Below are 144,179 nucleotides of genomic sequence, written 5' to 3'. Positions count from 1 at the left end.
TGTCAGCCAAGCGTGGGGCTCCTTGAAACCTGAGATTGTGAACGAAATAGAAACAGAGTTGGACGCTTAACCAATAGACCCATGAGGAGCTCCCGCTACTACAATATTTTAAAGTATTTATTAAAAAGTGTTGACCAAAAAATAAAATTAAATCTCTGCAAAGTTACTATCTTTTTGATTCAATCTAGGTTCATACTTCATGAACAAAGTTTTTGAATGTCAATAGGAACATTTTATGGCACCTCCAATCTCCTTTTGGATTTAGTCACAAGTTTTAATGCACAGCACTGGCATTAGTGACTTCAGTCATCTGCCACATGTCATCGCTCTCCTGCTACGTGGCCAGATTTATATACAGCATGTTGATAAAAATGTGGTATTATTATAACGCAATATTTAAGGCAGAATCTCTACAGTAAATCTACAGAAATGAACCAATGAATCCATCATCAAAGCTTACTTAACATATCTCAGAAATACATGATTATTATAAAAGAGAATGTTATCATAAAATTTAATGAGTTATCTTTAACTTTTCCACCAGAATAACTATCTTGGTTTAGGAGATCCTAGGAGTCAGAAGCAGACCCCCAGGCATCTATCCCAAGTATAAACTTTGCCTGAAGACTCATGTGTTTAAAAATGTCCATAGAGAAAGTATCAATGAATCACAACCGAGAAGTTCTTTGAGGTCACAGAGGTAGCTTAATGTATTATTATGCTTGCTAGCTCATAGAAATCAATAAACAATATGAAAAACTGAAGTTCAAATAGCTGTCTGCTTCAGCCAAGAAACCTGAAACCTAATTTCATATATCAAATTCAGGACGTCAGGTCTTACAAGAATAAAATAAGAAAGTATGGAGTAACTTATTGTGCAGTCTGGGAGTTTTCACCTGGTGTTTTCTAAAATGCAGGGACACCAAAATCACTGAGAAGACTACTGTTCCTAAACTGTGTTCCCAACAACCTAGATATTGTCAGAGGCACCTTAGGAGTCACTGGGGGAACTAAGGGAGAGAGGCCTGATAACCAAAGGTCCATAGGACTCACCCTGCTTCCACAGAGCCCTTGCACATTTACATGTTTCCTATTCTGCATATCAGTGCATTTTGAAAAACAATTCTGTTACTAAATGTTTTTAAAATATGAAGACCACAGTCCTTCTTGGGAAACAGAGAGACTGAAAAGTAATGAATTTTTTGTTAGTGCTTCTTTCCATTGGATGTGTTATCTTAAATATGAATTAGCCTCCGTTTCCTTCAGTTCATCTACCAGTCAAGAAAGTAGTGTAGATTATGTAGACTATTAAAAAAAATAATAATAATGTCTGCCGGTTTAAAAAAAGTGACAGAGGATCTGAAGCAGGCTCTGCACTAACTGTAGAGAGCCCTATGTGGGGCTCGAACTCACAAACCATGAGATCATGACCTGAGCTGAGGTCGGTCGCTTAACCAACTGAGCTGCCCAGGTGCTCCCAAAAAAGTGACTTTTTATTAAAAGCAAAATGTATAAGAAATAAGATAAAGTCGTTTAAGGCAATAATTTGCTTACGACCTGAATGGGAAAAAGAAAGAGAAGTAGGTATCAACTAAATTCTACTTTACAATGCTTTTTGATTTGTGTATGTGACCATTCTATCAAAACATTTTAATAAATCAGTAGTTTGACATTCCTTTTTTCTTATATATTGACGGTTTTGTTGAATAATGAAGAGAGATTTTATGTCTTGTAATAGGTTGTTGGCTAACACAGTAATAAAATTTGTATAGCACTTCCCAATATGCAAAGTGCTATCCTAAACAATATTTAATAATGAAACAGATAAAATGTTAATTTTATTAATAAAAAATGATATGAATTCTACATTCTATCTTTACATTTTTCAGCTAGTTTTTAAATGAAAATAACATGTATTCCTCCCAAATCTTTAACACTTAACGATCTAGAAAGGCTTATAACATTATTCCTATAAGGTTTCTTCTAGTGTCACACCATCCCATACCACAAGATATGTTTTCTAGTTAGTGGATACCTTCCTATTTTAGGTGCCAATTTCTAATTTCATCAATATGATCAAACTTTTAATTATGTCAAGACTGACATAGTTGGAACTGGTAAGAGGGTGAGGAAACAAATTCTCATATACTTATAGAGTAACTGTAAATTGATACAGCCTTTAGCCCAGAAATTCCACTTTTAGGAACTTATCCAATAGACATCTAACACAAGTATACAGCGAGAAATGTACAATGTAGCATCTTTTTTACAATAGCAAAAACCTCGAAACAACTACATGTACATTTGTAGGACCAGTTAAATTAGGTATAGTTAATCCATACAATGTTAACAGTAAAGATGTTAAAAAGAGTAAGATAAATGTGTTCTGAGTTAGAAATACAGCCTAAATGTAATGCAAAATAAAAAATATAAGTTGTACAACAGTACATATGGTTTCTTCTAATGGAATTCATAGTAAAAGTCAGTTATATTTAATCAAATTGAGTTATTTCCATTTAATCAGCGGCCCAATCTGTCTAAACCTACCACTCAATGTGTGCCATTACTTGGCACCCCGCCTTTCTATAGTTACCTTCCCCTTACCTCTTCTACATGCTCTATTTCCCAAGCATAAACTATCACCTCTTTGCCAGCAGACCTCTGCTTCTCTACCTCCCAGACTTTGCTTATGGCTTTTTTTTTTTCCCCTGTTCAGAATGTCTCTGCAAGTCCAAGCTCAAGTATCACATTCATAAAACCTTCCATGATACCCCCAGCTGGGTGTAATCACACCGCCCCTATGGTCCCAAAGGATTTTACCCATGCTTCTCTTCCAGAATTCATACTCACTACTTCCTCTCTTATAATACAGTCTTTTCACAAATCACAAAGAATTCATACTGAATTCATCCTACAGTCTCCATGGTGCCTTATATAAACCTTAATCACAGTCGGCAATCTGCATAAAGCCTTGGTAAATTAAAACAATCAGATCAATATCGAAAGTTCTCATATTAGTTTAACTTAGATAAAAAAATCCCCAATCTTTCTGCAAAAAGAAGTGACTTGCGTTTCTCAAAGCTGTGAGTGCAACAGAGAAGTAGAAGGAGAGAACAGAAATTCATCTAAATTACAAAAACCCTAAACAGGGACATGAAATGGGAGAATACCATTGTCCGTCACTACTCTTCTCTCAACCTGCATTTCACAGGAAAAAAAGAGAAGTGATCAAAGAATCACTTCAGAGATGGATCAGGGAGGCTTTCCAAATAATGGCAGGGAAATCCTAAGGTTTGGGTCAGGAATTCCTATCTTAGTTCACCTCGCTAAGTCCATAGTCACTAAGTTTTGTATGAAATGAATAATTGTAATGTTGCTTTCAGGTTGAAATAGAAATAAACTAAAACCTTTCATTTAATTGTAGTTTAAGACTGCAAAAAGAGCAAGGATAAATTAAATCCATTAGTCTAAAGATTTCATTTTAGAAATATTTGTATCCTCCTTCCTGCCAAATTGCATTCACTGATAAACAGATTTCATTTTTACCATAAACTTCCCTTTTTTGTTATCCAGTAAAAATAAGGAGTAAAAGTAATCAAAAGATTGGCAGATGGAAGCAAGTGAGAAGCAATTCACACAGATAATTCGGAAATAGGAAACGTCTGATTTTTTAAAAATTGACTATCATTTCTAGAAAGTATGCTAATTGGACAAAAGAGGTATAATTTATACAAATAAAACTTAGAGACCTCAGAGAATTCTAACGCAATCTGACTTCACTCTCTTAAAAGGCTTAATACAGCATGATTAGGAAGGATAATGAAATCTAGTTTCAAAAAATATATAAAATTTAAAACAAGTAGTAAACTAAAAACTGTGCATTTGTTCTCTATTCCCTTTACCATTTTTCAATCTGGGAACACTTCTAAATTTAGGAGTGAGCTATAATAAGCCATGGTCAGATGACTGCCTAGTTTCTTGAACATTAATAAATACTTAATTCCAGCACAGATGAAATATTGCATTTGGAGAGGTGGGTAGTAGGCAGTGTAAAAATAAGTAGAATCAATAACCCTAACTTTTCTTCTTGTTGTTTCTCTTTTATTTTTAAATCCCAGAACTTGGAAATTTCTAAAGACTGGACTAACTGAATTGTTTCTATGTGACAAATATTCCATGAATTTTAAGCTCAGCAAATCCTCAAATACATTTATCCAAGGTTTTTCCTTTTAACCTTTAACGCTTTAACCAATTTGATTCCTCGAGCTGGTGAATTTGTGTATTCTAAGTGCTATTTCTCAGCAAATAAACAGAGCTCACTTCATCCTGTCCTCTAGTTATGGTATAACATTTCTATATATAAATATTATGTAAAACATAAGCACAGATCAATTTATGCTAACCAGTTGTTCTTAGGGATAATAATAGCAAATAATAACTCTCCACACTTTAGTGGATTCTGAGTCTAAATGAAACAAAACGTAAAGTTTCTATTATTATTTCTATTACAATATGCTTAATACAACAAATTCTCAAATACACAAATTAATTGTGACTCAGTTTCATGGGTGATGTTCATATCATGACTCAAATGGATGTAACCACTTAAAAATGAATGACTTGGGAGGTTGCCATGGACTATCTGAGTAAGTAAGCTGCTTATATCTGGCCTATATCAAGGGGAAGAAATCTTTCCACCTGAGACATTTTGGAGGTAATCCCTCCATAACTGAATTGAAATACGATATATGGCTGGCATTGCTATACTGAATTCCCACCCTATAATTCTGTATTTATCCCATGGAATTGGGACTATTCTGAATACTCTGGCATTTATTGTTTTGAGAATGATATCAGATGTCAAATATGCAATACTTCCAGCCGACCTTCCAATTTCAGTCTCTCTAGATAAAGGCTACCTTATGGATGACTGTAGGGTTTCCAAAGACAGTACTAATCACCATGTTTTAATCATGATTAAGCTGGAGGAGGAATACAAATGCTTCTTCTATACAGAAAGTAAAAAGACAGTGTTCTTAAGGTCACTTTTCTTTTATAGTCAAGGGCATAAACTGCCTGTTCTAAAACATGACCATACTGTCACAATGTTTTTTAAAAATAGAAAGTTATTTGAAAATAGTTATTTTTAAATCCATGTACTTATTTTTAAGAAAGTTGCCATTACCAGAGTTCCTAGGCAAGAAATTATAATGAATAGATAGTTTGCTACCATGGTTAATAACTGGGAAACTGAAAAACAACAAACAAACAAACAAACCCTCTGCTTTTCCTTTCATTATAAAAACAACAACAAAGGAAGTCAAACAAACAAATTTAGGGGAGTGATTCCCAGATTTTTTTAAAAATTAGTGTTTATTTTTTATTTATTTTTGAGAGAGAGAGCATGAGCAGAGGAGGGGGGAGAGAGAGAGGGAGACACAGAATCTGAAGCAGGCTCCAGGCTCTGAGCTGTCAGTGCAGAGCTCCATGCGGGGCTCAGACCCACTAACCGTAAGGTCATGACCTGAGCTGAAGTCAGATGCTTAACCAACTGATCCACCATGCACTCTTATCCCAGACTTTGCCGCATGTTGTAATCACCCAGCAATCTGAAAAGAACTGATGCCTGGCTCTCACTACCAACATATTCTGATTTACTTGGGGTAGGGTGTGAATCGGAGCATAAAAAAATTTTTAAGTTTTCAAAGCTCCGTTGGTGATTCTAATGTGAAGCCACTGACCTAAAGGCTATAAAGTTGCCACTATCCTCTTTGGCCCCTTTCCAGCTGTTCCTTAGTGTCAAGAAAGGGAAAGAGACAATTTGTGCAAAGAACCACACCAGCAAGTATGCACTGGCTTATCTCCAAGACTAGAAGTGACCCCAATTTCAATGACTTAGTGGTTGGACCATGCAACCTCTGATCTCAGGATTGTAAGTTAGAGCCCTACATTGGGTATAGAGATTACTTAAAAATAAAATATTTTTAATGTTTATTGATTTATTTTGAGAGAGAGAGAGCACTCATGGACACTTGAGCAGGGGAGGGGCAGAGAGAGGTGGGGAGGAATCACAAGCAGGCTCCATGCTATCAGCACAGAGCCTGATGGAGGCTCGATCCCAGAAACCATGAGATCATGACTTGAGCTAAAATTAAGTGTCAGACACTTCACTAACTGAGCCACCCAGGCATCCCTACAAATAAAATATTTTTTTAAAAAAATGTTTAAAAAGAAAAAGGAAAGAATATGAAATGCCTAAAAACTATAGATTAGGTTAAGTCTTAAATAAAATCTAGCAATCTCAAAGACATAGAGTTTAAAGATGGTTTTTAAATGTGCAGATCATAATGGAAAGAACATTGTAAAGGACAGATTGAAGACAATCCTATACTTTTATGCCATACTTTCAAGTAGGTTATTAAATAAAAAGTGATGCACTCTACTTTGCTAATATGTAAGTCTGCCATTTTAGAAAATAAATATTAAAACACAGAGATACAACAGTAAACTGAGGACATTCTATGCTAGTCTAGTTAACATCACCACCATGACAATGTTTCTCACTTTGAGGCAATGTCCATCAGAGAATCATGAACTAAGTGTACTAGGGCATAACCAGAATGAAATCCAAAAAAAGAAAAAAGCACCAGAGTGCATCAAACGTGGTAAAGGTAAATATTTTGTGAAACCTCTGTGTGTGTGTGTATGTGTGTGTGTGTGTGTATTTATTTATCACTGTGCATTTCAGTTAAAAACTTTGAAAACCACTGCTCTACTTGAACTCAAAACATTTGAATTCAAGCTTCAGGGAAACTCAGAGGTCTACAAAGTTCCTTAAAGTGAAAGATACCTGAAAGATTTGATTTATAATTTCACTTTACAAATGATTATATTGAAGATCACAGAAATAAAGTATCTTATTTGTTGCCAGTGTTCTCTGCTATAGCTTAGGAGTCAGGTTCCTCTGATACCTAGATTTTCAAAATAAATTTAATGCGGGTATCTTACATACTAAATTGCCACAACACCAACTACGAGTTTTCAGTCATATTACATGAATGTTTCTTTGACGTGGTGGCATTTTCACCAATTTCTTGCTCAAGTGAAAATTATTCTGTGTGCAAATTAAGTGGTAAATGTAAAAAGCTCTTGATTCTAGTGCTTAGAAGTAGAGAATTATTTTCACAGATAAGAGATTGTTAAAAGGGTATTTCTTCAGGCTCCAATAGGAGGTCCTCACAAAGCACACAATCGTGACAGCACCTAGGGCAGCACTGAGTGTGCAAGGAGTGTCCGAAATTCTCCACTTGCTTTTCTTGAGTTTATATTCTTATTTTCCCAATGCATCATGGTGTTGTACACACACACACACACACACACACACGCATGCATATATATATATATACATTTGCTGTAAAGCAGAAAGAATTGAAATTTAAAATCTGTGTAATTTTAAACTCAGAAACAAAGACTTTCCTAAAGAGGTAGTGATCCAAGGAGGACTGTTTCTCAGGATCTGTAAGGCCTGAATCTCCTAGGTTTAGAACTATATTTTTTGAAGCTGTGTAGAGAAAGGGCTAATAATGATGTCATTAATAAAGTATAGTAAACACGACTGGATAGTTATTTTAAAAATTCCTTCTTAATGGTATTGGCATATACACTTCATATTGCAATCTCCTTAAGGGGTTAAACTAATTAACATTAAGAAAAATTAACTTTTTAAAAATTCATTTTAATCTTTATCATGCTAAACTTCAGAGCAAGGAGAACATGAGTTGGTATCAGAAGGTTCAAGGAAGAATAACAGAAAAATTCAGAAGGTCGAGTAAAATGTATGAGGCTACAAAAAAATAAGAAACCATTAAACAGGTAAAGGCTATTAGGCAGTAAGTGGAAGATACGTATTAAGGAAACTAGTACCAGATCTTTCTCCCACCCCATTCTTCCCTAGCACATGTATACCAAGTTTTCTTAGAAGAATATGAGGACACACCCTGGGCAAACAATCCTATAGAAACCTATAAATGCATAGATAAATAAGCAAGCAGAGAGACCCATGAAACAGCTGGAAGCAGGAAGGGAAAGTGAAGAACTTGCAGAATCAGTGATTCTGAATCACCCGAAGGGCTAATTATGATTTTAAACAGCTAAGAGAATGAAGATTAGTCTGTAATAAGGCCATTACATTCAATCACGAGCACCCTGACAAATGTAATAAGAAAGATTTTAATGTCTGTGCAAATGAGGAAGCTGAACTGAAAAGGATCAAAGAAAGCATTGAAAGATGGGTCCCAAGTACAAAAGAGAACAGGATAAATGGAGTGCCTCACAGAGCTAAAAATGTGAGGGGTAAAGAAGAGCACAGAAATACCAATAAAAGACAAAAATATTAAGTTGTCCTTTCACACACACACACACACACACACACACAAGATAATAGAATAAAGTGAATATTGACAGATGAAGTGATTATAGAAGTATATAGGGGCAAAAGGCACAAAATCTTAAAAAACAATGTGGGAGAGGTTAAATAGGAAGACATGTTGTATCTGATGTTTGTCCTGAAAATTATACAATTGCTTTTGGGGAAAGCATACAAATTCTGACCTGAAATAAACAAAATGATGAATCAGTCATAGATTTTATAAAGATTCAGGTTCAGTGTGGTAGCGTGAGAAGAAAAAAAAAAAAAGAGGAGGTTAAAAAAAAGTTGTTGGCAAGAGAGTCAACGAGGGCAAAATGAGTGTCAGAAAGACAGCAGAGTTGGAGGAGGAAAGAACAAATTTGTTGAGGAGGAAGGCAGTATGTTTCTTTGACTTTCTCCACAGGAACAAAGCAGAATGTGAGCATAAATTAAGAGAGTGAATCCCAAAGGTGAGTGAGCTCTAAGGATTATTTAGAACACAGACAATTTTTTAAATATATATATCGCAAATTAAGACAGAGGTAGAAAAAAAGATTTTATTGGAACAAAATATATAGCATTCAATGATAAGTAAACTGTGAAAGGAATAAGTCCTCATTATAGCTTCTCAAAGGAGGGTACTAAGTAGTAAACATTGCTATTATTTGGTAAAATTATACCCAAAATTGTAAACCTTCAATTAAAAGAAACACATCAGGTTATAAATGTACTAACCACCTTTGAAACATTTTTAATTGGAAATAATGGTTTGGTCTTTAGTAAATTCCACTTGAGCAAGCTATTCAAAATAGAAACCACTATGATAGCTGAAAAGTTCTCATAAAATGTCATTGTTGATTGCAGATGGCCTAAACTGAATCTACATAACATGTATGCATATTTTATTAACTGAAGTTCAAGGATGTTAAAGTTTAAAAATATAAATATGGTAGCTCAAAATTGTAAATACAAAGATGAAACTATTAAGAAAGTTATAATTCCACAAAGTAGTCTATAATTTGACTACATGACAAAAGGGGAGAGATGACTTTGCTAATTCATGTTTTAGATACAATCAAAGAAACTCTTTACTAATGCACAGGAAGAAAAACGCCCCCCTGCACGAAATGGAATACCCTTTTGTTGATAGAAGAGAGCAAATGTTTGAATGTTCACGGGTGTGCATATCACTATTCAAAGAGGAGGTTTCAAACACACACACAACTTAAGCACATGTGTCTGAACAGGTCGTGACTTCTATTGACTTTCAAAGGCAGACTTACTTGTGCCCACAAATGGCAGCCCAGCAGGCAGTGACATCAGACCTAGAAATGATGTGGCCTGTAGAGTATGCAGTGAAGTGCAGTGCTCCACTTGTTTGCAATGGTTTTATTTTTCGACTAGTTTTTATCACACTTGGCATGAACAAGGGAACATGTGCTTTGCTAAATTTGAACTTTTAAGATGAAACTGAATTAACTGAGAACCAAAAAATTGCTTCTGAATTATCCTAAGATTGAAAAATGCCTTCCCTTTCATACTAGGAATGACAAAATAAAAGACAAATACATCTTGAAAGTTGAAATGTGAGCTAGGAAGATACTGTGGTTTGAGAACAACATTGTTGACTTTTTCTTTTTTTAGGAACCTGAAATAAGATTGTAATGAAAAGGCTTTTTCCCATCCAGTACACTTTTGCTAACGTGAAGATAGGAACTAAACTAAAACCTAAATAAATCTAATATAAGCACTAAACCTAATATAAGCAAGATTTGTTTTGTTAGATTTTTCAACCAGGAAGTTTAATTAATGTGCCATTTCTTAAAACTTAGTATGATCACATACATGTGAGAAAACATATATAACCAATATATAAGAAATCAGTATAACCCTTGCCCCAAAACTTAAAGTTCATCTTATATCCTTTTTTTTTTTTTTCCCTGCTAGTATTAGAACAAAATAACTGTATTGGCTAAAATGACCAGAGGCATAACTCTGGAGATGCTCACCCCTTCTAAATTCCCTCTTCCTCCTCATAAAAGATATGCCAAGACACCCAAGTATAAATGCTTTGTGTATAAAATGAGTGCCATCATGCAGATATTTTTAAAGAGCTGAAATCCAAAATAATTTTAAAATAAAATACAAATTATAAATCACAGAATATGTTTTAAGGAATCTAGTGATAAGTAATAGGTCAAACAACCTGAAAGAATCAGCCTGTGGTACAAGCTTCATTGCATTAATAATGTCACAGTTAGTATGTTTATTAAATTAAATATTACCAGCAAGGGTCTTCTAAATGCCATGTGCCTAACACCAGATTACATATTTATTTCAGAGTTACCATAGGAAGAGGGGGAGCTATCACTAGAAGGTCTATTAAGCCATGTTTTTTTTTTTATTGCTTTAATGGAACTATTCAAATCAAATTTTTCACGCCATGCCTTGAACACCGCTGCAAACCATACTGTGGGTGTAAAATACATGCAAGGCGGATATAATCAGCTCAGATGAGACCAATGACTTGTACACCATCAAGTTTATTTTACTGTGAAAGCAGTGGAGTTTTCTTTCAAGTGAATATATTTTTAAATACGTTGCAACCTAACTTACAAGCTGTAGACCGGAACCAAGAAGGCCCACAAATCTCAAGGCAACTGAATTAAACCAAGTGTAATGCAATGCCTGAGATCCTGTCTAGTTTGTCTCTGTCTTCCCTGTGTGACTCTTATCTTGTTGTTCTTGCAAAAGAAAATCTGTCCAAACATAAATCTTGCATTCATATTGTAACTTCAATAAATCATATAGACTCAATTTGCTTAAAAAGTCTCAACTGACCTTTTAAACGACGGATTTGAGTGATTTTACACTAAAATTTTAATCTTTCAAATATTAAAAGGAGACAAGTAATTGCCCACATACCAGAGCAAATTAAATATTTTTTAAATTGATTTCTTATCACTGGTCTTTAAAGATGCTGACTTCTGGCTGGCTGGCTCAGTCCATGGAGCATGAGGCTCCTGACCTCAGGGTTGTGAGTTTGAGCCCCACACTGGGTGTAGAGATTGCTTCAAAATAAAATCTTAAAAAAAAGATGCTAACTTCCTCATAAACAAGTTTGTCTAAAAATAATAATAGGTGCCTTTCCTTTGGAGGACCTAGATGGGTTTGTTTTCACACAGGATCAGAAGTTCTACTTTTTCCCTATCCCCATGGCTAAAATGCTTACATGATAAAATAACTAATATACACACACACAAAAAGTGCTGCACCCGAGTACAGGCCGAACATTTTCTAAAATCAGTTAGAACACAACAAACATGCTGCCCAAATATTGCTATAGAGCGTTTTAGGTTTTCCAGGAATATAAATGGCCTCTGCAACAAGGCTTTTGTTCCTAGCCTGCGCCCTCAACAGAAAGTAAGTAGAACATCCTTGAAGGCCTAAGTGCTAAAAAGATAAATACTTAACGTCACCAAAACAGTGGGTCAGAGAGTTTTGGCAGCAGGATTTATAAGAAAATGTAACTGCAGGAAGTAAGAGGGTTCAGAAAGTTCTCTATAGCTCCTAAATTACTACATTTTAAGAGCTCAGTGAGGTCAGTCAGTCCTAAAGACACCAAACAACCCGGCTTTGGAAAGAAACTGATCAGTAAACTTCTACTAGGCCTAAAAACGCAGTCCCGTCCTAAATGCCAGTCGTTCACCCGGCGTGGCTCTTCAGGAGCTACAAGCTGGAAAGGGCACCCTCCGGCCCAGCCAAGGTTTCGGCCTGGCTGGAAACGGACTCCCGAGGGCGCAGAGAGAGGGGGGCGGGGGGCCTCCCGAGCTCAGGGCCTGAACCTGGGCCTGGGCTGCCGGTCTGGACCTCCGCCCCTAGTCCCTGTCTGGACGGAGCCAGGACATCCAGGGTGCAGCCTCCGGCCCGCAGACGAGGCGGGGGAGCCTCGGCCCAGGTTCGGCGTCGGGGAGGCGGCCCCCCGCACGGCCCCGCTCCCGGCCGAGCTCCAGGAGACGCCCGCCCGCCGCGCCCTGGGCTCGCGGGCGCCCGCACGGACGGCGCTAGGCCTCGGCCAACAGCAGCCTCGCCCGCCGGAGCTGCACCCACCTGCCGCCCCCGGCCCAGCGCGCTCCCGCCCCGCCTCTCGTCTACTCGGCCCCGGGGCGTCCGCCTCGAAGCGTCCGAACCGAGGGCACAGCGTCGCTGGCTAGAGCGGCGCCTGCAGGCGGCCGCGCTCAGCCCGGAGCGGGTGGTTGCAAGGGACTTAAGATGGCGCGGGATGTGAGTGGCGGGAAGGCGTGAGCCAGAAGGCAGTGCTCGCCGCACGCTCGCCTTTTTTCTTCCTGCCTCTTTTAGAAAAGACACCGTGGAAAACACACTTTTGAAAACTGAGGATATCTGCAGGTTGCGGGGAGGATTCCGTCCTCGCCTGACCCCTACCCTCGCGGAGAAAAGAAGCCACTGGAAATCTAAGCCGGGACGCGAACTTTGGCTGCCACAGGCCCTCCCAAGTCCAAACTCCGATTTCCTTGGAACAGCAGCAGTTTCTCAGACACAGCGACAGTGTCACTTCACTAGACACCCAAGACACTGAAAGCCAGTAGACATGATCACGCTTGAAAGGGACAGGAAAGCACACACTGCCTCGGAGAGGAGCGCGGAGCTGCAAATTTACCTCACGCTGACTCAGTCCACACAGCAGATGGTGGAGACGGAGGCAGAGCTGCAAGGGAAACGACCTCCCCAATTTTTTAAAGTACTTCCTAATAGCAGCTAAAGTGCGTCTTTCGGTACAAGGCACTGCGTTCCTGTGAAATCTATCCTCGGCTGCTGAGAGCTGCTTTTCCACACACGACGGCAGCTCTTTGCTCGCCGTGACTGCGGCCCGAGGGCGGCGGGGCCAGCGCAGCCCCAGCACCCCGCGCCCTTTGGCCTCGGCGCCCCGCGCGCCCTTCGGGACCTCGACCGCACGTGCGCCTCCTCCCCGGCGGCCCCGGGCGGCCGGGTCGCAGGAGCGCAGACCCAGTGGGGGATGACAAGAATACACTGCCCAACTTCTCTGGCTACACAGGCACCGGGGTTTGTACTTTCGGTCCTCTCGTTCAGGTCTTAGGTGTGGGAAGGGTGAAAGAAACACAAAGGAAAATCAGCCATCGCCTTTCGGTGTGGCAGACTAAACTCCGCGGAACGCCGTCTAGTGGCGAAAGTGCCCAGGGACACCAAATCGGTTTTGCTCCCCCCTCTTGATTTTCATTTTAATTGGAACTTTGAAGCCTCTTTGCATCTCTCGAATTGCAGAGGGGTTACGGGACAATCTCTAGGTGGTGGTACATTTAATCCCATAACCTGAGACTGACCCACACTAAGCAAGAACGTTGAACCATTTTCCACCTCTTTCCCGGATCTCCTTTCTCTGGAGACAAAAGTACAAAAATCGCTTTTGCACGAAATAAAAGTCAGAGCTCTGCGGACTCCTTGACTAAGACGCAGCGGATCTCCTCCCCTCCCCCTAGGCTGGGATATCCACATTTCTGCATTTGTTCTCAAGGGAATGAGATCTGGCTCGCGTAGGACTGGCACAGGAATTTCACTGTAGAAGAGATGGAGTGGTGCCGTCCAGATACCTCCCAAAGCAAGTTTTAAGCTCAGTGCCTGAATACCGACCGTTCCGAGTTTGTTCAATGAGTCCTTACCCGCTCCAACCCCGCCCAATCCCCCGAAACAATCCACTCCAGAAATGTAGGCCATTCTGTGTTTGCATTTACAGATTCGTCACCCATCTCCAAGGCCTCGTATTTAAAGATCGGGATTTTCGACATCTGCCTAAAGCTGTGGTCAACAGCCTATTTTGACATGCATTTCAATCACATCCTACTCTTGCCCAAAGCCTCCGGCTTGTGAAATTTGAAGAAATTCGTAACTCCTTATTAAAGACCCTCGTTTTCCTGCTCGCATTATTTCCTACTTCAGAGAAAATCAGATGGCTCTGATGAAGAAGTGCCTACATTTTCCTGGGGGGGGGGGGGGGGGGGGAAGGGCAACAAAGTGAAACTTGACTCGTAGGGAACTAAGTACTTGTAAATAAGAAGGAAAAAGTAATTACTGGTAGTGCTATAAAACAAGTTTAAGTGGGAAATGGGAGGTGATTCCCATTAAACAGGCTGCCCCATACTCGAGTGGGGACAGGCTATTCTTCCTTAACCCTTAAAAGTAATCACCTATAATAAATTATTTTCAAACTGTAAACTGCTTTCAAACACCATAGCGTTTTACCAGATTTATTTACTTGTTATACACAGACGATACAAACGAGCAAAAAACAAAACGTTTCTCAATGGAGTGTGTACTTGTATAAATTATTCAGTTCACAGACAAAACGAAACAAATATAAAAATCACAACATTAGATTTACAGAAGAGCCAAAATATACACACGTTTAGACCCTGAATTCCTATTAGGAAAAATCCCCCCATGGACTGGAATCTAGATTGAATATTGTGTATGATGCATATTTCACATTAATTTTAAAATACAAAAAAAAAGGTATAGGTTTGCTACACAACATTAGAAATCCTACTAATCTATTTCCAGGGGGATTAATGCTCCTTATCAAATATAACAAGACTTAAGAGGGGGGAAAAAACCAGTCTTACTTGCATTAATGCTAGTGTTTTCCCAAGGAAGTCAAATTTCAGCTGTTTCTAGGTGGCAGGGAAATCATTTTCAAAACTAAAACGCAGTAAAATATACAACTCACACAATTTATCTTCACTAGACTACACTATAGTTACCAACAATTCAGTCATCTATATCATTAGTAGATATTCATTACAAAGATTTACAGCATATAAAGGTGGAGGGGGGACTGAAAAGATATTCAGAAACAGTTTGTCAGCATATTTGGCACCTGCACAGACCAGTAATGGATTTGGCACTTTGGGGAAAAACAAATAAGGCAAAATAATATTGCTGATGTCGAGCTATTCTATTTAGAAGTGGGGGGCGGGGGCTGGGGAGGGACATACAACTCCAGTTAACTTTGCTTTGCAGGCATCATGCCACTTAATCGACTCGCCTATGAACAAGACACCTATCCTTTACAGGTGTTTGGTCGGATTCTCCTCAGCTCTTGGTGTGCATTAGGGCACAGAGTAATTATTTCATGCAACGGATTGAGGAAAAGTGAGAAACCCATCATTATCTAGCAAGTATTTCACGTTTCCAGAGCCTCTTAGAATATTGTTAATTATCTCACAAGGAAAAATTTTAAAGTGGAGGGGGGGGTGGAGAAAATGGCAAAGAAAGGAAAAGAAACGAATGAAGAGGTTAAGCGTGAACTGGTTTTGTGCCTTGACGATGAAAATAAAAACTAGCCATTCGTTACAGTAAATTAACACTATATACAGTCATTTCACAGGCTTTGTTCCACTAAAAGTATTAACATCCCTACCATCCATCCATCCATCCACTCGGGGATAAGAAAGGACGCGCTGGGTGGGTCCGGGTTCTAGAGTCAACATCCTACGGTTAATGGGGAGGCCGAGACTTGGAGGGTCGGAATCGCTGCTGCCTGACAGGACTGCCCAGGTCTCCTAAAGGTGAAGAGTTTCATTACGAGAAAGAGAAGGAGAGGGTGAGAAAAAAGACGAGAGGGAGGAGGCTTGTTAGGAGTGTCACTTCACAGAAGAAGAGTAAGGAGGAAAACCGAAAGGTTGACAGCAAAGTTGAAGGTCGGTGTGCTAACTGCAGAAACTGCTGTGCAAAAGAAGGTTACGACCGCACTCGGAGACCTGTACTTATTCGTCGCAGACGGTATTCGAGGGCCAAATGAAACGAGTGGGTGCGCGAGGTGGGGCGTGGGGAGGAGGAGCTGGGGAGAGCCGCGGGGGGCTGGCTGGGGGGGCGGGGCGGGGGGCGGGGGCCGGGCCGCGGCGGGGCCGCGGGGCCGCGCGCGCGGGGCCGGCCTAGCTGTGCGAGTAGAAGCCGTAGTAGCCGCCTATGTCCTTGGCGCAGTTCTTCTCGCAGTCCCGCTGGGCCAGCACCTCGCTCTTGAGCGGCGACGAGCTCTCGGACACCGGCGTGTCGGCGGGCGAGATCCGCCTCCGCTTGGCCTGCTCGTAAATCCCCGAGTCGCTCGAGTCGATGGACTTGATGGACGATGGGGTCTCGATCCAGCTGGAGTCGGACAGGTCCTTGGGCTTGGCGTCCTCGGCGGCGCCGGGCGGCAGCGGCGAGCGCTCGGCGGCCAGGCCCTCGGCCTCCTCGCCCAAGTAGGGGTTGGCGCCCGCCATGCGCGCGGCGGCCGCGGCGCTGTTGGGCCAGCAGGGCAGCACCGAGCCCGACTTGGCGCCGCAGTACTGCGGGGGGCTGCGCGCGCCCCAGCCCGACGGGTCGGCGTAGTAGCCGAGCGGACGGCCGGTGCAGCCCGCCGCCTGCAGCGGCAGCGCCTTCACGCCCGCAGCCGCGTACGAGAGCAGCGTGGCCGCGTTGCCCGCGAAGTCCGTGGCCGTGTCGTAGGCCGAGGCGGCGAAGTCCAGCCGGTTGTTGGCCGGTGTCACAAACCAGCGCTGCGGCGACGGCGCGCCCGGGTCCTCGGCCTGCTGCGGCGACAGCAGCCCGTTGGTGTGCGGCACACTGCGGTCCGTGCCGGGCCCGGGGCCCGCGCCCGCGCCGGGGTGGAAGCGGGCCTTGGCGTAGTTGCTCACGAACTGGTCCTGAAGGAAAGAACCGGCCATAGCGTAGCGGGCCCCGGGCACGATCTGCGAGCGCGGGGAGTCGTTGGGCGAGGGGGTCAGGCGGTCCATGTCGCAGCCCGTGTAGATCCTGCGAGGGAAGGAGACAGAGAGAGAACCGAGGGGTGGCCGAGAGGTCCCCTCGGGAGGCAGAAGGGAAGGTCACCTCCACTTGTCGCCCACCCCCACATTGTCCATCTGTAACTTGCCGTCCAGGATGGAGACAGACGAAAGGTCACAGACCTGCGTCCTCCCCCAAAACAAAATAAGTCGTGAAATTGTAGAGGGATCGATTTATCGATACAGGGACCTAGGCAAAAAGCACACCAAGAGGAAGTCTCCCCCCTTCCCTCGCTCTCTCTCACGGGCTGCACCGGGGATCAGAGAGCGGAGCGCAGCAGGGGATTCTCACCCCACTTCTGCAATGTATTTATACACGTTAGGGCAGACTTGCCCAGGGACTAAGGTGTTACTTGCCCAGGGGGCTTTTCCTGTGCAGCTAGAGTTTCTGAGCAAAATTTCTAAACAAGAGATCCATTTCTTCACTCCTTTAAGAACACTTTCTTCTCTTTGACACACACACTGGCCTGTCCAGGTAGTAATCATGGAAGACTGGCCTTCACTAGTCTTCTGAGACTGCTGCTGGAAGCCTCTATAGTTATTACTGTCCATTGTTTCCCCCATGTGATCCTGTACCCCCCACCTCTACCAATACTAACAAGAGTTACTACTTAGAACTTAGAAACAAAGTCATCAATCAATCAATACAACTCTTTTACAAAGAAAAGGTGCACTTTTTTTTTTTTTTTAAGTAAGCTCTACACCCAAGGTAGGTCTTGAACTCAGGACCCTGAGATGAAGAGTCACATGCCCTACTGACTGAGCCAGCCAGGAGCTCCAAGAAGTGTTCTTTACTCTGATCTCTTCCTAGCTTTTGATCTGTTACTGGTAAAAACAAACAAACAAAAACAAAACAAAAAAAACATAACAACAAAAAACACCAAAGACCACCTATGGGGCAAACTCTTTAACAGTGGTTACCAACCTCCTCTCGCAATCTCCCACAAATAATAGCTAACCGGTATACAACTTGACTATGTGCCAGGCACCATTGTCTAGGACTGTACAGACAGTAATTTCGTTAACTATCACAACAATCCTCCCAGCTAGGGTAGCATTATTAGCCCATTTTACAGATGAGAAAACTGAGGCGAAGGGAAGTTAAATAATTGCCCACACACAGTAATTGTGTTACTGGGAATCACCTTAGATAAAATAATCAAAGATTCGCTTTAGGTCCTGGGCCTAGAAAATCCCATTAGAATTGAGGGAGAACCAGAGATTGGATCAAGATTGGTAGAAGTGTTTTCTCCTACACATAGACACATGTCTCCCTTTTTATTTAGCTCACACATAAATGTTTTAATCTTTAATCAACACACTGTTTTGAGAGAAAGCCTCAGTTTTGTCAGACCTTAATCCTTTGGGGAGGAGATTCCCTGGTGAGTGGCCAAGCAATCCTCTAGCCCCCCAAACTCTTATTGCTCTCACTGTTTCTCCAAAAGTGAGTCCTGCGCAAAAATTCAGCATGAAAGGGGAAAGGGTGGGTGTCATAAGCCATTCTGCTCTTCCCTATCCCCTGAAAAAGTGTCTCCGTTTGTATAGCTGAAGAAGTTTTTATGAACAATACACAGCTTAAGAATCAAAAAGAAGTGGCCCTTCCAACAGAAGTCAGCCAGAGGAGGGCAGATGAGGGTAAGGTTGCTGTTGCTCAAGTCCATTCTGCTCACTATACAAAATTTCCCTCCTGAAATTTAAGCCCAGGTTCAAATAAGAGAAGTAGAGGGAGGCAGGAAGGGAACGGAACCAGCAAGGTGCAAGTATCTTCTGTTTACCACCACAATATTTTTAAAAGGAAAAAAAGCAGCCTGCAAAAGATACAGTTTAGAAGCCCATCCAGGTCCCAACCCACTTGGGATTACCGAATTGATTTGTGCAAAATAAAATGCTTTGGAACAGATGTTCACAACAGAATTAAAAGCTCAAAATCTACAAGACCCCCTAGTACAGAGACCAATATCTCTGGTCTCCTGGGCCACACACTTTCCATAGTGCCGGGTCCACATTTTTAGGTTGTAAGGACTAGAGTAGCTGAGTTTTTATTCTGGGGAAGCATCTTGATAAGGCTTGCTTCCTCAGAACTCCTTTTGGGGGAGGCACAAGACGGTTATAGACAGAAATATCAATGACTCTCCTTTCAATTTGTTATAAAGATACCAGGAGGGAAGTCTGCTATCTACCTGGAGATAGAATAGAAACAGCCACTTGTTAAGTCTCCACAAATTTCACCTATTTCTGGTCAAAGAGAACTTCAACTTTGTAGCTCTATCCCAGGCACTTAATGCAAGCCATGAAATTAAAAATGTATGTACCCCTCCCCTTGTGGTCAGAGAAAAAGTGGGGGATTCCTATAATCCAGAGTTAGATTTTGCTATATAACAGTATCTGAACTCTGAGCAAGAATGCAAGAAGAAGCCCAGAAAGCACTAAGTTTACATCTACTGTTGCCCCCAGAGAACAGCATTTTTGATAGAAAAGAAATGGAGATAGGTAAGGGAGGCCTGGAGAAAAGGGTACCAACACATTTAATTAAAACACGCCTAGACGCAAAGGGATAAAAGGAAATATTTTTCTTTTGAAGCTTATGAATAATACACAGCAACAGCACCTGGGTCCTTCCCAAAGCCTTAAGTAACTGTAACAGCGGCTCTGCTCATGACCTTGCCTATGACGGGTGTACATTTTTATTCAGTCCATAGTAAACTTGCACAGGCAAAGCTATGACACAAAACTTGAACTGGGTAAATAAAAGCCACATATGCCAAGGAGACTGTAATAACTGCCAGAGCCACGTGCACTTTCCGGCAGGATCGGGCGGTTTCAGACACAGACAATCTGAGCTGAGCATCTGCAGTGCCACATACAGCTCGTGCGCCCGCCCGGGACCCAGGGCAGCTCCCCCAGCCAGCCAGCCCCAGAGGCCCGCCACCAACTTTGTAATTCATAAGAAAGGTAAAAAGAAGTGGAGGAAATCTTTGACCAAAACTACAAAAGTACCAAGCCAGAAGGTCAGCAGAGAGAAGGGGAACCCATGAAAAGGAAAGGGAAAACCTTAAAAACACCTTGCCTTCACACACTCTAGCTTCCAAAAGCCTTGTACGCGACAATTCACCTTTGACCTAAAGCCCAATTGCACAGCTACTTGAGAAGGAAGGTGCAAAATTACTTACGTGTCATAGTTATCCCGAAATCCTTTTGCAAAGGGGTTGTGATCTATTTTCAATTGTGTAATCTGGACAAGACAAAAAAAAAGATGAATACAGTCTCACCTTCTATACAGGTGGATTAGGTGTTTGCAAATAAATCACCACTTTTTACAGGGGCTTAAGGCCTGCAATTTCATTAAGTAGCATGGTTTCCCTACCTGAAAAATTTGAGGGAATGAATGGAAAGGAAAAAAGAGAGAGCATCATGAAAGTTATGAGGAACATGTTTAAATTAATGATGCCTAACACTAAAGCTTTGCTTTCCATTAGCTCTCCTGTGTGTTCTAAATCAGTTCAATGCACATTTTAGGAATACTTGTTACAAAAAGACAAAAATCTTTAAGGGGCACTTGAATTCATCACCAAACGTTGCCTATTTTAAACATTTCACCACATTTTAAAAAGTTGGCCATTTTTGATTCATAACCCCAAGAACCCCTAGCTTCATCTTAAAGCCAGCTTTAAATTAAAATAAATGCGTATTTTCATTTCTGATACTTTCATTTAAGTTTTTAAAAAAACGCTTTGCCATCACTCCTAGTAGTGAAATTAACAGAAGTAAAATAAGTTTTTGTGAACTTAGAAATTCTGAAGTTCAAGTGTTAAAAAACTCATTCCACAAATGTGTCTGTTCTTTTGATCACCCAAAAAGTGATGCTTGTTTATTTCACCCATCAATTCTGAGACTATAATTTTTTTTTTTTAAGATGATGCCAAAGCTTGCCAAGAATAAAATGCAGGGGGAAAGTCTGCTTGTTTTCTGAAGGGAAGAAGGACTCGAAAGAAAAAGCAAGCAAGCAAGCAAGCAGATTTAAATCTGTTCTAGCTTGAGAACTGAATTAAAATTCCCAAGAGGAGAGGCCCTAGAAGTCCTGGGCCCCTCAAAGGCGGCCCGTGTGACCCGTGATGGAGACGAATAGGAAGCGTTCTCCCACCGGCATGGGGTTCAGGGAGGGTGCCCAGCGGGCCCCCAGCCCTCCGCCCGAAGGGCGCCGCGGGGCCCCCGGTTGCTGAAGTCAGCGGAGCGGGGCACGGCCGGGTTCGCGGGCCGCCGCCGGGGACGCGGGAGCCGCCCGCCGCGCGCGCAGCCCTCGGGCCTGCTTACATCGGTGTTCTGGTAGGCGGTGACGGCGATGAACTGAGTCTCGGGGAAAGTGAACGTCTGCACGCGGCCGGGCTGGCTGGTGTCCTCCGTGCCGTCCTCGTTCACTTCCACCACATGCAGGCGGGGCTGGTACTTATGCAAGGACTGTAACACCACCATCTGTCCGGCGGAGAGAAACGGGAGCGCGGGGCGGCGCGTGAGCGCGGTGAGCGTGCGGCGGGCCGGGGCCGCGGGCCGCGCGGGGTCTGGCTGGAGCCCGCCGCCCCGGCTCGCGGACCGCGGGCCTCCCCGGGGCCGGGGACTGGCTGGCGCGGCCCAGACCGGCCCTCGATCCTCCGGGAGCACAGATCACCGGAGCGCGGAGGAAAACCGAGCCCGACCGCCTGGTGCTCAGGGCCTCCGGATCCGCCGAGTCCTCCTTTGAGGAGGAACAAAGATTTTTACAACAGGCAGACCCTGGGGGGGTTCCTTCTCAAAATCAATCAAGTATTTGTACGGCACTCGGGAAGGTCGGGAACTCGGGAATTGGGCGGGGGGCAAGAGCAACTTTATAGGAGGGTAGACATAGAATTTTTAAAAAGTCTTTTTGATGAGGCAAAGAAACGTATGTCCAGTTTCTCATGCTGATTTAAACTAATGGACTGAATGCTAGTGAGGGACGTGTGTGGGAGAGAAAGAGAGAGAGAGAGAGAGAGAGAGAGAGAAGAGACAGAGAGAGACAGAGAGGAGCGCTTGAGCCACTGACCTGCCCATTGTTGTTTGAAGCTCCTTTGTTGTTTGTAAGTTTTAATTTTCCAAAAGAGATTTCCTGGCGCATCCAATGAGCCCCCGTGTTGGGGGAATCCGGATGCATATAGACCCGATTTCCTAGAGAAAGAAATATGTTGTTTACATATGCCCCGGGCACTGCCCAGTCCCCAACTCCTCACCACGTAGAACACACACACACACACACACACACACACACACACACACACACACACCTTATTCCACAGTGAGGCCCATTAGCTGGGGGTTTTTTAGGCCTCCCTTTCTCCTTATTAAGTGGAGATGATTAAAATAGCTTTTGCATAATCCTCCCCCTTCTCGCTGCTCAGTCTGTCCCCCTATCCCCCTCGTTTCCTTTTAGAAGTCATTGGCCGATCGTTTTAAAAGTCTCTCGAGCCAGTCCACAAAGGCTTTAATTAATCATTCTCACCTAAATAAGTGTCAGGAAAATGTGTTAATTGGAAGGACTTGCCTTGCACATTGGTGTCCGCTTTGCCGCAAGGAACCCATTTGCCTCCTTGAAACCTCCAGTGATTGGGATCCGCCAAAATCACATCCACAAAAATATTGTAATGAGCCGTGGGATCGAGACCAGAAATGTTAAAACTTAAAAAAGGAAACATGCGCCTATTTAAATTAAGGGGGGGGAGAAAACAAGAGAAAAAAACATAAATGTTAAAGATTAAATGCAAGAAGCGCGGCGCCAGATAGCAAAGCAAAACTTGTTCTCCCAGCGTCGATGAGCGAATGTTTCCTGGGTTGGAGAAGGGGCGGTGGGGGACGACAAGAAGGGGGGCTGAGGCCGGGAAGACCGGCGGGCGAGCCGGAGCGGGGAGCCGGCAGGTGTCACTGCCCAGGTGGAGAATGGGGTTGGCGCCCCGCACCTCCACCTGCCCTCGGTTCCGGGCGTTAACGCGCCCCTCGGCTTTCCCAGCCGCGGGCCGGGACTCTCCCTCTCTCCCTCCTTTCTCCCGCCCTCGACTGGCTCTCAGACCACCCTTCTAGCGTGGGAACCCCCTTACCAACCTCACCGCGGCGGCTGTCCCTTCCACTTTCCCTTTTTCCAAAACCAGCCAACTCCAGGGCGCACCAGAGCGCCTTCCACTCCGCTCCCGACCCCAGATCATCGCTACCGGGGCGGTCACCACCCGGCGCACTTGCCCCCGGGCCGTGCCTGGAGCAGCGACTGCCAAGAATGTAGCATTACCTTCCCTGTTTGGTGATGATCATCTCCGTTTGGTGGCGGTGAAATTTCAGCCAGAGGGGCCTGTTGCACAGGTACACCTGCGCTTTGCCGGGTACCAGTCCGGGCTGTGTGGAAGAGAACTGGTAGAAAGGGGCTCCCTGGTAGGAGTGGCTGTACTGCTGTGGGTAGGGGTAGCCGGCCGCAGGGTAGCCCTGCGGTGAGGAGTTGGACAGGAGGCTGTTGTAGGCTCCGTTGGTGATGACCGGGTGGTGGGCCATGTAGCGGCTGGGGCTGCCGATGGAGAAGGCGGGGTGCGCCGGTCCGTGCTGGCCGGGGTACGGGAACATGGCACTGGGAGCAGTGGCCGCAGACTGTGGCTGGCTGGACTGAGAGAGGAGGTAGCGATCTGCAGCAGAGCCATCGAAACTGTGACGAAGCTCAGAGACCCCGTCCAAGACAGGAGAGAGTTTACTTCTCTGGACGTCCCCTGGTGAGTCCTTGGAGTCAGGAAAATTGTCTGTATCTGACTGATTCGTCATCCCCCTGGTAATTTTTTTCAAAGGTGAACTTCTCTCCAGGTTGTCAGTGGTCGAGATAATGGGATGATCGTGCAAGACAAGCTCAGATCCGCCTGAATGTGGGTAGCTGCTGCTCACATTGAGAAATTTCTTGGAGAGCATGATAGAAGGAGAAAGGCAGTGCTCCAGCTGCATAGCTCTAGAACCTGAACACTCGCCCTCCTGTCCCCGGTTTTTAAAGTCCTATTTATCATAAACTAGAAATCCACAGACCCCCTCACTAGACAGAAAGCACTTCAACCAGCAAATGCTTCTCAAAGGTTTGATTTACTTTTTTTTTTTCCCTGGGAGAAGAGATTGGCCAATTGACACTATGCAGCAATCAGAAAAGGCTCACTTTTGATCTTGCTGCTTGTGCAGCCGATGAAACGGCTCCTGCCATTGGTTAACTGCTGACAGTAATTTAATTAGATAGACATTAATTAGGATAATCACCTGGCTCCTGGTCGCGACGATCATGGCAAATTGAAGGGGATGATTTTATTGTTGGCTTGGGGGGTGGGGAATGTGTGTTGGCTTTCCGTGAGCACTGTTGTGTCACCTTTAAGCTTTGTGACCACTGCTTTAGGAAGATTCAAAGATGTGCAATTTACTAAACATTTTCCTACCTTCCCCCCACCTCCCTCCTTTCAGCTGAAGGGCGGAGGAGGGAATTCGATGATGCTAGGAGACTTTTCGGATCTGAATGAGCCAAATATTCAGTTGAATGTAACGATTTCAAGTGCAAAGTATACAAAGCGCGAGCCGGTGGCCTCTTCTCGCCCTGTAAAAGTTCCAGAGTCTGTCTTTTCCAGTTAATACAGAAGCACGTAACACCTGAGCCAGTCCTTTGTGAGAAGGTCCTGAGCGTCCTCGACGAACCGACCCCCCCCCCTCACGTACACCTTTTTAACTACATACATAAATAAATAAATCGCTGCTGCTGGGAGCCACAGCGATGAAAGTGAGGGGGAGGGGGAAGAAGTGGGGGCGAAAGGCAGCAACTCACCCACCCATCCACCCACCTCGGGAAGGTTCGGTTTCTTGCTCAGCACAGAAACAGTGACAAATCTGTGATCACCTTTTTAAGTTTTGAAATAATCATAAGCTGTCGGGCTGAAGTGCCTTAATGTATTTGCAGTGATGTTTACGAGGTCTTTACTAAATATTTCATCGGCGAGCCTGGTTGCAGATTATCTGAAGAGCATCTAACTGGGGGCAGGCGCTATGCACGCCGCGCGTCCCCCTGCACTTCCTTCTCTCTGAGGTAGTGGCTTGGCGACAAGGTTCAAAAGCCTCGCCAGAAAGAGAGAGGGCCGAGTCCTCGCGCAAATGGGTTCGCTGGAAGCGCTGATCTGGGGAGACAGAGTGGAAGTGGTGTCAACGCAGTGATCGATACTGAAAACTGGGGTGTGTGTGTGTGTGTGTGTGTGTGTGTGTACGTGTGTGCAATGTTTATATAATCTGGAGGGGAGAGGGGGGAAAAACATGCCAGTAAGTTTAAAATCAGGAAGAACTTAGGGAGGAATAGAGAAGATAACCAATTTAAAAGGGTGTTGGCACAAATAAATAGCACGAGGCCCAAAGCGACCCCGAGATGTCGGAAGAAATCTCCCAGTCCTGGCTCTACGGAGGAACCCAGCCCTGCGCCCGGGCAGGAGGGCCCCAAGCGGCTTCCCGCGGCCCGGCACCCGCCAACCTGCCCTCCTGAGGCTCTCCACCGGGCGCGGAGCCGCGCGGGAAGAAGGAGGAGGCGCGCGGCGGGAGTTGAGCTCGGCCCCGCGGGCCGGCGGGCGTGCGGGCGGGCCCCGCGCCGAGCACCGCCGGCGCTGGCAGCCTGAGCGGCCCTCCCCGAGCCCGGCGGCCCACCCGGCTCTGGTGCATTGTCTAACGTCCCCGAGCGGCCTGAACGTAGGCTGCCCAGCTCCCCGGTGTCCCGAGGGGGAGCCGCCGCCCGGAAGACGCAGGGAGCGTGGGGAGAGCCGCGCGTGGCGCGGGCGCCAGGGGCACACACTCTTCCAGTGCCGGAGGCGCGGCCCCGGCACCTCCAGCCCGCGCAGCCGAAGCCTTCGAGAGAGCGCGTCAGCCCTCCTCGGGCCTCGGCACTTCCCTGATGGAGAGCGGCGCTGAGGACGTTGGGTGGGTCCTGGGCTTGGGCAGAGAGGGGTTAACCAGACCCGACTTCCGCCTAGGCGGGCGCGTGTTTAGAGCGCTGCCTCAGTGGGCCGAGCGGTCAGCGCGGAGCCCAGCCCGAGCCCCCGAGGCGGGCTGGGCGCCTGGGCTGCAGAGGGCACCAGCTGTGGCCCCCAGCTGGGCGCCTCTAGCAAAGCCCAGCGCGGACGGCCCTGGGCTGGACAAGTTGATGACCAGATGTCCCAGACTCGAGCTGAGACAGCTTTCTGATAGAAAACTACAGCCAGACCCATTTTTTTTTTTTTTTTTTTTTTTCCCTTTCGGAAGCAAATCTCAGCTCCTGGCCATGAAGCTTCATAAACGAGCAGGGCCTTGGCTGTTGAGGCATCGGGTTGCGGGGGAGGAGACAGTAGCTATGACACTACTTGACACTTGTTTTTTCTGCCCTTTACCTTCCACCACCATTTCTCCCGAGGTTTTTGCCCAATTTTGGTTATTCTGGTTTTTCTCCTTGCTTCGATCATTAACTTCTTTGTCCCTGAGCGCCTCTCTGTCCCCTTCTTCCAAGGTTACCCCCCCTCTCCTTTTTCAGTGGGACACAGAGACTTCAGTGTGCAGCAAAAAGGCGACACTGCACCTGGGCTCCTTTTGAGACTCGTTCCTTTTGGGTTCATTCCAAGCACCCTGTGTTGGCTTTTTTTTTTTTTAATAAATTTTTTAAAGAATGAAGAATGATAAACTGAAATGTTAAAGTATAGAAAAGGGATAAATTCCTCAGTTTTTAAGGAACTGGAATAGGAGATAAATGTGCATTCTGACCTTAGATTATCATTACTAAATTCAGTGATTCCTCACTACAGTCTATGCCTTGAACTTACATATGTTCAAAAAGGAAAACTCAGACTTTCTTCAAAATCGGCACACCTGCTCTTGAGCCATACTTGTGTGCAGCAGGGCTTCTCAGACTTGAAAGTGCATACGAACCACGCCAGGATTCTTGATTCAGGTCTGTATATATAATGTATATTCCATATATATAATGAGCTCCCAGAAGACCCAGGGGCTGCTGGTCCAGGAAGATCACACTGAATTGTTGAGGCTGGAGCTTCCCATGTCCCCATGCTAGTCTGAGAGGAAAACAGGGACAGCTCAATGCTAGAGGCAAGCAGTGTGGGTTCTTGTGCTGCTTCAACGCTGCATAATAGATAGATAAAGATGCTCACATAGGCGCGCGCGCGCGCGCGCACACACACACACACACACACACACACACACACCTTATTGAGCTTGTGATTAAAGAAGTCATTTCAATTCCTGACTGGACCCGAGCCATGAGGCTGCTGCTGAAATAGCTGCACATTCCAGGACAAAAGTGTTCATGGAGACTCAGGGCATCCAAATTTTGATCCATTTCAAATCTCCAAAGAAAATGCTGGTTTTTGCTAGGAGGGATCCTGATAAGGTTTTGAAATTGGGAAGGCCTCCAACACGAACCAAGTAGGAGAAAGCGGTACTGGCTGTGAGGGTGTCCAGGATTGATGAGGCGATCAAACAAGAGCAAAAGGCAGGCACTGTGTAAACCTTCTCAGGAGATATTTTCAGGAGAGTAAAATGAAAAACAAAGAAACCTATTTCAAATGTTGAGAACAGCCCTTGGATTATTGAGGCCTTCTTCTGAGGGCATATATACTGTATGAAAAAAAGTCCTGAATAAGTCTAATGAGCAAGATCTGTGAAATAAATCATAGATAGAACCCTATTTACGTAAAGGGAAAAATCATGTATCCAAAAGGAAGGCAAAAGGAAAACTTCTGCTAACTTCCACTTATGTTTTAATTGTAAATGGTTAGTTGTTATAATTTCAACAATGAAATTATTAATACATGTTACATGTCCTACATAAAACATACTATATGTAGGAAAAAAGCCACAAGACAAGCAAATGCTCAGAATATCTCTTATCCCACCAAAAAAGAGTCTATGAAACACAGAGGGGATTTAAGCCATTTCTACTTTTAGTTTCTGGTAACTGTTCATTAGGCAACCAACAAGAACCTAGAATTGTTCAAACAGGACAGTAATGTGGTCTACCACATGTCTACCACTTCTTATAGAGGTTAAGTCTAAATTCTAAGCCCCCAAGTAAAATCCTTTTTAACGAAGTCTCAGAAACGAACATTTTTACCATATTTTCACAAAGGGTACAGACAAGAATGAAATCTGTCTCCATATGTTTTCCCATACTCCTTAGTGTACCCAGTATGGTGCTGTGCCATGAGTATTAATGGGGGCAGTTATTTATGTAAATCAGGTTAGAAACAGGGTGAGGGGTAAGGTCTCTATAAAACCTGCCATAAGTCAAATTTTTGTCTTTATCAGGACACTGAGTATTTTTAATTTGGAAAAGATGAGAGAAAACAATAAAATAATTTCCTATGTGTTCATGATATCAAACTCACATTATAGTGATTTTTCTCATTTTGCTTTGAAGAGATTATATACCTTCTATTGCTGTCTTAGCTAAAAGTCTAACGGAGTTGTGGCAGGTCACTCCCAGATAATCTCAACACTGTTGGCAGAATGTACTCTTTAAGAACAAGATAAAGTCTAAATTAACATTGTCCCCTTTTTCTTCTTAAACGTACTCCACTGAAATCCTGAAAAGTCTAACACATTAAGAAACTGAATATACAATATTAATTTGTGACAGATATTTCAAATATGTCAACATTTTTTTTTTCTGGGTTACTCACTAATGGGCCAGCAACTCCTTAATGGCAATCATTTTACATTTGTGAAGTTTTGTTATCACACTGATGTTTTATGTATTATAAGATCTTAAATTGCAAAGACAAACATATCTTTGTGTGAGATTTCTAGAGCACTGTCAAATGTTATTCTGTCAATTCCACCCAGTGCCAAAAAACCTCAGGAGACATAGATTGTAAATGTATTTTATTTTGTAAGCAACAATCAAAATATATTTGTGTTACTGTTTTCTTCAAATATTAAATGGGATCTTAACAAAATTTGTCCACTTTGATGTATTCTTATACAACTTTGGAATCTGCAAAGACCCTGACTAAAGAAACAGAAGTAATTGCACAACTGAGACTGAAGGTGTTACAGTGCTGCAAATGATGCCAGATGTCTTACATTTAACCAAACACACCTTCAGAGGTCCCTTGATTTTGAACATTAGGAACAATAGAGGAATATATGCTGAAAGTATCACTAATAGCCTTTTGCATTGTTTTATTTAAATACGACAGTATCCAACATAGCTGCTAAACACTGGACGATATTTGAAGTCATAAGTACATCCACATGTTCCTCCAAATGACGTTTCGGGTCCTAAATTTAAAAAAAATGGGGAAAGAAAAAGAAAAAGGAACCATATTACTGACAGAACAGAACTAATGAAATTGGTAAAGAAAGCCAAACATAAATTTATATATATTTTAAAACTTAACTTTCCTAATATATTGTTACATTCTTAGGATTTATAAATATTAAAAAATTAAGTACCTGATAAAATAACAGATTTGTAAATCTGGTATTTTTGTTGTATATTTCATTGTAGCGAAAGACTGATTTACATAATCAATGCCATGACTCTGTACCAGAAATTACAAAGAGTAACAAGGAATTCTATACAGCCGCAGCATCTGATTTTTAAAAAAACAATGTATAAGCATTTATATGTGTGCATAAGCCCAAGTATGTGTGCGTATTTTCTGTCATTCCTATTTATTGGCTGAGTGGGTTCTTTACTCAAAGCAGACATCGCAATAGGTAAGAGTTCAGTGTGAATTCTCATTACTTCCTCTGTCATTTTAATTTAAATTTAATTCATGTATAAGTTTAATATTTCAGGAAAGGTGCTTTAAATGATTCAGGAAATATTCTTGGATCAAAAGTAAATGTTAGTTTAAAAATTAAAATTCAATTTGGACCAATTCTACATTGTTAAGAATACATATTTTATAGTTATTTTGGGAAAAAAAAAAAAGATCATAGTAAAGTATAATAGGTATATCTTGTAAATGAAACCTAATCAAATCCATATATGAATGTCTGAGTTAAAAAACATTTTAATAAATGAAGTCAAATTAAAATGCTTAATTTATATTCATGTTTAAGGTTGAGCTGAATGAAGTATATCAGCTAAATATGAAAGCTTTAAAATTATATATATATTGCACACAATAAAAACCCCTCAATTAAAACATGATTTTCGTTTTGGGTATTGCTAAAATACCCAAGACTCCTGACTTTAAACAAATGTTCATCACTGGAATTATTTCTTGGCTGTTCTTTCCTAAATTACAATTTCAATATATGCTTCATTTCCTTAAACAACCCAGAGATGCAACATGATACAAATAATTTCAAGTAACTAGACCACATATTAAACTTTCTGTATTTCAGAAATAAGCCTTAGGACATTTTAGGTGAAAGTGACTTTTCGAAAGACTGGAAGGAGAAAGAGTGATCTGATTTCATTCTAGACAGGTTTGCTTTTGCCATGCAATAGGTTAAACCAGTGAAATACTGTACTTTGAAAAATGATTCTGATGATTATTCAACTCTCCCCATTACATATTTTTCAGCTTTGCTTTTAATTTAGACCTTTTACTTGTTGCTGTTAATACAATCTACATCGTAGCTTCAGATTCAGTCAAAAAATAGTTCTATAAAGTGCAAGGCTCCAAGCTGGTGATCTAATAATAAATATGAGACTACAATAAATAGTGGGAAAAGACAACAAGAGTAACTATATCAAACAGGATGAGAGATTAAGATGAACTATACTTCATTTTGTTTTGGGAGAGTTCTTATTTTTAAATTATAATATTCAGACAGTAGTGAGATTTCATTTCCCTGATTGTGATATTTAAGTCAGACCTTTGCCCCTCCTGCTCTGATGGAGTAACTGGTTTTGTAGTGAATTGGTAACACACTTCCCTCAGTTATCTACATTACTTCTTGTGGCAGCTGGGTGATTCTTAGAGATTTCCCATCCAAGAATGGTCCTGGCCCAAACCTACATAGCTTGTGAGATGTGATGGGATCAGAGCATATGGTAGGATGGCTGAAAGCAAAGACAGCTTAGTGTCTTGCATCTGAAATATCAAGATTCTGCCAACATCAGCAATATGATAACCATGTTCCATGAAATGAAAAAAAATGTAATCAACATTCTTTAAAAAACAGTCTAATTAATCTGTAGATTCTTTTAATTGGTTGGTGTGTTCCCCCAACCCTCAGAAAATAGGAACTAAAATATAGATTTCATCTTGGAAAAGTGAAAGAGCAAATACTTAAAACACTTCTTCACTCACTATAATCAAACGGGGCCCTAAGCCTTCTCAGGAACATTACCTGCATATCAAAGCCTACAAACTGACAAACTGTATCATTTACAAAACTATTACGTATGAAATAAATCTACCATTCTATTATTCACTGATATTATTTCCAGTAAAAATAATACTTGAAAAATTAACATTAAGTAAGGACCTAAGTTTCCTAATTTATTTCTAGTAAATTATTTTCACTAAAGATAGTATCTCACAGGTATTTGTGACTTCACTATATATGGCAAAGAGAATTTGACATCAAGTAATTCAGTGACCTTTAAAATTAGCATCGTATTTACATGACAGAAGAAAACTGTAGAGTGAACAGACAGGAAAAAAATCATGCAGGCCCTAAAACAGTTTTAAGTCTACAAGAGCATGTTCTTATGCGACTGCATAGCCTATTACAGTACACCTCACCTGCTTGCCAACATTCTTTATTGCCAGCTGTTCAGGTGTCATCTTATCTTCTTCTTCTACAGCCTGTGAATGAAACACAAAGGACAGAGTTTCAAATTCTAAATTTACTGTTCCCACTGTAGAATATTCACCAAAGACAATGGTGATCATAAGTTTCATGCACAGAACCTTTTATTCAAGTGACTTATTAAACAAAAAAGCAATTTTGCTACTCTTCAGTTGTAGTAAAAACTACCACCACCGGCATTTTGAAAACAGACTTACGAGATATGTAAAAGACACTGAATATGTCAAACTGGACCACTGAATGATAGTATTAACTATCTGGAAACTGTTAGAGAATTCTTTGAGGGATGGCTAACCTGGAGAGAAGCCCCTGGATCAGCTGCTCAAGGCACCATGATGCTAACCAGTCCTATTCTGTCTTCTTTCCCTTGTCCTACTCTCGTCACAACCTTTGCCCCAACTTCCCATTTCTTTGTCTTTTTCTTTTCAATGGAATCTGTATATAACCAGTATCTATTTAACTACCAGTATCTCTTTGGATCAAAGGAACTGGTGGCTTTTTTTTTTTTTTTAATGTTTGTTTATTTTTGAGAGCAACAGAGAGAAAGAAAGAGACAGAGCGTGTGGGCGAGCAGAGGGGCAGTGAGACACAGAATCTGAAGCAGGCTCCAGGCGCTAAGCTGTCAGCACATAGCCCGATGTGGGACTCAAACTCCCAAATTGTGAGATCATGACCTGAGATGAAGTTGGACACTCAACCAACTGAGCCACCCAGGCGCCCCAAGGAGCTGCTTACTTTTGACCCACGTAACAAATCATATAGTTTTCTCCCGTCATAACTCTACATATTTGAAATCTCTAAAAGTAGTACACGTATTCAGAAAAAAAAAATCTCAATTCTCCATGACTGATCTTTAGTAATCATGAAGAAATAGAGTAATCTGAAGTTTTCAGCATGAAAAACTTACTTGAATTACAATCCAAATCAAGTATAAACAAAATCAACCAAAATATACACAAACCATTTTCTACTATTATCAGTTAGCTACAGACTCCTAGGTGCATGACCATAAATGTTCTAGCAAGTAATTATGAAATAATTATAGCGTTTAGATAACTACCACTACTGCCCCCCTCTCTCAACAATAGCACCACCATAAAACCTCTTTATTGAGAAGGAACTTAAGAGGCTGGGTATGTTTCTGTCTGAAGCCAGGACTCTACATCACATGAACTCTGTCTTTAGTGCCTGATAAATGGAAAACAAAGAAAACTGAAGGGTCACCCACCTTAAGAAATAAGACTATAGCACTCACCACAACTATGGTTACAAAAGAGGGTGAGATGGTGGGGGTGGAAAGCAGGAAACCAAAATCCCAGTGAGGGTTAGATTTGGATACTCTAAACTTAATAATCTTGCAGCTGCCAAATTTCTTCATGTGTGAACAATGAACATGTAGGAAATGCAATCATCAGACATTTCCCATAAACTGGGAAGTTTGGCTGCATTTCACACCTTCTTAATAGTTTTGTAAACAGAGAACTTGAAAATGAGCAAAGATGGCAAGTGTCTAATTTTATAAATGGACAAACTATCTAGAGAATTTTCCCCAGTAGAACCTGCCTAAAGAGAAAAGATGGTGAATAAGTACTGTATCTACTGATTATTAGAGGGTACTTATTTACAACACATCATCAAGAAAATACATTTGTGACTCATAAAACTGAAGGAAGGAAAAATAAAAGTTAATAACACTCCAAATCTAGAATTCCCTAGATAGAGAATATGTTCATTTTCAGAGTCAGATGTCAGTCCTATTATTCTCAGCTAGTTAAAAAAGTATTATCTAAGTGGGAAATTGCTTCCCCACTATCCCAATGATTTACATATATAGAAACAAAGGCAACACATAAAAAGTTCGTTTTTCTCAATTGCTTTTACAAATCCTGACACTATAACTTACCTATTTGACGACATTATTATTGATGAATGGAACAAGTCACTTAAGTTTGTCTTCTGCATTCATTCAGTGTTAGCTGCTCTATGCACATGTTAAAAACAGTACAGTATTGGAAGGAGGTAAGAGTTTTGGAATTTGGCTCAAAATATCAGTCAATGTACAAAATAGTTATTAAAAAGTATCATGGAGTATCGCAAATATCAAAGATGGCAGGTATGCAAAGATGAAAGTCAAAAAGCATTTAAAGCACTGGTCCTTTTTTGAAAAGTTTAAACAGAACATAAAAAGCTCTAACTTAATTTTTAAAATCTTTTACATCATTTAACCACTTTACCAATTAGTTTTTCCATTTCCAATAATTAAAAGAGAGAGTTCACAAACTCTTTGAGAAGTGCAGATGGTAAAAAGTACTCCCAGCCATAGATGCCATCTGGAAAGTGAGGAGCAGCTGTAGATTTAGGCATATACTAAGGTTGCAAACCCCCATGACAAAGAATAAGCACATCTCTTTCATTCTAAGATACACCAGATGAGACCAGATCATCACATCCAAACCCTCAATGTTTTCTCCACTTATCTACGTTACCTAGATCTCATCTACTGTCTGGGCAAGACCAGCCTGTCTTCATTCATAGCTCTAATCTGGCTAGTCACCAGGAAAAATAAGAAATGGTAGCAGCAGAAACAAATGAAATTCAGGCACAGGCAGTGTCCTCACTAGGGGAACTTCTGTGTTTATGGCAACTTCTGTGATTTGGCATCAAATTTTGCTTTTGCATTCATGCTCTTCGGTTTACTCAACCAACAAAAAAGCACTGAAAATGTTTGTGGCTATTCACACTAGAAACGTTTTTAACAGTTTATCAACAAAGACCCCCAGATGGCTATCCCATCATGCACGGTCTGCACAGTTCTAAGAAATTCCTAGAATTTGGTCTGTTACCATAATCCCCTCAGACGTACCCCCATCTTAAAGAGGCTTTTACTAAACCCATTAACTCCATTCTCCTTTTTTTGGTAATGGTCAAATTTCTTACATGGAAAACCTGTATCTTAGATTCTACCATTTTATTTGCCCTTTAAAAAATACGGACTGGATTCTTTGGACTTCATTAACACTCTTTTAAGGATCTCCACCAGGTAAATTCCAATGAACTCAGTTTTCTTAAACTTTCTGAATGCCTTAAACAACTTCTTCAATCACTGTTTGCTCTTCTAATCCTTTAACCTCTCAGCTTCTAGGATACCATGTCTCTTATTCCACTTCGTACTTCTCTGGTCCTTGAGCTTCTTTTCTTCCCTTTGTAATATTAACTTTCTTTACTCTGTAACATGCCCCGGTCCCCTTTAATAAACATATGTTTTCTAAAATCACATAGATGGTAATTTCTTTCACCATTAAACAATCTCTGCATAACTGCTAGTGAATTTCAGGATACTATATTTTACTTCTTTCTTGATTTTATATGAAGTTAATGTATTGACTATATAACTGAAAATCACATTACTGGGTTAAGGGGCGGGTAAAGAATGAGTTTAAAGAAATGACTTTTATATAACATACTTGAGAAACCAAAAATAGCAAACGTGAAACCATTAGAAATTTGAGACAGGAGAAGAGGTGTGAGTTTGGACAACATAAAACTGATTTTCCTACAACTATCAGTAAGTGCATATTATCATTACACTTGCTTTTACAAATATTGATTTACTAAATCCTTAAAACATCCCAGTGAAGTAAGTTAATATACATTTTACATATGAAGAAACTAGGTACTATCTCCTTGGGGGAACCATATGTTAATCCCAGCAATACTCCTATTATAAAAAAAATATTTCTAACTCTCCTTATGGAATAGCTTGTAACATTTCAGGTACATTCTATACATGTCCTCAACAGAAGAATTTTCATTTACATATTCAATAATCACTATTAAGTACTCCTTCTGAATAAGATAGTTCCCTCTCATGGAGCTCACATTCGGACTTTACTTGCCTGGAAATCTCAAACTGCAATGCAGTATGAAATATACAAAACTGAATGTGCACAAAGAACAATGGGGACACATATAGCATACAGCCAATAAACAATGCAACCGTTAACTTCCAACAGTACTATCTCCAAAGACCTTGAAGCAACATTCATGACAATTCAGGAAATAACTACTTTTTAATGACACATAAAATAAAAAAGCCAAACCCATGATTTAATAAGCTGCCTGCACAGCATAAATTATAAAAATCTTACAGGGAATCCAAATTAAAAGTGTAATTACATGAAATAGGGATATACAATTAACATCATAGGTGTATGTGTATGCACCCGTAACAGAAATTAAGAGTTCAGCTTGTTGAAAAACTTCTATGGCAGAATCTACTAGATGCCTACCCAATATGTATCTTCCCCTTCTTCTTTTGTAATACAACACTAATTTCATTAAAGACAGTGCTGCTCCCAGGTAAAAGACTACCAGGTAAAAGACTACTATATATATATATATATATATATATATATCCTTTCTTAAAGCAAGATGTGTCCACTTGATGTCTGCCAACGAACTATAATCAGAAGCGCTGTTGGGTAGGATTTACAAAAAGGACTGTGAAAAGGAGCTGATTTAGCTCAGATGTATCCCCCCTTCTGCCCTTCCTTTTTAACCAGTTGCTGGGAACTCAGATGGGATGGCTAAAGCTCTAGCAATCACCCTGAACTGTGAGGATATCTAAAGGATAGAAGCCAATATGAGGAAAGGGGAACCAAAGATAGAAGGAATCTGGGTTTGTGAGGACTTCATAGTTTCATACTGGCCTTAACTTGCAAGACACCTATATTTCTTTCTTTTTTTTCTTTATTAAGAGACCTACATTTCTAACTTGTTGAAGCCATTGATACTTTGAGTTAACGTGATCTTAGATACAAGCAACATCTGACTAATGCAAAAACTGAAAATAAATTCAGGATTTACATAAAGTATATCATTCCTCTATTTTCCATCTTTGAGGTGACACTGTTCATAAAATAATACGTTGAGATAAAAATACAGAGGTATTTTTGAAAAAGAAAAGGAAGATAGGTAACACAGTGGGAACTTTTCATATTGTTATACAATATAATTTCTACACATAATAGCGGGTTGTAAATACTTCTGTAAGTCTGTTCTTGTAGAATTATAATAACCTTAAAAGAGAACATGTTAGTTTTAAGAGTTATACGCATTTATAATTGAAATATAGCCTCTAAAAGTGCTGTATCTCTTACCCACTAGTGATGCATTTTCCCATTTTTTATATTTAAAAATAAAATTTTTTCTTTGACTATTTAATAATGTTGAACTTGTCTTTTCATGTTTATATGCCATTTGTTTTCAGTGAGTTTTCTAGCTGTTTTTTCCAAATAATTGATTTTTTTAAAACTATATTATAGGGATTCTTGTGGATACTATACATTTTTGGATGCTAGCCCTTTCTGTGTTACCAGTACATATTTTCTCCCAGTTTGACTCCTAACAAGCGTTCAATAAATGTTAGTTATTATTTTTGTTGCATATAAACTTTACTGTCAAGTTATCAAAACTATAAACCTCATTGATATTTAATGATAGCATTAATGTAATCTTTGGAAAGCTTGACAACAGCTTTACAATATTGAATCTTCCCATTTGAAAACCAGACAATCTATTTATAAGTTTTTTTAGTATTATTCAAATAAGTCATATACATTTACACATGTATTTCTTATGGTAATTTTTTTTAAAGTATTTTATAATTTTGGTTACTGTGAACTGATTTATCTATTATGTTTTTCAATATAATTTTCAATATTTTTCAATGGGTTTTCTAGTTTAGTCTCATAGATTATTGTTTGATTGTAAACAATCCTATCATACTTAAATAATGATAATCTGGCCTGGTTTTCCCAAAATTTATTATTTTTTTCCTATCTTATTACACTAGCATAAAACATTTTCCCACTTAAAACAGCTACTGTAGTAAACCAAATATAATCAAATAGTTACATGTTTTATATGTAATCACATAAAAAATATACCTGAATTTTCTTTCAGGTTATAGAGTTTTTCTATAAACTATTTTCTATACACTATTTCTACCTGAAAGGTAAACTGTCAGATCTCAGAATTTACAGGGCTACATGTTTGAAAACAAGGCAAATCTTCATGTCTGTCTTTTTTTTTTAAGTTTTATTTATTTAAGTGATCTCTACATCCAACATGGGGCTCAAACTCATGACCCTGAGATCAAGAGTTTGATGCTCTACCATCTGAGCTAGCCAGGTGCCCCCTCTATGTTATTTTTTATTTTTTTGAGAGAGAGAGGGAAAGAGAGAGAGAGGGAGAGAGAGGGAGAGAGAGGGAGGCAGAGAGAGGGAGAGAGAGGCAGAGAGAGGGAGAGAGAGGCAGAGAGAGGGAGAGAGAAAGGGAGAGGGAGAGGGGGAGAGAGAGAGAGAGAGAGATTNCTCATGACCCTGAGATCAAGAGTTTGATGCTCTACCATCTGAGCTAGCCAGGTGCCCCCTCTATGTTATTTTTTATTTTTTTGAGAGAGAGAGGGAGAGGCAGAGAGAGGGAGAGAGAGGCAGAGAGAGGGAGAGAGAGGCAGAGAGAGGGAGAGAGAGAGAGGGAGAGAGAGGGAGAGAGAGGGAGCGGGAAAGGGAGAGGGAGAGGGGGAGAGAGAGAGAGAGAGAGATTATGTGGGTGGGTCTGTACAGGGGAGAGCGGTAGAGAGAGAGAGAGAGAAAGAAAGGAGAATCTGAAGCAGGCTCCATACTCAGTAAGGAGCCCATTGCAGGGCTCAATCCCATGCCCCTGGGATCATGACGTGAACCAAAATCAAGAGTTAGATGCTCAACCAACTAAGCCACCCAGGCACGCCCCTACCCCCACCCTATGTTATTCTTAAAATGCTCTTTTATAATTCATTTTTCACTTGCACATTCATTTACAAATATCCAATCAAATATTATCAATATTATAAAACTTGATACATCTTACCACGAATAAATTAGAGGAGATTTGAAATAACAGAGTGTGGGTGCTGTAATTTAGTAATTAGAGAAATCAATGACTAGTAATCAAGCAGAATCTTTGTGTGAAATTCAGACTTGAAATACAAAAGTTGGGACAAAGGAATTTAATTATTTTCTAATCTTCTTTCACTTTAGGAGCTAACTGGCACCTAACAGTAATTACCTTAGTTTAAAACACCAACCAATTAAAAAGAATACTATGAAGAATTGGTAGCATGGGCATTTCTTTTTATATTTTAAGTGTTACTAAAAACTCCACCACATTCTCTTTCAATCACAGAGGGAATTACATTCTCAAATTTGGACTCCTTCATATCACAGCTTACACATTGTTTTCATTTTATAACCAAACCTTACAAGTTTTTGAGTACTACAGAGATTTTTTAAAACTGTAAAATAGGAAAAACTTCTGTGGATGGGCAGCAGTAACCATAAATAGGTTATTTCCTGGCAGTGGTACCAATATGAATTTACTTAAAACTTGCAATGTTACAGAGAAATGAAAACCATTCCTACAGTCTGCTGAATAATATTACTTAAGTCACTAATGTGTAAAAGGTTAGCTGTTTTAAGTATGATAAACTACTTCTTTCTCTTTAATCTTCACAGCATGAAAATATACTAGAAAGATAAAAAAATACTTTCCCTATAATCTAGAATCAATGATTTCCAGCTGGAACATTGCATATAAATCAGGGCATGCTCTTTAAAGCCAGACCTAATTCAGCTGGAATTTAGTTTGTATGAGCCCATCAACTTTTTTCAAAGCTAAATTCTCTCCAAAGACTTCCTGCTACATGTGGCAAATTTCATACAGTCTCTTGGCTAGTATTTATTTTGATAAGATGTGTTTAATGTAAAAAAGAGAAATATTACTTTTTTTAAACTTTATTTATTTTGAGAACGAGCCTGTGCGCACAGGAGCAAGGGGGGGGAGGGGGAGAGGGAGAGAGAAAGAGAGAGAGAGAGAGAGAGAGAAAGAGAGAGAGAGAGAGAGAGAGAGAGAGAGAGAGAGAGAATCCCAAGCAGGCTCCTTGCTGTCAACACAGAGCCCAATGCACAGCTCCATCTCGGAAACCGTGAGATCATGACCTGAGTTGAAATTGAGTTGGATGCTAAACTGACTGAGCCACCCAGGAACCCTGAGAAATACTACTTTTTGGTGTGACAACCAAAAAAAAATGTAGCTGTCTCCAAAATCTTAAGCTTTAGCTCCTATCTTTAATTTTTAGTCCTGTTTTTCTACTGGCTTGTTTAAAACAGAACTTGATCTCCTTTCTCAAACTTTCTACTTCAAAATTGGAAAATTTTAATGGTACTAATACATTTTTAGTTACCTAGGCAAGAAGCCCTGAATTCATCTTTGATTCCTCCTTCTTCTTTCACTCCATCTATCCAGGCACCATGTTTTCTTCATTTGACTGTTGATGCCTCTGTCCCCAATGCCACTCTGGTTAAAGCAAATACCTAGTACCTTTTGTTTGGTTAACAGCAAGCTCCTCCTGAACAGAACCTCCATGTCAAATCTCCTCTTCCGGCACAGCCCTTCTTCTATACTGTCGTCAAATTACCTTTCTAAAATCAGGTTCTGGGTATATCATACTCCTAGTCAAAAATAACTCTACCCAGGTATTCCAAATCCTGTTACTTGAAATCAATGATTTTAAAAAACTCTTCCCCCACTCAACCTCATATATTTATATACTCTAGCCTAACACAGTTTCCTAAAGGTGGTCTTTGCCTTTTCTGTCTCCTGGTCTTTGTGTGTGATATTTATTTTGCCTAGGGTTAACATTTGTCTGTAGGTCCAAATCTTATTTATGCTTTAAGGGTCTAGTTCAAATGCTGTATTCTCTAAGACATCATCCCAGGTCCTTCACAAAAAAAAGCAAGAGCCTCTGAATCTCTACAGGACTTCACAATCTTCACCATGGCAGTGTTCTCTAACTTCTAACTTGAATGAGTACACAGATCTCCTGGAAATCTTGATAAAATGTAGATTTTCATTCAGTAGGTCTGAGAGTCTCTATTTCTAACATGATCCCAGGTGATATGGAATCAGCTGGTCTGTGGACTATGTGAATACTGACACGATATGGGACACACCAATTTTGGCCGACTACTCTGATTATTTGTGAACTTTTTATACTGCCTCTGTTTGCCCAAAAGTGAAGAAAGGATCCTTCTTTTCCACTGCAACTTGTATGGGTAATAATCAATCGATATTTGTCAACAAAACCATGCATAAATGTTTTACAAATTATAGGTTTTCAGTCCATTAATGGGTTGCAAACTATATGTACATGTATATAATATGTATCTAATTGAAACAAAATTAAGTCAAATGAGAAAAAAAGCAATATACCACATGTAATAAGGGTAAATATTGTTTTATAAAACTTTTGTTGCAATTACATATACATACATACATTTATTTGCATGTACTCGGTCAAAAATGTAAAATCTGTTTTTTAATTTTTTTTTAAATTTTTTAATGTTCATATATTTTTGAGACAGAGAGAGAGAGAACGAGAATGTGAGCAGGTGAGGGGCAGAGAGACAGGGAGACACAGAATCCAAAGCAGGCTCCAGGCTCTGAGCTGTCAGCACAGAGCTTGATGCAGGGCTTGAACCTACGAACTATGAGATCATGACCTGAGCTGAAGCTGGATGCTTAAACAACTGAGCCACCCAGATCCCCCCAAAATCTGTTTTTCATGTGGATTTTGGCCAAGAAAGCTGTAAAATATATGTTATGGGTTGAATCATGTCCCTAAACAAGATATACTGAACTCTTAACCCTGGTTAGAGATTAAAGTTGCCACAAGCTAAAGAAAACCTGGGACTGAAGAACCTGGAAAAGGAAAGGAAAGGCATTCCCCTGGAGGCTTCAGATGGACCATGGCCCTGCCAACACCTTGATTTTGACCTTTGGCCTCCATAATCATGAGGCCATGTATTTGTTTTAAGATACCCAGTTTATGATAGTTTGTTAAGGCAGCCCTTGGAAACTAATATAAGATACATTTTATTTTTTAAATATATATATAGTTTAGTTAGAGACAGAGAGGTAGGGGCAGAGAGAGAAGGAGAGAGGGAATTCCAAGCAGGCTCCACACTGTCAATGAAGGGCTTGATATGAGGCTCGAACTCATGAACTGTGAAACCATGACCTGAGCCAAAATCAAGAATTGGACACTTAAATGAGTGAGCCACCCAGGTGCCCCTAGAAGATATATTTTAGTCATAGCTCAAGTATTTTCTAAATTTCAGAATTATAAAAAATATAAATCTATGAACAAGAATATTATGGCTTCATATATTATAGTACACAATAAACATTTTCAGGAGATTCTACAAAATACAACTTTTTAAACATCCTCATATACATGATCTCCCCTAGTTGTTATTTGTTTTTAAGTTTATTTATATACTGAGAAAGAGAAAGAGAGAGAGAGACAGCGAGAGAGCGAGCGAGCACACAGAGAAGGGGCTGAAAGGGAGAGAGAATCCCAAGCAGGCTCTGTACAGTGCAGAGCCTGACACAGAGCTCAATCTCATGAACTGAGAGATCGTGACCAGAGTCAAAAATCCAAAGTTGGATGCTTAAATGATAGAGCCACCCAGGAGCGCTGCTAGTTATTCTTCTTTACATCATCATCACTTATTTTTTTGTAGCACCAATCCTAATATATTATATTATGTTTCTTTGTTGTTTCCCCTACCAGAAAATAAGTTCTGTGAGGACAAGTATTGCTTCTTACCATATTCTCAGTGCCTAGTACATGTTAGGTTTTCAATAGACGCTTATTAAACGGAAAAAAGAAAGTTCATAAACTAAACTGTATGTAGAAGTATTAAATGCTGTTGTTATCCTACATCTCCTCGTTTCCCATTCTCTTCAAAGACAAAGCCCTTTGGATAATCAAAAAATGTCTGTAAAAATACTTTATATGGCCTACAATAGGGGTTGGCAAACTATAGCCCATGGGCCAAATCTAGCCAGCTGCCTATTTTATTAACGTTGTACTGAAACACAGCCTCACTTACTCCTTTACATACTGTCTGTGGCTACTTTTCTACAACAGCAGAGTTGAGTATCTCCACAGACTGGACGGCCTGCTAAGTCCAAATGTTTATTATCTGATCTATAAAATAGGCCACTCTATTTTTAATTTTTTAAATGTTTTATCATTTTTGAGAGACAGAGAAAGATAGTTTAAGTGAATAGGGGCAGAAAGAAAGGGAGACACAGAATCCAAAGCGGACTCCAGGCTCTGAGCTGACAGCACAGAGCCTGTTGTGGGGCCTGAACCCATGGACTGTAAGACCATTACCTGAGCTGATGTTGGGATGCTTAACTGACTGAGCTACCCAGGTACCCCTAGGCCATGCTATTTTTAACCAGTATATATTTATACAATACTTGCCATCTAATCATATGTATTCTAAAGATTATAAGAAATAAATGTGGGAAGTAACTTTCACCTTATTGTAATTCTTGGCTAATTCCAACATCTCTTTTACCACTGATTCATTGTGTTTACAGTGTTCACTGTAGTCCTGAAGTGTCAAACCTTCCATCCAACTCTTCTTATGCAAATTTAGCAACATCTGAAAGATACAAAGAAAAAGTAATAATTTTCCTGCATTGAGGATACCTCCTCACTTGTCTCAAGAAACAATTTCACAGAAAAAACTTTGGAATTAATGAATTTAAAATTTAATTTTATTAACTTAAATTCTAATAGGAATTCTCCTAAATTTATATTAATATAACCTAAGAAGTATTCCAACCCAATGGCCTTTGTATTTGCTGTCCTTCTGCCACAAAGGCTATCCTTATCTTTGCATGACTTACCTTTCTCATTTCCTTAAAGATAGATGGCATTCCTCACCACATTATATAAAAAAGCCATCTTACACTATGTTAAACATTTTTCTTCCTTTTACCTGCCTTATTATTTTATAACACGATCAAAACCTGAAATTTTTATTATTGCATTTCTCTCTTACTGAAGAAATATCAAAAGAGTAGAAACTTTGCCCAGTTGATTTCAAGATCACCACGATGTATATTTTAGAACAATATCTACTCAAACAAACATTCAATAAGTATCTATTGAATGCATAATGAATGAAAAACTATGTTATACACCAGATCTCTAATAGTTCATACAGCCCAGTTTTCAAAGGCTAAGGTAAGGAGGTAAATGCTCCATTTACTGAATGACTTGATGTAAATCTTACTGCACCTCAGTTTACATATTTATGAATTGAGGGCTTATATTAGATACTAAGTTTCTTTTCAATTCTAATAGTCCATCCATAATTTTTAAAATGAAAACTTCCTTACTGTTTAAATGAAAAGTCATGTAACTGGGCAGGAAATCACAGATTTATATAGTCTGCAATCAAATCAGCAAACTGGGATCAGACTCTATTAGTGATCATGGAACTAAACACCTTAGTTCACTGTTTCTCAAACTGGACTCCTAGGTCGGAGTATGTAATTCCTGAAAGTTCCTAAATTTTAAAGTTTAGAGTTTTTAAGACAGTTTTTCTTTAGTCTTATCATTCTACAAATGTTCTTTAGTTAAACTTTTAATTGGGTAATGTTTTAAAATGACTCAAAATCACTGTGAAAAAAATGGTTATCGTTCTTTTGCCATTAGAACCAGTCTATTTTGTGAGATCCATGAGCCATAATCTGAAGACGTAGCTAGAAGTGTAGAGTTTGGTTTAGAAAAACTATTCTACTTGCTTAGAGACTTGCAGTTATATGTGGCACAAAGGTTTCTTAACGCTAGAGAATAAACTGCATGTCAAAAATCACTTACGAGACTTTGCAAGGCACATAGCTCCAAATTCCTCCATTCCCATTCAAGGGCCTGAAGAGACAAGAGTAACCTGCAAAAAAAACCCTGAAAAAATCCTACACAACTAAGTCCAATTTTTTGACTGCTTCCCATCTTCTCCACTGATAAGTGTTCTAGATAATATATCTTCAGGAAATTGTGGTGCAGCTGCAACTATATATATTATAAAGCTACCTGTACTTGAGTGTGGAGAACTGGATTTCCCACCACTTCTAATGCAGTTTCCACAGAGCATGAGGATATCCCTACCACGCTTGAACAAGGATTCCGTTGGGACCCCTGAGTAAGTATAAAGCTAATTACAGGTTGATGGGTTAAGAGTAAAGGTAGGGCCTTTGATACCATAAAAGTATCTGAACTGAGCTAGAAGGAGCATAAACATAACATTAATTAACTTACGTAGGTATTTGTATCTGTGTCTTTTATGTTAAGGATAGTGGCTAAATCTGGGGGTTAAAAAGGGAGGAAAGGCTGATGTATAATTAGCTGGATATTTCTAAATAGCTGGGTGTCAGATATCAGACTGAAAAAATATTCACATATAAAAATTCTCAGTTTGTGTCTGGCTGGTGCTCTTTTTCATGGCCAGTATCTATTCTATAAAAATTAAAAATAAGTGTTAAAAATATACTCCAAGCTATCAACTAAATCTACCACAGTAGAAATAAACTTTGGGACATAGGCAAGCCACTGGAAGAGAGCTTAAAGGCTCTGTGTGTCCCCTCAGGACAGCAAAGAACTAGCCCCTGCAGCCTCTCACTCATCACCATGCTCAAAGCACACAGGACCTTTGGGTGAGTTTACTGGTAACTTTGACTTTTTAAAACAGTGTATTATAAAACTTAAATCAGAATTCTCCTTTTGATGAATGCCTTATACAGCACATCCTCCCCACAATATATGTATGAGATTAAAAATGGGGGTCATCTGGTTTAAAGAGGCAACACTGACAGATGAATTGATAAAGAAGACATGGTATGTATGTGCACACACGCGCGCGCGCACACACACACACACACACACACACACACACACTGGAATATTACTTGGCAATCAGAAAGAACAAATCTTGCCACTTGCAACTATGTGGATGGAACTAGAGGGTATTATGCTAATTGAAATTAGTCAGGGAAAGACAAAAATCATATGACTTCATTCATATGGGGAATTTAAGATACAAAACAGATGACCATAAGGGAAGGAAAGCAAAAATATAAAAACAAGGAGGGGCAATAAAACATAAGAGACTCTTAAATATAGAAAATAAACTGAGGGTTGCTGGAGGGGTTGTGGGTGGGAGGATGGGCTAAATGGGAAAGGGGTATTAAGGAAGACCCTTGTCGGGATGAGCACTGGGTGTTATACAAGGGGAAGAATCACTGGAATCTACTCCTGAAATCATTATTGCACTATCTGCTAACTAACTTGGATGTAAATTAAAAAAATAAATAAATAAAATTTAAAAGAAATTTTAAAAAAATGAAAGAGGGGCAGTACGAACAGCCCAATTTATCCCACTTCTCATGTACCTCATGCGCTAGAGGTGAATACCCTCCTAAGGTACCTTTGTGAGGAACAGTTGAAACCAGTTAAGAAAGGTCTTGTTTACTATTGATTACTAGTCACATTTGGACCTGAGAGTCATATGGGAACCAAAATGTACTGGCTATCAATAGTACTCAGTGCTTTTAAAAATTATAAGTGTTGGGGGGCCTGGGTGGCTCAGTCAGTTAAGCGTCCGACTTCAGCTCAGGTCATGATCTCGCGGTTCATGGGTTCGAGCCCCACGTCAGCTCTGTGCTGACAGCTAGCTCAGAGCTTGGAGCCTGCTTCTGGTTCTGTGCCTCCCTCTCTCTCTGACCCTCCCCTGCTGTCTTTGTCTCTCTCAAAAAAAGAAAAAAAGAAAAAATTTTATAAATCTTTCTCAGAGAGAAATACAAGAAGCTAATTTGGAAGATGACTAATACTAAAAAAAAAAAAAAAGCAGTTCTGATTATAATTTCAAAAAGCAACAGGCAGACTTAAATATTTGGCATTAGTTAAAATAATCCTAAAATAGTAGAAACAAAAGAATGTTACAACCCACCAAGATGTGAGGTGATTTTTAAGGTAATCAAACTTTAAAACTGCCTAGTATAAAATGGGGTAAGAATCTAGCTATAAATATCTGAAAATGTTACCACATTTAAACATTTTTTTAATGTTTAATTAAAAAAAATTTTTTAAGCTTATTTATTTTGAGAGAGACAGAGAGAGCGAGCAGGGGAGGGGCAAGGAGGGAAAGAGAGAATCCCAAGTAAGCTCCACACTGCTTCAAGGGTGTGAAGTGTGAAGCCTGATGCAGGGCTTGAACTCACGAACGGTGAGATCATGCTCTAAGCCGAAACCAAGAGTCGGACGCTCAACCTACTGAGCCATCCAGGCACCCCCTGCATTTCCCTTTTGATTCACCTTAAGTTTACCCTTGTAAACAGGGTTTACATATGGGTTGTTTCTTTCTTTTCTTTAAGTTTTTTTAATGTTTTATCTATTTCTGAGAGAGAGAGAGAGAGACACTGTGAGCAGGGGAGGGTTAGAGAGAGAGGGAGATACAGAATCTGAAGGAGGTTCCAGGCTCTGAGCTGGCTGTCAGTACAGAGCCCGACGTGGGGCTCAAACCCAGGAGCTGTGAGATCATGACCTGAGCCGAAGTTGGAGCCCAACCGACTGAGCCACCCAGGCGCCTCTTTTTTGTTTTAAGTACTATACAATTATAATCTAATTTATTCCTTTCAAACTTGGAAAGTTTCAAAAGGTCATTTTATTTATTTATTTATTAGCATTTATTCATTTTGAGAGAGAGAGAGAGCATGAGTAGGGGATGTGCAGAGAGAGAGGGAGACACAGAATCTGAAACAGGCTCCAGGCTCTGAGCTGTCAGCACAGGGCCTGACATGGGGCTCTAATTCACCGACCGTAAGATTATAACCTGAGTCGAGTCGGAAGCTCAACTAAATGAGCCACCCAGGTGCCCCTTGAAAGGTTATTTTACTGGAAATGATAAACTCATCAGAAACATCACAGAATGAGGAGAAAGATTTTTATAGTTAATCATAAAACCAAACATTAATGTTTGTATCCTACTTATTCTCTATTTTAGCACCTACCAATAAGGTAAATGTCTTTAATATGTCCAATATAATATTGCTTTATGTTCCTGAAATTCATTAGGAATGAAAAAATATTTGAACACATCAATGAAAAAGGCCAACAATTCATATTCAAATATACTAAGTAAAAGTTTAAACGGCCTTCTAAGATAAAAAATTTTAACTTACCTTCTGTTCCAGTTCATTTTTCCGGTAGTTAATAGTAATGGAGTAATAGTGTCTGTTTAGTCCGTGAATTAATGCCTATATAAATAATAAGAAAAGGGCAAATTAATATTTTGCATGTAAAAGACAGTTCAAAACTGCTGACATATCCTGCAAATAATACCTTTACTATCTTCTAAAAAGAAGCATTTTCACCTAAATAAATGAAAATATTTTTTTCTCAACTAGAAGTTTAGAAGGTTTAGAAGTACAGTCACACATTCTTCAAAATATCATACACAGTAGCACAAATTCAACAGTTTCAGTAGCTTTGCTCAGAGTTAGAGAGAGGGTCTGATCCCACTATAAACTAATTTATAAATTAATTATTCATAATCTATAAATAATACATAACTTATTAAGTCTGATTTTATGATATCTAGGGGCTCTTTTTTATTTCAAAAGAAAAGCCTAAAATTTAGTCATAATAATACACTTATCTTTTCACACACAACATTAATCTGGGTTTCCCTTTTTCTTGATTCAGTTCTAACAGAATTAACTAATTGTGTCCACACATGTCTCCAAATTAACAAAGTCGAGTTTGTTCTTACTGGGTCCATTTCTTTACCTCATGGTCTTAACCAGTGAGAAGCAATCTCACTAACCAGAATTTTTTCCATTGCACTTGTCTTCTAAGACAGACAGGCAGATCATGATAAAAATTTAAGCTAATGACATGGTTTTATTATAAGAAACAATGAAATCTGTCTGTGATGAAATTCATGGACAACTGCTCAAATAATTGAATGCTAGCAACGGACATCCAAATGGAGTTCAGAATGGTACTTTGGGAGACCATCTATCAGCCAAGTAAGGTATTAAAGTACAGAAATACACCTTGGACTTATGTTCAAAAAGTATAAAAACAAAAAGGGTTTGGGGGTTAACTCAAATATAAAGATAAAGCTAACCAAAAAAACCACCACACTCTCTATTGGATTTTTACAGTTAAGGTCTTAAGGTGTTGAGGTAGAGGATTAAGGGGTAGAAAGGAAACATTTAATGAGTAACCAGCACCTGTCTTGCACATTAGGTCTTCTAATCTTCACAACAACCCTATAAGATAGACTGGTCCCATTTGTATTTTGACAGATGAAGAAAATATAACACAATTCTTAATCTATACCAGTTTTATAGCAAGGCAAAGATGGGATTTGAACCTGAGTATTTCTGACTCCAAAGCCCATGTTTTTTGTACCATACTATGCCACAATGTATCTTAGGAAATTCTTGGATTCATAAGTCTTTATTTACACTTTAAAGGGCCAGGATAAAAACAAAGCATAGCCAGTCTTATTTTAAAACTTTGCTAAGCAAAAATCACTCCACCAACTACTAAAACATTTTAGATATGTCCTATAACAATCCATTCTTATTCTAACATCTGCTATAATAAAATGGTTGATGTACAACATTAAAGTACTAAGTGCATCTATTAAATCCTTATCCATCTCAATAATCATTAGGAGTAGTGAATTAAATTTCAGTGCTCAGAAATGCTGCGCTGTGCAGATCAAAAAGTGGAATTAATCATGGCCTCCCTTAATACGTACCAGTATTTATGTAAGTTAGAAAGCATATCCCCTGGGTAGAAGGTACCTAGTCCTCCCAGTGGATAGAGCCTAAGTGGAGAGTGGAACTTAACACTAGATTTCAGTTGTCAATTGCCCCCTCATTGAAGTGTCTTTGTACAATGCCCTGACTACATACTTCAGCATAGCAGCCATAAAGCTAGTAACACCTATGGCCAATAAACACAAAAATTAGCCAGTGTGCCCACAGTCTACATTTTGGGGAGTAACTATACTGCCTAAATATACAGTTTGGTATTTGAAGGCACTATCTACTTGATTTTCACTTACATTATTTAGATAAAACTAAATAAAATTTAAATAAAATGATATCCTCAAGCAGTCTTCCAATTTCACTTACTCACCTGCTGTGTACCACCAGCACATTCCAAATCATAGTAAATCAGCCATGTAGAGTCCTCCTTTCACATGAGCCCCCAAAGCTCAGCCTCAGTGAATATTAAATTCTCTCAAATTAACCAATTTAGTTGACAAGTTGAGGCAGCATATACCAAATATAAGATTTGTTTTATCAAGAGGGACAGCTAACCTTTCGGAAGGGTCAAATTGCAAATTAAACAGAATATACTAAAAATGCCACAGTATGTCAGATAGACAGAGGAGAAAGTTACATGGCTACGAAAGTTCCTAAAACATCACTACATAACTTTTTAATTTACACTTAACAAACATATGATGATGGACTTAGGAAAATTTAGGCAATTCTTCATTAAAACAGGATTCATTCCCAAAGCTCATTCATTAACTGGCTATTTAAAATCTGCAACAGTTTCTCAGAGAAGCATTACAGTCTGATTCTGTTCTATACTATTACAGTCTGATTCTGTTCTATACAATTATATACTGTGGGCTAAATAAGCTTTCAGTGGCTGACCTGAGAAACCAACCACTTTTTACAGTACCATTTCTAGGACAGGACATTTCGGATTTACTAACAGCACTTAGCTTATTTATGTGCTTCTTGTATATCCTCACCCTCGTTTTCTATGCTCAAATCCTGACAACCTTTCAAAAAGGAAATTCTGCCTAGGTTAGTACTCATTATCAGAGTAAGGTGCTATCTGTTCTAGATTAAGAATGGGTTGGAGGATCATAGATAATGAGTTTTTGGGTTACTTCTATGCTGTTTTAGTTCATCTTTAGAGTAGAGATTCATAATTTTGTTGGCATGACAAATTCAAAACAAGTACACAAGTTGTCATTACAGTGAAATAAACTTCAAAATCAATCAACATTTAAATTATTTATATTTCTGTATTTGTTCATTCATGTGAATTATCAGACTTAATATTAGAAATGACTTTGGGAGAATGGATACCTAATCCCAATGAATATTTGAGATTGGCTAAACCATTAGAGTGTAAATAATAGTGAGAAGGAAATGCAGTAAACTTAGAACTGTAGTGATGCATGAGCAAAGGTGGCAGAAACTATGGAACAAAAATAAAAGCAGTTTATGAGAGGCAATCAGCTATCAGCTTAGAATGAATCATGTAGAACCATATTTTATGTAAAAGGATTGCTGACAACGTTGTAAAATAAGATCCTTTACTTAAACGGTTTCCTATATCAGAGAACTAAAACCCACCATCATCATACTTCACTGACACTGCCCAGACTGTTGAGAAGAGGTTAGAAGTTCTATCTCCATACACTCACTGCCATGGAAAAGGAGGCGTATTATAAAACACTCAGCTTATGAACTTTATGATAACCTATTTACAGGTTCTGATAGGTCAAAAAAGCTCCAGGCTCTTAAAAAAGGCATGCTTATTTAGATCCAAAGGTAAGTTTGTTTGCCTTAAATTAATTTTTCACTGATGAAGTGCAATGTGGAGCTAAATAATACCCATTAGATCATATTTTTAAATGGAGTTTTCTTTATAGAAATATAATAAGTGCTGAAAAGAAACAAAACATGTGTTTTGTTGTTCCCTTTAGTGTGAAGAACTGGGTTGCGGACAGCAAAACTAGAAAAGAGTTTCTGCTGACTACCTTTTGTACCTTTTGATTTTTGAACTGTATAAATATATTATCTATGCTAAAATTAATTATTTAATTAAATTCCAAGTGCAGTATAAAGAACCAGGAACACAGGTTATGAATATCAGTTCCTACATTAACTCACTATAAAACCTGGGCAAATTTTGAACTTTCTGGGCCTCAGTTCCCTCACCTACAAAATGGCCACAATGGCTCCTTCCAGGGCAACTGTTTTATAACTGTTCAATCAGTACTGAAAACAATGTTTTTCAAATAGCTTAACTCTGTCAGACAATGCAATTGTATTTAGTGCTATACTTGGAGGCTCGGGGTCCTTGCACAATGCATCTGTGCATCAAAAGTTACCAAATTTCCATGCAGTTTACAACCCAAGCTTCACACTTATAGTACGGTTCTCAAGGATCTGAAATGCTCTAGACAGTTTTTTAAGTGGAATACAGTTTAAATTTTTTAGTTACTGAAATAAAATGCTTGCTAACTCTCAATCCTATACTTTTGACAATAACAGTCAAATATTCCAAGGACAAAATAATACAAAGTCTCATATATTAAAACAAAAGTCTATAGGGTAAGCACTGTACTTTGGTCTATCAGGATTATTCATGGCTTCCCTTATTTAAAACATGAAAGTTAACATAAACTCTATTAGCTCTGTCTTATGGTAGCTATTTCAAGATTGTTTTAGTGCTTAAAAATAATGTTTTCTGTAAGTCATAAATGTTACAGGTAGTAGTCTAAAAAAAACATGGAACTGGAAAAACCAGAAAAAATTCCATAATACCACCACTGAAAGTAATCAATAATAACATCTTGTTATAGGTATATAGGCACAGTTTATAAAATGTGTATTTGCAAAGAGAAGAACCTGCATATGCTATTCTATAATCTTTTTCTTAACATATTTTGAACTTTCCTCAAATTATTAAACAGTAATCTATAATACAGTCACATTTTCTCCACTACTGTAAGTATAACAGAAAAAAAATCAGTGTTAGAAAAGCATTAGTGACCACCAGCATAAGTGGTTTCTATCCCCACTACAAGGAAGTTGGTTTACAAGCAAGGCCCCTCAACACAAACTAATTTTCCTTCAAAATAAAAGCCTTTTGGAAAGGCTTCTGACGCCCAAGTCAACGATTCTGCTAACATATATTAAAATTCTATTATAAATATTATCATTTATTTCAGGTGCTTTCTTTCTAGCTTGTCTTCAAAAACTAAGAGTTTTCTTCAAAAACTAAGAAAGAGTGGCTTTGTTCTGTCACTTGTTGGCTTGATCCTATTTGAGTGTTTTAGTATTGAAACTGTCTTAAAACTGTAAAGCACCCAGATAGATGTCATTCTGATGGGCGCTATATAAACTGTGAAATAAATATATTACAGATTTTAATTACAAGGAAACACAAGCTAAAATGAAAGGAAAAACAATGATGCTGTAGCTATTATACATTTATACACACAGGCCCTTCTAACTTGGGTTTGGAACTTGCTTTATAAGGTCCACCTTAAATGACAGACTGTAAGGTAGCACTGAAAAATATAAACTGGACTGCTGTAGAAAAAAACAGATTTTAATATTGACTTTACTCAATTTATAAAGTTAAAAAGCAGTGTTTACATTTAAGACATGAAACTGGCAACAGGTGGCTGTTGACTTGCAATTAGTAAAAACTTCTGGCAGAAATATACCATGTAGTAATCACAATGATCTTGGATTGTGAGATGCTACTTAACCTTTTGCAAAAAAATAATGAAGCAGTATGATACTATGGGGGTTTATAAGAAAGGTCATTATCACAGGCTAAACAGGTCCAATAATATATTCTCTTGGAACATACAAGCATGGGCTTGTCTGTACCCAATCAAAAACACTGGTAGCTTATTTCATACTCATTAAACTCTTCAGTTTTCCCTGACTTGTAAAAAAATTTTATGCAAAAGCAACACACCTTAATTCTTTGAAACAAAACATTTCACTTTGACAAAAATTTCAGACAAGTGACTGCTACAAAGGTAAGCATCTAAAGGTATAAAGTTATCAGAGTGTAACCCAGGCTTAACCACAGTTAACTATCAAAGCCACAACTCCCCAAAGACAATCATATGACAGAGCAAGGTTTCAGAAGGCGAGAAGCAATAGCTACTTAATGTCTTTGTCCTATGTGTTCTATTTAACCAAACATGGTATTTCTGTCCGTTTAATTAATCTTCAGAGAAGCAATTAACTATATAGACACAGGTTGTGGTGCATTTAAAAACACATTTAAAATAATCTTTGCAAACAATAAAGATTTGTGTAAAAACAATGAGACACGTGAATGATACAAAGAAAACATTAATCACTCAGGAGGATATTAAATGCCCACATCACTGCAATAATGGTAGCTGACAGTATTAGAAAGAACAAGATATAAATGAATCAAAAGTAATATACAGATAAGTTTTATAGAATTTGTTTTAAATGTGGAGATTAAACAAAGAAAAGGTAGAAAGTTTTACATACCATTTAGGAACTGTCTCAAGGTGTATCAATTTTCTCATTTTTAATGCTGAGAAATGTCTACTAACCAATCAGTAGTGATACCTAACACACTCTACCTGAAACTTGTGTCTGTCCTTTACTACAATGTTAACCATGCAAAGCCATACGGTACTCTCAAGATAAAGGCTCTTCTCTGCTCCCAAAATGGATATCCTCAAACTATGTTAGGAAAGTTTAAAGACTCCACTAAAAATGGACTCAAAAATGAGGGAAGGTAACTTTTGCAACAGTATTTCAATAATCACCTTCTCAAGCACAAGAAAAATTGCCAACAAATTAAAATGCCAAGTTACCAGATCTGAATGTGGCCATTTATAACAGGCTTTTAAAATGTAAAACAGTTTTAACACATTATCAATACAGGCATTACCTGGATAGATGGCTTGTTTAAATGACCCAGATTTGAGGTTGTTTGTCTTGGTTCATGTCCTAAGACCATCATATTAGCATTGATCAATCTGAAGGCATCAATAACAACCTGTAAAAATAAGGTGTCAGGTCAATTCTTTTTTAAAAAGCAAGTGATGATGCCAAGCAACAGTGGACAAGGCATGATCAACCTGCATCTGTTTCTGGCCTATTTCCAGAAAATCATTTAATTATAATATTAATAAAAAAGAACCTCCTGCTGACTGTGCCATCAGCACACCACCCTCTATCTTGTAATGTAAGGTGACACCAATTATTGCAATTTTCATGAAGCAGTAAAGAAAAACATTAACTTTGCATTTTTAGTATTGAAATACATCATTACTAAACTTACACAACCAAACAGCCTTCATTGGTGTGCATATGTTTGTCACCTAAATTTTATCTAATCAAAATGAATGACAAAGAGAAACGAAAACTGAAAGTGAGCACAAGCTAAGGGACCACATGTAAAGCCCAGCCCTGTCACATCAATTATACTACCACAGTACTTGAAATGACAACAAAATTACAGCCAGCAAGGCACTTGCTCCATGTATTCTCTTCTAGTCAGATACCTTTTACTTCTTGTGACTATAAAAGACTTTATACCTTGTCTGATGGCCTTAAATATCCAAGCCACTGTCAAGAATAAGAGGCAAATAACAAAAAACCAAGGTCATCTGTGCTTTGAGCCAGGAACATGATATAGAATAATATGGCCCTAAGTTCATAGTAAAGAAATAACAGGAAGTATCATCTTTTTCTAAGTGTATTCAATACTTCTATAAAAAAGTACAAATTTTTACATGATACACTATCATCTGTTAGTTCTTTTATATTAAGAAATTTAACAATAATCACATAGTATCCTAACATTTTTTTCCTGTTCATTGTCATTGATTTGATGGAACTCACTGAAGTTTTTAAATGTTGTGAAATTTTATATAAAGCACTCAGACTTAAGAGAGATACTTCTTTCTGGGAATTTAAATCAATTACCTACAGAATAAACTCAATGCTTTTGTCACATAAAAAAAATCTTAAAAAGCAAGATAATGTATTTTCCTAGATTTGCCTTAAAGGTGCTTTAACTGAGGTTTATTAACGCTGTAAAAGCTAACATCAACTACACTGTTTCCCATCTGTATTAGTTTGAGTACAGATGAGTAAGTTTAGCTGAGTAAGGGGTAGAAAATAAAATTTATTCTTAAGTTAAGCCACATGAAATCTAATCAAGTCTGAAAAGTCTGTTTATAGTTATGTATGCATGCTTGTATACTAAGGAACAAAATCTAAAGAAAGAAAAAGAAAATCACCCTTTCTTAAGAAACAGTATCAAAGAATACAAACTTAGACCAAAGCATTACAAGTGTCCACTCTGGCAGGCCAAAAAACCTGCAAATCAACTTCAAGTTTTGCTCTTATTTCTAATAGTCTGAATTTCCCCAAAGAGTCCTGCTTCCTCAAAATAAAACCAAGTATCCCCAGAACATACATGATTTAATAGTTTGTGAAAACGTTTTTTTCTCTACAATAACTGAAATTCAGGCTTAACTTTCACATTTATAACATAAATAAGTATGGCCTAAGCTTATGTCTCTTGCTTGTACTTAAAATTTTTAATCATTTATTTTCATAGAGCAATAATAAAAATAGGTACTAATATCAGACATGCTTTAGTACAAGATTATCATAAATAATTTCAAGCACTTGTTTAAGAAACATAGAAGTAAAATTTTCTACTAAAAAACACAGAAGGTAAAATTAAATGTAAGCAAAAGGAGAAAAATGACCATTTTAATAGACAGATGTACTTAAATAAATGCAGGATTAAGAACTTCCACCATTTAAGTGTTGTGGTCAACTTATGAGCAAAGCATCATTTTGGCCCAACGATTCTTAGAAATCTTTTATTCCATTTTAAATTTTTAGTAAAATCATTTGTAGAAAAAACCCAATTCTATGGACAGTTCTATGGACAGAACTATGAACATTCCATCATCTATCACAATAAAATGACTGTATTTTTTTATACTGAACACTTTTAACCTCAAACAGCAGGCAGCTATTTTATATGCAAAAATCTCTGCAGTATTTCTCTGGAAATATTATAAGCAGGTGTGAAACGTCATAAAAAGGAAATGAAAATACCAGCTAAGCAGGTATTATGATCAGTTAGAAACAAATCTAAAACTGAAAAAATTAAATTACGTTAAATGATAAAACATTCAGAAAGTGATATACTATTCAGCTAATAAATGATGGCCTATGTGAAAGGACATGCTTAGATTGACAATTCCTGAACAGCAATATGATAACCAATAAAATACTTTAACTACACCCAGATTAAAGGAATTTGCTGCCATCGCTATAGCAACAGTCTTAAGGAAACTATCATGCTCAACAACCTGCAGACCAAAATTAGATTTAGTACGCAATAAAAATATAAATATGGCAATATAGTCTACATTTTAATTTCTGTACAATTTTATAATTGCCTTTTGTGCTGTGAGGATAAGTGGGTTTCTCCTTTGGAACAACCTATCAAAATAGACTCATTAATGTCCAGTGCACTAATGAGCAATGGGTGAAGAAGGTGTTAATTATGCCACAGTAAGATTCAAGAAAAAGCCCTGGTGAGCACTTGGAGGTGTGTATAAGCTGAAGGCATTTCTCCATGTTTATGTATTTACAGCATGATGCAACAGAATGACAGCAAAGTGGTCACTCCATGGATAAGAACGGTATCTTAGATACAATACACCGCACAAAGAGCCCCCAAAGATTAATTAAGGTATGGGGGAGGGAACAGGGGAAAGAATCCATTTTTGGAGCTACATGAATTTTCTAAACAGTTTGTTTTAAAATATACATACATTAAAGCAGTTCAGTTTATATCTTATAAATCCAAATAGTAATTTAGCCAAAACTCTTTACACAACAACTACCTCATTAATATGTAATAACAAAAACTTCCAAACTAAAGTATAAAGGATATTTTCAGGAATATGATGCCAGACTTTTAGAATTCCTTTCCAGGCTGAGATCCTATATACCACATTGAATCTCTATCCACCAGCCTGACCATCTAATTTTTTCTGGTACAAGTGCCTTGAGACTTTTCAGAGGTCACTGCAACAGTAGACAGCTTATAACAAAACCATTAGCAGTTTGGCTAGCTTAGGGAAACCTCTTACTTTCCTTTTTTGTTTATTATCACTGCATGAATCTGCAGCATATGATAGTTTATAATTTCTCAGGCTTGTTAAATTCATGTTAAAGGTCTGTTTTCTTGTTGAATAAATTTTGTTCATATAATGCTGCCTATTTCATACACTCAGTCTTTAATAGCACCTTTGGTCTATGCGCAACTCACAGATCAAAACAGAGGACTAAAATAGGGGTTGATGATGCTATTTACATGTGTGATTCCTGCTGTCTTCTTGTTAGTAGCTTTAATATAATAGAAGACCTTGTCTGTTTTGTAATTAACACATCTTTACTGGAGAGATATTTGGAAGTGATTGCTGTGAATATACTGGTTAGTAAAATAAACACAATCACACACCACTTTCTGTTATCAGACAAATTTGTGAATTGTACACATTATACTCCAGATCAACAAACTGTGATATAACAGCCAAGTAGAAGACACATATTTATATAACCCTTTATTTTTCTGAAAATATGTATTCACTCTGACCTTGCAAATATAATTAGCTTGTGGGATGTGCAGATTTCAGTACCATGGTTGTTTTACTAATTGCAACTCTTGGAAATAGATACTAAATATTTGGAAGCTGCCAATACAAAATAAAAACTGCATCTTTTTTGTACATCTGTCTTAGCTTATAAAAGCAAAATAGTTTTAAAAACAATACTGTGTTCCATATTTATTCCAAGCACACCCAAGGGTCAAGGACCTATCATTTCATTTTAATAACGAATCTGGTTTAGGACTCAAAACTGTAATTATTTCCAAATTCAGCTTAATCCATAATTTTTTGGCTTCTTTCATGAGTATAGTACAGTTTATCCAATATGCTATTTATTTTCAAATTCATATTTTCATATCAACTGCTAGGTCACTGAGAGAGTAAATTTCTAAGGCATCAACCTATGTTTCCCAATATTTACTTTCAAAGGAGGCTCTCTTATCAAGCAAAGCTCTTAAAATTAGTTTAATACAAAGGTGTCTGAAAGAAAAATGCATAAGCACTTTTGGCAGTAGTTACTAGAATTATAATCTCTTTGTCTCTCTCTTATAACAGTAGCTGCCTTTGGCATTTCCAATTGCATTTATATTGAAGTCAATGACTACGGAAAGTGTTTAATATATAAAATAACAGAAACAGATTTTTTTTTAAAGCTTGAAAGAAAAATTTTAAGACCTCAAAATCACTGCCAAATGTTAAAAAAAGAAAAAAAGTTGTAATTCAGTTACCAGTTACGTTACATACTTAAAAACTATATAAACCTGCTACCGTATCTAATGACTATAAAAATGCTAGTGTAGAAAGAAAAGCAGCGCAGCACTCCATACCAAATACCCTTTATCACCTAGAAATGACCTGTTATCAACTGCTTAGGTTGTTTCTAGATTCTTTAAAAATTAAGGGGGCATGTGACCTGGGAGTACTGCTGGGGTTTGTGACCCTGCCGTTACTTCTGCTGCCATGCACTGTCAGACATCTATAAGAGAAAAACATCTTCTGTCTCTTGTAAGCCCACAGCATAAAAAATTCAAAGAAATCTTACTTTTTATGCCATTTCCAATGAAAAGCACTAAGAACTAAAACTGACTCATGCCAAATGCATATCACTGAATTGCTGTGATTTCTTAGTCTCAAGTTTGCAACACGGAAATTATTTATAAAATGTCAATTTTAGCTCTGGAAAAGAAATTCCTATGTGTATGTACATTTTCTTTCTTCATCCTTGGAGAACTGCTTACTGTAGCTAGGGATCTGTAGTACAACTTCAATATACTGGGAGAAAAGGGGGATGGGGTGGAACTAGCATAATGTACTTTTCTGACAAGTGAAGACATGCATCAAAATGCAAACAGTAAAGCCACAAGTTTTTTAAACATGTATGCCTTAATGAAAACAAATGGATCTTTAGAAACTAGCATGGCAAAAGGTTATTAGAAATTTTTGGATTCATAAAACTTTATATAAAAAGAATATAATTAAGGCATAAAGTGAAGTTCAGCAGGATTTTTTCTGGTATACACGAAGTCAGTCTGGTATAGGTGCCTAAATGCTTGAGATACAGGATTCAGAATCCTAAATTACAACTGTGGCTCTTCAATGGCTAGCTCAGCGAGCCAGGGCAAGTTATTTATGCTCTCAATGTCTCCATTTGCTCATGAATGACACCTCACAGAGCTGGTGGTAAGATTAAATAAAATACGTGCATACCTGCCACCATAGTTCTTAGTGTTATTAACTGTGGCAGTCACAGAGTTGCCCAGCTCAGACCCCCTTTCAGAAGAACCTGCTGCAGAGAGCATAGCTGACTCACCACCTCCGCATGCTACACCTTTGGATCTTCTGGGAGTTCACCCTACGCCATGTGTTCTTTGGGCTACTCCCAGCCAATGAACGAGCACAGTGGGGGTACTAGAAGCTAGGATTCTTCTAAAGGACAACTTTGTATCAAGGACTCCCCATTAGTCTGGCTGAAAATTTCTCAGCAATACACTGTAGTCTGATATTGTTCCTACCCAACTCTATCTTCCCTTTTTCCTTTTACAGGGTCAGACCTGTACTGCCGTCTGAAGGGTCTCCCCTTTATCCACCACAGGTGTTTACCATAATAAATCTCTTGAACAACTAATCCAATTTTGGTACCTGCTTCTTGGAACACCCAAACTGATCTGATAAACACAGTAGAGTGCTGCTACTGCAATAGTATTAAAAGTTAGAAAAAAGCTACTCCCAAAACCAAATCAGAATTATAAATTTGGCATCCACGGGCACTTGACATGAAAACACCAACAGAAAATCAGGGAGAACCATTGAAAGAACACTTTTTAATGTTTATTATTTATTGCTGAGAGAGAGAGAGAAAGAGAATCTGAAGCAGGCTCCAGGCTCTGAGCTGTCAGCACAGAGCCCAACACAGGGTTTGAACTCATGAACCACGAGATCATGATCTGAGCTGAAGTCGGGTGCTTAACCAACTAAGCCACCTAGGTGCCCCAAGGAAGAAACATTTAAAGACATCTATTTTCTTAGGAAAATTCCTAATTAAAGTTTTTTAAAAAGGATACAGTTATGCTAAATATTATTATCTCTTTTTAAAAATGACAATATGCCTAGAATCTTGACACTCGGCATACCAGATATTTCTAGATAGTGACAAACACGAAACTTAAAAACTGAACTTCTCAGGGGACTGACTATTAATGATAGAAGAGAGTATCATCTCTGGGTCACTGGTCTGATACCAACTCTGAGTACCAATTCTATCTAGTGGCTACTCACACTATATACCACAGTCTATATAAAAAGAACAAGTGACTTCAGATTCCTTTCTGGTATACAAACTAAAATTAGTATGTTATTGACAGTTCCACAAAAAGGAAAGAAAGAAAAGGCTTTAGAGACTAAAGGCAGGAGCTCAACCGTGTTAACGAGATGGCAGGGCAGGTGGATAAGAGGAATAAGAGACCTACACACATTTCTTGTGCTGCAACATCACCTTCAAAGCAAAATGCAAATATATCCTTCAAACTGCCATTTCTCAATATGCAAGGTCATTTTTGTAAGAAAAATATGTAATGGTTAATACTTTGTTGTATATCGTCATATATTTTTATTAGGCATATTAATAAATACTGTATAGAAATTATCTTGTTTAATCCTCTCAACAACCAAGAGGTTAAGTATTAATATTCTCAGTTTATGGATGAGAAAGCAGAGGCTCAGAGAACTTGGATAAATTAAATGAGATAACACAACCAGCAAGTGATATCACTATGATCTGTACATACACAGCATGCCAAAGCCAGTACTCTTCATCATGAAGCTATCTGATATAACATTTTCTCCTGTCTACAAAAGCAAGAAAAGACTACTATTAGATCAGTTACTTGACAGCTGGTTTATGGCTTAATCGCTATCAAACAAACATCCATTCACCAGAAGAGTACATGGCACACGTAATATGGTATAGAATAAACACCTATAAAAAACAAGAGCTCTAAGGAGAGCATTTTATATAAAGTTTTATTACTCACGTTTCTTTTTCCTCAAAAAGGGGCATTCATTATCTATAAAAATCTGACCACTAGCTTTACAAAATATATACTTTCCATCTCCTCTCACCGATCATTTTCGAAATTCATAAAATACCTTCCATGGCATACTGAACGGAAAAACCCAAACATCACAAAGTACTGACATGCATTTATTCTGGAATAAAAACTGCACACAGTAAAGCAATTTGGAATGTAAGAAGTGCCAGTGGGCATCTATTAATTAGCTTACTAGTCAACTAAGAATAATCATTCAGGAATCAACTATGAGCTACAAGAATATCTACTCCCAATGATAAGAACATATTAAATCTATTAAAACTAAGTCCCAGGTACAGAATCATCTTCACAATTAACAAGGGCTAATGTCAAATCATTTCAATATGATCTTAAACAATTACTGTATATATGGGTTATGGAAAAGCTTTTTTCTACAAAGTTATGGTTTCCATTTGCTGGTACAATACTGGCATTAATAATAGGGGCTAGATCTTGTTCTTCTCTATGTCCCCAGTGTATGCCTGGAACACAGTAATGACCAGGAAGTACCTGTTAAATGAATGACCAAGGATCTTTAGATTGGGGAAAGAAAAATATTCAAGAATTAAAAGTCATAAATAATATTCTTACAGATAATAGGAAGAGTGTTAAAGGTTTTCTTGTATCTTTACTGAAACAGCTTAAGTTGAACTAATTTGAAGCAGATTTATATCATTCAAAATGCATATCAAGTACTAAGCAATAATAAAGTAACTCAGAGACTACATTATTAATATAGAAAGTATAAATTAAAAGAACTATACTAAGGACTGTTAGTTCTAGATAAGATTTATGTTTCTTAGAATTTTAAACATAAAATTGCTTTAACATTCGTAGCTGACAATTTTTTATTGTATCAGCTAAATAAATGTTATAAACTATTAAGCTTGTCTATCAGGAATAGTGTAGGCACATTAGCATCTGTAATTTCTTAGATGGCCTCACAAATCTGAGAATTTTATAAAACTTCAAATTGATAATAAGTGTATAAAACAGGAAGCAAACAAAAGATAATATAGTAACAAAACTTGTTCCAAGAGTTGGATGGGTATGCTCACAGAGCTATATTAGGAGTGGAAATAGAATTTTTATGTGTCCTATTTTCTATTTTTCTCTTCCAATCTGGAAAACTAGATGAAGAAAAGGTGTGTGTGTGTGTGTGTGTGTGTGTGTGTACAATTTGAGATTAGGACTATCCAGCTCTAACTGGCCCTTATGGGATACCAATTTAAAAAAAAAAAATCTTATAACAGGTATTTGGAATATCTTTCACTATCTTTAGAAGACAAATAGCATGTTACACAACTCTAGCTCTGATTATATTACACAAAGTTCATACTCATTAAGACTAATATCTATGAACTGGCTCACTGACCTTATCAATCTCCAGTTTCACTTATTTAATAAATGACTCTATGACCAATAACTTAAAAATTACTAAACCTCATAAAATTAACCCTGTTTTTATATGCTAAAAGCCAGATTTGGTAATAGCTGACCACTGACACATTCATTCTTTGATTTTACTTTATCAACATTTATGAAGAAAATGATTTTTTTTACCAGACACTACATAAATTCCCAGATATGAAAACATTTCCCCACTGAAAGAGGCCGCAGTCTTATAGGAAGATAATATACAGGCAGATAAACAAAACAGGTTTGGCTGCAATACATTAATCACTTCAAAGTTTTGACTGCAATTCAAAGGCCAGAATTTTAATGTAGTTATTTTTCTCTTAATTAGCATGTCCTAGAGAAATATGTCAGAAAAATAGTAACTGCTCAATAAAAAATCAGCTGAGACTATTCTTAAATTAGGAAATAGAAAATATAAGGGGAAGTTTTCATTTCTTTTGTAGTCATTACCTTCATCTTCTTAAAGTGAAGCAAGTTAATGTATTTTGTTCTTAACAAAATTGCCAGAAATATTCACATTCAATATATTAAATATGCTAGTTGTCTCTTTAAAAACTATCAATTATTTTAATCTTTAGAATATAATGTCACTTACTGCACATTTCCTATATGGCATGCACACTCTACTCATTACATATATCACTTCATAATACTATGAGACAGGTACCAAAATCCCTGTTTTATAGATGAAAAAACTGAAACTCAAGATTCGGCAACTTGCTCAAAGTCATACTATAGAGAGGAGATAGAGGTAAAAATGGGATTTGAACGCAGGCCTAAATCCAAAACCTATGCTCTTCATTACTCTATGCCCTGGCTTTATGACATGTATTTTCTTAACAATAAGAAGAAAAAGCTAAAACAAAACTATTTTTGAGTAGTTTAAAATCTCCACCATCTTAAAACTTCTAATACAAAATTTTTGGAGAAGTATTTGCCCTCCTTATCCTGAAAAAGACAAAACCTTCTAAATCTCTGAAAACAAAAGGTAAACTCTTATTCATTCCCTAATTCTTTCCTCCAATATTTGCATTTATTCTTCAAAGTTCTTTTTTATAAAATGCTGACAAAAAAACAGTAACAACATCAAAAACTGTTCATTTTACATTCTAATGTATCTGTAAAATAAGCATGAACAAAGAGATTAAATGTACAATCTGGAATAGAACTGTTTCTATGTTCTTCACCAGGAGGTACAAACTCCTCTTTTCTAAGCGATGTGCTATCAAAACTCAGTCCAAGTTTCATTTACTTCGTGCAGCCATACCAATTTCTTTCTAATTTAATTTGCATTTACTATGTTTGCTATACAAGTACAACTTTATTGCATTCTGGCACATACATGGTTCTGAAGAAGTATTTGCTGGATTATTTCTCTCTAGTAACCATCTTAATACTTAAGTTACAGAAACAAAGCAGTATCAGTATAATTTGTATTTTATCAGGATGCAACATAGGGTATCAAGCATATAATGGGCAGAATGTTATCTGGCTCACTAATGACACTAAATGTCTATGACTTATCTTCTCAAAAAGACAGACTTTTTAAATTTTTATACCAGAATCAGTACACAGGCACATCAGATGTACTTAAGAAATACCTGCTGATAAATTGAGGATTTCTGATCAGATTAAATACAAATTTCTCAAGAAAACTCAGCCAGGGTGAAGATTTATATGGACTAAAGGGTTATGAGGGTTTTTTTTTTCTTTTAATGTTTTCAAATAGAGAACAAAACATGAAGACTGTTAACAGCAGGTAACATCTGAACATTTTACTGATAGGAATTGTGATAAGAAAATAGGTTTTCAAAAGTAGTAATGGTTGCATGGTAGTTTTATGATTTTGTACAGTCACCATTCTTTTTGCCCTAAGGAAGCAGTATAATCATGTTACAAGTTAAATTAACTTTGAAAGTCCAGTTGTGGGCTAAATATTCAGGATAACAAAACTTTAGAGGCTGTCACTTTACTACTTGAGAACTGAAGTTAAAGTACTTAAATATGTGTATTTTATAAATAAACTAAAACAGAATCTTAACAACTATTTCACTGAGAAGTTTAGAGTGAGACTCACCAGTAATTTCTATAGTTTACTCTCCATTTAAATTATGCATGTTATTATTATTTTCCACCTGTATCATTTTTACACATTTACAGGATTACATAACATACAGAATACTGTGGATTCTTTATCACATAGTATATTTTATTCTTTATGTAGGTCTCAATGTTTGGCCCTAGGGATGTCGCAAAAGCTAAAGGAACGGATCTGTCTAAAAACAATTTATTTTAATTAACAGAACAAATACTCTGAGAAAAATCAATAAATAACAACTACTATAAATACCGTAAGGAACTAGTGAGAACTTAGACAAAATGTTTAGCCCCTTCCCCAGACTTATACTGAAGGAAGTGATACCTATTCATATAAGAAAGGGTGTGGTAATGACCTCTGGTACTCATTTTCCAATTCTGTGTTACTCTAATTATATAGCTCATAACTGTCTAATATTAAAGAGCCATTAAAACAGTTTGACCTCTGAAATTCTGTAGACCTGATTTGTATCCTTGTTCTTCTGCTTAATAATGATATGATTTTGGGGGCACTTGGGTGGTTCAGTTGGTTAAGCATCCAACTTCAGCTCAGGTCATGAATTCATGGTTCATGAGTTCAATCCCTGCATTGGGCTCTGTGCTGACAGCTCAGAGTCTGGAGCCTGTCTCTCTCTCTCTCTCTCTCTCTCTCTCTGCCCCCAACCCCCACTCATGTTCTATCTCTATGTCTCTCTTTCAAAAATAAACATTATAAAATAAAAATAACAAATAATGCTATGATTTTGGACAAAGTAATCTCTTTGACCCTAATTTATTTTTTACCTTTTCATTGATAAAATGGAGTAATAATAATGCCTCTATCTCCAGAATTACTAAAGAATACATGAGACAAGTTGAAATATTTATCACCATAATACTTGGCACACAGCAAGAATTCCATAAAGATGTATTCAAGTCACTATAAAAGGAAATCAAACATTATGAATTAATGAGATTACAAAGAACTAATGCTTACCTCATCACTCAGAAACAGGTAATACTGGGATTTAGAAAAATGAACATATAAAATATACAGGAAAGAGGTATTAAGTGAACAGAGACTCAATGTGAATAATTTATATATAGATTGTCATTTTAACTCTTGATCTAATCATTGTCTTACTAAATATTTTGACAGCTTTGATAAATCACATACAGAGAAGGGGAGAGGGAGAATCCTATGTTACTCTTCATTTTTTGTAAGTTTATATACTTAAGTTTGGCTTACAGTTTTGAGAAGTCTTGACACTAAAAGAGCCATAAATTATAATCAAACTCAGACGTCATACAGATGAAGTTACACTATTGAGAAAGAACTGGATGCTTATTTCAGGTCATATTAACTGTATGAATCTATGTTGGGTACAAGAAGTAATGTGAATTATCAATATATAAAACTAGACAATGGTACATATGATTTTATAAAGTCATTTTAGGTATATTATTTTGAAAAAATAACTACATTTACCATGACAACAGTCATGTCATACAAGTGTTTTAACAAAAGTCATTCTTTGATTAATCAGAAATAAACAATGCAAATTCCAATGTTATATAATACTTAAACTAGATTTAGAAACTAAAATTGCCATTTAAGATACTATAACCAAGACAGAACTCTAATTATACTTAAAATTAAACTTTAATTATCTTTTGTAAATATTGTGGTGGGGTACTTAACTGGATAATTGTTATATTTCTAAAATAATGATTATTACTTAAATGAGTTGTGAGCTATTAAAAAGGTATCTTATCAGAGAATTAAACTTAAGAGCTATCATACTGTACTTTAATTCATAAAGCTAACAATATTCAAGGATTTTTCAACTCCTTTTGTTTATGTTAGTTAAGTAACAATTTGGTTTTAAAAAAATCAGCTGAAATACAGGTATACAGAAGTGATCCACTCTGAATTATCCAGTATACCAGTTTCTATTATTATTGTTTTTGTGGCTAGTTTCCACCTCTGAAAAACTAAATCACATCTAATAGGATCATGATTTAGAGAAGACCTCAATTTTTATTCATCATAATGATATCATGTCAGAAAGTATTCATCTTCAAATTCGTAACAGATAAAAACTCCACGTTTAATAGCCATACTTAGTTTGTTTGAGCTGGTGAGCAGATATAAATGTAATCTGCAATACTAGCAAAACTCCAGGTCTGAGAGATAGCAAGCTAATATTTATTTTTAAGTGCTCTAAAAATTATTTGTAAAAGCTGCATAAAAAGGATTCCATAAATGTATTGTGATTTTATTTTAACAATTATTCTACACTACAATGGAAGTACATGCTCAAACAAGACACCTCAGCAGTATTTTAAAGCAGTAACCACCTAGCCAATTTCTGTATGTTCTGTAGTTTTTCTAATCCACTCTCCCTGTGGTTGAGCAAAATCGAATTGCCTCTCACATTTGCAGACAGCTCTGTGAAGGTGATAATAGAGCTGCTCCCTGCTGTCATGAGGCAGGAAATAGGAAAATGGCATATGGGGCTAGAAAGAAAGAAATAAAAAAAAGAAAGAAAGAGAGAACGAAGGGGAAAAAAAAAAAGAACTAAACAAGAACAAAAGATTTCAACAAAGAACAACTATAACCCAATATGCTTTGCAAGTTAATCTCTTTTCTGAATCATTTAGCATATTTAATCATTCATCTGTGTCCTCACTCCAAAAATGCGAATGGCTGATACCAAGTCTTGGGTCAAGTTTTCATTGTCTAAAACATTTGGAACATCCAACTCCAGAATATGTTCTGTATAATGTCTGCAAAACAGAGAGTCTTTAACTAGACATATAAAATGTTGTGCCAGTCCCAAATTCACCATTTCAAAATAAAGGAAGGTAGAACAATGTTTATTAAAATATTAATAAAATATGCAGAGCAGGCTTTTGGTGTGGTTTAACGTTCCTAAACCTATAAAATAAAATCAAATTTAAAAATAAACATTTGTGATTAGACAATGGCTGATTAATGTAGAAACAAATCTCCAAATAGTTATATTGCTAATAGTACCAAGACACATTTTTCGACTTGAACAGTTTTTTGTTTAACTACACAGTTGGATTTTTTTGTGTGTACAAATCCTGCTCTAAACAGAAGAAATTTTAATCTAATGTATCTGTAAACAGAATGTGGCAGTAGGTGCTAATAAAGATAGAATCTACTCTACCTTTCCTTTTACACTCTGAATGGGATCCACAACCACTGCCACAGCTCTCTCCGACAAGGCTTCAAAGCTCTGCTGAGTGTTGATATCCACACCAGAAAGCCAACAACCAAAGCCAGGGTGACTGTGATACCAACCAACAACCATCTCAGGCCTGAAACAAAGAGGGCATTCAGCAGTTCAGAACAGAACAAGTAATACACATCTATGCTATGAAAAGAAACAACACACTAACAGGGTATAAATTAAGAAGAGATGGAAAAAACACACAGGTGTGAAAAAGCACCATTAGAAACACTGAAATCATACACCATATTATCCAGAAAACATGGAAACGAATAAGCATGACAAAGGAGTGCTATCATTAAGAGATGCACATTAGCAGTGGTAGATAAGGCTTTCAGTTTTTCACCTTGTTACCACACTTTCTCTGAGCCAGTTTTTACCCTTTCAGCATTCAAGTAAATATCTACTCTTTAACTCCTTAGCTCTGGGAATAGGATTTTCCAGGCAGAGTACATTGTTAACAATGGACACCAGGATCCACTGTTGTGAAAGGATTAAATATCAATTAAACCAGCAGTAGAACTAGGAACTCAGTCAAAAACCAATTTGCACTCTTCTGCTCAGCTGCTGAGCCTTTTGCTAACATTAATTTTGAAGTTTCTTCCACAGTAGAAGAATTTGAGCAAGAGAATGACAACTATTGAGAGATTTAATCTGGGGGAAAACCTGAAAAATATCTGAATTCTACTTTCTCTGTCTTTAAAAATCATATGCCTAATATAATTAAATATTCAGAATCTTATTTAGTCACAACTCTCCAATATATGGAACATACAGGCTCTTTCAATTATAAATGACTAGGCAGTAACTCCATATGCTAAACAGGGAAGCTGCAGCCCAAGCTTACTATGTGATGGTTGAGAATTTTAACATTCTCAATTTTCTCATTGGCAAATTTCTGTGATTCTAGAAGAAAGAGATACTAGATAGGTGGTATACAGCACTGACAGTGATCATTTTACATTAACTACATGGCTTTTTTTTTCCAGGTATGATATTCATAAACATCCAGATTTTTGAAATACATTTCTAAAAATGTTTCCCATTATTCTTTTATAAAATCAGTTAAAATACTTACCTTCCTGTCTGCTTCAACATGTCTAACATTTTGGCTTGGAACACTGGATCAACTGCCTCCACACTGACACCCTGGTTTTAGATAGGAAGAAAAATAACTAGCTTTTAGAACTATGAATACCCAGAAATATTTTTTTACAATCTAAATCAACAAAAAACTACCCCAAAAAACCCTCTATGTATCTTATTTTGGGATAGCAAAATAATTTTATAGGCTTGGATACTCATAACTGATTCCCATTTACATGATTCAATTATCAGCCATACTTTAATAAGCCTCTAAAATTGCCATGTACCAAACTGCTAATAGCTAATGAGTTAAGTTTTTGGGATCCTTTAAGAGTTTATGGCCATGGCTACACACACACACACACACACACACAGACACACACACACACTCTCTCTCTCTCTCTCTCTCTCTCTCTCTCTCTACCAGAAATACCAAATGACTAAACCATCAATTTCTGGTTAGACCTAACTTGGCAAGCATACTTCCAAATGCCATTCTGATACCTGATAAGCATTATGTCCCTTCCATCTCATCCAAAGTTCTACAACTATTCAGCTATTATAATAACCTAAGGGCTTTTTGTTCCTCAACAACATAAATACTTTGAAGAAGGAAAACAGTTTATAAGTTTCCCAGGGTTGTTTTTGTTTGTTTTTTGGGGTGGGTTGGGAGGGGAGGAAGCTGAGTGAGTGCTTCAGCAAGAACTACTTGGTAGATTAAGTGCTTGGGAAGAAATATATACTTTTGAATATCATCTAAAATATAAAGCAATCACAAATAATTCTTCACTAGAGATGATGATCTATAACCAAGTCTTTTAAATGTTGCATTATCTTGCTAGTTCAAAAGATTTTAGAACATGGAAGAATTAAAGGCAATCATGTCACCTCTCCAGTGATAGATCACTGCCATTGTAACTCCTACAAGGCTTTCTTCTAACATCAGGAATTTAATTCTTATCTATTTCAATAAACCAGTTAACTATTAAGCACTTACTTCCCACCAAAACAAATGATATTTTGAATTCTAATTGAGAAAGCATCCTCAAGAACAGGGGTATGCAATCTGTTGCCTATAGGTGTTTGTTTTAACATTTTTAAAGGGGGTTTAAAAATAAAAACCAAAACACAAGAATAGGACAGAAACATGTTTTTATAGAAAGTCTGTTAATAACTCTTGGTCCAGAGGAAACCTTTCTAATCTACTACAGAGATTGAACACGAAGATCAAAGTCTTCTCTTTCAAACTGTCAAACATTTAGTAGGAAATGATATTAAGCTTAAGAACTCCTTATTACAATTGATAAAGACCACATATAACAGAATCACTAGTTAATTTTATTATGTTTTTTATATTCTGACATGAAAGGATAAATACACATGACAACAGCCTAAGACATAAATCTAAATCTTTAGTTAATACACAGTATATCTCCCTATATCCAAATGTACAAAATAAATACAAGGGATAGCCAGGTGAACAAAATCAGCAGATCGAAATTAGTTTACTTCAACAAGCTTGTCTATTTGGAGAAGAATTTGTGTATTTTTCTATATTTTGCATTATTTACAAACACACTACACTCCGTAGCAACTACTCTATTTAAAATGTTTATAGTACATATATTTTGCACTATTTAAAAATATAACTTGTTTTTCTCTATTATCTACTTTGTTGAAGTATACTTACAGTTAAGAGTCTCAAATAGAGCAAACAGCTGTACGACAACAATTTCTTTAATACAGTTATTTTACAAGTCTCAGTAAGAGAAATGTTGAATACTAGGGGGAAAATTCCATCAGAAAAATATACATGTTATATTTTTCTAGGCAAACAGATAAGAAGGATATGTGTATAGTTTTTTTATAAGAAAGGTAGAATAGTTACTGTTTTTTGGCCATTTTCTATAGATCTAAATCCACACCTATTTACACAAATCCAATGCATTAAATAAAATACCAAAATTCCAGAGAGATTTAAAACTGGGCACTCTGAGAAATTAAAATGAGATGTGTCCTGTAATTGTCAGGTTCTATTTTGCTTAAAGTTCCCTTTCCTTGACAATGCATTCTAGTAAGGTAAAGTAGATGACTTCCAAAATTTGTATGTAGTAAATGCTTCCTCCTTAAAGAAATTACCATGCCTGGGCAAGAGAACTAAAGTTTGCCATAGTTTTTTGGTTTCTTTAAATTTAACATTTTGAATAGGAAAACCTTAAAGTCATTTATCACCGTCTATAAAAAAAGGGAACATATTTCAAAACAATAGGAACAAAATGAGAGGACTAGATAATGTATGTGAATTAAAACTCTAAGATAGTCTCTAAAACCTTCTGAAGTGTTCAAATTAATACCCTACTATTTTAAGCAATTAACACAAATCCAGGATGCTATGCTAGTTAAAGCTGAAAGTATGAGTAAAGGGATTTAATGCTAGCATTCTTCAGTTTATGGACTTATAGGGAAATCATGATGCATTCAAAAGATGAATGATTTAATTCAATACATTCTAGAAATTTCTATCATTAATATTATGATGGATTTCTCCTATCAGGAAGAGAAAGTATAATACGATGAAAGTGATTTTGCATAGGAAAAGGAAAGAGAAAAGAAACACATTTACTTACAGCAGGCAACCATAAAAAGTACTCACTGTTCCTGACTGTGGCATAGCAAACACATCAATCACTCTGACGGTGTAATCATCAACAAATTCTCCAAGCATAAGACCCATAACTTCCATTGGAACTCCAGCACGACCATGCTTTAACATCTGTAAAGAGAACATAGGTAGATACGAAGCTTTAAAATCTTTGGTGCTTTTCATTTTTTTAACAACCTAATTTTGTTTCAGTGGAAATAAAACACTCTTATTACAGATGTACCTAGAACAACAGCTTCTGTTTGAGGATTAACGTAACAAATATTCCCAAATAAAAGACAGAGTGAAAGTAATAAAGCTCTCTAAAGCCAAGTAACTCTATTCAATACTTACTTTTAATAGTGCAAGGGAAGAAATATAGACTTGCTCTGCTGTGTCTACTGCAGGAGCATCTGTGGGTGGCCCCTAGAAAGAAGCACATCAATTATTATAAACACATAGTTTATGAATTTAAAATTAGTTACATGTTATATAAACTTAATAGTTTTTAAGAGTTTTCGGGAAATATGTCAAGTATCTTTTTATTCTCAAGTATCCTTTTATTTGGGTAAAACACAAATAATCAAAACAACTTTGCAAATATCAAACCTGCCAGCAAAATAAAACAAACTTAGTGCTCAGGCAAGTGTCCAATGGACAGACATAAAGCTTAAATCTTTCAGCAATGCTTATCTACCTCTGCTACAAAATGACTACAATGCACCAATTAGCCATGTTTCTTACCACAATCTGAGAATGATTTTCAGCTACAGACAGCACATACACTTACAGCTATGAGATCTCTACAGATACGTAGATATGGCTGGGGATACGGGACAGAAGATTTCTAATCCCTAGGTGAAAAGGCTGTGAAAAACATACTATGCATTCCACCTGATGAAGTTATTCCCCTCCCGGATACCACAAATTTAACACTAGTGCACCGGGTGTGAACAAACTGGTTGAAACTGGTATAGTTAACATGAAAATACTTTTAAATCCTGACTACTACCTTTAAAACAGATGTTACCATTAATCTCACTACAGGTTAAGGGACACATTATGTTCTCCCTAAGGACTGTGTCTTCTTCATCAAAAGCAACAAGCCTCTTTTGACTATAACATTCAGAGTCATCAGGTAATTTGTACAGGGTCATTACCCTCAAGATGACTACAATCTTACACATGTATTTCTGCACACAGAAACCTTTATTGTTTTTTAAAACTGGGCACTCTGAGAAATTAAAATGAGATGTGTCCTGTAATTGTCAGGTTCTATTTTGCTTAAAGTTCCCTTTCCTTGACAATAACTCTATTACAAATTATAAAACAAACATGTTAGCTATCCAAATTATAAATCAATATTCTATCTTGCTTTTATGAGTTTTCTAAAATTAAACAATTGCTCCACTCATTACATTTCAGACTTGTAGGTCTATGTATATTTTGTGCTTCTTGTCTATTTATACGCTAAATTCTGTGATTTTTAAATTTTTATCTTTTGGTTTTGTTTAAAACCTCATAATATTTGCTGGAAGCATAAAGTTCTATATATGTTTTCTCTAAATACAAAAATCACATACAAAAATTATTTAGTGCTTCCTTATGTAGAAAGGGGTAAGAAAAATCAAATGTCTCTAATTTTATTTATTATTAAGTATTTATTTGAGAGATAGAGAGAGCTCATGTGCATGAGTGTGCATTTGAGCAGGGAAAGGGCATAAAGAGAGAGACAGGGAAGGGGGAGGGGGGGGAAGGGAGAGAGACAGAGGGAGGGAGACAGAGAGGGAGAGGGAGAGGGAGAGGGGGAGAGGGGGAGAGGGGGAGGGAGAGAGAGAGAGAGAGAGAGAGAGAGAGAGAGAGAGAGAGAGAATCCCAAGCAGGCTCCATGCAGTCAGTGAGGAGCCACTCAGGGCTCAACTCACAAATCATGAGATCATGACCTGAGCTGAAATCAAGAGTCAGACACTTACTTAACCAATCGTTTTAATAATTAAATTATTAAAAATCCTATTTTTAATAATAAATGCCAGAAAATAAATTTAAAACTCAAAATTAATTCTTCATGTATTATCACCTAATGCAGCTTTACTGCTTGCCTTTCAAATACACAGGAGTCTCTTCCAGAATGAAAACTCTTAAGCTAAAGTACTGTCATGACAAAACATTTGTTGAGATAATCATATAAGACATGGTAATTTTGTTGATATGATTTATTCATCTAACTAAGAAAGTAAAATATGTTTACGAAAAATGTTGAGAACAGTAGTAAGTTAACAGTGATGAGAAGTCTTGGGAAAGTATTCATAGAAACTGTATTCATAGAAATTATTTTCTGAATCCAGAGCAACTTAAAAATTTCATATGGAGAAAAATTTTAAACTGGCATCTAGGCTACAGTTATTGATATAGCCTTTTTTTTTTTTAATGTTTGTTTATTTATTTAATGTGGGAGAGACAGAATGTGAGCAGGGGAAAGGCAGAGAGAGGAGCGAGAGAAAATCACAAGCAAGCTCCACGCTGTCAGCTGTCAGCCCTGAGGTGGATGTGGGGCTCAATCCCACAAACCATGAGATCATGACCCGAGCCAAAATCAAGAGTCAGGCAGTCAGGAACTTAACTGACAGAGCCACCCAAGCACCAATTTTTTTTTTTTTTTTTTAATATAGGCCTCCTTAACTTACAAAAAAATACTTAAGAAAAAAATGAACAGGGAAATAAAACATCTCACCATCACCAAAATGTATTGTTGACAAAGTCTGGGAACTACCCCTGCCATCAATTAAAAAAAAAAACTTTAATTTGTTCAACTGTATATATAACCAGTACATAGCAAAGATCCTGGCACATAGTTAAAACTTAGCAAGTATTGGTTGAAAAAATGAATAAATAAATAAACTGAGGTACTGCAAGCCAATGTAGCAGAAATGAAAAATACTCACTAATTACTCTGAAAGAAAACAAGCCATGAGCAAGTAAATATAAAGATCATTACCTCCTCTTTCACTATTTTCTTCTGGTTCAGAAACATACTGACAGAAAACCATGCAGCTTTTCCTCTACTGGATGGGTGTTATTCTTCAGGAGAGCAGTCAGTGATTATTTCCTGTTGCTCCTCTCACTCCACTACTATTCTGTTTCTTGATCTAGTCAGTGACTACATTTCTCAGAAAAAAACTTGGCAACAAGCAGAAAAGAGTTTGTGGTAGTAAACTGCCTTTTTTTTTTTTTTTTTAAGTAATCTCTACATCCAACAAAGATCTTGAACTCACCACCCTGAGATCAAGAGTCAATATCAAGAGTCATGTGTCTTCCTACTGAGTGAGCCAGGCACCCCTGAACTGCATTCTTAGAAAAAGGAAAAAATAAGGAAGAGTAACCCATGGATATACTGTTGATGGTGGACAGCTGTTAAGGATCTCTGGCAGCTGTGAATATCTGAGGTTATCATTTTCCCACATCTGATCTATCCAGAAGAGCATACAACCAGGCAAAGCAGAATAAAACTCCATTCAATACCCTGGAGACTGAGCTAAGAGATTTGTATAAGGACCTGTATGAGAGTAGATCAAAGATGACCCAAGGGAAGGAAATGTGGACAATATACCTACACTGTCTTTTAGTAAACACTCCTGAGGAACAGCATCCTCACTATTTAAAGAGGGGAAAGATATCTAAAAATAGGACTCATAAAATAAATTTTAGTTTTAAAAATAATTTTTTTTATGTTTTTATTTTATTTTGAGAGACAGAGAGCAAGCAGGGGAGGAGCAGAGAGAGAGGGAGACACAGAATCTGAAGAAGGCTCCAGGCTCTGAGCTGTCAGCACAGAGCCCGACGCAGGGCTCGAACCCACAAACTGTGAGATCATGACCTGAGCTGAAGTCGAAACCTCAACTGTCTGAACCACCCAGGTGCCCCTCATAAACAAAATTTTAGAAAATTATTTGGCATCAGTAGAATACAAGAAGCTTTCCTAACTCTGAAATAGAAAGTTCAAGGGCAGACCAAGACAAAAAGGTGAAAAATAATTAAGAACTAAAATCACACCAGAAGAAACAAGGGTAAAAATAAACATGACAAATTTAACTCACTGATACAGGACAGAAAGAAGATGGCTCAGAATGTAAAGTAAAAAGTAAGAGATGAAAACTATTAGAAATATAATGATACCAGGACAAAGGAGCTATAGGCTAAGAAATATGGTTGTTCCTAAGAAGAAAACAAAAACCAGAAAGGATCAGTAAGTAATGATAAAGCTGAAAAACTTTACTGAATGAAAAAAAAATTTCAACTTTTGGATCACTAAATGTCAGCCAATAATCAGCAAAGAAAGTATACCTTGAAAAATTTTAGGTAAATCTTAGTTACAAAGATAAAGCCAAATATCTAAAAACATGAAAGTAGAAAAACTAACCTGACAAAAAAAAGCAACTCAGGTTAACTTTGGATATTTCTCTGCAACATTAAGTAGCAGAAAACAATGAAAGTTCCCAAGTTTTAAGAGAAAACTCTGTGAGTCAGAAATTTTATATTTAAAAAATGTCTGAAAGGCCCACAGATCTGTTACTAAATACACGAGTCAGAAAACATAATTCCATGTATCCTCCTTCAAAGAATTTCTTGAATAAATCATCCACTTGAGCTCTCACAAATCAAAAATAAAACCTTAAAAATGGAAAAGCCATTACGTTAAAAAAATCTGTTAATATTACTGAAAGTAGTTAAAAATACATATAGACCTAAAACAAACAAACAAACAACAGGGTCCCAAGCCACAAATATTGTCCAAGTAACTATATAGGACAGTGGAAAGAAATGAAGTGTACAAAATTCTCTATTTTCTATTTCACATATAGGAGAGGGGGTAAAAAAAAGAAATCTATTTAAGTGTTGACTCTGACTACTATAGAAATATAGATTAAAAGGTCTTCTGAACAACTTTAAAATAACCACAATAAACATTACAATTGAAAGTACCCCTTACAAAATCACTGGAGGTAAAAAAGCAAACACAACACTGACAATAAAACAAAACAAAACAGTATAGGGAACCAAAAAGGGAACAAAATAAAAACTGCAGATATATAAGGTTAAGATCAAATATACTGGTTATGAAAAACTATAAATTAAGTCCGTAGTCAAAAGCCTCTCAGTAACATTTAAAATGGACATCCATGGATATACTACTTACAAATAAAAATTAGAACAAAACAAAGATTTGTCAGTGAGTGACATCTATATTTCTTTCTGTAAACACAGCCATAATGGCCACTATGTTTTACTCAGCTTACCTTTGTCCAGCGATGCATTACAGTAATAGATTTCCCAGTATTAAATCACCTTTCTACTCCTGGGATAAACTGTTGATATGATTTACTTCTTGTTTTTGTTTCTGTTTTGTTTTTAGAGTTTTTGTTTCCCTTTTATAAGTGAGACTGGTTGGGCATTTTCTTTCTTTTCTTTTTTTAAGTTTATTTCTTTATTTTGAGAGAGAGAGTGCATGCGAGCAGGGGAGGGGCAGAGAAAGAGGGAGAGAGAATCCCAAGCAGGTTCTACTGACAGTGTGGAGCCAAATGTGGGGCTCATTCCCACAAACTGTGTGACCATGACCTGAGCTGAACTCAAGAGGTGGAATCTTAACTGACTGAGCCACCCATGATCCCTGGGCATTTTCGTTTTTCTGTTAGATTCGTCAGCTATTGATATCATTATGCTAGATTTATAAAATAATTGTGAAATTTTATACTTTCCTATTTTCTGTGTTCTAGTAATACTAATAGAGTTGACCCTTGAACATAGCAGTTAAGGCTACTGACCCTCCATGCAGTCAAAAATCCACATATAACTTTATGACTCTCTCAAAACTTAATATCCCACTATTGACCAAAAACCTTACTGATAACATAAACAATCAATTAACCCATATTTTGTATGTTATACGGACTATATACTTTACTCTTATAATAAAGACAGAGAAAAGGTTATTAAAATCCTAAGAGAAAATACATTTATACTACTGTACTGTATTTATTGGGAAAAAAATCTGTGTATGTAAGTGGACCAGTGTAGTTCAAACCCATGTTGTTCAAGGATTAATTGTCTATCCTAAGTTGTCTATGTCTTAAAAATTTGGAAGAGTTCACTATTTTAAATATTTGGCTCTAAAGCTGATTTTGAAGCTGATTGTTGTTAGCTTTTTCAGTGGTATTAATAAATTTAGGTTATCTATGTCTTGATACTATTATATTGCTCCAGTTAGATTACAAAATTATTGCCACAGAATTAAACATACTGTATTTTAATTTTTAATTGTTTAACACTGAAAACATTTTTTTAAGTTTATTTTGAGAGAAAGCAGGGATGGGGAAGAGAGAGAGAGAGAGAGAGAGTGAAGGAGAAAGAGAGAAAGAGAGAGAGAGAGAGAGAGAATCCCAAGCAGGCTCTTCACTAGCATCACGCAGCTTGACACAGGGCTTGAACCCATGAATCATGAGATCATGACCTGAACCAAAACCAAGAGTCAGACAATTAACACCAACTGAGCCACCCAGGTGTCCCAATACTGAAAACATTTAAAACTAAATTTCTTTCTTCACATCACATTACATCACCATCCAGATAGATTATTTACATTTAAAAAAATCAAATTATAAAACTTGGCTGAAAATACTACTGAAGGGAATTTCCTAATTCATTCAATGAGGTCAGCATTACCCTGATACCAAAGCCAAAGATACTACGAGAAAACTACAAAGGCACCTGGGTGGGTTAGTCAGTTGAGCATCAGGCTCTTGATTTCAGCTCAGGTCATGATCTCATGATTTGTGGGATGGAGTCATGCATCGGGGTCTGCACGGACAGCCTGGAGCCTGCTTGGAATTCTCCCACCACCCCAGCCTCTTTCCCACTCCCTCGTTCACACTCTCTCTTAAAACAAATAAACTTTACAAAGGAAACAATCAATAAAACTAATAGGCAACTGACAGAATGGGAAAAGATAGTTGCAAATGACATATCAGATAAAGGGCTAGTATCCAAAATCTATAAGGAACTCACCAAACGCCACACCCAAAAAACAAACAATCCAGTGAAGAAATGAGCAGAAGACATGAACAGACACTTCTCCAAAGAGGACATCCAGATGGAACAGACACATGAAACGATGCTCAGCATCCCTCATCATCAGGGAAATGCAGATCAAAACTACACTGAGATACCATCTCACGCCAGCCAGAACAGCTAAAATGACCAAATCAGGAGACTACAGATGCTGGCAAAGATGTGGAGAAACAGGCACCCTCTTACACTGTTGGTGGGAATGTAAACTGTTGCAGGCCCTCTGGAAAACAGTGTGCAAGTTCCTCAAAAAATTAACAATAGAATTCCCTTATTACCCAGCAACAGCACTGCTAGAAATTTACCCAAGGGATACAGGAGTGCTGATGCAATAGGGGCACATGTACCCTGATGTTCACAGCAGCACTCTCAACAACAGCCAAATTATGGTAAGTGCCTAAATGTCCATCAACTGACAAATGGATCAAGAAGATGTGGTTTATCTATACAACGGAATACTACATGGCAATGAGAAAGAATGAAATCTGGCCATTTGTAGCAACATGGATAGAACCTAAGGGTGTTATGCTGAGTGAAGTAAGTCAGGCAGAGGACAGATACCATATGTTTGCACGTATAGGAGGATTAGGAGGAACTTAATGGACGACCTAGGGGAGAAGGGGAAAAACAGTTGGGGAGAGGGAGGGAGGCAAACCATGAGAGACTCTTGAATACTGAGAATAAACTGAGGGCTGATGGGGGTGGGAAAGAGGGGAAGGGGGGTGATGGGCATGGAGGAGGGTACTTGTTGGGATGAGCATTGGGTGTTATATGGAAACCAACTTGACAATAAACTATGAATGGAAAAAAAAGAACACAGATGCCATTTAAAGGATCACTCAATGTTCATATAATCTATGATAAATTGCCAATAGGTTGCCTTGTTATTTTAATTCAAAGCAAATTAGAAAAGGGTGTTTTTTTTTCTTCCTTTGTAGGGGGCAATATGCTATTTAAAAAGAAAAACTGTGACCTACAAAATTCTACATTTATTATCTGGTTTATATTAACTATACCCCAAATACACATGCGTGCACACTACACACACACGAACCATTTATTTCATTAGTAAGAATAAGAAATGGAAGTTGACATTATCGTCTTCCCCCATATATATACATATATACCTTGTATATTTACATATATAAATATAGCTTGATATTTAGCTTGTATATACACATATATATACATATACATTCTATAGCATTGAGCATTCTAGCACTGAGACAATTGCTAGCCAATTTTAGTCAATTGCTTGTGAATATTTTAAACCTTACCTAGGAATGACTGATTCTGAGATACTGTTAATATATATTATGTATATATTATATATATATGAAATCTACGTATTCTAGCTTGCCATAAAAGATGTGAGTTAAACATTATTCATGATAGCCAAAATATGAAAATAACCTATATACCTGTTGATGGATGAATGTATGAAGACAATGTGGTATAAATATACAATGGAATATCATTCACCCTTAAAAAAGGAAATCCTGTCATTTGCAAATAACATGGATGAAGCTGAAGGACATTAAGCTAAGGGAAATAAGCTAGACACGGAATGACAAATACTTTATGACTTCTATTTAAGAAAAACTATTTAAGAAAAAAAAAAACAGAAAGTACACCTGCACATGTCTCTTAAAAAAAAAAAAACATTAAAACAAAACAAAAAACCTGCAGACCAATATCTCTTACAAACACTGGTGCAAAACTCCTCTACAAAATACTAGCAAACAAATCTCAGCAGTATACATAAACGATTATTCTACACAAGTCCAAGTGGAATTTATTCTTGCAATGTGAGGATTGTTCAACATATGAAAACTGACCAATGCAACATACCACATGAACAAAATAAAGGGGAACCCTCAATTATTTCAATTGATAAAGAAAAAGCATCAAAGTCAACACCATTTCATAATAAAAACACTGAACAAACTAGAAATAGAAGGAAACTACCTCAACATGACAAAAGCCATATCTGAAAGCCCACAGTGAATAGAATACTCCAAGGTAAATGACAAAAAGTGTTTCCTTTAAGTCAGAAACAAGACAAGGATGTCTATTTTCACCACTTCTATTCAACGTGGCACCGCAAGTTCTAGCCAAATAAATAAGGTAAGAAAAAGAAATAAAAGGCATCCAAACTGGAAAGGAAGAAGTAAAATTGTCTGGAGATAATATGCTCTTACATGTAGAAAATGCTAAAGATTATACACATGCTTGCGCGCACACACAAGAAAAACTATTAGAACTAATAAATGAATTCATAAAATAGCAAGCTACAGAGTCAACACACAAAAATCAGTTGCATTTTTATCATGAACAATGAACAATCTGAAAAAGAATTTACAACAGCAGGATGCCTGGCTCAGTCAACAGAGCATGGGACTCTTGATCTCAGGGTAGTGAATTCAAGCCCCACATTGGGTGTGGAGCCTATTTTTAATGAAATGAAATGAAGAGAAAAATAAAGAAAGGAAGGAAGACAGAAAGACAAAGACAGAAAGACAAAAATAAAGAACTTCTAAAAGCAATTCCATCTACAGTAACATCAAAGAGAATAAAATACTTAGGAATTAACCAAGGAGGTGAAAGAGTTGTATGAAGGAAACTATAAAACACTGTTGTAAGAAATTAAAGAACATAAGTAAGTAACATGAAATGGGAAACACAGCCCATAATCTGAAGACTTAATATTAAAATGTCAAAACTATCGGGGCGCCTGGGTGGCTTAGTCGGTTAAGCGTCCGACTTTCGCCTAGGTCATGATCTCGCGGTTCGTGGGTTGGCGCCCCGCATCGGGCTTTGTGCTAACTGCCAGCTCAGAGCCTGGAGCCTGCTTCAGAGTCTGTGTCTCCCTCTCTCTCTGACCCGCCCCTGCTCGCGCTGTCTCTCTCTCTCCTAGAAATAAATAAAACATTAAAAAAAAAAATTTTAAAAAATGTCAAAACTATCCAAAGCAATCTACAGATTCAATATAATCTCCATCAAAATTCCAACGACTTTTGCAGAAATAGAAAACCAATCCTAAAATTCATATGGAATCTCAAGGGATGCTAACTAGCCAGGACAATCTTGAAAAAGAATAAAACCTTCCGAAGGACTCAAACTTCCTTATTTGGAAACTTACTGCAAAGCTACAGTAATCAAAAGTGTGGTACTAGCCTAAAAAATAGACATACAGACGAATGAAGAGCAGAGAGAGCCCAGAAATAAACCCTTGCATATATGGTCAAATAATTTCTAACAAGGGTGGTCAAATAATTTCTAACAAGGGTGCTAAGGCAATTCAATGGGAAAGGAGAGTCTTTTCAAAAAATGGTGCTAGGAAAACGGAACATCTATCTTCAAATGAATGAAACTGGAACCTTACCTCACACCTTAAAAATTTTAACTCAAACTGGATCAAGGACCTAAACATAGGATCTAAACAATAAGAAAACAAAGTACAAAAGCTTCATAATGTTGATTTGGTAATAATTTCTTGGCTATGACACCAAAGGCACAGATAACAAAAGAAAAAACAGATAAATGGACTTTATGAAAAAATAAAAATATATGTGCATTAAAAGATACTATCAACAGTGTAAAAAGACAACCTACAGAATGGGAGAAAATATTTGCAGATTAGTATCTAGATTATATGAGAACTCTAAAATTCATCCACAAAAAACCCTAATTAAAAAGTGGGCCAAGAACTTGAACAGACATTTATCCAAAGAAAATAATGAATGGCCAATAAGCACATGAAAAGATGCTCAACATGACTGATCATAAGGGAAATGCAAATCAAAACTATAATGAGATACCATCTTATACCCATTAGGATGGCTATTATAAAAAACAACACCAACCAACCAGAAACAACATGGATGTAGAGAAATTAGAACCCTTGTGCACTGCTGACAGGAATGTAAAATGGTAAAGCCACTGTGGAAAAGTTATGACAGTTCCTCAAATAATTAAAAATATAGAATATTTTAAGACCTAACGATTCTACTTCTGGATATACACCCCAAAAAATTGAAAGCAGGCTCTCAAGGAAATATTTGTATATCAATGCTCACAGCAACATTATTTACAATAGCTAAAATGTGAAAACAACCCAAGTATCCATCAAGAGATTAAAAGATAAGAAAAATGGGAGCACTGTTGCTTAAGCATCCCACTCTGCATTTCGGCTCAGGTCACGATCTCATGGTCATGGGATTGAGCCCCGTGTCGGGCTCCACCCTGACTGAGGAGGATGCTTGGGATTCTCTCTTCCCCACACCTCTCTCGCTGCCCCTCCCCTGCCCTCACACTCTTTCAAATAAATAAATATTAAAAAAATAAATAAAAGATAAGCAAAATGTGGTATATATACATACTATAGAATATTATTCGGCCTTAAAAAGGCAGGAAAGTGCAATATACTAAAACATGGATGAACTGAACATCATGCAAAGGGAAATAATCCAACCACCAAAAAAAAAAAAAAAAAACTGTGTAATTCACTTATATGATGAGGTACTTAAGAGTAGTAAAATCAAAGACAGAAACTATAATGGTGATTGCCAGAGGCCAGGGGAGGGTGTGTGTGTGAAGAGTTTGTATATATATATACACACACACAGGAGGAGAGTGTGTGTGTATTTATATTTATATATATGAATATCTGATCTGAATGAAGAAACACATTCTAATCTGTACATATAAAATATAAAACAGACAACATAATCTAAAATTTCTGAATATTAAAAAGTTAAAAAGAAAAACTCTGAGAAAACAGTTGCCTCATTTATGACAAAAAGTCAATACAGAAATTAACAAAATACTAAAAATGTAATGGAAACATGGGCAAAGAATATAAAGCAAATAATTACATAAATACATGCTAAAATAAACATGAAAATGTTCAACCTCACTAGTTGACCTTATTTAATTAAGAAATGCCAATTAACACATTAAGACGTTGTTGTTGTTTTCTATCAGAGTTTTACAATGCCCAGTTTTGGAGAGGGTATTATAAAAGAAATATTCTGAGCACTGTTGGTGAGAATGTGAACTGGTATAATCCATCAGAAAAACAACTGAGCAATGTATATCAAGAGCTTTACAACTGCACAACTTTTTGACCCTACTTTTGCACTCCTAGACATTATTTAAGTAAATAAGCAGAGATGTTTGCATGAACCAGAATGTTCACGATGCCTCTTTTAATAATGCAAATAAATCTAGGAAGAAAATAACAACCAATAATTAAAGAATACTGTTGAATATTCCTTTCTCTGAAAGACAAATGCCATACAATTTCACTCACATGTGGAATTTAGGAAACAAAACAAATAAAGAAAAAAGAGACAGAAAGATATTTTGTTTTTTAATCTTTTTTTTTTTTTTTTAAGTAAAGTTTATTTTGAGAAAAAGAATCCCAAGCAGGCTCCGTGCTGTCAGTGCAAAGCCCAACAGTGGGGCTCAATCCCATGAACCATGCAATCATGACCTGAGCTGAAATCAGGACTTGGATGCTTGACCAACTAAGCCATCCAGGGCTCTCCCCTTTTTTCAGAAAGTTTATTTACTTTGAGAGAGAGAGAGGAGGCTCTTAAATACAGAGAACAAACTGGTGATTGCCAGAGGGGAGGTGAGTTGGAGGGATGGGTGAAATAAGGGGATGAACCGTACAATAACTTTTTTTTTAAATTTATTTTTATTTAGAGAGAGAGAAAGAGAGAGAGACAGACAGACAGACAGAGAGATGGAGAGCAATCAGAGGAGGGGCAGAAAGAAAGGGAGACAGAATTCCAAGCAGGCTCCACGCTTGTCAGCACAGAGCCCGATGCGGGGCTCACACTCAGGAACTATGAGATAATGACTGGAGCCAAAACCAGAAGTCAGATGCTTGACAGAGTAACTCAGTCACCCCCAAGACTACACTTATCTAGATGACCACAGGGAAATGTAAAGAATTGCTGAATCATACTGTACACCTGAAACTAATAACACAGTACTTTAATTAACTTGAATAAATTTTTTTTAAAAAAGAAAAGTTCCCTATGCTGAGATCTCAAAATACTTCAGGTGCTAGATGGCTATACCCTAGGCAAAGATATCAAGGTAGAGCTCTATTTCAAATAACTTAAGAAAAAAAAATATGAGTCAGAGAATTCAAGAAGGGAAATGTACAGAGTAGGAGTGATCAGGATAATGAAGTAGTAATGACAATCCTAGAACTGTGAGGCACTATCCAGCAAACGCAGACATGATGGTTTTTATCCCTTATCCACCAAAGATTTCCATGTCCCTTTAACCAGCCCTGTCCTCACATCTTATATATGCAATCCCGAGACTTTAATGAGAAACAAAGGATTTCACAAGTAGAAATTGATATAAATTGCTTTCAGTTAGACTTAAGGTAACTATTCTTAGGCTCTGTTTATATCCAACTAAAAGGGACATGTGGTGATCACAAATAACAACAAATTATCCATGTTCCATTTGTAGGATGATGAAAAAAATCTGAATAAATGCACAGAACTGGCAATCATCTTTTACTTTCTGAGAACTTACTATGTTTAAGAAACCAAGCTAAATGCTGGGCAAACCAAAGTGAAAAACTATACAATGATTAAAGCAAATGAAAACCTGGACCCAAATATTTTTTGAATTTTTAAACTTGGCTATCATTACTATAAAAAATAATAGAGAAAATGTTTTCTTTCTGGTGCTTATTCAAACAGCACAGCTCTAAAATTATCAGCTTATACAGTGTGTGAACTATTCAAGTTCTCTGCTGACCTTATAATGATTCTACTACCACAGTAAACAAGTACAGAAGGTCTTTTTTTGGAGATTGAACATGATGTAACTTAAATTTCAAGGTTCTTTAAAAACAACTATTAGAATAACTAAAGCACTGATATTATTAAAATAAAAACCTAAAGAAAACTGGTCTGTATGTCACACAATGCCACTGCAAAACAGAAACACATGTATCATTGATAACAGATAAGTAAAATAAGAAACATCTATGGGGCGCCTGGCTGGCTCAGTGGGTGGTAGAGAATGTGACTCTTGATCTCAGGGTCCTGAGTTCAAGCCCCCTATTGGGGGTAGAGTTTACTTAAAAACAAGCAAAAAAGAAATAAACCTAAATGTTCTGCAACTTTAAAATCTGCTAAAATTTAATGTTACAATTTAAAAACTAAAATATGATTTAGTTACATACTGCTGTAACTAAAATATTTGCCTATACCCCTAGGATAAATAAGAAATTGAAATACAGTAGTTAAATTTGCTATATAACTAACTCGTCAATATTCAATTCTCCAGTCAACTTTAAAATCACTTACATAAGTCTGACTCTTCAAAACTAAGTTTATTTTAAAAAGAGAGAAAAATATATACCTTTAAACTAGGAGTATAAAATCAGGCACCTAATAGAACTGCAAAGAAAACAGGTGAGCCATAGGCACAAGCAGTTGCCCTTACATATTACCATGAAAATCTACATGACCAGGGTTGTAATACCTAATATGGACTCCACAAAGGCATTAAACTTACCTCTGTCCAATAAGTCTTCATCTGCCACATTTAGTAAAACAACAATTAACTTCCAGATACACAATTTTAAATGTGGTTAACTTGAATGAGATGTGGTTCCCCACACCCCACCCCCATTTAGAAGGTTAAAATCTGATCCAGCATAAAAAGCTGTGACTTTTACTTGGGCAGCCCTTGTTGACTAAGTGTTAAAAAAAAGGCACTTGCCATTATAACAGGATAAAACTAACGCCTCAAAGTGTTACCGACTCAGGCCTTTTAACAAATTTGTTAACACTATTAGTTATATTACTCCACCTTTCTCTTAGTGTGAACTGGTATCAATTATTTAGCCAATTTTATTATGTTATTAAAATACCTGCTGATTAAACATGAACCAAAGTGTCACTTAAAGAAATGTAAAATACATAGTATCACTGAACAGCAATGTTCTAAAACTATCTAAAAATATAAAGTTATCTTGGGAAATGACATAAAACATTTCGTTAAAAAGTTGTTCTAAAATTAAAATATTACACAGGCTTCACTTTTATAATGGTTGTTTAAAGGTGTATATTTGTTCCTGCATCATAGAATTATTTTTAAAAGTGGGTTAAAATGTGTATTTTCCAAAAAAGAGAAAATAAATTTTATTAACATATAAAGGTGACTACATTTCAAAAACAAAAGAAAACCTAATCATATACTGAATAGTTGAAAGAAAACATTTTTTAATGTATAGTATCCAATGTAACTCAAAATTAACAAGTTCTGTCAAAAATTTTTAAAAATTTGATGAATGACCTTCAGTTTCTGCAATTGAAACAGCCTTAAAAAAAAAAAAAAAACACCAGGTGACCACAAAAGAGGCGAATTCAAACATCTACAAATAACTACTATGGTATTGTTTATCTCCTATCCAGCAAGGTAAGAAACAACCTTTTAATACTTTAATTTTGTGAGTATTAAACAACTAGTGTGAAAAACAAGCTGCATGTAAACTATTTCTACTGCCTGAGCTTCAATGACTAGCTGAGGCAACCTGTTATAGGAGGTGTTAATTGGCAATAGGAGTACAAGTCAGAAGCATGTTCCCCATCGTCCTAACCCAGCAAGGCTAGGTCATTAAAGTGGAAATGAATTCTTTCATGTCGACTTAACCCCTTCAATGCATGATTTCAGCTGTTTTCTCTCAATTAATTTAAAAACTTGTTACTTTTTAGAGTTAAAAAAAAAAAAACATTTCCCCCAAAAAGGTCCTTTGGCTAACAGTTCCAATGACTATATTATTCAGAAGAGAAGAATAGAATAAGTTAATTGCAATGTAAAATTGCAACTCTCCCTTCTGAAAAACATATAAACTAGTTATATTTGCTTGTTTTAACACTGTAAAGAAGATACAGTGTTTAGAAACAGCTTGGAAACATTTAATCATGTAAGATTTTGATTTACATTTCCATTTAAGGATCCAACTGTCCTATGGTGATGACTTAATCACCTTACCCTTAGGATAGGGTAATATTAATTTTTTCAACCCTATAAGGTCCATACAAAAATCCTCAATTTAAATATGTTTTGAAATATATATGAGTTAAACACCTTTCTAATTATGTTTTATCATTCTGATAAGGTGCATAGTCACAGCATATCCTAATGACTGGTTGCCAAAAAGCCTAAATTCCTTTTATGGAATGATCTCAGAGGTTTCCAGATGGCACATTAATTCTTAAGGAAAAAATATACAAAAAGGAAAGAAAAATAAGAATGAAAATATCAAAATAATGATGCATTGCTTTTGAAATGCTGTATTTATAAATATTAATATTCTTATATATTTTTAAGCATTACAGGCATTTTAAATGAATTGTATAAATAATTCAATTAATTCAGTTGTATAAATATTCTAAATATGACAATTAAATTAACATACTTATGTTATATTTTACATCTCTGAGTAACCCTGAAAATATTTCCTTTAATAAAAATAGTAAGAGTAAGAACTAAATATTAGAAAACTTACAATACCTAAAACTATGTACTTTGTGATCAATAAAAAATTACCAACATGACCCCATATGGACATAATTTCATCCACCGTTGTAATATAGCTGGACTCTTGAGTAACTACAACTAAAAATATGCTTATTAGAAACTTGGTGAGCAAGGGCTGAGATAATAATGCACAATATAATGGTCCAAGGATATAAAAAATAGAAGTTATACTACACCCAAATCTATACTCCTTTCCTTACCTAACCCTACTCTTCTTCCAAGTCTTGCAATTTGACAAACTCCGTTCCTCTAGGTAAATGGATTTTCTTTCCCTAGGTCTACTGACCTCCAATATAGTAAACCTAAGTAGCTACCATGGAACCAGTACTTTGAGAATATAAAAATTTCAGTGGGGAAAAAGGCAGTAGGGTGATGCTTCAATAGTAAGCGAGAGGGTGAAACGACATTATTACCCGGTTATAAGGACAACTGATCAAAGTAATAAAGGATCTGGAGGCCTAATACATACAGCCCAATGGGACATTTCCTTCTAAGATACTCACTTTGAAATAATTTTTACCTACTACTTAAAAATATGTGTGGGAAATATACCGTAGGCACCAATCATTTTAGACGTCTATGAAATATGTCCCTCCAGAATAGGGATCTACTATCTCCCACTCTGGGTTACTTTCACTCTGCCCCAGAGCAATGAGGAAGAAGCAAGCACAATGCTTGACTACCTTTGTTATACAGAAGCATCATTCACAGAAGATCAGTTAGTCAAACTTCAGAAACCATAAGATAACTACAAATGTTTAAGAGTAGCTAAAACATGGTGTCTTTTAAAGCTGGAAATTAATACCCAGAATCAAGCAGAACCTTCCATGTCCTACAACAGAACATTAAGTTATCAAAACTGTTCCACAATAGACCCTAATACTAACTAGGTCTCACTTTAAAATTGTTGTAGTCATGGGTGCCCCTTTTTTCTTTTACAATGTTTGATGTTACTATTTATTTATGAATTTAAATTACAAAACATGTAAAACGTAAGTCAGCCACAAACTGGTTATTTTGGGAAGTACCTCATAATCTATTAGCCCTCCTTCTGAATTAGTACACAATGCCAAGTATGGTATGTTACACGAACACACACAGAATGTATGTTTTTATTTATTCACACAACAACCACAGTAGAGAGCCTACTTGCTGGCTATACAAAGGCAGACAAGCCCCCACCCTTGAAAGGTTTATAAACTAGAAGGTAGGCAAGAAAGAGACAAAATTATAAATGCAACACAGTAGGTTAAGTGTAAAAATAGAGGCATATACAATGGGCACAAAAGTCAGAGCAATCTACTTGATAAAATCTTTCCATCGGCTAAGAATTAAAGAGTATGCAGAACTTTTCCAAGCAAAAATGGGAGAGGAATATCGGGAAAAGGCATTCCAAGGGGAAAAAAAAAAAAAAAAAGACACACTGAAAGGTACAGTTAACAACTTGCATATTACTATTCAAAGCTTTTTAAACAATAAAATGGGCTGACTAAAGCAGGAGTTCTTAAATTAAATATAAGTTAATAGTGCTTCAATTTCAATGGGTGTTTTTCTGAGGATAGGACTTTTTTAAAAAGGCCATCTTTAAAAGAAGTACTTTTTCTTATCCATGCTCTTCCCTTCGCAAAAAATATTTAGCACTTTAGAATATAAATCATACAGTCTGGAATTCTCTGACATGCTTTAAAACAATATACAGTTATAAAACAGTAAAGACGATGTGTTTTTCTATATAAAATGTTATAATATGTAGTGTTTCTCTGATTTATAGAATTTGTACAAATATTAAATCTAAGGCTAAGGACAATTTCCCTTTCACATATAGTTCTCAGAACAAAATACTGTCTTAACAAACAGTATCATAAAAAGCTGATTACCCGACATGTAAGCAATGGGTACTACTGGAAAAGAAGACACAGAGTTCAAGGCTAGGATTAGCTGGATCACTAATCAAAGGAGCTGAAGAGTAAGTGGATGGTACTGTGATCAGCTGTTAGCGTCACTAAATGTTTAGCCATAAAAGCCAGGCCCTAGAGGTGTTTACACAGAATACTAATAACCTGGCCTGTTTATAGTGTATCGTGCTTTGTATTTTTCAAATATGTTATTTTTATCATATCATAAAAAAAAGACAAAGAACAATATATGAAAGCACCCTATACAAGAGAGGAAATCCAAAAAAAAATGGGTGAATGTAGGAAAAAAAGAAAAAAGACAGGAAAGCTCTGTCCAACACACTATGTATGACATGTACCACGTATATGATGAATAAACGAGGTGTGGTTCTAGTCCTTGAAATGTATGTTGGAGACAGATAATACACAAATAAAAATAGAAATGAGTGTATAATTGTAAATTGAATTTGGTATCAAAAAACTAGGAAAGAGCATAAGCTTTGGAGATGTAATAAAAACACGGCCTATTTTCAAAGAGCTTTTCCCAGAAAGCAAATAAGAAATAAACATGGAAGCCAGTGGTTCCTAAGAATCACTAAGAATTGTTTTATTCCTTAGAATGCCCTGGAGGGCTTAAAAATCTGATGCCTGGGCCCACCCTCAGAGACTCTGATTTAAATTGCTCTGGGGTGAGGCTCAGGAATCTTTTTTTATTTTTTAGCATTCCAAGTGATTCTAACATACAGCCAATGTTGAGAACCACTGATACAAACATAGAAACCGAAGGATTTTATTATTTTGAGGTTACTGAAATGATTGGAGTAAGTTTGTCTGGCTAACTAACTAGGAATTTCAGGGATCCGGAGCCAATCGCCAAACCAATCAAATACATTATAATAGGATTTTATTATAATCTCAACTCAGAGAAATGCAATGGTTTTACAAAGTGCTGCAGTAGGAAGTGAGAGATCAATCAGGTTTGAAGACATCATGTATGATAATTACTGCTATCCACCAAGTATTTCTGGTCCTTCTCTCTAGCACATAATAGGACTGCACCTCCTTGACCTCTTGAATTTAGGTGTGAACATGTGACTTGTTTCAGCCAATGAAATATAGTGGTGACCTGTCATTTCCAGTCAAAGGTTTTTAAGAGCCAGAGCTCAATGGTAACATTCTGTCAGCTTGAGTCCCAGGGTAAGGGTGACGCCACCGAGTGGCACCAAGCTAATCCAGGACAGGCATACAGCATGAGTGAAAAAGAAAACTTTGTATTTTTAGGTCACTGAGATGTATGCGTTCTTGAAGCATAACTCAGCCTTCCTGACTGACACACCATATAAGACTTCCAAAGGAAGTAGATTATTTAAGCAGTTGGAAGGGAAGTTAAGAAGCACGATTCAGGGGTGCCTAGCTGGCTCAGTTGGAAGAGCATGCAATATTTGATCTCAGAGTCATGAGCTTGAGCATCACACCAGGTATAAAGATTATATTAAAAAAAAAAAGAAGAAAAAGTTCAACTCATTAAACAATGGCGGTAAAGGGCATTTGTTTCAAGAGAATGAGTCATGAATGAATAGAAGCAGAATGACATGGGAATTACAAAATAGTATAATATGACCAGTTTAAGATATGAGAAGATTGGAACAAGAGAAAGCTGGAAAAAGACAACTCACAAAGGACCAAAAATCTAGACAAGAGATCAACTCAAAGAAGGATCAAGGTAACCAACCATTCCACAAAGCAGTGCACATACTAGTCTTTTTTCTGCCCTGTTACACCTACGCGAGAAGGCCCATTTTCACCAATAACAATGACATTCTATTACACATATCATTTTAAAAAGCTCCCAGGTGATTCTGATCCACTTTCAGGAGAGATGGCCCTCCCCTTTCCGCAACCCCTCAAGAATCACTACAGTTTGGCTTGAGGACTGTAATTTTATCCTACAGTGAAGATGACAAAACCTTACAAAGGATATTTAAACATATGAATAAAATAATCAGTTCTACATCTTGAAAAGGACTTGCATTTCTGGTAGTAGCAAGATTTACTTAGGGATACTGTGACAAGAAAGGTACAGATAAGAAATTATGTAAAGGTCCGAATTAAGCAGAGGCAATGACAGAAGAAATACATTGAAAAGACTTTCAGACAGACCCCACACTACAAATCTTGACGACTAACTATATAGAGGAAATGGAGTAGTACACTGTGACTCCATGTTTTTCCTGGGGAAGCAGAGCAAATACCAATACCATTAATTGAGACAGGTAATACCTTCAAGCCATATCCAAAATCTCTGTGCTGTCAGCACAGAGCCTGAATCATGGATCAATCCCACAAACTGAAATCATGACCTGAACCAAAGTCAGATGCTTAACTAAGCCACCCAGGTGCTCCTGCCGACCTTTTTTTTGGTTTGTTTTTTACTTAAATATTTTAAGTAATATTTTTAACACTAAAGCACCTGACCAAAAGGACTTGCAGTTCCCTCTGATAAAAAGAATATAAATGAAATTTACTTCTTAATGATACACACATGATATTTTTATTCTTTTTGGAAAATAGCATCTACTTTGAAATGTCTTCTCTTACCAAATGCTAAAATAATCTTTCATTAACCAACAAATATGTCTTTTACTTCAGGCAAGAAAACATTCACAGTTCAGAGTACATTGTGCCCTGCTGGTCTCTCTAACCTGTCTCCAGCCTAGATAGCAGTGGACTCTCCAGGCAGGCCCTGAGTGCTCCTTAGCTCCACTAGATTTTCTTTACTACAAACTCTTTTCCTTATTATGTCATTAAGTCTCCATTAAGTAAAACACTCTGTAAGGGCTTTGCCTTCACTTGTTTGTAACTCCACACAGCATCTAGGTGGGTGCTCTGCACCATACTATTGCTCCCTCTTGGAATATCTTAATAGAAAAATCAAAAAGTTAAGAGAAGGCTATGGACGTAATTGAAAGAATTCCACACTAGATAAAGATTACCCAACACCCACAAAAAAGATGCTCAATAAATAACTCTTCAATCTCTTTATAAATAAATGCAGTTTTAGCTTTTATTTTTGATCACTATCTCACCCACAAACATGCCAGCAGGCATTCTGATGCCTCTGTGAGCCAAGCATGCATGAAAATGCCAAAGGCAATCCTTTGCTTGTGTGGTCTCCATTAAGAACTTTAGATCCCTTCTCCCAGAAAGATAAATATATCCAAGAGGCAGAATAAATGAAAAGCGACAGAAAAGGAAATTAAGATACCTGAAACACACTAGAAAGAGAATAAGAGATTAAGACAGTAAACCAAATTGGTAGCAGACTGGGCACAGGGGTTGTTCACTTGGAGAGCTCATCTGTCTTAGGTCTAAGAGTAGAAAGTTGCTTTCCTGGGTGTGAGAGAGGTCAAGGACACTCATAAGGCAGCAACTGAGAGGAAGAGAGCCAAGTGAGAACTATCCAAAGTGTGAACAACTAATGTTTTTTCTAACTAATCATTGTTATTTTGTTACTTTTAAACTTTGTTTCTTTTAAACTTATAAAATAAGAGGTACAAAAAGATGTAATAAATAATGTAATACACTTATTATCCAGCTTATGAAATACATCAGTAAAACAGTTGGGCTGAAGCTCTTGTGTGATCCTCTCTGACTGACTGCATCCTCCCCATACCCCTAATATACCCACAACTCTAATTTTGATGATTATCATGCATTTCTTTATACTTTCACTATATAAAAATAAATATACATAAATGAAATATAGTATTATAATATTTTTTTAAATTGTATACACAAACTTCATATACAATGTATTATTCCTCCACTTGCTTTTTTCATTATATTAGTATGGATTAATCATGTTGGTATGTGAAAATCACCTACTTTACAAAATTCCACTGTTAAGCAAAATTATATACACATTCTCCTACCGATGGACAATAGGCTGTTTTCAATTTCTTGATATTATGAAATAGAGATCAGCAAACTACAGCCTGTGGGTGAGCCAGCTGACTGTTTCTGAAAATGAAGTTTTATTGGAACAGAGCCAGGCCCATTCATTTTTTTCTTTTTTTTATTACATATGGCTGCTTTAATACTACAGTTGCAGAGCGGAATTGAATAATTGCAACAAAGACCATTTGGTCGACGAGCCTAAAATGTTTACTATCTGGCCCTTTAAGAAAAGGGTAACAACCCCTGTTATAAACAATGCTGTTATGAATGTTCCTGTATCCATGTGGGAGACTTTCACCAGGGAACATAATTAGGAAAAGATCTGCTAGGTTGTAAAGCAGGCAAACCTTTACCATTACTAGATTTTACAAAGGTGATTATATGCTTTTATAGTTTTTTTTTAATAGTTTATATTCATGCTTCTTATGATGTTTGTCTCTTTTGCTCATTTACAAATGGACATCTTCTTTCTGGTTTCTTATATATACTGGTAACTAGTGTTTTCTCAACCATATGTTAGAAACCACTTTCCCAATTTGTGGCTCACCATTTTGCTTTGTAACCTTCTTCATGTCTCAGCTGAGACATACCTCATCTGAAAACTGAGGATAACAACAAAACCCAACTTTGTACAGTTGTTGTAAAGAGTATATGAGTTTAATATATTTAAAGTACTTAGAACAGTGTCCGGCACATGTAAGTGCTCCACAAATGCTAACTGTTTATTCTATAGTGGTGTTTTTGGAGGAAAATGAATTTTATTTTCCAATGTAAATTAATTTACCAATCTATCCTGTTAGTATTAATGCTATCATGTTTAAGAAATCCAGCCCTACACATTCAATTTTATGTACCCATAAAGCAATACAGGTCTCAACCTATCTTGTTTATTTACTCCCTCTGAATGATAAGAATGGCACTTTCAGTTAACATGGTTTCAACTAATTATTCATTTTTTTTTAATCTAAAAAAATTTTTACAGTTTTTGAGACAGAGAGAGACAGAGCGTGAGCACGGGAGGGGCAGAGAGAGAGGGGCAGACACAGAATCTGAAATAGGCTCCAGGCTCTCAGCTCCCAGCACAAAGTCCGACGTGGGGCTCGAACCCACGAACCGCAAGATCATAGCCTGAGCCAAAGTCGGATGCTTAACTGACTGAGCCACCCAGGAGCCCCTAATTATTCAATTTCAATGTATTTTTTTCAGTACAATTTTAATATTGATCTCTATAAAGTTCAAGCGGAAAACAGAACCGCATTTAGAATGTAGTCCAAGACAAATTTTTCCCATTAAAAAGTAAATAAAAGAGAGATCTGCTTGTATCCAAGATGTAGTAACAGAGACTAAATTTACATTCCCACTTAAAACAAATAAAAAACAGATAAAACTATATAAAACAGCAGTTTGTAAGACACGGTTGATCAGTCAACAAAGGACTGTGATTTCTTTTTTTTTCTTTTCTTTTTTTAAATTTATTTCTGAGAGACAGAGAGACAGCATGAGCAGGGGAGGGTCAGAGAAAGAGGGAGACACAGAATCTGAAGCAGGCTTCAGGCTCTGAGCTGTCAGCACAGAGCCTGACACAGGGCTCAAACCCACGAACCATGAGATCATGACCTGAGCCAAAGTCAGCCGCCCAACCAACTGAGCCACCCAAGCACCCCAACGCTGTGATTTCTGAGAACTGGGAAACACAGAGATGAGTCTTACTACCTCCCAAGCTTACTGCCTTAAGACAGTTTCCAGGCTACAGTGCAGGGGAAGGAAAACAGGCAGAGTCTAGTGGACCCTCTGAGTTGAGGTGATGGAGCTGAGATTACTGTGAGACCAAAGCAGCTCAAGCTATCAGGACAGAGTACTGATAATAGCTGACAAAACAGCTGCTAAGAGAGAAAACCCTAGAGACCTTGAGGTTCCTCCTTGGGTATTCAGCTGAGTGCTGATAAGCACATGTGTGTGAAAAACTACCCAAAGCTGAGGAAAGAACCACCCTAAAGGATTAGAGAAGAGAATACTTACCTCTTACATAGCACTGGATATAGTGCCAGTTCCCACCAAGAAAACCGAAAAATGTCCAAATGCAAAGGCATTGATTAGACAGAAGGGTCTTGCCTCAATAGTGGAATATAATGAGCCCCAAACTAAGCACTGCTCTAGATTCACCTAAAAATTTTTAAAAGCTAAACTAGAAAGAATCAAACAGATTCAAGTAACTTACTGCATTCCATAACAAATATCAAGAATATTTATGAGAATAAAAAACAGCCAGCATTCAAGGCAAAATTCACTTAGGCACTAGTGAAAAATGACCAGGCATGCAAAGGAGATCAATCAATAGAAACCAATTCAGAACTGACAAAGATGTTAAAATTAACAGACAACGATACTAAAATGTTATTTTAATTGTTAAAAAGTAGAGATATGGAAGACATAAAATGACCAAGTAAAAGTTCCTGAGGTGAAAACTATAATTACGTCAGTAGTAATAAGATAAAGCAGGGGTGAATTTTGACAGGCTTGGTGGAGCTTTAAACTCTAGGGTGTCCATGGGTAACCAAAAGGTGAAAAAACATTGTTTAGATAAAAAATACACTGGATGAAATAAATATACTGGAAGATTAAATCTTGCACAAGACAAAATGAGTTAACCTGAAGACACAGCAATAAAAAATGAAACAAAGAAACCAAAAAGATACGAAAAAAATTAACAGAGCCATAAATGAACTATAGGTCAACTAAAATAAGAAAAAATATACATGTCTTTGGGATCCTTGAATGGTGGATGATTGGTAAGAGAAAAGAAATATTTAAAGTAATATCAAAATTTGTTGAAACTTGATGAAAATAATACCTATCGATACAGGAGTCTCAAAGAATCACAAACACAAGAAACATGAACAACATCAATACAGAGCATACCATAACTAAAAACCAGTGATAAAGAGAAAGATCTTAAAGTATTATAGGAAGGAGAAATATAGAGATCAACAAAACAGAATTAAAAGTTCAGATATAAATCCTAACATTAGAAGTCTACAGGTCTCTGACAAAGGGACCAACACAATTCGTTGGGAAAAGAGTTTTTTTCAATGGTGCTGAGAATATTTACATGCAGAAGCATGATCCTCACCTCACACCATCACAAAAATAAATTTAAGACCTAAAATCATAAAACTCTTAGAAGACAACTGAAGAGTACTTTTTCATGAACTTTCATTAGACCGTGATTTCTTGGTGCAACATCAAAGGCACAAGTTATAAAAAAGAAAACTGATACACTGGACTTCAATAAAGGTGAAAAAATTTAGTGTTTCAAAGGTCACCATCAAGAAAGTGAAAAGACAGCCCATGGATTCAAAGAAAATGTTTGCAAACTATATAAAGGAGCTTATATATATAATATATATTTAAACCTTTAATAGAAAATATGTAAAAAATAATATTTACAATTCAATATTAAAAAGAAAAATAACCAGATTACTTAAATGGGCAATAGACCAGCATGTTAAAAATGTTGTGTCCTGGGGTGCTTGGGTACTCAGTCAGTTTAGCATGCAACTCTTAATTTCTGCTTAGGTCATGTCTCAAGGTCACAGAGCCTGCTTGGGATTCTCTCCCCACTCTCTCTGCCCCCCCTTCCCCCCCCACCCCCCCCCCCACTCACATGCCAAGGGCTTGGGAGAGAGGGAAATGAGAAATGAGGAATTGTTTAGTAAGTACAGAGCTTCTGTCTGGGAAGATAAAGAAGTTCTGGAGATGGATGGTGGTGATTGTACAACAGTGAGAATATACCTAATGCCACTGAACTGTACACTTAAGAAGGGTTAAAATGGTACAGTTTATGTTACGTGTATTTGAGAAAAATTGGTAAATAGTAATATGATAGATTTAAATGTAATCATATCAATAACTGTATTAAATGTAAATGACCTAAATATCTCAATTACAAAGCCAAGACTGGGGCACCTGGGTGGCTCAGTTGGTTAAGCATCCAACTTGATTTCGGCTCAGACATGATCTCACAGTTTGTGAGTTTGAGCTCTGCATCAGGCTCTGCTCTGATGGTGTGGAACCTGCCTGGGATTCTCTCCCTCTCCCTCTCTCTCTGTCCCTCCCCCACTGTGTGTTTGTGTGTGTGTCTCAAAATAAGTAGAAAGGAAAGAAGGGAGGGAGGGAGGGACGGAGGGAGGGAGGGAGGGAGGGAAGAAAAAAGAAAGAGAGAGAGAGAGAGAGAGAGAGAGAGAGAGAGAGAAAGAAAGAAAGAAAGAAAGAAAGAAAGAAAGAAAGAAAGAAAGAAAGAAAGAAAACATAAAAAGCTAAGATTACCAAACTGGGAGGGAGGGAGGGAGGGAGGGAGGAAGGAAGGAAGGAAGGAAGGAAGGAAGGAAGGAAGGAAGGAAGGAAACATAAAAAGCCAAGATTACCAAACTGAATTAAAGACAAATAAGACCCACCTATATGCTGCTTACAAGAAAGGTACAAGTAGGTTAAATAAAAACCCAAATAAGTTCACTAGAAAAAATGTGCCACATTACCACTAATCAAAAAGAAAACTGGAATTTCTATATTAATAACAATTTAAAGAAGTTCCTTATATAACAATAAAGGGTCAATATGATCATCTCAACAAAAGCAAAAAAAGGTAACAAAATCCAATATCCATTCTAGATGAAAACTAAGTAAAAATAATAAGGAATTTCTGTAACCTGATAAAGTACATCTATTTAAAAACATATAGCTGATACACTTGACGGTTAAAGAATGAATGCTTTCCCTAAGATTAGGAACAAGACAGGAAAGCCCACTTTTACATCTATTTGATATTTTTATTTTACTGCAGGTTCCATTCAGTTCAACAAAAAAAAGGAATAAAAAGCATCCAGATTTGAAAGAAAGAAGTAAAACTGTCTGTTTTACAGACAACATAACCAATGAAATAAAATTACTCTTACAATAGCATCAAAAATATGAAATATGACATAAATACGAAAGAATGTAAAAAATTCTATACACATGGGGCTCCTGGGTAGCTCAGTCGGTTAAGCGTCTGACTTCGGCTCAGGTCATGATCTCACGGTTCATGGGTTCAAGCCCCATGTCAGGCTCTGTGCAGACAGCCAGCTCGGAGCCTGGAGCCTGTTTCAGATTCTGTGTCTCCCTCTCTCTCTCTGACTCTCCCGTGCTCACATGGTCTCTCTCTCTCTCTCTCAGAAATAAACTTAAAAAATTTTTTTTTAAATTCTATACATTTAACCATTACAAAAAATTGCTGAGAAAAATTTAAACCTTAATAGAGATATACATACTGTGTTCAAAAAAGTTTACTTCTTCAATATAATTCTAAAGGTTTTATTTCAAACAAGCAACAGCATCGAAAATACTAAAGAAAAAAAATTACACCAAAACTCATAATATGCTTCCATAATTCATATAACTTTAAGATCTACAGCCATCTCTAAATAGTATTAGAGCCTTTTTAGATCTCTGTTACTCACCAATATTCCAATATATCATAAAATATTCCAATACAATGTTATATTAACAACAGTGACCTTTTAATTCAATATATTATAAGTCCTAGCCACAAGAAATAAAAGGCATCTAAATTGGAAAAGTAAAGTTGTCACTATTTGTAGTAACATGATGCTATATACAGAAAAACTTAAGAGTCCAACAAAAAACGATTAGAATAAATAAATTCAATAAAGCTGCAAGATACGAAATTAAAATGTTCTCTTTCTATAAACTATTATCTGTCAGAAAGAGAAATTAAGAAAATAATCCCATTTTCAATTGCACCAAAAGAATAAAATACCTAGAAACAAATTTAAGCAAGGAGGTGAAAAGCCTGTACTCTGAAAACTGTAAGACACTGATGAAAGAAATTAAAGATGACACAAATAAATGGCAAGATATACCATGCTCATGGATTGGAAAAATTAATATTGTTAAAATGTCTACACTATCCAAAGCATCTACAGATTAAATTCAATCCCTACCAAAATACCAATGACATTTTTCATAAGACTAGAACAAATAAGTAATCCATTGATTTGTAAGGTTTATGTAGAACCATAAAAACCTGAATAACCAAAGCAATCTCGATAAAGAACAAAAAAACGTTGAAGATATAATGCTCCAAGTGCAAACAATACTACAAAGTTATAGTAGTCAAAGATATATGGTACTGGCACAAAAATGGACACACAGATCAATGGAACAGAATAACGAGCCCTGAAATAAACCCACATTACACATTTAATCTACAACAAAGAAGGCAAGAAACAATGGAGAAAGAACAGTCTTTTCAATAAATGATATTGGGAATATTGGACAACTACATGCAAAATAATGAAACAAGGCAACTTTCTTATACCATATACAAAAATAAACTCAAAATAGATTAAAGACCTAAATGTAAGACTGCAAACAATAAAACTAGAAGGAAACATAGACAGTAAGCTTTTGGACATCAGTCTGAACAGTATACTTTTTGGATGTCTCCTCAGGCAGGGGCAACAAATGCAAAATAAACACATGGTACTACATCAAAATAAAAAGCTTGTGCATAGCAACCATAAAAATTTTTTAAAAACAAAAAGGCAACATACTGAATGGGAGAAGATATTTACAAATGACATAAATGATAAATGGGGGCTAATATCCAAAATATATAAAGAATGCACACAACTCAATATCAAAAAACAATCTAATTTAAAAATGGGCAGAGCACATGAATAGATATTTCTACAAAGAAAACATACAGATGGCCAAGAGACACATGAAAAGATGCTCAACACCACTAATCATCAGAAAAATGTAAATCAAAACCACAATGAGATATCATCTCATACCTGTCAGAATGGCTATTATGAAAAAAGACAAGAAATAACAAATGTTGGCAAAGATGTGGAGGGAAAGGAACCCTTGTGGATTGTTGGTGGGAACTTAAATTAATGCAGCTACTGTGAAAAATAGTATGGAGGTTCTCCCCAAAATTAAAACTACAAATGTCCTATGACCTAGAAATTCCACTCCTCAATATGTATCCAAAGAAAACAAAAACACTATTCAAAAAGATATATGCATCCCTATGTTCAATGCAGCATTATTTACAATAGCTAAAATATGGAATCAACCTAAGCATTCATCCATAGATGAATGGATAAAGCTGTGGTATATATGCAATGGAAAATAGCTCAACCACAAAAAAGAATCAAATCTTGTTATTTGCAACAAAATGGATGGACCTAGATGATATTATACTAAGTGAAATACGTCAGAGAAATACCATATAATCTCACTTACATGTGGAATCTAAAAACAAAGCAAATGAATAAAACAAGTTAGAAACAGACTCTTGGATACAAAGAACAATCTGGTGGTTGCCAAGGAAGAAGGGTGGAGGGCGAATGGGCAAAATAGGGGAAGGAGATTAAAAGGTACAAACTTCTAGTTATAAAATAAATTGTATGTGAGGAAGCAATGTATAGCACAGGGAACAGATTTAATATCATTATGAAAACTTCATATGGTGACAGATGGCAGCTAAATCACTTTGTAATGCAAAGAAATGCTAAATCACTATGTTGTACATCTGAAATTAATATAATGTTGAATGTCAACTACCAAAAAATAAAAAAACCAGTGACCCTGCTTAAAGAAGACCATCACGAAGAAGGCACCATGTAAGAGCATGAAATGTACAATTTTGCCAGCTGATATAAAAAAGTTCTAGATTAGCATATGAAAAGTAATCTACAGATGGCTATGTACAATTCAGAGAAGTCAAGTGAATAAAAGGTGGAAACTATCTGTACTTACAAACCTAAATTGGGCTAAGCGAAGCCTTTTGAATGTTCTGCCATAATTCAACATTAAATACAGTCCATTGCGTTGTTATGGTTTCATTATTAAAATAAGTTAACAGTAAGACTACCATCATCAACCACTCCTAATATGGGCTCCTAGCACCACTCTGGAGGTCCATTATTTAACATTACTTCTAATAATCACATAATCCTGCAAAGTGAGTACTATTGTGTCTATAGTATAAATGAGGAAGCAGGGGCTCAAAGAAGTTAACCAATGTGTGCACAGTGATCAAGGTAAGCAGTGATGCCTAAATTCAAAGCTGCCAATGTTGTAGTAAATATCTTTTCAAAAACATTAATACAAGAAACAACCTAAGTGTGTATCAATAGAAGATTGGTTAAATAAGTCATGGTTCATCCATAAAAGGCAATAGCAAACAATCACTTAAAGAAAAATAAGGTAGCTTTAGATGTCCTGAATATGGGAGGAAATAATATCCAGGATATACTATTAAGTATGTACATTCCACTGTCCAATACAGTATCTATTGACTCTATGTAGCTATTTAAATTTAAATTATTGAAGGGCCCTGGGTGGCTCAGTCAGTTAAGCATCCGACTTTGGCTCAAGTCATGATCTCATGGTTCATGAGTTCAGGTCCCACATTTAGCTCTCTGTTGTCAGCACAGAGTCTGCTTCAGATCCTGTCTTCCTTTCTCTCTACCCCTCCCCCACTGGTTCATTTTTTTCTCTCTCTCTCAAGTTAACTTTTTTTTTTTTAGATTTTTTTTTTTTTTAATGTTCTATTTATTTCTAGGAGAGAGAGAGAGAGACAGCGTGAGCAGGGAAGGGTCAGAGAGAGAGGGAGTCACAGACTCTGAAACAGGCTCCAGGCTCTGAGCTGGCAGTCAGCACAGAGCCTGACACGGGGCTCGAACCCACGAACCGCGAGATCATGACCTAAGCGAAAGTCGGACGCGTAACCGACTAAGCTACCCAGGCGCCCCTCAAGTTAACTTTTAAACTTAAATTATTTAGGGGGCGCCTGGGTGGCTCAGTCGGTTACGCGTCCAACTTTAGCTCAGATGATGATCTCACGGTTTGTGGGTTCAAGCCCTGTATTGGGTTCTGTGCTGACAGCTCAGAGCCTGGAGCCTGTTTCAGATTCTGTGTCTCCGTCTCCCTCTCTCTCTGCCCTCCTCCCTACTTGTGCTCTGTTTCTGTCTCAAAAAAAATTTTTTTTAATTAAAAAATAATAAACTTAAATTATTTAAAATTCAATGTAAAAATTTAGTCCTTCGGCCATACCACCCATATTTCATGGGCTCAACAGTCACTAGCAGATACCACATTGCACAGCTGAGTCTAACACATTTCTTTGTTCACAGAAAGTGCTACTGGACAGCACTAACACAGAGCATCTCTAGAAGGACAGAAACTGGTAACAGTGGTTGTTTCTAGAGAAGATGACAGAAAGAGCAAGGGCATTTATTCAACTTATTCTAACTTCTGAACTCTGTATGAAGTCATACTACCTATTTAAAACTACCTTGTTCAGTTCTCAAAAAAACCTCCTTGATTTATGCTAACAATATATGATAGAAGTATAAAAAACTCAGAAGTTCTGAGGCATAACAGATAAGAGATTAAGGGATAGGAAACATCTCTCCAAGACTTCCTAGAAATACTACTGACCTCTACTTTAATGTCATTAAGCATCTATGCATAATACAATTTGTATACCAACCAAAAGATTACAGAGTTCTTATTTCAGAGGAATTAAAGGAACAGGGAAAGGGAAAAAAAAAGTCAACAAAATATTATTACAGAGCTGTGGTCAAAAGGCCTAGGGGAAATTCTATTCTTTTGGGAAGGAAGGCACAGGTCATACTGTCACATCTATTTCTCTTTTCCCTTTCTTACACTGCTGTTTTATGCTCTACAGAGGACCACTTAAAAGCAAGTCTTTCAGTTCTACTGTGAAATCATTATTTTTTCCTTCAAATGTCGTAGCTACTTAATTGTCATATGCCCCAATTTCTTCACCTGTACAATGGCAACCTGTGGCTTAATCAGTGCTATTTATTAACTCCTGGATATTTCTGCCTAGGAGAGGGAACAAAAGCCAAACCTGAGAATAGAAAAGGCACAGTGGTTAGGTAATCCAAAATAACAACAAAACATTTGAATTGATACTTTTTTTTTCCCCCACTGGGAGATAGCTCAGAGAAGTTGAAGGGACTAAGGATGACAGTAATGTATGAAACTAAGAAAAATGAATAGGAACAAGATCCCAAACATCTGTTTTCTTGCATATGGATACTGTATTGTCATTCTCTCTTTCTCTTCCACAGATCTCAGCCACCATTCAGATCTTGTCTAGTTACAGAATGTGGGCTTTCATCATCGTTGCCTAATGCCTTTCTCAAGGAGTTTAGATAGATCAGAGATCTGTGCCAAGGGAGAGAGAAAGCCAAGCTGGTGTCCACAAAGTGACAAAGGCATGAATATGTCCCTACACAAATTGAGGACCAGAGAGGAACTCCATAATCTAACTATATCCACAAACATTCAAAGAAGTCAACTTACTAAGGAACACATCCTATAAAATATGAGACCAAGCAGAGCACCTGAATGGTTCAGTCGGTTAAGCATCAGACTTCGGTTCAGGTCATGATCTTACGGTTTTGTGGGTTTCAAGCCTTGCACTGGGCTCTATACTGACAGCTCAGAGCCTGGAGCCTGCTTTGGATTCTGTGTCTCCCTCTGTCTCTGTTCCTCCCCTGCTCACACTCTGTCTTACTCTCCCAAAAATAAAGATTAAAAAAAATTTTTTTTTATTTTTTTATTTTTATTTATTTTTTTTAATGTTTTATTTTTATTTCTAGGAGGGAGAGAGAGAGAGAGACAGACAGCGTGAGCAGGGGATGGTCAGAGAGAGAGGGAGTCACAGACTGAAACAGGCTCCAGGCTCTGAGCTGGCAGTCAGCACAGAGCCCGACGTGGGGCTCGGACCCACGAACCGCGAGATCATGACCTAAGCGAAAGTCGGACGCTTAACCGACTAAGCCACCCAGGCGCCCCTAAAAAAATTTTTTTTAATTATAAGACCATGCAAGGAAGATATGGCATAGTGAGAAAAAAAAAAAGTATGACCATTATTTCAAGAAATGTATCTTTCTAAATTATTACACAAATTTTAAAATGTAATAATTACCAATAAGTAATTTAAATCTTAAAAAATGTACAGGACAGATGTTAAATTCATTCCATGCAACTGCTACATGTAGAAATCTCGGGGCACCTGGGTGGCTCAGTAGGTTAAGCATCTGACTTTGGCTCAGGTCATGATCTCGTGGTTCGTGGGTCTGAGCCCCACGTTGGTTCTGTGCTGGCAGCTCAGAGCCTGGAGCCTGTTTCAGATTCTGTGTATCCTTCTCTCTCTCTCTGCCCCTCCCCTGCTCATGCTCTGTCTCTGTCTCAAAAATAAATAAACTATTAAAAAAAAAAAACCTCAACAATTATGTGGACTTAGACTACTCTACATTTATTTAAGGGAGGGAGACATTTGAAAATGAGCATATATTACTGGGAGAGTACAAAGAAACTTGCCAGTGTGTGTCAGCTTCATGGCCCATGGGCAATGAGCACTGCCTGCCTGTGCCAGTCAGATCTCCAACCGATGTTACTGTGCAGGCCATTAAAGAAGCTGTTAATACTCTGGTTTAAAACCAATCTCAGCACAGGCCAGAGCAGCAGATTAAGCAGAACTTCACATCAGTGGCAGGTCTCCCAAGTTCTCTTGATGCCACAGAATTCATAAGTGGGATCAGAATGTTCTAAAAAAACATGGTACTGCAAAAGGAGAAAAAGGTTCCACAGCATCAAGCAGTGTAATACTTGAAACCTCATCATCAAAGTGACAGTTTTCAAGTGCCATTTATGATGCCCTAGTCTGGAAACATCCCAGCTAACCCATCTGATCAACAATTTCACAGATGGAAGCACTTGATGGCTAATTGGCAAGTCTATTATTCAAATAAAACAGCTCTCTGTACCTCTTCTTTCATTTTTACAAGTCAAGGTACAAGAAGACTGGTCATTCAAATTCGCTTAGTAAGAGAAGCCTCTTTCTAAAAGTAAATTTTTTAATGTAACAACTTATTATGACAATCACTTTAGAGCACTAATCAATTTCTGAATAGTAGGGAAAATGTTTTATAAACTAAAAGGAGAAAGGAACATAAACCTTCTTTAAAAAGTTGTACTATTTGGTATACTCTGTTTTTACCAATATATCAAGGTATACATTATCATAGGGAATAAAATGAAATATTCAGTCATTTCCTCACTATTCTTAAAACATGAAGTAAATATTACACGTCACAATAAAGAAAAATCCTCTCAAATATTTTCGGTTTCCTAAAAATTTTTAAAGCAAGCATTTACTTTTCACCTACATTTTGCAATAAACATTTCCAGACTAAGATTTTTTAATTTATGAGGTAAGTAGCATAACCAGTGACAACACTATAAGATTATCTGAGATAGATGTAGTTGATGTAGAACAGACTTTAGCTTCAGACATGTGTTCCAACACTGGCTTCACTTCTTAGTTCTGTGACTCAACCCTATAACATAGGAATAATTATCCCTACTCATATAGGATTGTTAGGAAGATTAAATGAGATTAAGTACATAGAACACCTCACATCAAAACATGGGAAGCATTAAGCATTAGTACACATTTGGTATAAGACCACTTCTATAAATTCTAGGCGAATCCTGATAACTGTAAAAATATGTGGGTTCTCTTTATGGATCCAAACATTTGCCCTTAGTCCCACTGACAAATCCCACTCCCTCTTCTGAGTATCTGGCTATCTCCCTATATTGCTACAACGTTCACAGCCCTCAAGGAAACCCCTAAGGAAGAGTCTTGTTGAAAGACTCAACTTTAAAATATTCAAAGATCATTTAGTCTATAACCAAGAAATTAAGGGGGTGCATAGGTGGCTCCGTAAGTTGAATATCCATCCAACTCTTGATCTTGGCTCAGGTCATGATCCCAGGGTTGTAGGATCCAGTCCTGCTCAGTGTGGAGCCTGCTTAAGATTCTCTCTCTCTCTCTCTCTCTCTCTCTCTCTCAGGTCATGATCCCAGGGTTGTAGGATCCAGCCCTGCTCAGTGTGGAGCCTGCTTAAGATTCTCTCTCTCTCTCTCTCTCTCCCCCTCTCATTCTCTCCCCTTTTCTGCCTCCTTCTCTTCTCACATTCTCTCTCAGTCTCTCTAAAATTAAAAAGTAATAATAATAAACAGGGCGCCTGGGTGGCTCAGTCGGTTGAGTGTCCAACTTCAGCTCAGGTCATGATCTCACAGTTCATGGGTTCAAGCCCTGCATCGGATTCTGTGCTGACAGCTAGCTCAGAGCCTGGAGCCTGTTTCAGATTCTGTGTCTCCCTTTCTCTCTGCCCCTCCCCAACTTGTGTTCTGTGTCGCTCGGTCTCAAAAATAAATAGAACAAAAAAAATTTTTTTTAATAAAAAAAAATTTAAATAGGAATTAGAGAGGAAAATGGGAAGGAACTGTGGAACCAGGTGTAAAGTAAAATCAAAATTGTCTCCTTACAGTGATAATGGCTATTTCATGAAAACAAAAATGCATTCTACTAGATAATGAAATATGCAGTTTCCATGAAGTAAAAGAACACCTTTCCTATAAAACAGAAAAGAGTGCTTTACCAAAACTAGGCTTTGTTACTTTATCTACTTTTGATTAGCATTTTGCTCTCAAATGCTTAGGCTCTGGTGTTTAGACCACTAGGGAACAAAGAACTAATTAACAGAGAGCTACCATAGGCAGGTAAGAACATATTTGGGTAAAAAGAGGGAAAATGTACATAGGAGTAAGAGAAATGTTTAACTATCAAGATTATTAATTTATTCTTTATTGTCTCTGTGCCTTCCCATTGTGCTCAGCACATGCATTCAGTGTTCCAGCAGGAAGAGCCTGAGAAACCACCACCACCAGTTTGAAAAGCAGCACTGGAAGGAAGCAGCCAGAGGGAGGCTACTGGCCTGCTCTGAGGGCATGCTTCCAGGGCACTCAACCTAGACAACACCCACAAAGAACCACCCTGACTGTGTGTTGTGGGAGAGAACACTCACCATATCTGTCCAGATTTTAAATGAGTATTGTATCTAGGGAACTGTCCAAATGATAATATGATCTGAAAAGTTATGTTACCTTACAAAAGTTTAAGTTAGGAAACCCAAAGATCAGTGCTCCATATGAGCAAGATAGCCAATAAATCAAATATGTAAAACAATAGGGAAGAAAAAGACATAGACCAGATTTTCAAGATAGTAACATCCCACACATTTGGCATATTGAGATTATATTGCAATTATCTTAGTTTCCTATATTAAACAGGAGTATCTTCTCTTGTTTCTCATCCCGTATACTTTTCTACCAAAATGGTATCAAATGTCATAGGTCCATCATATACTTGACATCAAATTTAAAAACTTAATGTTTCACTTTTCCTCATAATTTTGATGCTCTAATTCACCAGGATGTAATTTTCGAAGATAATCTCATTGTAACTGAAAATAACTGCCAAAAGTTTAAGCCACCCTTAAATAAATAAAGCCACCCTGGAGCACCTGGGTGGCTCAGTCAGTTTCAGCATCCAACTCTTGATTTCAGCTAAGTTCATATCTCACAGTTTGTGGGTTCGAGCCCCACACCGGGCTCTGCACTGACAGTGAGAAGCCTGCTTAGGACTGTCTCTCTCTCTGCCCCTCCCCTGCTCGCACTGTCTCTGTCTCTCTCAAAATAAATAAACTTAAAAAGAATTTTCTTAATTAAAAAAATAAAAAAGAAAATAACTGTTTCCCTTAAAGAACTCAAACAAAACCATTTGTTGTAATTTCATATCGAATTAGAAGTTTAACATTCACAAGCATTAAAGATCTTTCCCCTTGAAAGACCACTCACTAGAATGTTTAAACAAGATGACAGAGAGTAACCACAACACACTCACCTGGAATTTGTTTTCCTTTTACTTGAGAACTCTCAAGAGTGGATTTGAGACCTCTCAAGAGCACCACATTTTTCATGGGGTTTAATATCTATTCACAAGAATTACATTACAATGACAACTAGAAAGAGTATGCTCTAATTAGCTTGCTATTGACCTGACCTTTCTTAATTTTCTACAGTAGAAACATCAGCTCAAGTACATGAATAATTAGGAACTATACTTTTAAAATAATAAAATTATTATCTGACAAGCATAGCAAATGAAAAAAAAATTAAAGGCATCTTATATTTTTGCTTTGTTTCTAAAGCAAAATCACTATTTATTTGTAGTTAAGCAAAGAAATAAAAAACAATTACAATTTCTTGACCCTTCCCTACTTCTTAATAGGCAGAAAAATGGCCAAATTAATCTACCAAGTTTAGAAGGGCTCTCTGTAAATATTCATAGGATCCTACAAATAGAATATTCAAAGAATCTAAGAAAAAAAAAAGGGTAACCAGAAGCCTCCACCAGTATATAAAAACTGTCAATACAAACAAGCTAAAGAGCTCAAGGAACATAACATAAAAAAGCCTTTTATAAAAATTTGTAATTTATCTTAAAACAGTATTGTCTCGGCTTCCATTCTCGGCATCTTACCTCTCCTCTCCAGAGTACCCAGGTTCTTTAAAAATGTTTTAGGCATTAACTCCTTTGCTCAAAAATCTCTACTGATTTCCCAACCCACTTGGAAAAGCATCTTCTACAAGGCGCTACCTTGGTCTGGCCTCTGGCAACCTCTCTAGATTTATATGGAGTGCTTAAGCAAGGCATGAAAAACAAGTACTGAAAAATAAATTAAGATGCATTTCTGATTTTGTTTTACTTGGTGACTTTTAAAAATGTACTTCAGGGGTGTCTGGGCGGCTCAGTTGGTTAACCATCTGACTTCAGCTCATGTCATGATCTCACAGTTTGTGGGTTCGAGCCCTGCATCGGGCTCTGTGCTAACAGCTCAGAGCCTGGAGCCTGCTTCGGATTCTTTGTCTCCCTCTCTCTCTACCCCTCCCCTGCTCATGCTCTGTCTCTCTCTCTCTCTCTTTCAAAAATAAATAAGCATTAAAAAAAAGTACTAAAGGAAAATGTTATTATTAACATCATTTAATGGTACTCATGGACTTCTTCTTTCGCTTAGGTTTTTTTTTTTTCGTCCAATTTGCTTATTAAAAAGAGAGAATAGACACGCCTGGGTGGCTCAGTTGGTTAAGTGTCCAACTCTTGGTTTCCACTCAGGTCATGACTGATCTCATGGATTCTCTCCTCTCTCTCTGCCTCTCCCCCACTCACTTGTGCTCTCTCTCTCTCAAAATAAATAAATAAACTTTAAAAATTAGAAAAAAAGTAAAAATAAAAAGAGAAAACATTATATATGAAGTAAAAGTTCCTTTTGCCTCCCTCCGTTCTCATGAATTTATGTTGGTTTCTGTAGGCCTATGGTAGTTGCTAGCTATGTGTAACAATAAATTTAATTAAAATTAAAAATTCAGTTCTTCCGTCATACTAGGCACATTTCATGGACTGAACAACTACATAAGGCTACTAAATTTAAATTAATTGAAATTAAAATTAAGTAAAATTTAAAATTCAGTTCTTCAGTTGTTCGACTCACATTTCAAGGGCTTAATAGCCAAATATGGCTAGTGGCTATTGTATTAGAGTCCATACAGAATATTTCCATCATTGCAGAAAGTTCTACCAGATAGTTGTGCTGTAGAACTTGTCATACTTTTACTTAGGTTGTGTACCTTTTAAAAAAGTGTGGTTTTTTAAATTAACATTAATGCTTTCATACTGTATATCTCTCTACAACCTGAATTTTTCCTTTTTATGTTTGTAAGTCTAGAATCTAGTCCATTTTAACTGGAGTATAATAATTCCATTCCATAATAATGGAATTCCATTACATTCCAATAACACATTTTCCCACAGATAGAAATTTAGGTATTTTGCAATATTTCAATAATCTAAACAGTGTCATAATAAATATCCTTAAACATGTGTCCTGACACACATGTGTAAGAATTTCTCTAAAGTGAATAAATGGAATTGCTGAGTCATAGAAGTCAGGGCATTTTCAATTTTACTACATACTCATCAAGTTAATTTCCAAAGTGACCTCAACCATTTATACTCCATATACAGTGTGTTCATTCAACATATATTTATGGTTCTCTATTTGCCAGGTAACGTTCTTTTTTTAAAGTTTTATTTATTTAATTTTTAATGTTTTATTTCTGAGAGAGGGAGAGAGACAGTGTAAGCAGGGGAGGGTCAGAGAGAGAGGCAGACACAGAATCCGAAGCAGTCTCCAGGCTCTGAGCTAGCTGCCAGCAGAGCCCGACACGGGGCTCAAACCCATGAACTGTGAGATCATGACCTAAGCCAAACTCAGGTGCTTAACCGACTGAGCCACCCCGGCACCCCTGCCAGGTAATGTTCTAAACACGGATATATTATCCTTAACCAATTCCCACACCCAACCAAAGGAAAAAAGCTTACATGAGAATGTTCCCTTTCCAAAATCTTCATTAACACGTAATACAACAAGAGTTTTGCTTAAAAAAAAAAAAAAATCTAATACTTGTTTTAATTTTCATTTCTCTGATGTAGAGTGAGGCTGAGTATCTTTTCCTATGCTTGTTGGCAGTTCTTGTTCTATAAATAACCATTTCATGTTCCTTCTTCTATAAGGTTATCTTTTATTGTCTTACTGATTTGTGGTTCTGCTAAATGTGCTACGGGTAAATGTGTTACAAACATCTTCTCTCCCTCTATTCCTTGTCTTTTACGTTTGTTTCTACAGTCTTTGTTGGGACAAGAGATAGTAATGTACTGAAGAAGTCAAATTTAGCAACCTTATGAGTTTTGCTTTCCTATTCTGAGGTCATAAAGACAAAATTTTCTTCTAAACAATTTTTTGGGGCTATCTACTGTGTGACTGACATGCTAGTTTATTTAATCCTTTTAAGTGGGGTGCCTGGGTGGCTTAGTCGGTTAAGCGTCCGACTTTCGCTCAGGTCATGATCTCACGGTTCGTGGGTTCGAGCCCCGTGTCGGGCTCTGTGCTGACTGCCAGCTCAGAGCCTGGAGGCTGTTTCAGAGTCTGTGTCTCCCTCTCTCTCTGACCCTTCCCTGCTCACGCTGTCTCTCTCTCTCGCCTAGAAATAAATAAAAAACACTAAAAATTAAAAAAAAAAAAAAGAGGGGCGCCTGGGTGGCTTAGTCGGTTTTGCGTCCGACTTTCTCTTAGTTCATGATCTCGCGGTTTGTGGGTTCTAGCCCCGCGTCGGGCTCTGTGCTGACTGCCAGCTCAGAGCCTGGAGCCTGTTTCAGTCTGTGACACCCTCTCTCTCTGACCCTCCCTTGCTCATGCTGTCTCTCTCTCTCTCTCTCTCCTAGAAATAAATAAAAATATTTAAAAAAAAAAAAAAAAGAAACATCTATGGTAGACGTGACAATAAACTATTTTAAAAAATTTAAAAAAAAAAAGAAATATCCATGGTAGGTATTAATCTCATGATAAAAATATAGTAATTACAATTTTTATTGTGGTAAAAAACACACAACAGAAAATTGATCATTTAGCCATTTTTAAGTATACAGTTCCAGGGCTTTAAGTACATTCACATATTCACATTGTTGTGCAACCAATACCACTATCCACTTCCAGAATTTTTTCATCTTACCAAATTGAATCCCTGTCCCTATTAAACACTAACAACCACATCACTAGGTCCCTCAGTCCCTTACAAGAACCACTCTACCTCTGTCTCTATGAATACGACTAGTACTTCATATAGGCAGAATCATTCAATACTTGTTCTTTTGTGACTGGCTTATTTTACCTAGCATTATGTCTTCAAGGTTTATCAATGTTGCATTTGATATGTCAGATATTTCCTGCCTTTTTAAGGCTGAATAATATCCCACAGCATGTATATATCACATTTTGTTTATCTACCCATCTATCAGTAAGACACAAATAGTTACCGCCATTCGGCTACTGTGAATAACACTGCTATGAACACTGATGTACAAAAATCTATGAGTCCCAGCTTTCAACTCTTTGGGATATATACCCAGAAACAGAATTACTGTATCATATGGTAATTCTACATTTAATTTTTTGAGGAACCACCATACTGTTTTCCATAGAGGTAATGTAATTTTATATTCCTACCATTAATGCACAGGGTTCCAATTTACCTACATCCTAATCAACAATTGTGATTTTCTAGCTGTGGTGGAGTTTTTTTGTTGTTTTGTTTTGGGATAATAGCCATCCTAATTGGTGTGTCTTCCAAACTTATAAAGTTTGATTTTCAGTCATGTCTTCAATCCATGTGCTATACATTTTTGTGTATAGAATAAAGTCGGAATCTAGTATTAGTTTTCCCCCCATATAGAACGCTACTTGTTCCAGCATCATTTAATGAACAGGCCTCTCCTGCCCGATTTTTAATACAATTTCTATTACAAATCAAGTTCCCATATATGCACATGTCTACTTCTAGGCTTAATTGATTATACTGATCTAGCTACATGACAGTATTATACTACTTGAATTATGTAATATTAAAATATATTTTGATAGTTAGTGGAGCAAGTTTCCTTTTCCTTTCTAATTTCTTTGCTATTTTTGGATTTTTTTTCCTATATGAATTTCATATTTTAAAAATATATTTATTTTTGAGAGAGATAAAGAGGACGCTTGTGGGGGTGGAGAGGGGGAAACATAGGAGGAGACAGAGGATACAAAGCATGCTCTGGCTGACAGCAGAGAGCCCAGTGCAGGGCTCAAACTCATGAACCGTGAGATCATGACCTGAACAAAGCCACACGCTTAACCAGCTGAGCTACACAGGTGCCCCACCTATATGAATTTTAGAACCAGTTTTCTAATTCCATTAAAATGCTAGTTGATATTTTTACTGAAACTGCACTGAATTTATGATTAAATTGGAGACCTGTCATCTGACATTAAAACTCCACATCTATGAAAATGGTATTATTTCTTCATTTATTCCAAGTATTTTTTCTCATTGCTATGTTAAGTTAACCCTTTCTATAAAACATTAGACAAAAACTGAAAAGACAAATAACTGAAATATTTCTACTCAAAAACCCACGGGAACAGAAAACTGATTATTAGTTATGCATACAATCCATACACTGCATGAATTTGGGAGTTACAACAAATACACTAGAACACATCCAATTCAGGAAGTTATTCTTCTTAAATCAAGCTACTGGAATAGTCCTTCAAAATTCAGTTTACATCTCACCACTTTCAGAAAACCTCCTCTGATCATTCATCTACAGTATTTTCCATTATTTTTGCATCTGGAAATTACTAAGGGTCTGTATCAGAAAAGATACAAACTTACAGGCAACACAGGCCTGCACATGTGCTTAGTTTGGCCTACATCATGTCTCTTAAAACAAAAACCAGAGACCAGACCAAACTAATTGGGACATTTCACACAAAAGTCACAAGATTTCTGACTTGGACATTTTTCATTCCCTTTCAGGGACCCAGCTAACAAAGATCTCCATGCTTCCTTATTTACCAAAACAGACAAATCATACTGATTTTTTTTTTTTTTTTTTTAATGTTTTATTTCTTTCTAGGAGAGAGAGAGAGAAAGACAGCATGAGCAGGGGAGGGTCAGTCACAGACTCTGAAACAGGCTCCAGGCTCCGAGCTGGCAGTCAGCACAGAGCCCGACGCGGGCCTCGAACCCACGAACCGCGAGATCATGACCTAAGCGAAAGTCGGACGCTTAACCGACTAAGCCACCCAGGCGCCCCCAAATCATACTGATTTTTAAAGCTTCCACATAAAGTGACCTATTAATTTCGAACTCACATTTCATTGGTCAAAGCAAAATCATGCTCAAGCTAACTTAAAAAATGATGGAGAAGCAAAATCCTACTATGTGCCTGAAAGGTTCAAAGTCAAAAGTATTTCATATAATTGAGGACTCTGACTTCAATCTCTTCCTTTCTATCTATTCTGCAAGCTACCACTAGAATTACTTTTCAAGAATACAGACTGAATTATCTCATAACTCTGCTAAAAAAAAAGTTTATAAACTATAATGCCTCTGGAAAAAAAGAGGAAGAATCACTAGGAATGGCATTCAACCCTCTCACAATCTACTCCAAATTCATTCACCAGCTTCTTTCCTCATTATCCTTCCTTCCATCACCTATTCTCCAACATTTGGAATATGTGTTACAATATATTCATTCCAAAGTTTAGCTCAAACATCATCTTCTCAATTCAGTCTTATTTACCTTTATTGTGTAAAAAGTTAGAAATCCCATATCCACTCTTCTTACAAATCACACTGTTTTTAATGAGCACTAGTATCCAAAGTAGTTAATATGTGCCAGGCACTTATTATTACATAACTGCTATGTGTCTATTAAAATGTAAAATACCAGGGCACCTGGGTGCCTCATTTGGTTAAGCGTCTGACTTTGGCTCAGGTCATGATCTCATGGTTCGTGGGTTCGAGCCCTGCATCGGGTTCTCTGCTGGCAGCTCAGAGCCTGGAGCCTGTTTCAGATTCTGTGTCTCCCTCTCTCTCTCTGCCCCTCCCCCACTCATGCTCTGTCTCTGTCTCAAAAATAAATAAAACTATAAAAAAAATTTTTTTAATGTAATATACCTTTAGGTTAAGTAACAATGTTCTTAGAAAATCAATATACTGGCCTAACAAATTCAAACACAGGACAAGCTCAGTTGGTTAAGCATCCCACTCTTCATTTGAACTCCGGTCACAATCTCATAGTTTGTGAGTTCAAGTCCCACATCGAGCTCTGACGGTACGGAGCCTGCTTGGGAATTCTGTCCCCACCCCTGCCCACCCCTCCCCCCCCACCCCCCCACCCCGGGCCCTCTACTGCTTGCTCTCTCTCAAAATAAATATATACAAAAAAAAAAAAAAAGAATTCATTTACTTTTAAGCTTAAAAAGATTAAAATCTGAAAAGACTGCCCTGACTGTTTCTAAAGCTAAAATGGACCCAAAGACTTAAACCAAACCTTTTAAGAGACTGGAGACTATGCTTTGACTATACCTATCTCTTGAGTTTTGTCCTCACAGCTTTCAGAAAGATCAAGACCTAAGTTGGGATAGTTATAAAAACAATCTAGTAGCCAATTACAGCAGTAAATGCATTTAATAAATCACCTCATGTCTTATAGTAATTTCATGTTTGGGAGCACTTTAGCAAATAAAAAAATATATTTAAAATTTAAAGCCACTAGTTTACAAATTTTAATAGATCAATAAAACATCTGCTTGTTTCTACTTCAAATTACTGATAGGTTTATATAGGAGACCATGGATAGATTTAATGATGTTAGCCTATCACTGTTCAAGTATTAACATTTAAATATGTAATATCTAAAAAAAATAAAGCTTCTAATTGTTTTGTTGGTATGGACACAATAATGAAGACCTAGGGAAAAGTACCAAGATAAAGTTTTAATAAAGGCATTGTGAATAGTATTAAAATAATGAGGTCGGTGAAAAGGGGTCAAGAGATGTGGAATTTGAGCAATTCCAAAATAGTAATGGAAGAGGCCAGTATATAACCTCACAAGAGTTGATAAAGGTAAGGAAGTATAAGTAGTTACTTTAGAAATTTTAGAAATAAATGGAAGAAATGGCAGGGTGCAGTCAAGTTTTGCTGTTTTTGGATACAGAAGAGTGAAATCTTCTTGTAGGCAGAGAAAGGGGTCAGTGGAAATGAGCAAAGGTTCAAGAGAGAATGGGATCAGAGAATAAATGGAAAGATTAGCAACGGAGAAGAGAAAATCACTTCATTTCAGAGAAAGGTAAGAGCTGTTAAAATGAAGAACTCTGTTCTGTTCATATTCTCATGTTTTAAAAGGGCCATCTGCAAACTTACCAGCCAGTATCCTGCTTCTATTTATAAGGAAATTATGACTTTTCTGTTAAATGGTAAGAAAGTAACAATCCCCATTTATTTTTGGAGGGATAAAACAGCTTATGTCTCCTTTTTTACTTTTATTGGCTGCTATACATTATTGAATGGAAAGAGTAGCTATTACCAATCGAAATATCTTTGACTTTATTAAAAATAAACAATACACAACATTTGATTCCTGTTTATTAAAAAGTAACACACATTTGTTATTATAACATTATTTGTTATTATAACAGTTGCTGCAAAAGTGACATCTCAAGTATTTGTCAAATAAGTCTAGAACAAGAGTAAAATAAAATTTTAAGAAAAAAATTAATCATTGCACACTAGTATTTAATAAAGGAGATATCACAGAAATTAGCATCCCACAAATTCTCTCCTTAAGAGTTTGTCATCTAACTGGGAAAATGAAATACATACATGAAATAACATATTCTCCAACATATTTTTAAGTTCAAATAAGAATACAGAGGGCACATGAGGTGATTATAGTATCAGAAACCAAAGAGAAATTACTGAACCAAACTTAAGTTTTTCACTTACTGCAAAGGTTTGCAGTGATCATTGAGATACAATGTAGCTCAATCTGTGGTTAGTAAAACCATATTTCACATCCAGAAATTTCCCCAGCATGGATTTGGATTTCCAGCATGGATATATAATTTATTGCATCTAATGCTTAAGAAAAATTACTTTGGCATTTAAATTTGCTGCAACTTCCTTTAAGAATTCTACTAAGGCAAGGGGTGCCTGGGTGGCTCAGTCAATTAAGACTAAGGCAAAAAAAAAAAAAAAAGGGAGGAATTCTACTAAGACAATTATCATTGCCTACATTTTGCAGGTAAAACTGCAGTACCTACAAATCACCTCAGCTCACTTCTGACACTTTCATATGCCTTAACATTGTTATTGTTCATTTCAGAATAAATTAGGGGATTCTAGAAGCTATCTAGAATGCTTACAAAAGTATGGAAACCGCTTTGGAAGGGTCAAATTCCAAGAGGCGCAGGCCTCTTAAAAGAATGGATTACACAGTCTTATAAAAATGAAGAATCATAAAGAAACAGATTGACTGACAATAAAGGAACCTGAGAAATATTCAACACCAATAAAAGTAAAAATAGCTGATGTCTATGCAAGGATCCAAGACAGAATCACAAAATGATTCCAGTTTTCTAAAAGGAAAAAGTTTATTAGTAGAAGCCATGATAGATCTACTCAAAGAATTTTGATAAAAGTGCCTCCACACTGAAAATACCATGAAATCCCAAACAAAACTTTCGTTCACCCAACATAGAGTGCTTTAAATGAAGGAAGACAAACTCCTTGCCAGTGAAATGAGGGAAAGCTGGTAGCTAAAAGGGTTATAAAGGTAGGTTATAAAAATATTCTCAGGGGTCTGCAAACCAGTCCCAACAGAAGGCAATAATAAAAATAATAATAATAATAATAATAAATGTCCCTTGGGTGCCTGGCTGGCTCAGTTGAAAGAGCATGCAAAAGTCTTGATCTCAGGGTTGTGGGTTCGATATCCAACACTGGGCATAGAGATTACTAAGAAAATAAATAAACTTTAAGAAAAAAATTCCCAAAATTTGGTCATTAAACAACATATTACACAAAAGTCTCAGGAAAAGAACAACACATAGTTATCACTTTTGTGAATGGAGGACTGGAAAGATAATCAGTGTAGAACTCAAAAAACAGCAAAAGTTTCTTTTTCAGCTAAAAGCAGAATAAATATTTTGAGATGAAAAAAAAATCTATCTACAGGCCATTTGCCCAACAGCATGAAATAAGATATAGTATTAAAACTTAAAACAAATTTAATTTTAATAAGAATGTAAAAGAAACCTTATATACCAAAGTTGAAGAATAAAACAAATATTACATATTGATGCATCCATGTATCATAACTACTATAAAGAATTTATCACTTTTAAAACTGTACATACACTCTATGGGTCAGTTTTCTCAATGCTGCCAAGAGTGTGCCATGTTTACTTTTTCACCTCTTCCTTCTAAAGTCTACATTGTAAACCTAGAAATAAGATATTTTGATTCCTTTTTTATTAAAAGGCAAAACTGATAATCTCCCATACCTTCAAATTTTAAATTGAAAAATAGAAAATTCTTATTCCTCTGAAAAATTAAGATAATAGAAAATGTTCTCCACATGTTATTTTCTGTTGCAATACAACAATCAGCAATAAGGTAACCTTCTTACCATAAGGTTATCTGTGAGACGATTTCTTGGGAGTTATTTCTTTCTCTTTGGATAACTAGAGAAAGACATGTAGTTTACACACAAAGAAACACTAAAAGTCTATATATACTAACCTGGCCAAGTCCAGGCATACCTCCTCCAAGTCTAAGAAGTCTGTCCATATTTCTAGAAAACAGAAACAAAGGAAAACGTTCCTAAGCACAAAAGTGTTTACTCAATTGCTATCTATATAATTCACCTTCAGTCACTCAGTATGTCAAAAATATTGGTGGTAATTACAACACAACATCAGACTTCCTGTTAATTAACACCACATATTAATTCAAGAAGCTGTCTTCCATGCTAATTAACAGACCTTACTTTACTGCTTTGGTTTTGGGTTATCCCCAGTTTTAAAGACAAGCAATCTTAGCATACTTTCAAAACTTTGCTATCATTAAGTTAATTATATTTTCTCATTGTTATCTAATAAAGTACCTGAATGAGGAAAAAGTGCCTGAAATGCTTATCATATGTATGATTGAATTTCCTTCAATTTGTCCAGAGTATACAAATAAAAATCCTCACTTTTAAATTAAATTTTAACATCCTCATTAGTAAGTTCTGTGCTAATTAACTTACAGCTTGTCAGTTATCATCAAAACTACATGTGAAAGACATTGTGAGCAGATTATGGATCTCTGAATTAGCATCAAAGCCTTTTTTCAAATGAACTCATTATACTAAAAGAAATTTTATAAAGTAAACATTAAATGCATTAAGATAGTGTTCTAGAACCTATGCAGATATTTTGCATGATTTCAGATGTTGTGTAGATATGCACCTTTATCACTAAGGAAATTCAACTGCTGTTTCAATTATAATTTTAGAGTTAATCAATACAAAGATTAACCTTGAAATATCAACCTGGAATAACTATAGAAGACATTTTTACAAGCTTGAAAAACTCAGAAGAAATCAAAGAAATAGCAAGAGTACCAATATGGCCTCAAACAATAAAAAAGAGTAACCAAATTATAAAAAATTAATATCAGCATAACTAGATGTTGTTAAATGTTAAACATGACAATGAGGCATTTCTTCTACCTGAAAATTGCTAGTACCTTAAAATTCCCTTTCTTTCTATATATATGCTTTAGAAAATGGTATTACTACAATTTATATTCTGTATTAAATGCTAACGAATTAGTCATCTGTTCATGTTATTTTACTAGTTAGAATTGCTATATCAACTAAAACTTAATAATGTACTGTCAAAATCATTACATTACAGCCTAATCATGTTTGCTGAATCTTGCTAATAATTTACTCTTATATTTAACAATGTTAATACTCTAAACTTTATTCAAATCCACTTATAAGAAACTGCACAAATGATATAGCCATGGAATCTTCACAAAGTGAAGACTCTCCCATAACCACCACCTAGAGAGAGAAACATTATCAGCACCTAGGAATACCTCTCATGCCCCCTTTCCAGTCCCTACCACCATGTAAAGATAGAATTTTAGCTTCTAATTCTGGCATAGACTAGTTTTGTTTCTGAATTTTATATAAACAATAATTTATAAACAACTTTATGTCAACAAGTCTGTGAGATTCACAATGGATAAATTCACTTTAAAAAATGAAAGACACATAAGAAAACTTGATAGTCCAGACAAAATTTTTGCTTTACAACCTTAACACATCCTTCTAACAGCAATATTTTACAAACAAAATCTCCATCAAATTCTCATTAAAATTCCTCAACTCAAATATAGCATTCAATACATGGCAGTTTTAAGTCTATAGACGGGGTGGGTGGGGAGGAACCTGAATACTTTAAAATATTAAAGACAGTCTCTAGAATATATTACCAAAGAAAAAAAGTTCTTTTGTACCATTTCCAGCTTATAGACTTAAAGAACAAAGGGGAAAAAACCAATAACATACAGTATATTTTAGACATTATATACATTCCAGGCCAAAGTCGATTCCCAGCTGTGTTCAGTTTATCTATTTCCCCTGTGTTGTTTCTGATGACTTTACACAGACTCCAGATGCTGTGAATATACATGAGCGATGTGGGGAGCAGAGGGAAAGAAAATCTGGCAGGTCAAATTTGTGTTTTTAGCAAAATTAGATGTCTCAGCAAACAGGAAAAAATATTTAACAAACTAAAACACTTTACATAACATAATGAGGTTTAATAAAAATATTAACATTTGGAAATGAAATACATTGATAGAGGTTCTAAATCACACTTTTTATCAATTTTTAAATGTTTATTATTATTTTTTTGAAATATCAAGTGAGAGAAAGAAACTCAGGGAGGGGCAGAGGGAGAGGGAAAAAAGAAATCCCAAGCAGGCTCTACGCTGCCAGCATAAAGCCTGATGCAGGGCTCAAACTCATGAACTGTGAGATCATGACCCCAGCAGAAACCAAGGGTCAGAGGCTTAAACGACTGAGCCACTTAGGCACCCCTAACTCACACTATTTTTTTAGAAGAGTTTATAGAAGGCAAATAAGAACAAAAATGCTAGTTATATAAATGATTTCCATGAGCTCTTAAATCTGGTCATCTACCACATATTTATAATCTGATATATGTTAAAAAAAAAAAAGATACATGTTCTTTTATTTTTTAAAGATACATTTTCATATATCATATCCTGAAAAGAATAGGCAAACATTATACACATTCTTAATTCTCACCTGGTCAACAACTACAACTCTTGTGGTGTTAAGCTTCAATTCGTTGAGTTTGACAAATTTCTTCTTAACTCAAACTCCTGCTAATACTGGCAGGTATAACTTTTCCCAAGTATTTTTTCTCTCTCTCCTAAAAAAAGTAAATAAAATAAGATATAATTACTTTGATAACTATGGAGGAAAATACGTCAAGTGCTTTAAATGAAGCAAATCCTAAAAATGAAATAGAAATCAAAATGATTTTTAATCACCATTTCCAGAAGAATATGGAAGAAATAACATCCCAGGGAGCTATAGAGCAGAGAGGATTAACTCCACATCCAAATTTTGTTCGTAAGTTTCTTTTCTGAGTTTTAATTATATGTAAGGATTGACATTTTATGACTTTTAGTCTTCCTAGAGAGGTTTCAAAGACCAGAGAAAATCTACTCATATTTTTAAATAGAACATTCTATTGTGCAATTACTATATAGGTCCATTGCACATTACATACAAACCGATGAAACATAATGTTATCTTAGTAAAGTTATTTTTCCTATATTTTAAAGTTTGCTATTTCATTATCATAGGAATTAGTTTATAATTTCTTAGTCAATTATTCCCAACTATGCCAAAAAGACTAAAAAAATAAGGAAACAGAAGAATAAGAATTATCCAAAATTATGCAATGGTGAAATATATTATTGCTATTGCCTCATCCGTCAGTTGTGTTGCCCAAAAGCATTTACCATTTTTCAAAAACATATAAAAGACTAGAGACATCACCTCTGTAGTCTTTTTAGCTTTCATTTGAACACAGCTAAAAATTCAGAACTTTGCATATTATACCCATAATGTCCAAGAAAGGAGAACTGACAGAAAAAAAAAGTCCTACAATTATTAGAGAATCACAAGGTGAATGTAAAAACAGGTAACAACACTCTAGTCTCTTAACAATAACAATAAAATAGATGGTATAAGCCAGTGTTTCTTTAGCACTACTGACATTTAGAACCAAATGCAGTCAGCTGTCTTGTGCATTACAGGATGTTTTGCAGCATCCCTGGCCTCTACCCTTTAGATGCCAGTAGCACCTACCAGCCATGACAATCAAAAATGTCCCCAGACATTGCCAAATGTCCTCTGGAAGGTCAAAATCACTCCCAGTTCAGAACCACTGATATAAACAAAATCTCAGAGTACACATCTTCAGATGGCAATACCCTAGATTTTCTCGAACTTAAGAACCAACCTTTGCTGGAAACAGTTTGGGACTCTTCAAAAAGTTCAACAATTATCTTATGACCCAGCAATTCCACTCCTAGGTATAAATCCAAAAGAACTGAAAATAGATATTCAAAACAAACTCCTGTACATCCATGTGTATAGCATCACTATTCACAACAGCCCAAATGTCCATCAAAGATGAAAGAATAAACAAATTTTCACACATATATACATACAATGGAACATATGGAATATTATTAAGCTATAAAAAGGAATGTAGAACTGATACATGCTATATGATGAATGAACCTCAAAACATTATACTATGTAAAAAAAGCCATGAACAAAAGGTCACAAACTGTATGATTTGGTTTATATTAAATATCCCAAATATATTAAAAGGAGTGACTGTCAGAGGTTGCAGGGAAGGTGTAAAATGAAGAAACTGCTTAACAGGTAAGAAATTTTACTTCAGAATGATGGAAATGTTTTGGAACTAGATAGAGGTGGGGTCGTTACACAACACTGTGAATGATTTGGAGTCAGGTTATGATCTCATGGTTGGTAAATTCCAGCCCCGCAACAGGCTCTGTGCTGGTACTGCTGAGCCTGTTTTGGATTCTCTCTCGCCCTCTATCTATCTCTGTCCCTCTCCCGCTTACTCTCTCTCTCAAAAATGAATAAACATTAAAAACATTTTAACATTAAAAAAATGTTTAAGTTGATCAATGAGTGAACAATAATTCTAAGACTAATCTTATCCAGTTAGGTATTCAACAAGAAGGACTTCATTACACACTATTTCACAACAAGAACCTGTTTTGCTAAGAGATGTATGGCGATGTTGATGAAGTTCACATGTGGCCAAATGCTAAAGTGTCCACAAAGATGAAAAAAACTAACAGATAACATAGAAGTGAAAAACACCATTGGACTAACTCTAATTGGTGTTCATAAATCTAAAAGAAAAAAACGTTTTGTGAGCAGAGATGATAGCCATCCTCTCTTCAATAAAATTATGAGCTATCAATGTTTCCAAAATTACTGCAATTGGGAAATGAAAACGTTCCGGAAATGGATGGTGGTGATAGCTGCACAATGTGAATGTACTTAAAGCCACTGAACTGTACATCTAAAAATGATGAAAATGATAAATTTTATGTTGTGTATACTTTATATGAGGGTTAAGAACTATGACTCTGCATTACAAGTGCCAGGACTCAAATCCTGTCTCTAATACTTCCTAGCTCTGGGTCCTGGGGTCAGTTACCTCCCTGAGACTCAGTTTCTTTATTTGCAAAATGGGGGTAATGATAGCATCTAACTTATTTAGATTAAAGACACTGGACATAAACAACACTTAACATAATGCTTGGCATATAGTAAGTAAATAAGGAGTGCTAGCAGCTCACATCAGCACCACCTTCCTTTGCATGGCTACAGTTCATACAACACAGATTTCTTCTTTCCACATACTTTGGCACTTAGTGAATTTCAAAACAATAGGCACATTTCACAGTTCTAAATGAAATACACTGGAGAAGAGGGACTTGGATTTTACAGAATTTAGCAAAAGAGTTCATAAAATTAAAGTGCTGAACTGTAACATAAAAGATAATACTTCCAATTCTTTGAAATAAAAGTCATATGGGGTGCCTGAGTGGTTCAGTCAGTTGAGCATCTGACTTCAGCTCAAGTCATGATCTCATGGTTTGTGAGTTTAAACCTGTGTTTGAGAGAGCCTGCTCCTGCTCTCTCTCTCTCAAAAATAAACATTAAAAAGGAAGAGAGGGAGTGACGGAGGGAGGAAGAAAGGAAGGAAAGCCATACAAAACACATATGGATCTAAGCCAAGTTTTTACACCTACCAAAAAGCAGAGGACCCAAGAGCTCATTTATGATATGAGTAACTTTACTTAAAACATTATCAGATAATATGAACAAAGTGTTTAGCTGTAGCTAATATGTCATACATAATGTTTACAATCTGAATTGGTAAAAAAACAGTACAAATCCAGTATTGGTACTTTCAAAAGGTTCTATGTCAAAAAGTTGATGACTTTCAGGGCACCTGGGTAGCTCAGTCGGCTGGGCATACGGTCTTCAGCTCAGGTCATGATCTCACAGTGGGTTTGAGCCCCACGTCGGGGTCTGCACTGGCAGCTCAGAGCCTGGAGAATGCCTCAGATTCTGTGTCTCCCTCTCTCTCTGTCCTTGCCTCCTGCTTGTGCTCTCTCTCTCTCTCAAAAATAAACAAACATTAAAAAAAATTTTTAAGAAAAAGTTGATTTCCTTTTTCATCTCCCTGAGATGAAATACCTAGTTAGAACCTGATACAGTTAGATTGTGTTCCTGATGTAATTAAAATACATCAATTCTCAAATATTTGTAAGAAACGTATGGAACCATGAATAACTCTAAAAAACAGATCCTTCAAAATTATCTTAATCTGGATTTGGAATGCAGCAATTTTTTTTATTGAACTCTTCAACCTTTTAACAAGGGACACTGTTTTCCTAGTACTTCATAAAACTCAACCAAAATCATGAAGCCCTTAGTTGTCTGAGATTATCATCGTGTTTCTTAGTTCGTTTTTCATTTTTTATTCCCAACCCATGCTACAGTTACATTACTTTTCAGACTGATGCTAAATCCTTTACTACATATTTGAGATCTCATCGTATTTCTAATTGCTCTACTCTCTGATTTGTGGAAATTAGAAACTTTTTTGACTTTCTTAAAGGCTTTCTTCAATGGAAGAAATAGAGTCAACATTAAACTTTTAATTATATAAATAGGATACTGAAAGCAAGATTTTTCCAGTTTAGAACAGTAAAGATGGGACTATCACAAATATCTTTTCTTGTGCTGTCTCCTAATTACAGCTTTCAATTAAACAGTCATTAAATACAAGTTTCCCCTTCATCCAAAAGCAGAATGTTCCTATGAAAATCTTCCTAAGCAGAAATGGTATAAATCGAAGAAACTATACCATTTAGTAAAAGCAAAAATTCTCTTTTTATTTCTTTCTGTTAGCATAATGGGTATAATAGTAGGTCTTCTTGGGGTGCCTGTGTGGCTCAGTCAGTTAAGCATCCGACTTCGGTTCAGGTCATGATCTCACGGTTCAGGAGTTCGAGCACTGGGCTCTGTGCTGACAGCTAGCTCAGAGCCTGGAGCCTGTTTCAAATTCTGTATCTCCCTCTCTCTCTGACCCTCCCCTGCTCATGCTGTCTTTCACAAGAAATAAATAAAACATTAAAAAAATTTTTTTAAATAAATAATTGTAGGTCTTCTGGAAAAGTGAAGTGAGGTAAAGCTAACTTTCAAACAGCAGGGGAAACCTGTACTACTTTATGCATAAGGTGATACAGAAATAGAACCACTAAGAAACTCAATAACTTTCACTGAAAGAATTTATAATCTATCTGGGGAGGCATGATAGAAACCCATGAAAAATACACATAGTGAAAGGCAGCAGGGTAGAGCCAGAAGGCTCTGAAGGCTATCAGACCTCAGTTTGAATCTGGGCTTTACGACCCACTTACTCTGTATGATCTAGAAAAAGTTACCTTTTTCTAGTGTCTAGACTTCATCTATAAAATGGGGATAATATCGACCTCTTGCAAGTCAGTGGTTAAGAAAAAATACAAAGCACTTCATATAGTGCCTGGAACATTTATAAGGTAATCAGTAACTACTGTTATTGTTACGATCATCTTAGAGCCAGAAGCGATTACTTAATCCATTTCTCATTTTACAGATGTGGACACCAAAACATCACAAAGCAGGAGATGAATGTCAAAGGAGCGCAACAAACTAGGTATATGACAGGTTCATTAGTAACAAATCACATGAATATTCAGGTCAGACTCTCAGAAGTGGACACTGAATTAAGAAATGAACACCGCTATACAATGGAAAATAAAAGCACAATCTCTTGTTACTGATAATCAAATATGGGTTCTCAACAAGGTTTATATCACAAGCATAAAAATAAATGCAAAAATAAGTAAATGTACATAATGCTTTACATTAAAACAGCAAAATATTATTTACCAAACACCTTGAGGAGAAAAAATAATCCCCCAAAGTGAATAGGTGAGGCTTCAGTGAAAGATGGCTTCAAAACTTTTTTCTGACAATATTCAGGATATTCACTAAATATCACTTCACTAAACACAACTTAAGTGTAGTTAAAGCTCCACTCTGTACCTTAATCTCTCCAAATGCACAGTAATTCATTAAATTTGTTTAAAACATATGAACTTTATATATATATTTTTTAATGTTTTATTTATTTCTGAGAGAGGGAGAGAGAGAGAGATAGCATGAGCAGGGGAGGGTCAGAGAGAGAGGGAGACACAGAATCTGAAACAGGCTCCAGGCTCTGAGCTGTCAGCACAGAGCTCGACGTGGGGCTCGAACCCACGAACCCGTGAGATCATGACCTGAGCCGAAGTCGGACGCTCAACCAACTGAACCACCCAGGCGCCCCTCTATACCTCATTCTTAAAGAGACTTTTTTACTATAGAATTTCTCTTTCACTCGTAACATGCAATGAGCTAACAGAATTTCATTAATGAAACAAAGTGAGGAAAAAAAACATGTACGCTTATTAATTAATAACAGAAACCACACCCTGCCCAAGAAGGGATGCTGACCATGTTCTCCCAGAGCAGAGGGGAGACTTGTGCGAGGGCTATGATGCTATCAATTTGGTCCCCTTCTTGGATTTAACTCTTCCAGATGTTGGGATGGAGCAGGGGGGAGGCAGGGAACGCACACCCAGTTCCAGCCTCTCCACCAACATCCCACTCCTCTGCCCCACAGCTACTAACCGTCTCCTGCAGGAGCAGCCGGTCCCCAAGACCATCGACAAACTGCACCACACGAGGCCGAGGTCACCGGACCAAAAAACATATGAACTTTAAATGAGGGGCGCCTGGGTGGCTCAGTCGGTTGGGCCTCCGACTTCGCTCAGGTCATGAGCTCGCGGTTCGTGGGTTCGAGCCCCGCGTCGGGCTCTGTGCTGACTGCCAGCTCCGAGCCTGGAGCCTGTTTCGAATTCTGTGACTCCCTCTTCTCTCTGACCCTCCCCTGCTCACGCTGTCTCTCTCTCTCTCTCTCAGAAATAAATAATAAAACATTAAAAAACAATTTTTAAAAATAAACTTTAAATGAGCCAGTTGCTAGTCTTACAGGACAAAACAAGAAAGCCACCATTGTGTTAATTATCTCCACTAAAACTGTATTCAGTCCTTTACTTTATTTCAACATTATAGTGATTGTCTTACTGCTTTACTCATCAACATTAACTTAGCACTAAAAACATATTTTTGTAGTAGTAAAAAAAATTTACACTCTAGAACTGCATTTCGGTGCTAATTTTTAAGGCTTCCTCCCCGTCTTTCCCATAAGCCTTTATCAACTTTTAAGCTGCCATTTATTTCAAGACTTTTTCATTCGGTCACCGAGTTATATTCAAACTCTTCCTAAAAGTTTACATTTTTTTTCTTCTTTTGACAGACACAAAGTACGTCCCAAGGAAAATTAAGCTCCAAGAGGTAACACGGGGCAGCGGATGTCTTCTTTACTGAAGAGTACATGCTATCAATTCACCAACAACTACTCAATTAGGACAAATTGAAAGTAAGTTAAAAGGCAGAGCAGGAAAAACCACACTTTACTTCGGAGAGTTACAAGGCTAAACACCAGTGCATCTCTGGGAGTTTTGTTCGGTTTTTGAAGGGAACTGAAATCCTAACACTAAAAAAAAAGGGAGGGGGGGGGAATCAAGACCCATGGGTAGGACAAGTGATTTTAAAGCAAGCATGCCTTCAATGAGAAGGTTAATTTTATTCCCTCTCCCTTGTTTCCTCTGCCTGCTTTGAAGTTTCTCAACATCGGCGTAACTACCAACAGAGCACACACAGAGGCCACACAAAGGGTTCTCCTGGTATAGGGAGAAGAGGGTCCCCCCAAATGTGATGAATTCAGCGAAGCAGAAACTCCTGGAAGAAGGAGACTACATCCAGACCTAACTTAGAAGAGATCCGAGTAACCGGCAAGGAGTACGACGGAGCCTGGGCTCCTCCCTCAGGGCCCAGGCCTCCAGCGGCAACCCGGCTGGGCAACGTGACTCAGGAAAGCACGGGGCTGGCGGCGGCCTAGCTCGGCAGCCTCCGCGAACCTCCGGGGCCCTGCCTTCCCCGTCTTACCTGAAAGCGGGCGGGACGGGAGGCCACGGTCTGGATTTTCGTCTCCCACCTGCGGTGACGCGGAGGCGGCGGAGACTGCAGCAGCGGCACCGGCGACTCGGACTCCGCCGGGCTCTGGCTCCGCGAACCGGCGATGAATCAGCCCTATTCCATTCAAAAGAGTCGCCCGGGCCTCCGCGGCGAAGCACTTCCGGGTTCACAGCTCGGCTTCGGCTTCCGTTCCCCCGACGGCCAATTGGAGACGGCTCGGGAGTTCGGCGGGCGTCCCGGGAGGAGTGCGCCACCCGGACGGCGCGGGCAGCCGGCTTCTCCAGGCTAGGCTGGGAGGGCGGGACGGAAGTCAGCGCCCGCGCCACTCCCGCCCTCAGACATTCACCCTTTCCTTCCCACCCCCCACCCCCCCGAACCCTTTTTCCTCCCCTCCTCTGCGCGTCCAGGCCGCGGTCGAGATCTGGGACGCCGGCCTACGGGGCCCAGGAGGTGACAGGCTAGGAAATGTACCTACAGGGCTGCAGAAACCAGAACCCCTTTAGTTTGGGTGTTCACCACGGTCCTACTCGAAAACTGCAAGGCTCGTTTGAACTCGGTCAACTGAGAAGCAGAAAAGGGAGAGTGTAAAAAGAGGGGAAATCGGTCAGAGATTCTCTTCCAGAGTGCTGTCTGCCCGCCTCCTTGTTTTCGCGCTTTCCAGGGATTGGATTTCAAGGAAAACCAACGTTTCCCAAATGTTAAAAACACCTATTTTAAGCCCAATTTACAGGGCTTAAAAAAATCATTTACTGACGTTTCTCCATAGAATTAGCATCAACAACGTTTCACCCATAATCTGCTCTGTGCTAGGTTTTCAGATAGCAAAACTACACAAGCAATGACTGATTATTGACAAATTTATATCAAACAGGCTCTAATTAGGGCAACATGTTCACCAAGTTCCTCTCACTTTATCAAATATATTCCAAATAATAAGCATCTTTAAAGCATTCCTAAATCAAAAATGATGATGAATCCCCTGAATAGAGGAAAAGGAGGGATTACAGCATCTGAATCCAAAGCTACTTGAGTGGGCATAATTATACTGAATTTCCCTCTTAAAGATACTCCATTTCTATCTACAAACAAACAAACAAACAAACAAAAAAACCCATGGGTTATTTTAACCATATGTAATACTATGTTTGGATCAACATCCTTATGTTCCCCGTGCCTGTTCTATTTGCTTTTTTTGTGAATGAGCCCATCCTTCAGCTGATTAGGCTTCCTAATCAGACCTATGAGCTGACATTTCTCTCCTATTCACCTATTTCCACTGACCTCCCAACTAATGACCTTAGAAATCAGGAAGGATTTAATCTATAAAAGACCTTTTCCATTCCACCACTCACCTTTTTCATTCCCTCTGCTTCAACCGTAACTAAAAGCCTTCAGCTTTTTTTTTTTCCTAGAATGCAGCAATAATCTTAATCTCCCTGCTTTCAGTTTGTCCCTCTTCAATGCATTCTCCACTTTATGAACAAAGATTTTTTTCAGCTACATAAATACAGGTATGACCCTTCTTTGCTTAAAATTTCACCAGTGACTCCCCCAACAATCAGTACTAAGGTCAAAAATCCTTCAACTTTGTTTAGAGCACTCTTGCTTCCAGCTATACTAAAGTATTAGTTAAGGAATGAAATGTTCATAGGATCTATGAAAAACTCTTGAGACATTCCTGGGAATCTAGAAGGTAATATGCATGCTTAGGGACATGTGCATATCTAGGACTCTGTGAATGGTCTGAAAAGATCTGAGAAGGCTCCAAGCTCTCACCTCTGTCTGACCTTGAGGCTCTACACAAGCAAGAAAGGAAAACTAAAACAGGTGTAAACTCCCCTGGCTCAGTGCTGAAGGCATGCCCCAACACACATATTAAGCCCCTCAGCAAAGACTAGAATTATTGGTTGAAGATGTTTAAGGAAATCTCTGTCCAGTCATCAGATGATCACTAAGCTAACTGAGCAAAGACTTCACCGATTACACACAACAAAGAATATAGACTTTAAGGACTGCATTAAAAAAAGTCACTAAACCAACAGCTACTCTAACAAACAAACAAAAACCCTGGGGAGAGAGTAGAGTCTGATTTCCAAAGTTGCCACATTCTATTATTTGAAATGTCCAGTTTTCAAAATAAAAAAAAATTATTAAATACAATACATGCAAGGAAATAATAATGTATGTCCCACACATAGAGAAAAAAGCAATTAATACAAACTATCCCTGAGGAAGCCCGTACGTTGAACTTACTACATAAAGACTTTATATGAGATATTTTAGGGGCTCCTGGGTGACTCAGTCAGTTGAGTGTCTGACTCTGGATTTCAGCTCAGGTCATGATCCCAGGGTCATGGTATCAAGCCCTGTGTCATGCTCCATGTTAAATGTTTAAGATTTTCTCTGTCTTTCCCTTACATGGCCTCTCTCTCAAAAAAATAAATAAATAAATAAAATTAAATATATTCACAAAGCCAAAAGAAACTAGAGGAAACATGTCTAAAGAACGAGAGGAAAGTATGAGGAGAATGTTAACCAAATAGATAAAATCAATAAAGAAGAATAATTTTTTAAAAAATTGTCAAGTAGAAAAGTATAGCTGAAGTGAAAATTTTATTACAGGAGCTCAATAGCAGATTTGAGCAAATGGAAAAACAATGAGCAAATTTGAATATAGATTAGTTAAGATGATCAAGTTTGGAAACAAATAGAAAAGCAAATGAAGAAACACAATAGAGTCACAGAAGTCTGTAGAAAATACTCAGGCATACCAACATATGTATAATGGGAGTCTTGGAGGAAAAAGAGAAAAAGACAGAAGTATTTGAAGAAATAATGGTCAAAAACTTCCCAAATTTGATGAAAAACACTAATCTATCAATCCAAGAAGATTAATAAATTCCAAATGGGCTAAACTCAAAAAAACCCACACCTGGACACATTATAATCAACCTACTGAGAGCTAAGGCCAAGAAGAGAATCGAGAGTGTCAAGAAAAAAGCCACTCGTCACATAATCCTCAATAAATTTTACAATGAAGGCTGTGGAAGCAGAAAGCAGTGGGATGATGTATTCAAAATGCTGAAAGAAAAAAAAAAACATCAACCAAGAGTTCTCTATCTAGGAAAACTATTCCTCAAAAATGAAAAAGAAATTAATATATTTCCAAAATATATGTATAAAGAAAAATAGAGAGAATTAATCATTAGGAAATGTGCCCTACAAGACATACTAAAGGGAGTCCTTCAGGTTGAATGAAAGGACACTAGACAATAACACCAATCCTCATGAAGAAATAGAGGACACTTGTAAAGATAGCTACATAAGTAAATATGAAAGACAGTTTAAATAAATTTTTGTTGTAATTCAGTTTTTACTATTTGAGTTAAAAGTTAACTGCATAAAGCGATAATAATATTCTGTGTTGGCATATTATGTTTAAAGATGTAATTTGTATCACAATAACAGCACAAAGTGGGGGAGGGAATGAAGCTATATAGTAGTAAAGGTTTTGAATACTATTAAAAGTAAGTTGGTATTGGGGCATCTGCATGGCTCAGTTGATTAAGCATCCTACTCTTGGTTTTGGTTCAGGTAATAATCTCAAGATTTCCTGAGTTTGAGCCCTGAGTCAGACTCTGCACTGACAGCACGGAGCCTGCTTGGGATCCTCTCTCTCCCTCACTCACTGTCCCACCCCATCTTGCACTGTGTCTGTCTCTCTCAAAATAAATAAGCTTCAAAAAAATAAATAAATAAAAATAAAGCTGGTATTAATCTGAACTATATGGTTATAACTTAATTATTATAATCCCCTGAGAAACTACTAAGAAAATAATCAAAAGACATATAATAAAAGAAATGAGAAAAGAATTAAAATGGTACACTAGCAAATATGTATTTAACAGAAAAGGCAGCTGTAATGAAGGAATAAAACAATAGCAAAAAAACCAACATATAACAAACATATAGCAAAACATATAGCAAACATATAGCAAAATGTCAGGTGTAAATAGTACCTTATCAGTAATTACATTACATATAAATGGATTAAACATTCTGATTAAAAGGCAGAAATCTGCAGAATGTATTTTTATTATTTTTTATTTTTTTAAATATTTGTTTATCTTTGAGAGAGATAGAGTATGAGTGGGAGAGGAGCAGAGAGAGAGGGAGACAAAGAATCCGAAGCAGGCTCCAGGCTCTGGGCTGTCAGCACAGAGCCTGACTTGGGGCTCAAGCCCACAAACCATGAGATCATGACCTGAGCCGAAGTCAGATGCTCAACCGACTGAGCCACTCAGGTGCCCTGCAGAATCTATTTTTAAAAAGATACAACTATCTGCAGTACAAGAGACACAGTTTAGATTCAAAGACACAAATATATTGAAACTAAAAAGATGAAAAACATATATACTCTGCAAACAGAAACTAAAATGGTACAACCACTTTGGACATTGTCCTGCTGTTTTTTTTATATAAAGTTAAAAATACAACTACCATTTGACCTAGCAACTCCACTGTATGTATTTATCAAAAACAAATAAAAACATATATCCACACCAAGACTTGAATGTGATAGTTTATAGCAGTTTTATTAATAATAGCCCTAAACTGGAAATAATCCAAATGTTTCCCAAATGGTAAATGGATAAAGTGTAATATGTCCTTATAATGCTACAATACTCAGCAATTAAGAAGAGAACTAATGATAGGTGCAACAACAAAGATGACTTTCAAAAACATCATGCCGAGGAAAAGAAGTGAGACCAAAAGAGTACATACTGTATAACATCATTTTAATGAAACTCTAAACAAATGAAATCAAATATATAGTAACAGGAAGCAGATCAGGGGTTATCTTGGGGCTTTAAAGTGGAGTTAAGTGGGAGAATTGATTGCATGGAGTGTACAAGAATTTTTGGGGTTCTTGGAAATATTCTATATGTATATATCTTTTTTGTGGTGTTGATTTGTCAAAACTTATCAAGTAGTACACTTAAAATGGGTACATTTTATTGTGTATTATTTGCACTACCAAAAGTTGATTTAAAAGAAGAAAAAAGTCCTCGGAGGACCTGGGTGGCTTAGTCGGTTAAGCATCCAACTCTTGATTTTGGATCAAATCATAATCTCACAATTTGTGAGATAGAGCCCCATGTCAAGCTATGTGCTGACAGCTCAGAGCCTGCTTGGGATTCTCTCTCTCCCTCTCTCTCTCTGCACTTCCTCCCCCTCTCAAAATAAATAGACATTAAAAAATAAGTTAAAAAAATAAAATAAATTAAAATAAAAAATAAAAAATAAACAAATAAAAGAAGAAAAAAATCCTCAAATTTGTTATTTTATCCCTGTCCTTGGTTATACTGAAGTATTTGAAACCATATTGTTTCATGCCTCAAGAATACTCAAACCTATTATTTCTCCTATCTGAAATGTCCTTTCTCTCATCTGCTATCACACTTCACCCTATCGTTTTGGGAGAGAGGTTAGTTAATACTACTCATGTATCTTACCCTATAATCCTACTCTATAATCTCCTTTTGTACTTTCCATCTAACCTTTAAATTTCTTCAGATTAGAGAACATGGCCTGACCAAAAATAGGTACTAAAAATTGTTATTGAATATTGAAGTATTACTTGTCTAAGTACTTTGCTTCCTAACTATACTCAAAAGGATTGGAAACATTTTAAATCCAGACACAGCTCCCTTTGAAATAATCAACTTTTTAAAAATAAACAGTTAGGGTGCCTGGGTGACTCAGTTTGTTGAGCGTCCAGCTTCAGCTCAGATCATGATCTCAGTTTGTGGGTTTGATCCCCTCGTCCGACTCTGTGCTGACAGCTCAGAGCCTGGAGCCTGCTTCGGATTTTGTGTCTCCTTCTCTCTCTGCCCCTTCCTCACTCATGCTCTGTCTCTCAAAATAAATAAACGTTAAAAAAAATGTAAATAAAATAATTAAATTTATGGAATTTAAATGGCCACATAAATATTACAAGCTAATGTTTAAAGCATTCATTGTTTGGATTAGTCCCAGTGTGGCTTTGGAGAACACTACAGTGAACAGAACTGTGAACTGTTTGATATGTTTCCTAAAATGATAAATTGCCAAAGCTCACATTATTAAATATGTAATGTACATTGTGTCAGAGAGAAACTTTCCTGCTCATTTGGTATCTTCTGAACCTAAGAGGTTTGGTTTTTGTTTTTTTGTTATTTTTTAAATGATGGGTTTTTTTTTAATTTTTTAAAAATATTTTATTGATTTCTGAGAGAGAGAGAGAGCATGAGCAGGGAAGGGTCAGAGAGAGATGGAGACACAGAATCCGAAAGAGGCTCCAGGCTCTGAGCTAGCCGTTGGCACAGAGCCAGACGTGGGGCTCAAACCCATGAACCCGTAAGATCATGACCTGAGCCGGAGTCAGAGCCCAACTGACTGAGCCACGCAGGCGCCCCCTGAGAGGTTTGTTAACTGAATAGATAACTCTGGCTAGTAGCATTATTACATAGCTGCTCAATATGCCTCATCCTTATTATAAAAATTTCTTCCTGTTTGTAAAGGGCACTATGTACATATACATATAATTCCTTTCATATGCAAAGTCTGACCATGTGTCTAATAAGAAATTGTAACAGTAAATTTTCAGATAGCCAAGCTTTACAATTATGAACATCAGAAAAGAGCTGCTGCCATTTGAATTTTAAAGAAATGTTTGGAAAGAATTTAAGAAGCACATTGTTTTCTGTTCAAAATTTAAAATCAATTTTAATTGTTACACCTAATTATAGTTTTCGAGTTATGCAGCTTTTGAGTATTATAAATAAATATAGATCTAGCACAAGAAAAAGGAAAAATAGGAAAATATTTACTCTTTAAAGTACAGTGAATTAATTTAATGTATAAGGCCAATAAAATAATTGTTACTTCTGCCAGATGGTATTTTACATTTTGATAAAAAGATATATTCTTAATCATATATGTCAAGGAAAAGCGACCATATGTTGTTAAACACTTCCAATTTGTCATTTAATTTAAAAGGCACTACTGATGTTGCCATAATTTTTTTTGGTGATGTGGCCTAAGTATCCTTGGTGTCAATAAAATGTAATCTCAAGTCATTTCCATATTTCTCTTTTACTGAGGGAACAATTCAACAAAGAATTTTCTTAACATCTACAAAGAAAGGATATCATAAAGGGGATAAATCAGAGTCTAGAGTCTATATTTAAGTTACTACTGGCTAAAAAGCATAACCTATCTCTTCAAGAAACCCCTAAAATTTAATTTAGTATATTCTTGCAAAATAAATAAGAATGAAATAATTCCAAACTGATGTGTCTTAAGTTTAGAAACCCAATATATTCTTTTTTCAAGTTTATTTATTTGTTTTGAGATAGAGAGAGAGAGCGCGCACAGCAGATAAGGGGCAGAGAGGAGAGACAGAATCTCAAGCAGGCTCCCCACCATCAGCACAGAGCCAGATGCAGGGCTCAAACCCAGAATCTGAGATCATGACCTGAGCCAAGATCAAGAGTCAGAGGCCTAAGTGACTGAGCTACCCAGGGGCCCCAAACCCAATATGGTCTGAAAGGAAAAAAAGACGGTGATTATTTATATTACAATATAATTTTGTACATAACAAAAAGACTTCTGATGAAAGACACCTTACAAAAGACATAAAAATAGCATTAAATCTATAATGGAAAAAGGAAATTGATATTAGATGATTATTAAAACAAAGGTTTATGTCTTTGTTTCCCACCCATTTCTCTTTTCACTGCACAGGACTTTATGTATGATTTTATTCAGGCTTAAAGTTTGAATTACTATGTACATTCTGAAGAATTGCAAATTTCTAATAACTGTCCCTATATCTTCTCCAGGTTTTTCATTGTTGTCTGGCTATAGTACTCTTTATCAGTTCTCCAGCTGATGGACATTTGGGTTGTTTCCAGTTTTTTGTTATCACAAACAATGCTACTTAAATATTCTATGCTTTCCTTCTCTATTTGACTGAGAGATTCTCAACAATATACACCTAGAAGTAAAGTGGCTGGGTTCTAAGGTATGCATGTTGTCAGTTTCAATAAATAATACCAAACTGTATGCCAATAATCTTCAAAGTTGCTTATTGTTTTGTCACCAACATATAATTTTGTTAGACTTCTTAATTTTTGCCAATCTAATAGGAAAAAATGATATATTATTTTGCTTTACTTTGCATGTTCATGATTGCTAGTTGAACATACCTATCGTATGTTTGTTGGCTATTTATATTTTCTCTTTTCTGAAATGCCAATTCATGACTTTGGCACATTCTTTACTATGGAGTTATGCGTCCTTTTCTGCATACTTTCAAACTCTTCATTTTGCACTTCAGTAAAATAAAACCCAAAGAAGATACATCACATGGGAAAGGTCATGTTGTTAGTAGCAGAGTCAAAATTCACAGTAACCAGTGACATATATATATAGATACATACATATATATGTCATATAGATATATACGTATATATATATTTGGAAAAGCAACTTGTGTGCAATTACTGTCATTTCCTTCTGTGTTATAAATTTATTTTTCTAAAGTAGAAAGAAATATAATATTAAGTTTAGGTTGTATTCTATATTATAGATTGCATTTGGTCACCTCCTTTCTGAGCTAGGCAAATATATATGGGCTTGGCAGTCCACTCAGATTGCAATGTTTCAGGGAGGCTACACCCAATAGTGAACAGTCATAGGTTTGTCCACTACATTTGCAAATAACAGAGGAAACTTATTAACAACTATTCTGAAAACTCAAATTTTGAGCACAGAGTGAGGGAAGTATGTAATATAATAAAGACCCACGGATGAGTTTGATCTTTCTATTCATTCTATCTACTCATTATCTAAAGTGATTAACAGGCAACATCAAAATATGGTATATTTCTTTTTGTTTATTATGAGTTTCCACAGGTAGTACACAAGATAGTTCTTAAAATTTTTTATTATTTTCTAATGTTTATTTATTTTCAGAAAGAGAATGGGGGAGGGGCAGATAGAGAGGGAGAGAGAAAGAATCCCAAGCAGGCTCCACATGGTCACAGCCCAATGTGGGGCTCGAACCCACAAAATGAGATCATGACTGGAGCTAAAACCAAAAGTTGAGTCATATGCTTAACCAACTGAGCCACCCAGGCACCCCTCCCCATTAATTTTTTACTTCAAAATATGCCTGTCCTGTTTCATGTTATTAATTTTGCATAAATATTCCCAAATTCTGACTTTTTTCCAATGACATTGAAACTGGTGTGTAATATCATACTCCTGGTTTACTCAGGAGTAAAATGACTGTGGTGATCCACAGTAAAAGCTGACTTGTTATGAATACTGGTGGATAAACAATACATTTAATCTTTAAAGAAAGTCTAGTTTTCATTTTTGCGGATCAATCATCCATCATATTTTCTCTGCTTGTTCCAAAGAGATGCCCTTTTGCAAATAATGTTCTACTTCTGGCCATTTTCATGGTTAGATTTGGTGTTTAGAATGTATTTCCCTTCACTTACATCTACCAATGGTTGTGAGGCTCACCAAAATCTCCATCTTTTTTATTTGTATATTTCCATTCTCGTTTTAATAAGCACGTGCAAGAAAGTAATCTCTTCCTGTTTTTGGCATTGACAAGGCCCTTTTTGAAATCTGACATCTAACTTTTATCAACACAATTTAAGAAAAAGAAAAAACAATAGTAGTCATTGTTTTAATAATAGAAAACATGAATAAAGATGAGAATAATTTGAGTTTTTTAACCTAGAAAAAAACTAAGGGGTGAATTCAAATGAAGGCTATTATCTGAAGAAAAATGTTGAATGTCCTCTATTCCATAAAAGACATAGAATGACAATTTTGAAGAACTTTATAAATAAATAAATAAGACTTTATCAACTGTAAGGACAGTATAAAGCATTTCCATTTTTAATAGCTTTGAAACAAGATGTACAGGGAGATATTCAAAGTTTTGAGTTATAATGTCCTATCTTCCATTTACTACTTGAGGAGTTTGTAGATGAAAGAAGCTAAAGTACCTCCCTAAAATTGTTAGGATGCATAGTAGCCAAAAATGAGGATGACTGAAGACATAGTGGCTCAGTATTTCTACACCATAATTTGTTTCCTTGTTTAAAAACTTTAATTCCAGTAGAGTTAACATACAGCGTTCTATTAGTTTCAGGTGTACAATATTGTGATTCTACACTATGATTTTTTTCAAGTTTATTTATTTATTTTGGGAGAGACAGAGAAAGTGTGAGTGGGGGAGGGGCAGAGAGAGGGAGCGGTGGAAAATCTCAGGCGGGCTCAGAGCCGGATGCAGGACTCAAACTCATGAAACTGTGAGATCATCACCTGAGCCAAAATCAGATACTTAATCAACTGAGCCACCCAGGTGCCCCTACCATGATTTTTTGTGGACTAGCTTACATGATCATTTGTATTCTTGCCTAAGGAAATTGCCTGTATCAGATCATTACTGAAAATTCTTAATGAACTGGGGTTCAAAATACAGTCACTTATTATTTGTTTCAATATGCAGAATACTGTTTGCTAAAGTTTTACTGTCTCCATAAGAATTAGGGTAAAATATTTTTCTTAATTTCATAAAATCTTCAAACTGGCACTTTGCTTCTATTTTAAAAGTAAAAATATTAGTGACTCATTGGCTAGGACTTAGATAAAGCTCTGAACCTATTATAAAATGAACCTGATCCTCTTACAAATAAGAAAATTAAATCAAAATGTGTGAAGTATCAGAAAATGTTGATCCAGTTAAACTTCAAAAGCTTTCTTAGCCTCTAATGAGGTAGCTTAAAGAAGATCATCTTTGTTGGGTGCTTTTAATTGGGTCTATAAAGAGTCCTATTATTAGAGTATAACTATTTTTGTAATAAACTCATTTGATTTGTAGATTAGTTCACTATAAATGCCTTTAATCTTTGTATTAGTTTTCCTGGCATTTCATGATTTTTTTCTATAATTATTATGTTTAATAAATTAAGCAATAACATTAAAGCTGTAAAATGTTAGCATGTTAGATAAATTTTGTAACAATTTGGGTGAAAATGAACTCATTCATGGGGAGGATTTAATATTCATTCACAGAATGACAAGAGTTTTTACAGAAAGATGGTAACATTTTAAACAAATCTCAGCCATTGAGTGAAAATTTTGAAAGTGGTAACTCTAAGACTACAAATAACTTGATTAAGGATTAAATAAAAGGCAGATTATTTTTCCTTACTGTGAGATAAATTTTTGTTTTATTTTTCGAACTATAATTGGGCTATTAATGCTTAACAAGAGCAACTGAACTATCAATCATTCTGACCAAAAAAAACTGAAAAATAATATTCACATACAAAACATCAAATCATATGTAAGAATATAGAGATATAGATACAGATTTATTTTCATGAAGTAACTTTATATGTCTAGCATGCAAAAAGGCTTTCTGGAGTTGTAATAATAACCATGGTATCTATGCTACAGAATTGCCTCGAAGGTGACACCTCCTTATAATAAGATATTTATGATTTGGTTATAAAATGTTTCTAACAAATGTTTAATTGTTTGGAGTAATTTTAAGATACACAGGAAACACAGGGGCACCTGGGTGGCTCAGTCGGTTAGGCGTCCAACTTCTGCTCAGGTCATACATAATGTCTCAGATTGTAAATTCTAGCCCCGCATCAGGCTCTATGCAGACAGCTCAGAGCCTGGAGCCTACTTCAGATTCTATGTCTCCTTCTCTCTGCCCCTCCTCCACTCACGCTCTGCCTTTGTCTCTCTCAAAAATAAATAAACATTAAAAGGAATTTTAAATAACCGAAACACACACACACACACACACACACACTGTATATTTCTTTGAGAAGTCTCTTACATTTTTTCTAACCTGCACATTTTTAGACTCTGTAGTGCTATAAGTAATTAAATAATCAATAATGGGAGATATGAAAAAGGTTTAAAACCATCAAAACTACTGAGGACTAGAGGCAGAAAAAGTTAATAGGGTACCTATTCAATTACTGCAAAATAGGATTTATTTTAAGGGCTTTGTAGTGTTTCATTTAATCTTAACGAAGGGTAGTGAAAACAAAAACAAAAACAAAAACAGAATAGCACAAGTTTGGACCAGATTATGCTGCTAACTTTGTGACCAGATTGATTAACTGCCCTCTGCTTCATTGTAGATGAGGAGAGAGTGCTTTTCAACTTCCTCCTCTTTCTCTTCTTATTCTAGCAATAGAACATTCTTTTAAATGGAATCTTACATTGAGCACCAATATATAAAACAGATACATGCAGAATTGCTCACTGAGGTGGTGGGTGGGAAAACTGGAGCCCTCTGCAGATTTGTTTATGCTATTTTTCGCTGCATAAAAGTTTCAGAAAAAAGTTTGATGACTTTGCTTTTGCTTCTGGGTGGTACACAATCAGAAGAAGATTTCACAGCATAAAAATATGTAAACAATCCTATCTTTCTTCTTCCAAGACTTTACATTCAAATCCTTGGTCTACTTGAATTTTTTTGTGTGTGTAAGGAGTAAGGTAGGTCTCCTTTCTCAAGGTTACTATCCAATTGTTCCTCCATTTATTAAGTAATGTGTCTTTATCCTACTGATTTGCAATGTCAAATTCTATAATAAATTCTATATTAATAAATATAATAATAAATTCTATAATAAATTCTCACATATCATCGAATCCATTGCTAGTTTCTGGTACTTGAGTTTTAGGGATGCTTTTGTGTCTCCCTATCCTTCACTGATTGCCAAGAAAAAATATCATTATTATAGTTCTGCTTTTATTTTTAGCTATGAAGATCCTGTTCTGTATATTAATTGCTAGTATTTTGTATATCTTTGGATGCCACATTTACCATTCTTTATTGCCAACTATGTAGAAATTATTGACATCCACTACAACTATAATCAAACAAGAGATATAGAAAACATTAGCATAGTGGTTAAGAGTATGAATTCTGGAGCCAGAATTAGGACAATTATGCTACTTAGTCAATAAAATTGCTCTAAGGATTAAATGACTTACTATTTGTAAAGCACTTAGTAAATTTATGTTAGTTATTACTAACTTAAATTATTGCCTATGAGCCTGACATCAATTGATTTAGTTTGTATATTATACATTTCACCTTTTAAAACTTTGCTACCCTTACATTTACATGAATATTCTAAATACCATCAGCATCTAAACTTAGTCAATATCTCTCTCATTCCTCCCAAACCAAGGATCTTAAGATGCTTGAATACCAATAAACTCCTTTTCTGTCTACCATTATCATTGTTCAGTTCCATCTTTCAGTATTAATCATTATATTTATTTTTCCCAGTTCTATACTAGGTTTACCCACATGGTTTTGAATTTTTTTACTTACCATTGCTTTCTTTTTTTAATGTTTTTTTTTTTTTTTTTTTATTTCTAGGACAGAGAGAGAGAGACAGTGAGCAGGGGAGGGTCAGAGAGAGAGGGAGTCAGAGACTGAAGCAGGCTCCAGGCTCTGAGCTGGCAGTCAGCACAGAGCCCAACGCGGGGCTCGAACCCACGAACCGCGAGATCATGACCTGAGCGAAAGTCGGACGCTTAACCGACTAAGCCACCCAGGCGCCCCTACTTACCATTGCTTTTGCATGTGAGGTTATTACTTTCTTATGAGAATACATCTTTCATTATTTCTTTCAGTAAAAATATGAGTGGTAAACACTCTGACTTTGAAAATATACTCTGCTCT

The 144,179-nt window shown here is 36.9% G+C and overlaps 2 protein-coding genes across 3 annotated transcripts; both read right to left on the bottom strand.

Moving 5' to 3' along the window:
* Positions 1-16,374: 16,374 nt before the first annotated feature.
* Positions 16,375-24,250, bottom strand: TBR1 (T-box brain transcription factor 1). The gene is made up of 6 exons (XM_039253451.1): positions 23,549-24,250; positions 22,814-22,968; positions 22,319-22,440; positions 21,574-21,732; positions 20,433-20,494; positions 16,375-17,233 (listed from the first exon to the last, which is right to left on the bottom strand). Exons 1-6 carry the CDS (start codon positions 24,238-24,240, stop codon positions 16,375-16,377), a joined length of 2,049 nt encoding a protein of 682 aa, XP_039109382.1. The 5' UTR covers positions 24,241-24,250.
* A 4,905-nt stretch (positions 24,251-29,155) lies between these two features.
* On the bottom strand, positions 29,156-130,631 carry PSMD14 (proteasome 26S subunit, non-ATPase 14). Of its 2 annotated transcripts, XM_039253449.1 has the most exons (12): positions 130,355-130,631; positions 122,930-123,056; positions 120,343-120,394; positions 72,935-73,006; positions 72,593-72,712; positions 69,932-70,002; positions 68,791-68,941; positions 54,755-54,862; positions 48,208-48,282; positions 43,500-43,625; positions 32,001-32,063; positions 29,156-29,571 (listed from the first exon to the last, which is right to left on the bottom strand). In XM_039253449.1, the coding sequence occupies exons 3-12, from the start codon at positions 120,388-120,390 to the stop codon at positions 29,473-29,475; spliced, it is 933 nt and encodes a 310-aa protein (XP_039109380.1). In that variant the 5' UTR covers positions 120,391-120,394; positions 122,930-123,056; positions 130,355-130,631; the 3' UTR covers positions 29,156-29,472. The 2 variants fall into 2 exon arrangements, with proteins under 2 accessions (XP_039109380.1, XP_039109381.1); XM_039253450.1 differs by lacking the exons at positions 120,343-120,394; positions 122,930-123,056; positions 130,355-130,631 and adding an exon at positions 75,576-75,732.
* Between the last annotated feature and the right edge of the window lie 13,548 nt (positions 130,632-144,179).

Source organism: Hyaena hyaena, unplaced genomic scaffold (assembly GCF_003009895.1).
Source record: "Hyaena hyaena isolate Hyena2069 unplaced genomic scaffold, ASM300989v1 scaffold_450, whole genome shotgun sequence".
NCBI lineage: Eukaryota > Metazoa > Chordata > Mammalia > Carnivora > Hyaenidae > Hyaena > Hyaena hyaena.
Note: the sequence above shows the minus strand (reverse complement) of the source record. Positions and strands in the feature narration are given on the sequence as shown.

What these genes read in the sequence shown, in the direction of transcription:
- TBR1 (XM_039253451.1), bottom strand. Translation starts at nt 24,240, where the DNA reads ATGCAGCTGGAGCACTGCCTTTCTCCTTCTATCATGCTCTCCAAGAAA. An exon ending in CCGCCTACCAGAACACCGAT is followed by an intron (nt 20,495 to 21,573) that starts GTAAGCAGGCCC and finishes TGTCTTGTCCAG; the next exon opens with ATTACACAATTGAAAATAGA. An exon ending in TTTCGGGATAACTATGACAC is followed by an intron (nt 17,234 to 20,432) that starts GTAAGTAATTTT and finishes CTTCCCTCGCAG; the next exon opens with GATCTACACGGGCTGCGACA.
- PSMD14 (XM_039253449.1), bottom strand. Translation starts at nt 120,390, where the DNA reads ATGGACAGACTTCTTAGACTTGGAGGAGGTATGCCTGGACTTGGCCAG. An exon ending in CTTCCCTTGCACTATTAAAA is followed by an intron (nt 72,713 to 72,934) that starts GTAAGTATTGAA and finishes TTCTCTTTACAG; the next exon opens with ATGTTAAAGCATGGTCGTGC. An exon ending in CTATGCCACAGTCAGGAACA is followed by an intron (nt 70,003 to 72,592) that starts GTGAGTACTTTT and finishes ATCTAAAACCAG; the next exon opens with GGTGTCAGTGTGGAGGCAGT.